Raw genomic sequence first — 144,179 nt, 5'->3', positions numbered from 1 at the left:
TACAAAGCGCCATACTAAAATCTCTCAAACATTGACATTATGAGAATACTCCAAGGCACACACAACATGAATAATCACATTACCAAATAGTACATCCAAGAAAAACCAAAAGCATCCACGACAAACACGGAGAATAATTTTAAAAGCCCCTTTCACGACAATGCACATAAACTAAATACAAGCCATACACAACAATAATAACCGCAAATATTATATTATAAATCTTCATAAACAATAATTTCACAACTATTCCCAGCACCTTCCCGGAAACAATCTTTTCACAGTCACAAAGAAAACAATCTTTCAAATCAAAATGCAAGAAGGTAAAAATCTCCAACCTGGAAATATAGAAGTTATGGCAAATAAATTCGATGAAGTGCAATTCCAATCCAAGTCCAACCAAACCAAAAACTAAGCTCCAAGCAATCAAATTTTCCAACAATATCGACAATTCTCCAGCAAGCCAACCATGAGAAATACTTTGAAAGCCAATAAGTAAAATTTCATTAAAAAACTATGCAATATCTCCACCAATCAAAATAATCGATAATATAATATTTCTTACCAACCATACCCAAATTCAAGTTAAGAAAATATAAAATAATATTATTTAACTTACCCAAATCTCTCAACCAATAATAAAATAGGGTAGGTAAGATAAATAATAATTTAATCATCCAAATGGATAAAAAGAGATTAAATAATAAGAAGCGCCCAATAGTAAAAGAGGGTAGGTAGGTAAAATAATTAATTAAATGAATAACAGGGGGTAATAGTAAAAATAAACCAAATACCAATAAATAAACAAACAAATAAATAAATCATAAGCACAAATAAATATAAACACCCAATTAAATCCACAAAATAAATAAATAAATAATTAAATGATATTATCTCACAAACACAACTCCCAAAAAGACCAATCATAATAAGGAGTAAGTAAATAAATAATAATAAATAAATAACTAATAAATAGATAAGTCAATAATAAATAAATAATAAACAAATAATTAAATGTAGAGATAAATATAAATGTTCTAGCCAATATAATTTAAACTAACTACTATAAATATCTCCCATATACATATAAAATATAATAAATAAATAAATAATCTTTCATGCATAATGATAAATGCCAAATATTATGATCCAAGAAATAGCATTAAAAAATAATAACCCTCAATAATTTAATTATACAATAATATCTAAATGTTAATGTCATCCATTACTTTATTTTAATATTTAATAAACTATATGAATCAATTAATTATTAATTAATAAATAATCATAACTTCCACAAGGCAACCTGTCATAGGATTGAACAACATACCACACGATGCCTGCCAGATGACTCAAGCCAATACACTAAACTAACAAGGTATCAACTTAAGCCTAGAGTGTGTAGAAGGAACTCATGTTACCTCTGATCAACTTGCCATTGGGATAAAGACACGCTCAGACCTGTGAGACCAGGTGGATTTGATGTCTAATACCTGCAAACCTGCATCCAACAATATCCACGAGACAACATATACATTGCATATTTCATAAATAATCAGACAAGTGAAGAGAATCACAACATCATATCATACTCACAATGAGTGATATGACATTGTCTCTATCATGAATACAGTAGTAAGACAATCACGCTAACCACATCATCATCTCATCCACTATAATCATAAAGTGGTATTAGAACTAACAAGATACCATCATCACCGTAAGCAATATAAATCACACATGTATAATAAGTGCATATAGATCACCAAATATAAGTTCGTTCATCATAATAATCCAAGACATATCATCATCCTCATCAATCATAATGTATCATTTGTCAATATGAAACGTCTAAGATAAATCACCCTAGGAAATAAACATGAACATCGTGTCCTAACTAATGAAATAACCATGAAACTAATCATTCACCTATCTTCAATAATAAAACTAGAGCATAGAGTCAACATAGTCATCATACTGAATCCACCATTATCAAGAAGAATATCAATATTAAGAATGAAACAAGAGGCATCATGAACATGAACTAATCTAAAAGTGTTTATCACATCCTCACATAAATGATGAATCGGGGAGGAGGACTATAGAACTGAACAAATCCTTTCGTGAAGACAAGGAAGTTTGATCATTCCCTCCAAGCCTTTCCAATCTTATCCTAAGTCTATATGAGCACTCCAAGCCATGAGATCTCATCCTTTGCCTATACAAGCACACAAGACCATGAATGGGGCACCAAACCATAATTATCTTTTTAATGTGAGAATCTAACCTTCCCCTTGAATTAATTTTATTTATAGTGTTATCACTTGATTACCAAACTCTCAACGAGTTACCCTGGCAACCACTTTGGGCCCCAAACCCCATTGAGAGCCACTCCCCCTAACTTGCATTTAGACACCTGTTGTCATTTTATGACACCCTTGGTCCATCAGTAAGAACCGATTAGAGATATGATCCATGGACCAACGCTACCCCAGTTGATCAAGGAGAAAAGCAGAAGAATTGTGAAGTATGAGGTGTTACCTTGCTCGGAGGAAGTTCCTCCCTTAGCCTTTTCTTCCTTCCTCAGAATTCTAGAACCCCGAGGTTCTGAAGTTCCTTCTCTTTGCCTTCTCTTGTTTTTTTCTCTGGAACTCTGGAACCCGAGGTTCTGAAGTTCCATCTTCATTTTCTTCCCTTCCCCAGAACTCCGAAACCCCGAGGTTCCGAAGTTCCTTCCCTTTGTTGCCTTTTCTTCCTTTCCTGAAATTCCAGAACCTTGAGGTTCCGAAGTTCCTTCTCTTTTCTTTCTCTTGTTTTTTTTTTCTACGAAACCCCGAGGTTCTGAAGTTCCCTCTTTGTTTTTTCCCTTCCCCAAAACTCTAGAACCCTGATGTTCCAAAGTTCCTTCCCTTTGCTGCCTCTCCTTTCTTTTCCCATAACATTAGAACCCCAAGGTTCCAAAGTTCCTCCCTTTCTTTCCCCTCCTCTTTTGTTCCCTGAAACTCCAGAACCCCAAGGTTCCGAAATTCCTTTCTCTTATTCTTCCCTTCCCTGGAGCTCCAAAACCCTGAGGTTCTGAAGTTCCTTTGCTAAGTCTCACCTTTTCCTTTCCTCCTTCTCAGTTCCCCGGAACTCTGGAACCCTGAGGTTCCATAGTTCCTTTCCCTTGCCTTGTCCGGAACTCTGAAACCCCGAGGTTCCGAAGTTCCCTCGTAGCCTTTCTTCCTTTCTTTCTCCAGAACACTAAAACCCCGAGGTTCTAAATTTCTCTTCCTTTGCTTCCCTTCTTATTTCTTGGAACTCTAGAACCCCGAGGTTCTGAAGTTCCTTCCTTAGACATTTTATCAGTTCCCCGGAACTCCAGAACCCCGAGGTTCCAAAGTTCCCTGCTGTTGTCCTTTCTCCTTCCCTGAACCCTGAGGTTCTGAAGTTCTTTCCTTGCCTTCCCCAGTTTGGGAACCCAAGTTTCTGAAGTCCTCAGACTTCTTTCCGGCTAGAAACACTTCTGGATGGTGTGATCAACACTCAAAGCTTTAAATGCTCTGACGACTTTTGTGACTTGTGCACCTTCTTTTGTGGAGCCACAGGTGTGCATTTAATGATTTTGGAAGGATTTCCATCAAGAGAGGTACATGGCCATGCTTGTTGTGGTAACTTTTGTCATGTCTGCATGCTCTAACTTTGGAAGGTTAGTCTATCCACCCTTCTCAGGGTTGCATTTTTCAGGGTATGGATGGGTTGCTTGCATGTACAGAGGTCAAGTGCATGCACTTCCCTGCACTCCTAGATTGACATTTCCCTACACATACATGGGTCATTATTACTCTTGTAACCAATTTTCTATATAAAGGATGTTAAGCCTCATTGTAAAGGGTTCTCTCCCTATTGGCTTGAGCTATTCCATGCTCTTTCACTTCTCTTGTAATTTTCTACATTTTGCAACTATAAGTTTGGCCATTAGTCTTTGAATGAATTGAAATTGTTATTCTTGCCTTTCTTCAGCTTATGTATATTGTATGTGTTTTCTTACCTTCATCATAGGTGTATGTTTTGTGGCTCTTCTCTTATATATGTTGTGTTAATTTATTTTTGAGTGTGACTTGTGGGAAACCTTCTCCCCTCTCATCATTCAGTGAATTCTAACCTCCATACATGCATTGGGGTCATTCATACAACTAAAGTTTGTGCATCTCCTTGGTATTTCAGTTGATTATTTGTGTCATTTCGGGTATGGAGAGAAACAATCTCTTATCCCGGTGCATCACCTCCTTTCATTTTAGGCATTTCCCTCTTCCCTTTTCCTTTGCAAGTTGTTAGGATAGGCTTAGGAGTAAGTTTTGAATTGTTGAATTGGTTCAACACCTGCACCTAGATTGCGAAGGAAGTTGGCCTTCTCTGGAGATTCAACCCCCTTGGCGCAAGGTCCCACACTTTGGGGTTGTTTCCATGTTTCACAAGGTTGTTGAGTTGATAGCTTAGCAAGGGTGTAAGCTTTTGTGATAACAGTTTTTGGCACGCTCGGTGGGACACAATTTCAACATACATGCTAAGGATTCAATGCTATTTTTAGTGTCTCAGCCTTTAGAGGCAGTTATTTCTCAAGCACTTGGCGACTCTGCTGAACAAGCCTAGTTTCTATTCGTAACTAGTTCCTAACTCAGGGACTCTGAAACCCCTAGGTTCCCAAGTCATCGCAAGTTCGCAACTCCAAAAGTCTGAAACCCCCAGGTTCTAAAGTTCGCTACTCCGAAGGTCCGGAACCCCCAAGTTCTAAAGTGCTTAAGTCTGGAACCCCGAAACCCTGAGGTTTTGAAGTCTCTGTGCAACAGGTCCATTGCTTGCTCATAACTTGTTGCAGCTCTAGAATTCATGCCCATAATTCATACAAAGGCGTCTTCTAGAGGCAGTTTCCAATTCAAAGAACTCTCATCTTCAGGCTCTAGAAGGCGGAGAGGTAGACCTTCATTATCACCAGTTAGGGAAGTCAGGGTTGTAAACACTCCATCTCTCAGGTCTCATTCTACCCCTCCATTTACAAGACCATTACTGTCAAGGGCTCCCACCACTCATATCAATATACCATTGTTTCACATGGCAAGAAATCAGATTTTTGTTACCTATAATGGGTGGAGTCCCCTTATTTTGACTCAATGGAATGATATACCAGTGGCTGTGTTAAAGAGTATACCATACTTCACTTGTGAAACAGCTACTACGCCCATTGAGCACATTCAAGACATTGCAAACATCTGCTCCGTTCATAATATCACTCAAGATGATGTTGTTGTCAGACTCTTAGCCACATCTTTCAACGACAAAGCTTTGTAGTGGTATAGAGGGTTGTCGTCTAGCTCCATTAACAATTGGGATGAATTGGGGGAGAGATTGTGCAACCATTTTGAAGACAAAAGTGATCACCTATCACTTGTGGAGCAGTTGACTATGATCAAGGGGGCACCCCACAAGTTCATGGGAGATTTCAATTTTAAATTCCATAAGACATAAAATAGAATTCATGCTCTAGTGAAGCCATTTCCAAATCATGCCTTCTTGTATTATCTTAGAGCTCTCAACAATGATATAGATGTCATGGTACAATCAATGGGTGGAGCCTCTTTACCAGGTGCATATGACATAACCATAAGGGAAAAAAATTGTTTGATTCAGGCTAGGAAGATAACTCCAAGGCCTCCAATGCCTCTCTTCCCAGAAGCTCCTACTCAACAACCCACCTTGGCTCCTATCCCCATGGCGCCCGCAGGACAATCATCCACACCCTCTACATCCTCCAATGAGCTCCATGAGGTCAAGGCTTTATTGCAAAATTTTAGCAATGAGTTGATGACACTAAAGAGGCAACAAGCCTAGCATAACAAACCTTATCAAGCACAAAATCAGAACTATCAGCAGAATAGGCCACCCTTTCAAGGGAAAAACCAATGGAGCAATGCCAAGCCTTTGAATAGTGAAAAACCCACAACTGCAAACAACTCAAAAGCGATAGTTCCAATGCAAAATAACCTCGCCCAAGAGCAGGATTGGTGTCAACCATGCAATCAGCCACACAGCTAAGGTGCATGTCAAAATGGAGGGTTTGTCCAAGCCTCAGTGGTGCAGGATGAGCCGACCACTTCCGGCTAGCAATATGACCCAAATCAGCCCAGTGTTGGCACTCAGGCTTACTTGCAAGGGGATTCTATCCTCTTCAATTGGCAGGAGGTAAAATTATGCAGTTTCAACAAAAAAAATGGTGAGTCTATGCTGTAATATACAAGGTCAAAGAAGAGAGCCATGGAGGCCGCCTCACCTTCAACATTAGCCCAAGCTCCAACGCCCAACGTAGCCATCCATGATACAAGCCAAAGTACCTTGCAAGGGAGAAAGAGGTAGGAAGAGGCCCAAGTCGTCAAAAGAGCAAAAGTAGACCTTATAGCCTCAAAAGGGCCTCTAAAATCAGTTGGTGTTCCTTTCAACATATTTGATCAGATGAAGAAGGTCAACCTCAACGTCACTATGTGGGAGGACCTTTCCATCCCATCTCAAAGGGATTTACTTAAGGAGGCACTGAAGGACATTGACTAGTCAGGTGACGAGGCAGCAATCGGCGGAAAAGGTAGTCTCCACCAATTTGGTGCAACCCAAGGAGGAAGAAGATTCAAGCAAGATCAGCAAGCCTCCCCCCTTCTATCTCTCCTTAATCATAGGAGATAACTTAGTTCACAACTGCATGATAGATTCAGGAGCTAGTAGCTCAGTCATGCCTTAGAAGGTAGCTGATCTTCTTGGCATAGAATATGAACCTATGACTAAAGGGGTGGTCCAATTGGATGGAACTTCTATTAAGATAGTTGGGGTTGGTAAAAAATTTCAAGTTAACCTTGCATTCATGCCCTGGTTATACTGTCTTACAAGACGTATCAATCATCAACCTCCCTGCCTTCTTTGCCATCTGCCTGTCTAGAGACTTCACCGCCAAGATAGGTGGGTACCTGTCTTTTGATTGGTCTCACATGCTATTTCGAACAAGGTATGGTACCAAGGTTACCATAAGGGTAGATCCCATTTCCCAAAACCACATTGATCCCTACACCCCAAGCCCTATAAAGATGAACTGCACTTTGCATGAAGAGGGGGAGGAGTGTACTGTCCATGAGCCTGCTATTCTTTTGCAAGAGGTCCCTAATTGTTTGTTGGACGAATGGGCCAATGCTTTGAATAGTTTGATCCATTAGTTGAGACTGAAGAGACTGGGCTTGGCACCTATTGTATCCATGAAGAGGATACTCCTATCCCTTAGCTCATCAAGACACAAGGAGATTTAGAGGGGTTATGGAGCATGTTTTTTGATGGTTCAAGAAACAAGAATGGTGTAGGTGTTAGTGTGATTCTTGTTTCTCCTGAGTAAGAGAAATATTTTTTCTCTTTTAGGCTTTAGTTTGATTGCACCAACAATGTCGTTGAGTAGGAAGTCTTGATCCAAGGTCTCCAACCTGCACAAAGCAGAAAGATCAAATCTTTGCAAGTATTTGGAGATAGTGAGGTGGTTGTTAATCACATCTAAGCTCAAACTATAACAAAGAACAACCTACTCAAATCATACAAACATAGGGTTTGGGATTTGATTGAAGGATTCGAGGCCTTCAATATCCAGAGCATTCCTAGAGGCTAGAACAAGCACATTGATAGGTTTGCAGCAGTTGGTGCTCAATTCGACATACCAGTGCATGTTTCCAGTGAGAAGGAGAAACACATTAGGCTTGTTGTGAGGTTTGTTGTCTCAGACAATCAGTTAAATTGGCAAGTTTTTGAAAGAGATCAACAGATCGTCAACTTCTTGCAAAATGAAGCAGAATTTTTTGCTAAAAATCAGTCTAAGCTGCAAGATCGGTATGGAGATCAAATCATGCATCTCAACTCCAACAAGTTACCTAAAGGTCTAGTTACCTTGGAAGGCATTTTCAACTCGGATGATCAGTTGAAGAGGAAGATGAACTTGGCTGCAAAGAGGGGGGATTAGAAGCCAGTTGTTGCCAAAGGTAGGTCTCTAAACTTGGGCAAGGTGTGTTCCTCAACCGAACAAGAGGCCTTTGTTGAACTTTGCCAAAAATATGATGACATAATTGCTTGGACCTATGAGGACTTGAATGGTTTTGACCCTAGCTTAGCCCAACATACCATAGAGCTAAACCCGGATGCAAAGCCACTTAGACAAAAGCAAAGGCAAATAAACCCCAAGATTGAGCCACTAGTGAGGAAGGATCTGACCAAGCTCATAGAAGCCAATATCATCTTCCCTATCAAGCACTCCTCCTGGGTGGCCAACCTTGTCCCTGTAGGGAAGAAGAATGGGGAAATCAGACTATGTGTAGACTTCAGGGATCTTAATAGAGCCTACCTCAAGGATCACTATCCCCTTCCCTCTATGGAGTAGATTATCCAAAAGGTCAGTGGCTCGGAAAGATTTTCATTCTTGGATGGGTATTTAGGATACAATCAGATCTTGGTCCAAGAATCAGACCAATACAAGACTGCATTTACTACTAAGTGGGGCATCTATGCTTATTGTAAAATTCCCTTTGGGCTAACCAATGCAGGTGCCACGTTTCAAAGAGAAATGGACATGGATTTCAAGGGTGTATTAGAAAAATTTGTGCTTATATACCTTGATGGCATAATTGTTTATTCAAAGTATGCAACTGACCATCTTCATCATCTTGAGCAGGTGTTCATGAAATGTAGGGAGTATGGTGTGTCCCTGAACCCTAGCAAATGTGTATTTGTTACTGATTAAGGAAGATTGCTAGGACACGTCGTATCCAAGGAGGGCTTGACCATTGATCTAGAGTGAGTGGATGCTATTCTTTCTCTTCCACTCCCCAGTCACAAGAAAGGATTGCAAAGTTTCCTTGGTAAGATCAAATTTCTGAGGAGGTTCATTCCCAACCTTGCCACCATGGTAAAACCCCTCACTTCCATGTTGAAGAAAAACTTGGTTTTCAGTTGGACCAAGGAGGGGAGGGCTGGTTTCGAAGAGATCAAACAAGCAATTGCTTAGGCCCCTACTCTTGTCAATCCTAACTATGAAAGGGATTTTATCCTCTATACATTCAAAGGAGAATCCAACATCTCAATTGTCCTAACACAGCTGAACGATGATAATTTGGAGTAACCTATTACTTTCTTTAGTGAGGGGCTAAAGGACTATGAGCTTAAGTATAGCTATGTAGAGAAGAAAGTCCTCACTATTGTAAGGCAATTAAAAAGTTCAAACACATGTTGTCTAACAATAGTATCCAGCTCTTAGTGCCACATGCAAGTGTCAAAGATTTCCTTGTAAACAAGGACATCAATGAGAAGAGGGCTGGGTGGATAATCAAGGTCATGGAGTATGACATCAACATCAAGATCACCAAGCTTGTAAGAGGTAGGGGCCTATGTGAACAACTTGTCTCATCTTCTGAGACTACTTCAGAGGTCACCCTTGTGTTACAAGAGGATCAACCAACTGGCAACAACACAGTTGGGCAAGTGACATGACCACCTTCTTAATGGAAGGTAGATACCCCCAAGGTCTGGACAGGACCAAAAGAAGCCATTTTAGGTTGCAGTCCATTCCATATGTCTTAGTGAATGGCACTCTTTTTTGAAGATAATCTAATGGAGTCGTACTAAGATGTATCGAGCAAAACCAAGTCAGCGGATTGTTAGAGGAATTTCATGATGGCTCTTCAGGGTGCCACTTCTCTTCAAGGACTATGACTATCAAAATAATGAGGGCTAGTTATTACTGGACATCCTTATTTAGTGACTCACATAGGGGTGAAGAATTGCAAGAAAGGTGCTCTCTTCTCTCGAAAACAAAGACTAGTTGCCCTACCTCTTCACCCCATCCAAGCAGATCAACCATTCGCACAATGGGGTTTAGACTTCGTTGGAATGATAAATCCATCTTCTAGTGTTGGCCACAAGTGGATCTTGGTTGCAAAAGATTACTTCACTAGGTGGACAGAGGCAGTCGCACTGAGGGATGCCACTGAGGCCTCAGTGTTGGAATTCCTTGATGGAATTGTGACAAGATTTGGTGTCCCCTCCACCATCATATTAGACAATGCCAAGGCATTCGTTAGAACCCAAATTAGTTCTTGGGTAGTTAGGCATGGTGTATACTTGAAGACGTCATCCAACTATTACCATTAGGGTAATGGATTAGCTTAATCTTCCAACAAGAACCTCATCAGGATAATTAAAAGGGTGATTGAAGACAAATAGAGGGCATGGCATACTAAGTTGAGGACATCCTTATGGGCTGACAGGATCACACCCAAGATGGCAATCGGTAACTCCCATTTTATGCTAGTATATGGGAAGGAAGGAAGACTCCCAACTTCCCTAGAGCTACCCTCTCTTGAACTAGCACATCAACTAGAATTGATCGAGAATGATGCCATGATAGTAAGGCTAGTTGAGTTGATGGATTTGGAGCAGGTTAGAAGTCAGGCTATGCATACACTTGAGACTCATCAAGAGCAGGTCAAGAAAGTTTTTGACAAAAAGGCGACTAATAGGGTCTTCAAAGAGGAAGATCTAGTTCTCAAGTGGGATACAGACAAAGCCAAAGCTGGGCGACACTCCAAATTTGATGCTATCTGGAGTGTTCCATATGTCATCACTAGTTGCAAGTAGGCCAATGCATTTCATCTCTCCAGGCTTGATGGCGAAGTTCTTCCAATCTCAGTGAATGGGATTCATCTCAAGCCCTTCTTATGAAGAGTGTGTTGATGACTATGTAAATATTAGACTAGAAGTTGTTTTGCTTTTATAAGTGCCTGTGCACCTGCCACATTCTCCTTAAGAGGGTGTGCTCTCTAGTTTCTAGTTTTCCTCCAATTGATGGCACACACATGTTTTGGGTCTTTCAATGACTCGGTGCCCAATGGATGCTCAAGGATTCTAGACTTCATGTTAAGAAAGCAAGCATCACATAAAAATTGCCAAAAATATTGTCATTTTATGACACCCTTGGTCCATCAGTAAGAATCGATCAAAGATACGATCCATGGACCAGCGTTGCCCCAGTTGATCAAGGAGAAAAGTAGAAGAATTATGAAGTATGAGGTGTTGCCTTGCCCGAAGGAAGTTCCTCCCTTATCCTTTTCTTCCTTCCCCGGAATTCCAAAACACCGAGGTTCCAAAGTTCCTTCTCTTTGCCTTCTCTTGTTTTTTTCTCCGGAACTTCAGAACCCCGAGGTTCCGAAGTTCCCTCTTCATTTTCTTCCATTCTTTGGAACTTTGGAACCCCAAGGTTCCGAAGTTCCTTCCCTTTGTTTCCTTTTCTTCCTTCCCTGGAATTTCGTAACCCCGAGGTTCCGAAGTTCCTTCTCTTTGCCTTCTCTTGTTTTTTTTTCTCCAGAACCACGAGGTTCTAAAGTTCCCTCTTCGTTTTCTTCCCTTCCCCGGAACCCCAAGGTTCCGAAGTTCTTCCCTTTGCTACCTCTCCATTCTTTTCCTGGAACTTCAGAACCCTGAAGTTCCTCCCTTTATTTCCCCTCCTTTTTTTTGCCCTGAGGTTCTGAAATTCCTTTCTCTTCTTATTCCCTTCCCTGAAACTCTGAAACCCTAAAGTTCTAAAGTTTCTTTGCTAAGTCTCGCCTTTTCCTTGCCTCCTTCTAAGTTCCTTTCCCTTGTCTTCTCTAAAACTCCAGAACCTTGAGGTTCTGAAGTTCCCTCCTAGCCTTTCTTCCTTTATTTCCCCAGAACTCCAAAACCCCGAGGTTGCGAAGTTCTCTTCCTTTGCTTTCCTTCTTCTTTCCCATAACTCTGTAACCATGAAGTTCCGAAGTTCCCAGCTGCTCTCCTTTTTCCTTCCTGAAACCCCGAGGTTCCAAAGTTCTTTCCTTGTCTTCCCCACTTCGGGAATCAAATTTTTTGAAGTCCTCAGAATTCTTTCCAACTGGCAACACTTCTGGATGGCGTGATCAACACTCATAGCTTTGAATGCTCCGAAGAATTTTGTGACTTGTGCACCTTCTTTTGTGGAGCCATAGGGGTGAATTTAATTATTTTGGCAGGATTTCCATCAAGAGAGGTACATGGTCATGCTTGTTGTGGTAACTTATGTCATGTCTGCATGCTCTGACTTTGGAAGTTCAGTCAATCCACCCTACTTAGGGTTGCATTTTTCAGGGTATGGCTAGGTTGCCTGCATGTACATAGGTCAAGTGCATGCACTTCCCTACACCCCCAGATTGACATTTTCCTGCACAAACAGGGGTCATGATCACTCTTGTAACCAATTTTCTATATAAAGGTTGTTAAGCCTCATTGTAAAGGGTTCTCTCCCTGCTGACTTGAGCTATTCCATGCTCTTTCACTTCTCTTGTATTTTTCTGCATTTTGCAACTGTGAGTTTGGCCATTGGCCTTTGAATGTGTTATTCTTTCCTTTCTTCAACTTATGTATGTTGTGTATGTTTTCTTACCTTCATCATAGGTGTATGTTTTGTGGCTCTTCTCTCATATATGTTGTGTTAATTTATTTGTGAGTGTGACTTGTGGGAAACCTTCTCCCCTCTTGACATTCAGTGAATTCTAACCTCCATACATGCATTGGGGTCATTCATACAACTGAAGCTTGTGCATCTCCCAGATATTTCAATTAATTTTTTATGTCATTTAGGGTAGGGAGAGAAACAATCTCTTATCTTGGTGCATCACCTCCTTTTGTTTTAAGCATTTCCCTCTTCCCTTTTCCTCTACAAGTTGTTAGGATAGGCTTAGGAGTAAGTTTTGAAGTGTTGAGTTGGTTCAACACCTGCACCTGGATTGAGAAGGAAGCCAGCCTTCTCTGAAGATTCAACCCCCTTGCATAAGGTCCCACTCTTCAAGGTTGTTTACATGTTTCACAAGGTTGTTGAGTTGATAACTCAGCAAGGGTGCGAGATTTTGTGATAACAACACCCTAACAAACTAACACATAACAAGGGAGAAATAACCATCCATAAATCTAAAATGCCAACTAAAACATCCATGTATCCAAAAGCTGATACAAAATCAAAATCGTACTAAAAACCATCTAATCCTTCCAATCATATACATCCATGAAATTACTTCCATAAGCACAACAACTAATCTTAAAATAAATCAATCATAAACAATCGTGAGCAATCAGACCCAAAAGACCCCCAAAACTGAGACAACAAATAATAATCCCATGACAAGCCTCTAGAAATTGACTAGGAGATTACCAGACTAACAAGAAGTATGATTGCAAACTAAAATATCCCCAATAGAATAAAAATAATTTTTTTTATCCTACTTTTCCCTGAATATTATATTAATGACTTATTTCAAAGTTGAAAATGGATTCAAAAATAAACTTGCCAAAACTATAGAAAACATCAAAGCTACATAACTAGTCTTGCATAAATAAACACCAAATTGAATGTAAACTTATAGAATACCATGGAAATGTAATTTATGATATACAACAACAAAATATCATATCTGAGACCTAATTTACCACAACAACAAATGAAATATCTTTTATTTCCAAAATCTCTACCAAACCCACAAAACCGTGATAAAACTACATTACCTGTTTCACCCTAAACACCACAAACTAATTATGTTTGGATTACAAATGGAAATAACATCATATAATTATAATTACAACCATAAAAACAATAACATAATTTTAAAACATATTAGCAAGATCCAACACAACAAAAAATCCACACACTATGCTTGAAAACAACACGAAGAAAAATGAGAGCATGACGAAGAAACCTTACCTTGATTTTGAAGAACAATGAAAGAAAAGGAAGGAAAAGAAACTTTAAATTAAATCTCCAACCCAAAATACACTCTAATAGCAGAAAAATACAAAAGAATCCATGAACAAAACAATCACAATCGTAGCCAATTTGATTCTGAAATTCTATTCAAATTGGATTTCAAAATCTCTAAACAATTCGATCAAGATTTCTTCCACAGTTTATTTTCTCCAAAATCCCCAATAATTCTAGCAAGAATTCCAATTAGTAACAAGCCAAAATCAGCCAGAAAAACTCCAGCAAATAGCCATAAAAATCTTCAACTCAATTCCCCAAAAGCTCTTCAACAATCACACAAATAGCAATTTGAAAATATAATTCAATCTTCCCCACAATTCTTCTCCAAGTAAGCCAATTCCTTCCCCAAAATTTCTAGCAATAAATCTCCTTCAAGAATCCCCTCCAAACTGATGCAGGAGCATCCCCGATTCATAGCAATCTTGCATCAACCAAAAACATTTTCTTTTTGTTTTGCTTTTTGTTTGTAGTTTCAACATTTCTTTTTGTGTGTCCTGGCTTTGGCTCACCGGATCCTGTGGAGTTGGATTCTACTTGAAGACTTGATCATCTTTCTTATTTCTAGACCGCATCGCATTTGGATCATTTTTGGGAAAGATATCGCTATCGGTTTCCTTGGCAGTTTCTTATTACCGATTGCCTGGACCTATTTTGGTGATCTACTAGAACCCCTTCCGAAGCTTGCGAAGCCTTGGGCGTTGATTCTGATGTTCCTTGACATGTGGCCGAACTTTTCCCATGATCTAAACTTCATCCTTTGGATTTTCTGGAGGAATCTCTTGGTGGAGGTCGACCTTGTTGATTTTACATGTTAGGTCTTGTTCTTCGAGCTTTGATCCCTTTTCGGGCTAACCGGATCCTTTGGATCGTATATATAATTATAATTGCGCATTAGAATGTAATCAAGGGAAGAATCAAGTAGCTAGACTAAGCGTAGAAGATAGATCTTAAGATTCAAGGTCTCGGTTGTGACCTATTCTATATGTTCTACCAGGCCTGTGAGCCGATTATGTTGTAACCCGGTTGTTACCGGTTGGTTGTAATCAATTTTCATGAAATAAAACAATCTATTTTGCATTGCCTCCATCATATCTTTGTGTTTTCATTATGTCTACTCTTGCTGACCGGTCCAGATTGATCTCTTTGAGGTCCCTCCTCACCGGTGACTGCTTCAAGTGGTATCAGAGAGAAGTTTCATTCTAGAGATTGTGTGTCCTAAAATTTTGTTGTAGGGTTGCATATTGCGGATCTGACCTGCAGCTGCAGAGGATTATCGCGAACAATGTTGCAAAGAGGAGCTAGGAATGGTAGAGTGTGTGTGAATGCAGACCCTACTGTGATGGAGATGTTGTGAGTTATAGCAGCCCGATTGGAAGCCGTGAAGACAAACCAGAGAAGAGGTTGACATATTGAAGATGTATTTGAAGATGAAGGAGAACAAGCCCTGATAGAACAACTAAACCCATAGGCGGTTGATCCGGATGAGGGAAGGTTTTTGAGGGTTTTGAGTAGGGCAAATACTAAAGCTCATTTTACCCCACCGAAATATAATGGTAAGTTAGATTCAGATGAATTGATGGATTGGATCTCAGAGATGGAGAAATATTTTGATTTTGAAAACACTGCAGAAGAAAGGAAGGTGAAATATGTCTGTACCTGGTTGAAAGGTCATGCATCTCTTTGGTGGGAATATTTGCAAGTTGATAGACAAAGAAGAGGTAAAGAGAAGATTAAGACAAGGGATCCGATGATTACTAAGTTGAAGTCAAAGTTTATGCCAGCTGATTATCAAGTGAATCTGTTCTAAAAGTTGCAAAATTTGAGACAGAAGGAATCTAGTGTGAAGGAATACACCGAAGCATTTTACAAGTTTAACATCAGATCCAAACATGTTGATGATGAAGTTGAACAAGTTACAAGATATTTGAAATGATTGTGGATGTCTATACAAGATGAACTCGGTTTGATCAAATTAGAGAGTGTTGAAGAGTCTTACCAGTATGCCCTAAAGGTAGAAGAAAAGATAAACAAAAGACATGAGAAGAGGTAGAGAGGCAGAGGTGGAAGGTTTAATGGAGGAAGAGGATATACTAGAGGTAGAGGAACCTGTACAGATTAGAACAAAGACAAGGAAGTGAACAAAGAAGGTAATTCATACCGAAAGGATGATAGAAATTTCTACTGGAATGAGAATTTTGGAAGACAAGACTAGAGAACTTTCAGAAGAACTTGCTATAAATGTGGAGGAGAAGGACATCGTGATTTCAAGTGTAAGAAGATAGAGAATACTGGAAGAGCAGCAGTGGTGGAAGAAAACCCCACCAGATCAAACGATAAACTAGAAGATGGAGAACTGTTGATGATGAGGAGAGCTTTGTGTCATACCAGAGGAGATGAAGAGCCCTTGTAGAGGAAGAATTTTTTCAAGACCAAATGTAAGGTATCCGGTAAGTGTTATAAAGTTGTTATTGATACTGGTAGTTCAGATAAACTTGTTTAAGAAGAGATGGTGAATAAGTTGAATTTGGAGAGATTGAAACACCCTAAGCCTTATCATATAGCATGGATTTAGGATGAACATAAGTTGTTAGTAATTGAGAAATGTTTGGTGAAATTAAAAATTGGGAATTATCATGATGAAGTCTTGTGTGATATTATGCCTATGGATATTTGTCATCTTTTGTTGGGTAGACCTTGGTAGTTTGATAGACAGGCAGTACATGATGGGAGGAAGAATACATACACTATTGTGGTCAATGGGATGAAGCAAACCTTGTTGCTTTGGAGGAACCTTTGAAGAATGAAGTCTGTATGAATGCTAGAATCTGTTTGGTAGATGGAAGGAAATTCCTGGTTGGTTTGAGACATGAGAATGTGTTTTTTGCCTTAATTCCTAAGAAGATTGAGAAATCGGAACCAGAAGGAGAACAACTAGAAGAGATAAAAGATTTGCTAACAGAATATGAAGACATCATTTCAGATAATGTACCTGATGGATTGCCACCTGTGAGAAGTATTAGTCATTGCATGGACTTGGTTCCCAGAGCTAGTTTTCTTAACAAAGCTACACATCGAATGACACTAGCAGAGAATAAAGAACTGAACAGACAAGTGCAGGAACTATTGAAGAAAGGTTTGATCAGGGAAAGTTTGAGCCCTTATGCAGTACCAACAGTATTAGCACCTAAGAAGAATGGAGAGTGGAGAATTTTTAATGATTTCAGAGCAATAAACAAGATCATAGTGAAATATCGGTTTCCTTTGCCTAGGATGGATGTGATGGTATGATGGAAGAATAAGTATCTAATAGAATACTGAGAGGGGGGGTGAATCAGTATATTGAAAAATTGATACAAAGTTCCCAAACTCAAATTCAATCACACAAAGTAAACATATCTCAGTCAAGATCAATATTCATAAGAATACTTAACATCAACCGGTTTAACTGTTATGACAACTTAACAGTAAGCAACTTCAATCTTGTAAACATCAACAATGCTTAATCATAACTCATCATATTCATCTCTCAATGCTTCTACTTATCATGCCTTATCATAAGTTAACCAAATCAACAAATAAGATCACAACCACAAAAGCATTCACCATTTGATACAAATGTTTATACGTGGAAAACCCAAATAGGTAAAAACCACGATGAGATGAGACTCGCAAGGATAGCTATCTGAACTCTTCTGAAGTTCGCCCTATTAGGAGCCAAGCCTGTTAAAGCTTTACAATAAGTCCTATTAATAACTAATTCCTGTTATGAATCACCTGGTTAAGGGATTTACAAATATGCCTTGATGAAAAGTACAATACCCTGTTAGGAGTAACCTCGCTAGAGGATTTAAGAATCCAAGCTAATGGACCACTTTGTTAGAGGATTTAATGAGTAACCAAGCTTGTTAGACCTTACCCGGTTAAGGGATTTCACTTATGTTGTAATTGTTAAAAAACAACAGGTTTTCTTGATCTGTTTGAGTAGCACTACATTCGCTTGATCAAATCCTTCTAAGCTTCAATCTACCTTCACTCAAAGTGTAGGTCCATTCATTGGTTAGGCAACTACACACTCAATGGGTTTCTATCAATCTTGGCAACAACCTTTACAAACAACTTCATCGACCTTAAATACAAATCAATTAGGTCGGTAACACAACAAAAACCTAATTCTCAACATCGAGATTACAAACAAGTCGGTACAATCTTGACCGTTAGAAATCATGGCAATCTTTTCACATTATTCAAGAACATTCCAACAGCTCCATGATCACTGCTTCATCGGGCTTTGTAACTCATCACGCGTTGTGCATTAGATGCAATCCACTTTTCTCCTTCCCTAGACAAAAAACAAACGCGCCAAAATAATTTGAACATATCCTCATACAATGATCACACGTGTCTCCATCATTACCGCTTATCAGATAATAAACCAATAAACTTGATCGGTTAGGGTTTAACAGCTGATAGCGTTTACCGGTTACATTACTTAGAAAGGTTTAAACCTTTACATCGGTTCACCAGTTCAACTCACAAAATTTACATATCGGTTTACAACATCTTCCACAAAGCTCTTCTTACCGGTTACTAGCCAATATCAAAAACAACAATATCAATAATAACATGAATACTATTACCGGTTCAATTGACATCATTGACAACATATCATTAATGCAATCTCTATGCAAAATGCCAACAAACTCAAAATGCCAACAAGATGACATAATGGACTGTTTGAGTGGAGCAAAATAATTTACAAAGATAGATTTGAAGAGTGGATATCATCAGATCAGGATAAGACAAGGAGATGAGTGGAAGACAACATTTAAGACAAATGTGAATGATTGTTGATGCCTTTTGGGTTAACTAATGCACCAAGTACTTTCATGAGGCTGATGAATGAGGTATTGAAGAAATTATTGGGTAAGTTTGTTATTGTGCATTTGGATGACATTTTGATTTTCAGTAAGACAAAAGAGGAACATTTGTTGCATTTGAGACAAGTTTTGAAGAGGTTGAGAGAAGAAAAGTTGTTGATAAATATTAAGAAGTGTACTTTCATGAAGGATGAGTTAGTCTATTTGGGATTTGTGATATTTGAGGATGGTTTGAAGATGGACCTTGAAAAAGTGAAAACAATTGTTGAGTGGCCTACACCGGAAAGCATTAGAGAGGTAAGATCATTTCATGGATTGGCTAGTTTTTATCGGAAGTTCATCAGAAATTTCAGTTAAGTTTGTAACCCTATGATTGAGACCATGAGAGGAGATCAGAAGGAATTCAAGTGGACCACTAGAGCAAACAAAAGTTTTGAACTATTGAAGCAGAAAGTGACTGAGCATCTTGTGTTAGCTTTACCAAAATTCAATAAAGTATTTCAAGTGGATTGTGGTGCAAGTGGAACAACAATAGGAGCAGTCTTGAGTCAGGAAGGGAGAGTAGTAGCTTATTTCAGTGAGAAATTGAATGATGCTCGAAGGAGATATTCAATGTATGCTCAGGAATTTTATGCCATAGTTCAAGCCTTGAAGAAGTGGAGACATTACATGTTGCCTAAGGAGTTTGTGTTGTATACAGATCATCAAGATTTGTAGAAATTGAATAGTCAGAGTAAGTTGAATCAGAGACATATGAGATGGGTAGAATTTTTGCAGAGTTACACCTTTGTATTGAAACATAGAAGTGGGAAATCTAACAAAGTTGTGGATGCATTGAGTAGGAGAAGGAATCTACTAACAAAGATGAGAGTGACAGTATTAGGATTTGAGGAATTGAAGACTGTGTATGATGATGGCCCAAATTTTACAGAACCTTGGAAAGCATGTAGAGGAACCGATTATGGTAGATAGAAGCAAGTGGTTGGATTACTTCATTCAAGATACGATGTTATTCAGAGGAGTTCAGTTGTGCATACCTAAGAGTTCTATGAGGGAGAATTTGATAAAGGAGAAACACAGTGGAGGATTATCTGGACATTTTGGTATTGACAAAACAGTAGCATTGGTGAGTGAGCAGTACTTTTGGCCCTAGATTCATAAGGATGTTAAGAGATACGTGCAAAGTTGTAGAGTTTGTCAAGTTGCAAAGGGTAGTAGTCAGAATGTGGGATTGTATAAACCTTTAACAGTACCCATAAGACCTTGGGAGGATATAAGCATGGATTTTGTACTTGGATTGCATAAAACACTGAGAGGGAATTATTCTATATTTGTGGTAGTGGATATATTCTCTAAGATGGCTCATTTCATACCTTGTAAGAAGACATCAGATGCATTGCATGTAGCAGGCCTATTTTTCAAGGAAGTAGTGAGATTGCATGGATTACCTAAGAGCATAGTTTCACATAGAGACACTAAGTTTGTTGGCTATTTTTTTAGGACACTTTGGAAGAAGATGAAGACAGATTTGAAGTTTAGTTCTACTTTTCATGCACATACTGATGGATAGACATAAGTAGTTAACCAAAGTTGGGAAATTCGTTGAGATGTTTAGTTGGAGATAAAAATAGAAGCTGGGATTTGATTCTTGCACAAGCAGAGTTTGCCTACAAAAATTCAGTGAACAAGAGTATCGAAAGAACACCTTTTGAGATTGTTACCGGAGTGCATCCTAGAGGTATATTAGAATTAAGAGATATTAGCAGTGAAGACCGAAGAAGTTCAGAAGCAAAAGATTTTGCAGATCACATGGTAGCCTTGCATATTCAAGTTAAGTAGCACTTGGAAGACATGCACAAAAAGTATAAGGAGAAAGTAGATGAGAAGAGGAGACATAAGGAATTTGAAGTTGGCGATGAAGTGATGGTATATCTGAGAAAAGAGAGATTCCCGGTTGGAACTTATAACAAATTGCAGATGGAAAAGTTTGGACCTTGCAGTATTTTGAGGAAGTTCAATTCTGGGAATGCATATGAAGTGGAGTTACCGGATAATCTGAGTATTTCACATGTGTTTAACATTGCAAATCTTCATGAGTATCATGAACCAATATTTAGTGAAGAGATTGTTGCAAACTTGGAGAAATAGTTTCCCCGAAAGGAATTGGATCAAACTGAAGAAATTTTGGACAGTAGGATTAGGCATAGTACCTGGAGCAGTCAGTATAAGGAGTATCTTGTGAAGTGGAAAGACATACTAGTTGAAGATTCATCTTGGATTTCTCAAGCAGAGGTAGACCACCTTGGTTTTCCTCTGACCCCAACAAAGTGAGAGGCTCACTTTCTCAATAACCCCGGAAGTCTGATGCAGGAGCATCCCCGATTAAGAGCAATCATGCATCAATCAAAAAAAATTATTTTTATTTTGCTTTATGTTTGCAGTTTCAACATTTCTTTCTGTGTGTCCCAACTTTGGCTCACTGGATCCTATGGAATTGGATTTTACTTGAAGACTTGATCATCTTTCTTATTTCTAGACCGCATCACACTTGGATCATTTTCTGACAAGATATCGCTATCGGTTTCCTTGACAGTTTCTTATTACCGGTTGACAATTATTGTTACCAGTTGCCTAGACCTATTTTGGTGATCTACTGGAACCCCTTCTGAAGCTTGCGGAGCCTTGGGCGTTGATTCCAATATTCCTTGGTGTGTGGCCAACTTTTTCCCACGATCTACACTTCATCCTTTTTATTTTCCGAAGGAATCTCTTGGCGGAGGCCGAGCTTGTTGATTTTATACGTTAGGTCTTGTTCTTTGTTTTTTGATCCCTGTTTGGGCCAACCGGATCCTTTGGATCGCATATATAATTATAATTGTGCATTAGAATGTAATCAAGGGAAGAAGCAAGTATCTAGATTGAGTGTAGAAGATAGATCTTAAGATTCAAGGTCCCGGTTGTGACCTATTATGTATGTTCTACCAAGCCTGTGAGTTAGTTATGTTGTAACCCGATTGTTACTGGTTGGTTGTAATCAATTTTCATGAAATAAAACAATCTATTATGTATTTCCTCCATCATATCTTTGTGTTTCCATTGTGTTTACTCTTGCTGACTGGTCTAGATTGATCTCTTTGAGGTCCCTCCTCACCGGTGACTGCTTCACAAACCAAAAGTCACAATAAAGGAGATAATAAAATGGAAACCCTTCAATTTTCAACAATAACCAATTTCTCTCTCAACATAAGAAATTAAATAAACACAAGGAATAAATCATAAAGGGGTAAATGCAACATAGGAAATAAATAAAACATAGGATATAAATAAGCTTATGATAACATACCATAACATAAGATCACTAATTACAACACAAAACACATTAAATATCTTAAACATAATCCATAGGAAAAATAATTACATAAAAAGGATAATAATCACATAACATTAAAATTACTAACAATAATATAACAATAGAACATAAATATTCACCATGACATAAATCACTTAAAGGACACATGAAATAAATAAGGGAACACATCACCCATCTCATACTCATAACCACTGACGAAGGGAAATCAAATATTGCCTATGCGGCAATTCGAATGGGTAAACACATGACCAAAGATATTTGTCCTAGTATGGGACAATGGTTCTAAGGGCTAAGTCAACTTGGGGTGTAATGCCCTCCAAAATACCCTAGAGAAATACACTAACCAGCATGCAAAATAGAGATAACAATTTTTTTTTAAACATCACATAAACTAATGCAACATAAACATGATCATCAACATTATACGCAAGTGGACATAAACATAGTTACATCAATAACATCTATCTTTACTAGGGTAACTCAATGCCATTACTTAAACTAAGCACTCAACAATTCCTAAACATGATAACACATTTACTTCCATAATCCAAATGCAATCTAACTTACCATCATTAATTCCTTTCACACAATCACATATGATTCGTTACTTTAACCTAGAATGATTACTTCCATCTTTGAATACTCAAACCACCCCATGAGATTCATTTTAAAGAACCAATACCAAATGTTCCTAATCCCAACCATTCATTTCTCTTAACATCAATTAATCATTTCAATACCAATTACCACATTATTAAACCATAGTAATATGAACTAATTACATCACACAAGCATAGTACTAAGTACACATCCATAGATTCAATATCCATTATTCTCATTATTAATCATTCTCAAGATACACATGATACATAATTTTCCCCTAATAACATCTACTAGATACATGAATACAATGTCTTTTACAACAATGAGAATAGTTCTCAATACAATTACATATAAATGAATCATGTACAATAATCTGCTATGAATATCCATCCACGAGTTGAAGAGATAAGAGATCCACATCCACTCAAGGCATCCAAGAAAAGCATCCCAATGGAAGAAAGACACCAACCACTCGACCATGTGGAACCAAAGGAACCACCCCCCGTGCTAGGAGATGACACAAGATCCCACACACACTCTAGATCTAAGTTGACATGTAACAACCAAAGAGGAAACAACTCTAAAACATACCAAACAAATAAGAAACCTCTAGAGACAACTCAACAACAATACATAAGGAACTAGGAACAACATGTAGGGAAAGAGTGTCATCACATGCTACCACATAGGATACACATGTGGAACCGTCTCAACCTTTGAGGCAATCAAGGTAGTACGGTTTACCCGGTTACCAGATCTACCACCTCACTCTGGTCTTTGTTCCATGAGACGGGTGTTACAAAACTCAATTCTTATCTTTCTTAGGTGAGTTACTCTACCCAACCCACCTAATATTAATTATTATGTTATCACTTATCAATTACAATGAAAAAATTCCAATGAGCTATCCAAATGGTCTAGACCCCAGCTCTATTACTCAATAATCCTAGCAGTCTATACCTCATGATCTCAACAGACTCATGGAAGCCCACTCCCCCTAATCATGCTCCTAGGCCTTACTAATCTAAGAAATCAAGCAAGAAGGCTCACAAAAAGCAATCTTGCTAACCAAGATAGAACATCATAAATGCATAATGAGCAAATAACACATACCACATAGGTCACATAGTTCACACAACATCATATAGAAAAGAACCATTAATATAGAAAGGTTTTTCTCATCTTGCAACAACCCAAAATATCAAATAATGCATCAAAACATTACTCCGGACATCCAAGAGTACTCAAGAGCACAACATAACCTCTGGATAGACTTCTAAAACAACTAAAAAATAGGAAAAACTAACACTGAAACTCTAGAATCTAGAAAAATAACTCAAAACACATGAAATAGCCAGAATCACATATTTACATAATTGTGCAACGCATTTACAAGTTTCTGCAACACATTTACAAGTTTCTACAGTGCATATACTGTATCCTGCAATGCATATACACAGTTCTATCACACATACACGCAGACTAGTAACGCATTTATACTTGAAGCAACGCACTTGATAATTCTTATAACGCATATGTGACACAAATTAGCACATATGTTAAGGGATATCACGCATTCGTTAATTTCTGTCGCGCATTTGTAGTTTTCGTGCATTTACAAAAATAAGGCCACGAACTCAGAAAATTTGCGATAAGGAAACAAAATCAAAGACATAACAAAAAGGCTCGAATAAGATCTCAATGGAGACGCCTAGGCAAGATCAAGAGATAGATATAAGCAATGTAAAACAAAATTCACATCATGGCCATTGAGCCAAATCTTGACACAGAAAATGACAGAGAGCTTAAGATGACCCAATAACACATTCAATAAGCTCACAGAACCAAATGAGACAAACTCTTTCAATAAGAAAGACACACTCAGGGAAGGATTTGCACTGATACAAGTCTCAGACCAAAATCACAGTGTCGTGCGCTCACGACAGGCAACACCCAAAAACAATAAAATTTCAATAGAAACTATATCAAAACCCATATAACATAAAGTTTTCCCCATAAACATTTACTTTCCAAACTATATCTAAAACTATGTAAATGAAGTATTTTTCCCAAAACTCCCGAGAATGGACACAGAGAAGACAATCTTTCTAAATTGAAAATAGAAAGGACAAATCCTCCGACCTAGAAAAATGTCGAATTGAAAATTTGAAGAAGAATGAATCCAACCAAGCTCAGCCAAAACAATCCAAACTCCTCGCAAGCAATCCAAAATTCAAAACCACAGAGAACACATATCCCAGCTAAGAAAATAATTTGAAAAGGAAAACTCAGGAATAGTTAACCCGACAAAATGCACAGGCGACTGATTATATAGAAGATCAAAGCCAAACTATAAAAAATGTCGGCCAATCAAAATAAACAATTAAAATATATTTCTTACCTACCATGCCCAAAAACCAAAGCATGAAACATTAAAATAATATATTATTTACTTACCCAATAAATTCAACCAATTACCAAATAGGATATGTAGTATAAATATTAAGTCAATTAACCCAAGAATATAAATAATTAAATAACCAATCAAATAATACTCATGGGCACAATTTATACAAAGCCCAATAAATAAAGAAATAAACCAAGGCTAACATAAATTAAAGCCACAATAATAAATCAAAGGCTATTTATATAATTAAATATTCTAATTGATAATAAAGCCTTCTCTTACTAAATGATAATATTAATTCCAAATCAATAATTAAATAATATGATATAAAATCATTTATCCAATATTACTCTTTCTCAATTAATTATTTATCTTATTATTACCAACTATATATATTTATTTTATTATAAAGTATATAAATCTATTAATTTAATTTAACATTATTAAACTATATAACTCAATTAATTAATTAATGATAATTAAATCAAAAAATAAACACGATACGCCACACAGGATAACAAAGGGCAACTCAAGAGATCATTGACGCTAGACAACTGACTCACACCAAGATACTAAACTGACAAGAGTAATCAACTTAAACCTAGAGTGTATAATGGGTTTTCATGTCATCTCCGATTAACTTTCCATTGGGATAAGACATGCTTAGACCTGTGAAGCCAGGTGGAGTCGATGTCTGGTACCTGCAAATCCTGCATCCACGAAGCCACGATACAACATATACAATATATAATACAAGCAAGTGATAAAGAATCACAATGGCACATCCCACTTGCAATGAGTGATGTGACATCTTCCCTATCACGAAGACAATAGAAGACACTCGTAAAAAATCAAGAAATAACATAATTGATCCCACATCATGAACTATGGTTAGTACATCATAAAATATCCTTAACTCATTGTAAGAGAGTATAAACAACACATAGAATGGGTACATATAAGTCATCTAATGAGTACCTACCCTCATAATAACCCATATAACAATCCATAATGTCATCATCCACATGAAATAGTAATGTCATATGCAATATAATATGTCCAATATCCATGATAAATCATCTAAACCACACATAAATCCACAATAGTCTAATCCAAGTATCACAAGATAGTCTACGCTATGACAAAATAGTCTATCGAAGCACAAAATGAAAAGATAAATCAGGGAGGGGCACTACATGGGGCCTATATGCTATCTCCATTACCACCATCGAGGATTGTTAGGCATACTCAGACCTGTGAAGCTAGGTGGAGTCGATGTCTAGTACCTACATCAAACAAAACACAAAACACCTACATACATACACATCCATGTATATATCTGACAAATAGGATGAGTAACAATCCTCAAATATAATCATCTGAACATATGTTAGAAAATAATAAACCATCATAGACATAAAACATCATCTAACATATAACCATCAAGGATTATAGCATAAAACCCTAATATCATCACAAGTCCTCGTGAGCATAAAACATCATAATCGTAATACTTCGTCTCACATCTAATCATCAAGTTACCATAAACATTATACCCTAATCTTTTATTGCTATACCTCCAACATATAAAAATCACTAAGAAAACATAATTATAACCATAACCCTAAATATAAATCCATTATACATACACAACCTTTCTATAAATCAACTGAGTATGCCTACCCTAATAGACAATATACAACTAAAGCCAACATGAGTCCAAAAGATCATAGTCAAGAATGAATATAAAAGGGGTTACCCTATAACACAGTTCATTTCCCAAGAGAGATCACAAAGAAAACATGGTTAGAAAATCCACTTATCAACTACTCATTATAACAATAAAATAGTATCATAACGGGCCACCTCCTAATTAACATAGTTAGGATATTAACACATTATACTTGAGAACCCTCATATACATATAAGCAACCAATTATTAAACTCATTGGAAGTGGATTTTAACATCACATGCATTCTCCAATGATGTGATATCACCCCTTTGCATCTAATATACATTGATTCCCATTTCATTACTTACTTTATCTGCATTAAGAGAAGGTTAAGTATCATAATATCTGCCTTATTGTGTGAGGTTTAGAGGGGTATTAAATGTGAGCTTCCTTTTGAGTTTAAAGAATGTCGCTACATACTTCCTTGTTGATGTAGCAAAGCTCCCATAATTGGATGTCATAAACATAGGTACAAACAAGGTCTTCTAAGGTTGTCATAATATAAGTAAATTTTATAAATGCCATTTGGAGTTGGCATATACTTACCAAAATGATCATTTGAGCTACAAAGGAACATATGGCACTATAAATGAGGTTATTGAAATTTGCCAAAAAATGCATGACTACTTCAAATCCTTCAAACACCACATTCTATGCCCCTCCCATGACATATGATAGTAGCAATTCAGTACTATCTAGTACTTAACATGAAAACTAATATTACACATGCCATAAATTAAGGGCTAAAATTCCTTAAAAGGTTGAAATAACTACTCTACTAAATAAACTAAACTTCACACTCTCTAGAATCAACCTACATGTTATAATGTTTCCTTATGTAAGCTCTTTAGTGAAATCTACATCTTTTAATAATAATGACACACATATCATTATATTAGAAATTATTACTAGAAAGAAACCTAGATATCTCTTAGTTGCAATATTAGATAATATGATTTTAGTAGGGTTATTATAGATTAATACTTCTTAGTAAGTAAAATTTATCTTTAGAGATATTATAACATAAATTATTTAATTCATATATCATAAAAAAATTATTTAGTAGTTTGTTAATGATACTTGTGTTGTAGATCTATGCAATTTTTCATTTAAAAAGTATGTAGGAAATATTCACATGTTCGTATGATATTTTATTTGTATATAAATAGAAGTATGAGGTAGTTTCATATGCTATAAGTTGACTGTAAACTTAGATTAGTTCACTCAACATCATGGACTACAAAAGGATTCTATTTTCTCCACATCATTTTATTCTATTATTTAATCCATTTTTCACTATTATTCTACCAATTACCTTTTATATTTTGTAGTGCACCTCCTTGATTCATCTTTCCTTTTTGTGCATCGATAGACTAAATTGATATAGGTTAGACTATTTTATGATGCTTTGATAGATGTTTATGGATTTATCTATGATTTGGATACCATATGGTTGATGATAGACATATCATATTTGCAATTGACATTATGGTTTCATATGGATGATGATATTTATGGATTATTATGATGATGGACTCATATTTGATGATCTATATGCACTTATTTTACATGTGAGTTTTATATTTGCTTATGGCGATTTGATGGTATCATATTCTATGCTAATCTCACTTAATGGATATAATTGATATGATGATTATGTTAGTGATTGGTTGTCGTGGTTGTCTTCCACTGTGGTTGTGATAGGGATGATGTCATACCACTCGTTCATGAGCATGATATGATGTTGCAATTCCCTTTTACTTCTTTGTTTGTTTTATGATACATTTTGTTGTATATGTTGTTGTATGTGTATTGGTGGTGACAGGTTTGCAGGTACCAGACATTGACTCCACCTGGCTTCACAGGTCTGAGCGTGTCTTCGTCCTAATGGAAAGTTGATCGGAGGTGACACGATATCCCATTCTACACTCTAGGTTTAAGTTGGTACCCTGTCAGTCTTTGTAGTGTGGTTAGAGTTGTTTTGTGGTATTTTATGTGACCCTATGTTGGGTTGTCTTGAGAAGTTGCGATTATGGGTTAATTAAATTATTAATAAATTAATTGGTTTATATAGTTTATAATAATACATTAAATTAATGGTTGACATTAATATTTAATATTAATGAGAGATTATTATTTGAGATTTACTATTCATTAATATTTAGGCTTTGGATTTATATTTAATTACTGATTTTATATTATTGTTATTTATTAAGGATTATTTATTATTTGAGTACTTTGGGATTTGTTATTTATTTGTATGGTTGTGGATTTAATATTTATTTGGGTCCTATGGTTTAATTATGTAATTGGGCCTTCATATTTTATTGTGCCTTGGTTTATTTAATTTATTAGTTGTTTATATTATTATTATTTCTCTTTTACCCCCTTTGGGTTATTAATTAATTATTTATTCTACCAACCCTATTTTTACTATTGGTTGTGAGCTTGGTAAGTTTAAATAATATTATTTTAATATATTATGCCTTGATATTTGGGGCAGGGGTTGGTATGAAATACTATATTTCTAAATATTTTGGTTGACCGACATATTCTATAGTTTGGATTTGATTTTCTATTTATTGAGCTTCCTGAGCTTTGTCGTGGATTGGCCTTCTCGATAATTTTTTGTGATTGAAGATTGGATTTTGGATTTTGGATTTTGTTTGGGAGCTTGGCTTGGCTGGATTTGACTGGATTGCTCTTCATCAAGTTTTCATAGACCTTATCTTTAATTTCTAGGTTGAGATTTTGCCCATATTTGTATTTGATTTTGAAAAGATTGTATGCACAGTGCCTATGTAAATATTGTTTGTGGGTTGGGAAAATTGATTATGTCGTAAGATTATTTACATGGTTTAAGAAGAAATAAATGTGTTGGGGTTATTGTTTATAATTGCTATGTTCTAGAAGATTGTTGTGAAAGTTCTTACTTGCGTTCTTTGTGTGTCATGGGGATTGATTCTGTATTTTTCCTGAGAATGTGTGTGTCTAGAGCTATTTAGTATTTTGTCATGAGGCTTGTTGTTAACATAAATTTCTTCACCAGTGTTATTGGTGTGTGTGTATCTGTGTATCGATGGTTTTCTGAATTTGCTTGCCGAGAGTTCTACCTATGACGATATGCATAACACTTGTTGTGGCATGGCTTCGGTATTTCATCTTTTATGTATTTCTTGAGGTAGTGTTATGTTTTGTGTCCCTGTTGACGTGTTTGATGCGTCCTTGGCCTTTGGAATAAACATGTTTCCTTAGTTGCAATTTTAACTTTTGTTTTCTAACCTGTCTGAATGTTGGAAGCGCTAAATCCTTATATGAATGCGTTATTTCATTATATGCGCTAATAATTTTCATGAAAGTGCTATTGTTTTGTGTGAATGCACTGTCCACGACTTCATAAGTGCTAAAACTCTATGTAAATATGCTAATTTAATTGGTAAAGGCGCTAAAAGGCATCTCATATATGCTAAATTGTCGATTGAATGCATCGAACTATTATATGAAAGTGGTGCTCTGGTATTTATATGTGCTACTTTGTTGGATAGATGCGCTAAAATGTTTTATGTGATAGTTCTTGGCTTTTTGAGTCGCATCTGGCTTTTCAATTTGGATTTTTTGATGGTTTAGAGGTTGTGTCTATGTATTTTGAGTGTCCTAAGGTGATTTGGGACTACATGTTTGACTATGATAAATTATTTACATTATTGCATGTTAAGAAGGATGAGTAATACCTTGTTGTTGCTTTGGGCTCCTTTGGATATATATCGTTACTGTGGATTGATTCCATGATTGCTTGTGAGGCTGCTACATATATACTTTTTATTTATTATTTGATTGGGAATCTTGGATATCCAGGTTATGTGTTATTGAGAGCCCTTGGTTGTGTTATGTTTTGATGTCACCCTAAGGTCTATGTGCATGCTAGGGGGAGTGGGCTTCCAAGGGAGTGACTTGGGTCATGAGGAGTAGACAGCTAGGTTACTCGGGGTCTAGACCGCCAAAATATCTCATTGGAAGTTTACCTTGTAATCAAAGAGATAACTTAATTAAATCATTCTAGGTAGGTTCAATAGTAATAATTCACCATAATAAGATAAGAAATGGACATTGTGGGCCCAATACCTTGCCTAGGAATGGTAATGTAGATTCAAGATAGGATTGGGAAGACCTTGGTAATCCAAGTAAGCTAATCTCCCTTACTTCCTCAAGGTTGAGATGGCTCCACATGAGTATCATGGATGTCGAGGCTAGATCCCAGGTTCCCAGTGTTATTTATGGTGATGGCATGTGATGACACTCCTTTCCTACATGTGGGTCCTAGCACCATGGGCCTTGATTTGTGGAAAGCCTCTGGAGGTCTTATGTTTTATGTTGAGCTTTGATTTAGCCATGTGATGGGTGGAGTTTTATCCTTTGGTTGTTAAGTGTTAGCCTAGATCTAGAGTGTGTGTGGGATCCTATGTCATCTCCTAGCACAAGGAGTGGTTCCTTATGGTTCCACATGGTCAGGTGGTTTGATGCCTTCTTCCATTGGGACGATCTTCCTTGGATGCTCTTGTGTGTGGATTCTCATCAAATATAGATGGATTCTTGGAGCGGATTGATGTTTTATACCTTCATGTGACACTTCATTAGTAGAATTCTTGAGATAGTAGTATTTGTAAGTTGGAAAACTATGCATCACGTTGTAAAAGTATATTGTATTCATTTGTAATGGAAAGTGATGTATTATGACATGTTCATGATTCTTGTAATAGGACATATTGTTGTAAATTCTTGTCGTACTTGGATATTGGTCATTAAAGGAAATGAGTATTTGAATTCATGGATGTATAAGATATCGTTGGTTGGATTTAAATGGAATTAGAGTATATGCATTTATTAGGAAGGAAGTTACTTTCTATTTTAGCTTAATTCTTAGAATGGTTTAGACATGTTATAGAAAATATTAGAGATTGATTAATGATGGCATGATAGAAACTAAAAGAATGGGAATTAGGAACATTTGGTTTGGTGCTCTTAAAATGAATATAAGGGGATTAAATGGCAAATGGTTCATAATGTATGCATTCATGGTAGTTGAATAAATAGATGTTCTCATGAGTTGTGGTGGAATGTAATGAAAGAAAGTAATGCCAGATTGCTTTGGATGGTGGTAGCGATTATGATGCTATGTCCTTAGTATTGTCCAAGTAATGGCGTTGAGATACCCTAGGGAATATAGTTGATGAGTTGTATTTATTTCCACTTGCATAATGAGTTCATAAGATTATGCTTAAAGTTGATTATGCGCACATTGGTTTATGGATGGTTTATGCAATTGAGTATTCTAGTTGCTTATTTTGCATTAGATATACATGTTTTTTTTAAAAAATATTTCTATATGGATATTAGATGGTTAATTTCTCTAGGGTCTTTTGGCGGGCATTACATATTTGACAAATTTTTTGTGAACATTAAATAATAGTATACAATCGGTTTGAATAATTCCCCTTAAATAAAGCTTGACCATCTTTTATTTGTCCATGAAATATTATATTTACAATATAATATCTATTATTATTCCTTTTAAGGATGAATCAAAATTGTGTCTTGGAGGTGGTGAAAAGGTTTTTCTCATTCTTCTTTAAGTCATGGATGATGAATGCCAACTTTTGGCCAAAACGCTTGTGAGAACAATTGAATTTTTTAGTGTTACATGGATGTTTGTAATTTTATGTTTGCCACCATCGCACAATTTTTGGTTTGTGTACATAAAGTATACAATATTTAAAGGTGTTTTTAAGAAAATCTAATAACAACTCTAATGAGTAGTTGTAAAGCAATGTTTAAAATTAGAAACAAAGATTAAGGGATAGTCAAAGGTGTTTGTAATTAGCTTGAGATATCTTAAATACCATCTTAATCATAAACGAAATGATTCCTATGATTAGGCAAATGAAATACTTAAAATTCATAACTATTACTAATGATCAAATTTATTTCCTTTTCATAGGTGAGAGGCATGTGATGTGGTCTATGTAAAAAATATATAAAGTTGGACATGGACAAAAGAGGCGGTCATAATTTTTTTCGGGAAAATTGAGTTAGTATGTCAAAAAAAAGTTGATACAACAAAAACTCAACCTTCATGAACAAATTCATAAAAAAGACCCACTAAAATTTTATCAATTGACAATGACTGATATGCATTTTGTCGATTACAAGCACTCTAGTAATGTAAAACTCAAAAAATTTGATAAAATAACAAAGAAAAATATCAAAATAATGTTTATATGAAATGCAATATTATGATGAGAAATAAAGAAATAATGAGTATGATAGGGAGCTTGGTAGGTAAGCACTCACAAGGCTAGTTGCTCAAAATGAACAATTTATTGGCTAAGGACTTGTAGAGTCTGTTGTGTTTGAATATCCAATTTGTCCTATTGTTATGTCAAATTCTCAATGGTTGGCTTGCCCAACAAACTCCCTTCTAGGTGATGTCTCTTGCCCATGCACAAAACTACTCAAAATACTTAACCCTTCCAACTATACTTACTCAACCCCTGCTCTTGGCATCCAACTTGCTGTTTCCAAATGCATATTAGAAAATCCAACATGAACATGTGGGGGCAGCAAATTTTTGTTCAAGGTTTGTTAGTCAAACTTGGTTTTAGACTCATAGTCATTTGCTTGTTCAAGTTACTCAAATCCACTATTCTAAGTCCAAACCCCCAAATGTCTAAACTGGTGTTCTGAGGGCTTAACAAGGTTTCCAAGGTTGATTTGGACTGATTTCAAAAGGTTTTATAAGGTCACCAAACCTTACTCCAATCGGATTCTTAGTTTTTCCCAAAACAGGGCTACAAGGAAAGAGCTCTTTTTAGCCCTCCTGAAACACTATTTTGCTCATTACTCACTCCCAACTTGGAATCTTTGAAAAAGGCAAATATTTTTTAGTACCCTTTTGGCCATAATCATGAATTAGTGCCAAGAGAGGTCTTGGGAAGGTCAATTTATGACTATCCTATTTTGTAGCCTCAAAACAAGGGTTTTCAAGAGGGTTTGGGTGCTTCCACCATGGATTCACTCTATCAAACTTGTTTCATCCTCCCATACTGCTTGGAGACCTCTACCATAGAAATTTAGAGCTTCCCCTACCCTTTCCATACAAGCATTTTAGCAAACACTTGGCAAACAACTAAAAATGGAGAGAAATGTCATTAAGACTGTCAATTTGCTGCCCTTTACCAGTTAGACTGCTGCTGCACTCTTTGGACCTGTTACACAAGAAATATTAACTTTTACAGAGCCTCAATGAGGTCTTCAAACATTTAGAAAACCTCCTATTACAATTCCTTCATGATTCAAGGCTTGGATTATGCTCTTAAGGCATTCCATGAGCATTTAGTCAAATACAACTCATAAAAAAAGTGAACTCATTGTTTGCTTACAAAATGATAAAGTTTGATCGGATAAAGCTCAAACAATGAGGAAATTTGATCTTACACACCATTTTCCATATGTCCAAACCTCCATGTATTTTCTCACCCCAAATTAGACTTTGGGTGCAAATCTTGAGTTTTAAACACACTACTAGCCGAGTAATCAATACTTGCCTAGTATTCACTCAAATCCTTCTTCCAACCACCATTTCGGCTTAAAACAAAGCATATGTATAGTATATACATGAGTGAAAACTTGAATGAATCCATATTGTGGGATCCCAAGCATGGATTAGTCAAGTGGAGTTATTTTGGAGCTTCAAACCCTTGACAGGGTAGCAAGCACCCAGTTTTAGAAATAGTTTTGTAATTTCAAACTTTTTGAAGAAACCAATGCCACAATCAACTAAAAAGCATTAAAAAAGTACCATGAACACTTTACAAAAGGTACAGTATGGATTAAGAAGGTACAGTATGGACCATTGCTCTAAAAGATACAAAAACCAGTCATAAAGCCATTATTTTCTGATTTTATTGAAGAACCTTTTGTTTTAACAATCACCAACCCTTTCCAAGGAAAAGGGAGCCCTTTTATAGTTTTTCCAGTTGGTTATCAAGCCTTAGTATGGACATGAGGCTTTCATAACTTCAATTTGCAAGAAAAACCCCAAAATGACAACTTTTGACAACTTTTTAAGCCAAATGACAACTTTTCTTGCTCCAAGATGCATTTTTCACAGCCTAACCTTATCAACTTGTCTAAACCACTTAGACATGCCTAAAAACACCTAAAAAACATGTTCCAATGCTTTGGAAAGCACTAGAAAACTATTTTTGGCAATTTTGCACATTTTTGCCAAAAATTGTCAACTCAAGGCCTAAAAGGCACAACTTGATCTCTAGAGCCCAAAATGAGATCAAAACCACTAAACCTGACCCAAAACAACCTAAAACAACATAATTAACCTAACACAAGACTTTACAAACATTAAAGCATTAAATACTCAAAAATGGGAGTTTTGCTCAACTAGGTGCTCCTGCACCAGAGTAGTTGAACACTTTTTTTCCTTTATCGATTTTATTTTAATCTTTCACTTTAAGAGCTTTAAATGGAATTGAATTAAATTGGACATGTTTTTAAATGTTGAATACAAAAGTTTGATATTTAGACATGACATTCATTCCTCTCTATATTACCTTCATTGCTCTCTAGTTTTGTTTTGCTCCTCAATCTGTTATCCATCATAATCTCAAATCACCACTCAATATAATAACAATTGCATGAGATTGTCCTAGCGGATGCAGGGGCCTTTCCTATTGAGGCATCAACTATATTCTGATCGCTAAGTTACTTAAGGAAGATAGAAAACATGGAGATACATTGCTCGCCAAAAATTGGCAGTGGGAGAGAAGTTAGTCAGAAGGAAGAGCACATGGATAAAACAAAACATTAAATGGATGAATAAATGGAATATTAACCTAAAAGATTGCCCAAATAACAATGGAGAAATAGAAAAATACGTGCAAGAAAAATTCAAAGAAAACATGCGTGTAGGTCAAATAGGGAGGAAAAATGAATACTATATTAAACATTTCAATCCCACACATGACCATACACAAAAGAACTACATAGGAATGGACATAAAATTGAAGGCAAAAATGTCAATTGCTCAAATAAGGACCGGCTCACATAAAATCAAATGCAAAACAGGGAGATGGATGATACTTAGAGAGGAATGAGAACATATAAGATGTAGATACTGCACTCAAGGGGTGATGGAGATTGAAAGGCATTACATCATGGAGTGTCCAACCTACAATGACATCTAGATCAACTATGTTAAGACAATAAATATAAACAACTTGAGTAACCTATTTGACGATGAAAAGATAACAAGAGTTGTAGATTTCCTAATCAAGATACACAACAAAATATCCAAGATGCAGAAGGAGAAGGAGATTTATCACTCACAATATTTCATTTGGATTTGTTCGGGCTTTGCATGCCTCCTTTTACTAGTTATCCATGGGTCCCATAGGTTGTTTGGCCTCATGGACATTATTAAAAATATTCATTCATTTATCCCTTACTCAAATAATTGAATGAATGTTGTTAATGACGTCCACGAGGCCAAACAACCTATGGGACCCACAAATAGCTAGCAAAAGAAGGCATGCAAAGCCTGCACAAACCCAAATGAGATTCTGTGACTGTTAAACCTCTTTCTCCTTCTGCATCTTGGATCTTACTTGATTAGGAAATCTGCAACTCTTGGTATCTTTTCTTCGTCAAATAGATTATTCAAGGTGTTTACATTTAGTGTCTCAACATAGTTAATCCGAATGTCACTATAGGCTGGACACTCCATGATATAATAACATTTAGTCTCCACCACCCCTTAAGTGCAATATCTACATCTTCTATCTTCCCATTCCTCTTTGGGTATCATTCATTTCCAAGTTTCACATGTGAATTGATGTGAGCTAGTCTTTATTTGAACAATTAGAAGATAAATCTCTTTTCCTACCAAACAATTTGAAAACTACCAATTTAATAATACACTTCCCCTTGATCTTCATTGGAGTTACACTCTTTGTCTACCAATTTAACCTAGAAACATGAATATATTCTCTAAATTTCCCTATCAACATCCATTTTAAACATCAAACATGCAAACAATAATATTTAAATTAATATAAACTCCATTTCATCAAAATCATTCTTGATTATAAAGTGGAAGATAACCGAAGTGATCCTCCCGGCGTTTTTTAAAGAAAAATTAAATTAAAAATAAACGTGCATTTGCAGGTCTCGTAGCTTTATTCTTCCATTAAAGAGTAACAATAAGATAAACACAAATCAATAAAATAGCTTTTGTAAACGCAACATGGTCGTTATGGAGTTCTCTAAACGCAATATGCATGATCAGGGTAGTTACAAAAAAACCATGCGAATTGGTGCAGATTCCGCTGTAAAAGTTTACGGCGACTGAAATATCTGTCTTTGCTGTAAACTGGGATTTTTCTTTTAAGGTATGGATATGGATTACAATTTCTCCTTTAAATTCGCCTAAATATAAAGCAATTTGATAACATTAGTAATCTCTAGGGTTTTCGGGGTTTAATGTGTGGACTATCTGAATTCATAATGACATTGCTGGTTAACCAATGTGAAAATATTGATTGATTACTTAGATGCTTTGCATGAATGGAGGGAAAAACATGTTGTCAATAAATCTCTGTGATCATATTTATCATTATATATTTCGGATGTTTGTGGCAGAGATATTTTTTATACTTTTAGTTTTTGTGTAAAATGTTTGAACTCAATTTTTTTTAATTTCGTAATTTTTCCTTCTACTCAGGTGACATGACAGGGGTATGTATTTTGTTAAATGCAGTCGGGTTTTGTACTGGTTACATCTGGCAGGATAAATCGCTCCCAGCGAGTTGGATGTAGTATTTGACCTATTTTACCTGATTTTCACACATGATCATGGCTTTCAATATTAATCATATCTCTTGATGATTTGAGGTTGAATCTTCACTGTGGCGAATCCAATGCTGTCACTTCTTCAGTTCATCCCATTCAAGCAAATTTTGAATTGCATTTGGAACCCTAATATTACCTTCTTTTAAGGCCCCTCTATATCGGCAACCATCTCAGCCAATGCCAAACACACTATCCCTTCGAATCATGTTGTTGTTTGAGTAGCAGACATATCGATGCTGAAATCGCTAATGCAGTTGGCACTAACATTGCAACATTCTGCTTCCACACAAGAGTCAATACAAGTCTGCACAGTTTTCTTGACCACCATGTCACTACGAGTTATGAACATTTTGTCTATGAATAACACTAAACACCTGGATGGTTAACAATTGTTGAGTAAGCAGTCTTGCTGACTCCCACATAACAAGCAGTGAAGCTCGTTATGATGGTTTTTTATAGAATAAAAATAAAAAACTCAATTGAAGCACATATTAATATATTTCAATAAAAAATTTAAACCTATTCCTTACAAAATTTAGGGCAAAATGGGAACAATTTTTCAGATTTTCTTAATGCTTGCCGACTTTCAAACTTCATGGATTAAAATTTGTAAACGCTGTGACATAGGTTATATCCTAATAATATGTTTGACAAGGCTTACATTGCAACCATATTTATAAACATTTTACAGACCATATGGATGACAGCTCTAATTGTAGGGACAAACAAGAAATTACAAAGACATTGATGATAGTTGAAGTTTTAGACTTTTTGTCACTTTGGCCAGGAAGAATTGTGTGGTTATTGCCATTTTTTTCCATAGCTTCTTGATGATAATTATACGGCTATAAACCTCTTCTTCTGTGACTCATGAATGGAGTCATTCCTCTCTAGTCTGGTTTAATTAATCTACCATCATCTAGGAAATACTGTTTGAAAGCGTCAATAGAGTAAAGCTAGTTCATCCTAACATAGCATTTTTTAACATGGTGTAGCCGCATAACAGTCATAAGATCAGAAATGCACTGGCACAGATAATTGATGTTTTACTTACAATCTTCTGCCTCCTCTAAAGTTTATTTGTGTTCAAGTTGAGAGTACATGAGAGAGAATAGTTGCAAATCACACTTGGAGGCATCATCTGTTGATTAACCACTTGAAATGTTCTCATGATGTTTGGTTTGAATGACTGTAAACTTTCAATGTTCCTCATGTCTCCTCTGTAGAAATATGAACATGAACATCCTTATATTTTGGCCATTTTTCTCATTTAGTCCTTCATCATTTATCCGGTCAATATTTATCCTATTAAAGTCATCACCAACTAAAGTAACCTCAAGGCTTTACATCTAAATTCAGGTGGTATGGAGACATATATGCTCAAGTTTCTTTCTTAGTTTTACCACTCAAGATTCAATTCGTGTAGATATCATCTTGATAAGGGGAATTTGTTGATGTATACTGCTCAAGTTTGATTAGCTCGAGCAATACTTTAATCTTTCCAATTTTTTGTGCCTTGTTTACCTCCATAATTTCGTTTTTGTAGTTTTGTTTATTTCTTACATATATAATCAAACAAAATTAGAATACCCAAAGAAGTTCTTTTGGGAATCTTTCCCTGGGAGCTATTGATATTGGATTTAAGTTATAGACGTAATGAAAGCTCTTTAGAATTAATGATTGCAAAAAACTTTGAAACTCAAAAGTACAGATAATAGACAAGGAACCTTTCTTTCAATTTTTGACAGATGTTTTGAAGCATACAAATAACAAACAAGAATCCTTTTTTTTTTCAATCTTTCACAAAAGCTTTAAAGCTTTAATTTCAACAATCAAGAAGCTTTCAAAAAGATAACTAAACCTAAATCTAAATTCTTTCTACTCAAGGAAAATTTACTCTATATTGATAACACCTCTTTAACAGACAATAAAAACAATCTAACTAACCAAATAAACCTACTCTGAAATAAACAAAATTTAAATGAAAACATCTATCCTTGGGATCAGATTTATCCAAGATATGGAGCAGGTTTAATGGGTGGTAACAATGTCCCTTTTTATCCTAGCTGAAGCTTTCCTTTCATATCCTTCAACTTTTAGAACTCTCCAATGGTGAAAAGGAGGGATAAACTTAGCCGGAATAACTGACATAAATGCTGGGAGGTGGCTGTACAACGGCATGCGAGAAATCAAAATAAAAGGTTTGAAGCCACTTGGTGGATGCAATGACTTGGGCTCAATGATGTTAAGAGCTTGCAAAAGATGTTAAGAAGCTTGCAAAAGATGTGCAAGTTTTGGGAGCATGCGAGTTCCTCTCAAATCCACGTGAAGCTAGAGCTGCTCAACACACAAATATGAAGCCTTCTAATGATTGAAAAATTGGTATCTATAGGAAAGCATGATTAACTTTAGGTTTTTAGATAGAAACAAAGATACTCTTAAAGACAGCTGACCTAAAAGAGTCCCAAAATACTTGTCTTAATCTGAAATCAAGGAATATTTCACTTTAACACACATATTTGTATGAACCATTGCTACAAGACTCGAACTTGCTTCAGACTCAACAAGTTGATGTTTGACTTGGACTCAGACTTGGCACTGAGACTCGACAAATTAAAAAAAACCATGAAATATTTTTTGGGATTTAAAACTTGTTTCATGCACTCTTTACTAAATGAATTTAAAAACACAATAAAATAATCAAATAAAAGCTACTTGACCATATAGACATATATTTTGATCACATGAGTAAAAAAACTAAAATAAAAAAACGAATTTTAATATTTAGTTGAAGATAGCAACATTTTTAGATGTATAATATTAAAAATATTGTCAAATGTATACAAATCTCACGAATTATGAAATCCATGGCATCACAACAAATATCAAAACTGAAAATGTAAGTCTATTGTGTTGTCCCCATCCTAGTCAGGGGTTTAGAGCTGATGAGTTAGCTTATTTTTTGGACCCTCGTAGGCTAACAGGGTATGGATAGAGGGTCATGGAGACAGTGGATGGAAGATGATGTTCTTCAGTTCAGTGTCGGGTTCAGTTCAGGCTTCGTTTGAGCAGTATTTGACTCCATTTGAGGGATTTGCTATTTATAGCATTTTGGCTATTTATAGATGGGAAGTTGGCTATTTTTAGATAGGCCTCTGGTCACATGGGTTTTGGGAGTTTTATCTCCAGCTTCTGACAGTTCATCTTTTGGAGTCATATTGAGAGAGATACTAATTTTTCAGTGAATTACAGGCTATATTTAATTAATGACGTTATTATAAAATCACATTTAAATTTATTTACTTTATAATAAAATATTTCATTTAAATTTATTTAAGTGACTTATTATTTTTGTCTATAGTTGGGTGCCTATATTAAAAGTGTTTTAACACTTATGATATTTTCTTTAACCCTAAAAGCAACCCTAAATAAAAATCGTGGGTTTTTGCATAAAGCCGCCCCCTTGAGAAATCAAACTCATTAATTTGTTGATTATTTGATATCTCATTCCTCTCTGGGTTTTGGAGCTTGAGGGTTTCAGACTGGATTCTTCGTTGAAGAATGTCTATTCTTCAGTGCATGGTAATGGTGAGACTGTGAAAGATTAGTTGAATTGTTGCAGCTGTGGGTGGCTTCATTCAGAAGTCAAATTGGTGATGATTGTAGGCAGATTTGGCTTCTTACAGGGCAGATTTGCTGTAGGTTTTCTTATTTGCTGTTATTGCTGTTAATTTTTTGTGGTTTGGAAGCCTCTTTTTCCAAACACATAGCTTGCTCATTAATTGGCGCCATCTTTTAATGTTTGGGTGTCTTATTATTAAATAAAAGCAGATCTGGATTGTTTCCAGAATAAAAATCAGAACTTTGTAAGTTGCTGATTTAATCTTTTCATTTCAATAAATTGGCTAAGGACCTACGGGTATGCTTCTAAATTCTCCAATTTATTGTTTCAGCTGATTATTTCATGTATTATTTCAATATGTGTTGAAGATTAATGAAACCCCATCTGCAACTTCTGTCTATTTTTGAAAGACCATCTTAATAATAAAAAATACAAAAAGAATTACAATTTACAGCAGGTTGAAGAATTGAACCAGCAAGGGTTCATCACAGTGGTATCAGAGCTCTGATCCTGCCATCCTGGAGGGTTGGGGGATTTTATATGTATCACCAACAGTTTGGGCATCACAGGTTTTATACCCACAGGAGATTCGATTGTTAGGGAAACCAATTTCATTTTGGTCAGAACCAAATTGAAAATAAGGGTGACAGAAATGAAGAAGCCACCAGAAACATTACATAGAATGATGACAATGAGGCAAGGGAGGTCATGAGAGGTATAACATCTGGACAACAACAGGTAGCAACAGTGTTGCAACAGCTGACTACCGCCATACAACAACTTTCAATACCTAAAGGTAATGATCATAATCAAGAAGAGAATGGCAGTATTGCTGGTCATTCTAGAGCACGTGTGACTAACACACGCACATATGACAGACCCACACACCCCACTTTTGTCAGAGCTGAACCTGAAGATGAGGTTGATTCTGAAGCTGGAGATGACATGGTTTTTGGTGACAATTTCATGGCAATGCATGATGAGTGGGATAGATTACCACAGAGAGTTAAGGATCACCTTAACTTTGACAGGTATACTAGTCAGAAGAGAGATCATAACAGGAATTGGAATAATTAGAAACCTTGGAACAAAACTAATGATCTCAAATATGCAATCAACAAGCTCACACTTTTTACTTTTGATGGCAGCGGTAGAGTTACAGCCAGAGCTTGGATTAGCAAGTTGGATACCTTCTTGACCCTACGTCCTATGTCAGAAGAAGATGCTATTAAGTTTGCAGCTTTGCATTTGGATGGGGTAGCCCATGATTGGTGGCACCATGGGATGGTGACTTTGCATCATGACCTTATTACTACATACCAAGAATTCACTGACATATTGGTTGAACGTTTTGATAAAAGAGATCAGAGTTGTATTTCAGGGATCTAGCCCAGCTGAAACAAATGGGCAGCTTGGAATCTTACATTAGTGAATTTCAGAAGCTTTTAGTTATGGTAACTAACATCTCAGAGAGAAGGCTGGTCATTCTTTTTGTTGAAGGTCTTTATGAGCCTATGAAGGGTTGGATTAAGACTTTTGATCCCCCTACCCTGCAAGAAGCCACGAGGAAGGCACGTAGCATGGAACTTACCGCTCCTCGTAGTAAGTTCACTCCAAACAACTCCAAACCGTCCTCATCATTTAATGACAACAAGTCTGATCCAAAGAAATCAGAGAATGTGGATCAAGGGAAGAAGTTTGCAGCACCTTTGGATAGGGAAACACTTAATGATTTGCGTAGAAGGAAGCTGTGTTTTCATTGTAAGGGCCCTTATGATCAAAACCATGATTGTCCCCTCAGCCTAAGGGTCAAAATAGGAATATGGAGTGATTTTATGAGGGAGAAAACATGATTGATAACACCGGCCAGCAAGCTGATCAAGATGATTCAAAGATTGAAAATTCGGAGAAGGGAGTTGAAAATGAAGTAGAATTTGATCTACGGGAAGCTCATATGTCTAGCATGCAAGGAGAAGGTTCTTTTAGGTTGCGTGGACTCTTGGCTGGTCAAAGAGTCATCTCTCTACTTGATACAGGTGCAACTCATAACTTCATAGATGCACGGTTGGTGGAGAAACGTGGGATTCAAACTCAAGAGTTTGAAGGCATAAGGGTGAAAGTTGCTGATGGTTTTGTGTTGACTTGTGATAGAATGATTTCAGACTTACCCATGAAACTCAATAATAATGAATTCAAAGCTGACTTTTATGTGGTTAACATGGGAAACATAGATGTGGTCCTTGGCATGACGTGGCTTCATGCAATAGGTGAATTTACACTCAACCTTAGAGATATGGAGATGAAATTCAAGGTTGATGGGACTAATCATGTTCTTAAAGCTATCAAGGCCAGCAACTTAAAATTAATCACTCTTAAAAGAATGGAGAGACTTATCAGACATTGCATGGTGGATTGGGCAGCAGAGTGTAAACTAATGCCTACTTATGAAGAGCAGCATAAAACACCTTACCATTCCAATATTCAGGAGCTTAGAGTTAAGCATACAAAGGTGTTTAGTGACATACCTCTTGGTAGGCCTCCTGATAGAGGCATAGAGCACATTATTGAGCTTGAAGAGGGCACCAAACCCATCATGATTACACCTTACCGGCACCCCAAGCGGTTGAAAGATGAAATTGAGAAAATCGTCAAAGAACTTCCCAAGTAAGTCTCCCTTCGCTTCATCAGTTGTTTTGGTGAAGAAGAAAGATGGCACACTTAGAATATGTATTGATTACTGTATGTTGAATAGAAGGACTATAAAGAACATGTATCCCATTCCTCGCATCGATGAGTTGTTAGATGAGCTTCATGGAGCTTGTTATTTCTCTAAGATTGACTTGAGGACAGGTTATCATTAGATCAGTGTTAGGGAGCAGGATATTGAGAAGACTGCATTCAGATGTCATTGTGGACACTGAGTTTTTGGTTATGCCTTTTGGGTTAACCAACGCACCAGCCACCTTTCAGTCCACTATGAACAGGGTCTTCCAGTCTCAGTTGAGGAGATTTGTTCTGGTGTTCTTTGATGACATTTTGGTTTACAGTAGAACTTGGGAGGAGCACCTGGTTCATTTGGATACTGTTTTAGGCATACTTGATAGGGAGTCCTTTTACGCCAAGGAGTCCAAGTGTGCATTGGGAATGGCAGAACTTTTGAATTTGGGTCACATAATCAGCAGAAAGGAAGTTCGCAAGGATCCTGATAAGGTTTGTGCCATTGTTGATTGGCCTACGCCTGAGACCTTGACTCAACTCAGGGGATTTGTTGGTTTATGTGCCTTCTACCGTCGGTTTGTTAGTGGTTTTTCATGACATGCCGCACCACTTACTGATTTGACAAAGAAAGGTGCATTTGTTTGGACACCTCTAGCACATGAGTGTTTTGAGAAGTTCAAGCAATTGATGACTACATGTCCAGTTCTTGCTTTACCCGATTTCACCAAACCTTTTGAGCTTCATTGTGATGCATGTGGAGAGGGTATTGGTGCAGTGATTATGCAGGATCATCATCCTATAGCTTATGAGAGCAGGAAGCTTAGGGGTCCAGAGAGGAGCTATAGTATTTATGATAAGGAAATGTTGGCTATCATGCATGCAATGGCTAAGTTCAGGCAATATTTAGTTGGCAGCAAGTTTTGTGTCAAAACTGATCATTATAGTTTGAAGCATTTCCTTGGGCAGCGGGATCTAAATGAGCGTCAACAAAAGTGGGTCAGCAAGTTACAGCCTTATGATTTTGACATCTCATATGTCAAAGGGACTCAGAACATTGTTGCTGATGCCTTATCTCGCCGTCCCCATTTGAGCTCCTTGGCAGTTGTTTCCAAGGATTGGAAACACTTGATTATAGCAGAGTATGCCAAGAATCCATGGGTCTCTGGTATTATTGATGGGATACTACATGACATCAGGTACTCTCTTGCGAATGAGCTCATCATTTACAAAGAGAGGATATTTCTAGTCCCAGGTTCTGAGGTGAAGTGCATAGTATTGAGGACATTCCATGATTCACCTATGGCTGGACATCTTGGTTACTTTAAGACCCATAGGCAGGTACGGGAGAGATTCTCTTGGAAGGGTCTCAAGTCTGATGTTCTTCAGTATGTCAGAGAGTGTTCTGTTTGCCAACAGAACAAGCAGGAGCAGAGCTTCCTGCAGGGTTACTTCAACTGCTTCTTATTACTGACAGGAAGTGGGAATGCTTGTCTATGGACTTCATCATGAACTTGCCTAAAGCCCAGGGTAGTGACAACATTTACGTGGTAGTTGATCGGTTGACTAAGTATGCACATTTCTTCCTGATCACAACTACTTATTCAGCTTCACAGGTGGCCGATCTTTTCTTTCGTAAGGTATTCAGATTGCATGGTTTACCACGGAGTATTGTCAGTGATAGGGACAGTAGGTTCATGGGTCACTTCTGGCAGGAGTTATTCAAACTTTGCCGGACAGAGCTCACTTTGAGTACCCGTGACCACCCCCAAACTGATGGACAGACAAAGATTGTCAACAAATGGCTGGAAGGATACCTGCGGAACTACATTTCAGGGCAGCATAAGCCTTGGGTGAAGTGGTTACACTTGTGTGAGTATTGTTATAATTCCACTCACCACATGACTATTCAGATGACACCTTTCAGAGCCTTGTATGGTTATGATACACCAAGTTTCCTGGATTTATTGTCGAGCGATTGCAGAGTGCCTAGTGCTGGGGATTTGTTATAGGAGAACCAGAACATTATGAGAGCTCTTTGTGAGAACATCCAGAAAGCTCAGAATCAACAAAAGCAGTATGCTGATCAAAAGAGGGTTGAGCGAGCATTCGACACTGGAGATATGGTAGATCCGATGCTTTAGCCCTACAAACAGTCCACTCCGAGGAAGAAAGGTGCAAAGAAACTCAAGCCACGCTACTATGGACCATTCACGGTTGTCAGGCGTGTTGGTGAGGTGGCTTATGAGTTAGATTTACCGGCAGATAGTAAGGTTCATAATGTGTTCCATGTGTCACGCCTTAAGAAGGCATTGGGACAACATATAGTTCCTTCAATAGTTCTACCAGCCCTAGATGATGAGGGGAAGTTAGTGCTAGTACCTGAGGCCATTGTGGAGTTCAGAGAGCGACATTTGCGGAGAAGTGTCATCAGGGAATTTTTGATTAAATGGAAGTATCTTCGGATAGAGGATGCCACTTGGGAGAGTGATAGCATTTTATAGCATCCAGCATTGAGTTTGCTTGAGGACAAGCAAATTTAGGGAGGATGGACTGTGATGTCCCCATCCTAGTCAGGGGTTTAGAGTTGATGAGTTAGCTTATTTTCTGGACCCTCGTAGGCTAACAAGGTATGGATAGAGGGTCATGGAGACAATGGATGGAGGATGATGTTCTTCAATTCGGTGTCGGGTTCAGTTCAGGCTTTGTTTGAGCAGTTTCTGACTCCATTTGAGGGATTTGCTATTTATAGCATTTTGGCTATTTATAGATGGGAAGTTGGCTATTTTTAGACAAGCCCCTGGTCACATGGGTTTTGGGAGCTTTATCTCCAGCTTCTGACGGTTCATCTTTTGGAGTCATATTGAGAGAGATATTAATTTTTCAGTGAATTACAGGCTATATTTAATTAATGACGTTATTATAAAGTCACATTGACTTTATAATAAAATAATTCATTTAAATTTATTTAAGTGACTTATTATTTTTCTCTATAGTTGGGTGCCTATATTAAAAGTGTTTTAACACTTATGATATTTTCTTTAACCCTAAAAGCAACCCTAAATAAAAATCGTGGGTTTTTGCATAAAGCTGCCCCCTTGAGAAATCAAACTCATTAATTTGTTGATTATTTGATATCTCATTCCTCTCTGGGTTTTGGAGCTTGAGGGTTTCAGACTGGATTCTTCGTTGGAGAACGTCTATTCTTCAGTGCATGGTAATGGTGAGAATGTGAAAGATCAGTTGAATTGTTGCAGCTGTGGTTGGCTTCATTCAGAAGTCAAATTGGTGATGATTGCAGGCAGATTTGGCTTCTTATAGGGCAGATTTGCTGTAGGTTTTCTTATTTGCTGTTAATTTTCTGTGGTTGGAAGCCTCTTTTCCCAAACACACAACTTGCTCATTAATTGGCGCCATCTTCTTACTGTTTGGGCATCTTATTATTAAATAAGAGCAGATCTGGATCGTTTTTAGAATAGAAATCAGAACTTTGTAAGTTGTTGATTTAATCTTTTCATTTCAATAAATTGGCTAAGGACCTTCGGGTATGCTTCTAAATTCTCCAATTTATTGTTTCAGCTGATTATTTCATGTATTATTTCAATATGTGTTGAAGATTAAAGAAACCCCTTCTGCAACTTCTGTCTATTTCTGAAGAAGGTGATTCTTAATAATCAAAAATACAAAAGGAATATCAAATTATAGCAGGTTGAAGAATTGAACCAGCAAGGGTTCATCACATCTATAGTTGAGAGGAGCCTGCATTACTCGTCCCATATCCAACATCACGACAAGTCCTATGCGGGCATCTAAGATAAGCTTTGTATTATTTTGCAGCCATGATATCTACTTGTGTCTTACTGACACCAAGTCCAACATCCAAGGGGTCTCCTTGTGCTTTGTTCTCCTCCCTTGTAGGGTTTTGTGGGCAGTGCCCCCAATAGGGTCTATGGGTATTGCCATTGCGGGATTTTGGGGCAACAACCTTGGTGTGTTCCCTGTTGTGATATAGGGTGGGGTTGAGGGTTGAAGCCCTGACCACCACGCACAAATGAGGACCCTCATGGCACACTCCATTTTCATAATTTTTACTGAATCCTAGATGGGCATGTCATAAACTGAACAAGCAATGAAAGGTTGTAAGTTTTTTTAAAAAAAGTAAGTAAAATGTCTAATTAATGCTTTACATTTTTTTATTATCTTTTTAAACTTTTTTCCCCCAATCTTGGACCAACCTGGCCTGTGGGACTCGCCAGGTTTGGCAAGTATAGAAGACTTGGCAACCCTCCAAGTCTTGCCTGGGACCATGGGACTCAAGTCCCTATGACTTATTTGCCTAGCTTGCCTCATGAATCATTGAGTCTGGGCAAGTCTTGTAACTATGGTATGAATTGTGTCAAATTTGTACCTCGTTTGGTTTTTCAGGAGTTAACAAGGTATTGTCAATTGGCTTACATCCTAACAAGTCAAAATATTGCACAATTTCCAAATCTATCTATTTATGACACAAGCGATGGCGATTTTATTAAAATAGGTATTTAGCTAGTTTTTGATGAAGCAAAGGGTGATAAATAGGAATAGGAGTCTTAGTTCACTGGGGGCCTAACAATTGTAGTTGCTAGGTAGCATAGTTCGTTTTAGCCTAGTCGTCTATCTTGGCAATAGTTCAAGTCTTTAGCCTTTGCTTATGAAAGGATTTGGTTTTGCTAGTCCAAGGTGGAGTGATTCTTAGGAGTTTCAAGTGGTTAGGCAACAATAAGGTCTCCCGAGAGGCTAGTTTAGCGCTCACTCAACTTTAGTGCTTAAGTGTTCGATAATGTTGAGTATTAAGAGACTTTGCTCAATCACACCACTTCGTGATGATCTACAAGATAAGCAAGCTGAGGTGGCGCCTAGTCATCTTCAACCCAATCACATCATTCCAAGTCAAGGCTTCCAGATTCAATGTACTTGACTCATCCAACGAGAATAACTATCACACGTGGAGGCACAAAGTTTGATTTACCTAACCTCATCACTCATTGGTGCACATTCAGAGATGGACATGTGTCCATTATAATATAAATTTCTTATTGGTCAAGGAGTTTCTTGTGACAAACCCTAATTAGGGTTTTGTTGTAAAATCTTGGCCATTGATTTGCGAATCAATTTGAGCCTTTGAATTGTAAAGAGAGCTCTATTGTAATGTCCCCTATCTGATTAACATAATTAATCTATTTCAATATACCAAAATTGATTGAGAGACTAATCATGAAGCCAGTCATTGTTATTCTTCAAGTTTTTGACAAGTGCTTATTTATCTTCCTCATTAGATGATTAATTTCATTATTCATAGTTCTTAATATAGATATCAAACCTTGCTACTACTTCAGTTTTAAGGGAGAAGGGTCTATGTATGTTACCAAAGAGCTTAGAGACCAAATACAATAGGTTTTAAAGTTTACAGATCCAAGCCCTTACCTATCTTGGGTCTATACCCTCAAGGATTATGGGCCGCTGATCCCCACCCTATCTTGGGACTTAACCTATTGCTTGGATTTAGACTGCCCCTCTTTGGAACATCTCATTCCCATCTTCTTAAGTAGTGACAGTAATAGCTTGATTTAGCTTATAAGTATACTAATTTCTTATGTATTATGAATATATATAAAATTAAGTAGGACTATCATACATTTTATTTTTTGATCGGTAATTGATGATTTGTATTGATATTCAAAAGATTACATATATCAAAAGAGTTACTGCTATCCGTATAGTCCATAAATCAACAGAAGATCCACATATACAAAACACCTCCTAAGCATACAAAAAGTTTCCAACTTACCCCTCGAGACTAATAAACACAGATAAACAAAAAACTGCTAAAAGACCCAGACTAAGACCCACTAGCAATGATCAACTCCTTGCCTTTTCCTCCCCCACCTTTGGAGTCCTCCTGCTAGTCTGCATCGTCATCTAGATCATCATGGACTTTTGGTGGAAAGCCAATCCACAAGGAGTGGCTACGCGGTTTCTTCTTTGATCCTCTTGGACGCCCTTTCTTCCTTCTCGTGGAGGAACCCCAACCGGAGTCTTCCTTTGTCGATTTTGCATTCGATGGGTCCCATTTCTCCAATTCCCTGCGTATTTCCATCCTCTCCCACATGTGGATGTAGTCTTGCACACCATGCATTCCAATCTGGGTCGAGGCCCTCCGAACTACCTTGTTGCAGTCGGCACTCCACCATAGGAATGGACACATTGGAGGGTGAAATTCATTTGAGTGGAGCCATACTCTATTCGGGCACACAAACTCTTCGCCATCCCTAGCCATTTTGATAAAACTCTCTAATCCTACCTTCCAATCCTCCTGCACACTGTTTGTGACTATCCATTGAACTTTATCCACCACCACAAGTTCGAAACACCACGCAGAGAACATTGAAGCAATCTCCACATTCGTACGATACTTATACTCCGCTTGCATGCCTTCTTCTCCCAACATAATCTTCACTCGGGTATTGAAGTCCTGGTCTTCGAAACGGAAAACATTCGACAGGCGTTCATCTGAGATGGCACCCCAAAAGGCCACCATTAGCCTCGATGCCCGCAGTGAAAAGTTTGGTTCCATGGCCGCACTGAGCCTGCCCACGCCCTCTCAACCAAAACACCACCTTTCTGAGAGAACAAAAAGAAACTTTGTCTGATAAACGAGACCAATTGGATTCTTAATGAGGAAGCCAAGGCGGCCATCCTCGCATTAATGAGATAATACAAGCTAGGGTGTTAGAATGCATAGAGAGTCGTGGCACCATAAATTCCAGTACGTTCCCAATTGGCAACCTCTAGGATGAACCAAACATTCCCATCACCCTGCTCGAGGAGTCACTTTGTGAAAACAAAGGATATGGGAAGATATCCTCCTTGCCACCTGTTGACGTGTATTTTGTACACTATCAAACACAGAATAAAATACCCAAGGGTACCTTATCCTCTCTTGAGTAAAGCCTTTGAATGCTGAAGATTTCGCGAAAAAGGATCATTCAGGATGACTTCAAGGTTCTTCGTTGTAGGATCTCTACGTGCGGATAAGCACCAGTGGTCGTTGTAAATGCTGTTTCTTCAAGGGGCCTTACGTTTTCGATCTGCAGGAACAGGATTTTCCTAAAGCTAACAGGTTCTCAAAAAAGATCAAAAGATAGGGTTTGCAAGAGATGAATTCTAATCTAATCCTAAGAGTGACTCAATGTAGGCTAGACTTGGTAAGATTCTACCAATTTCAGTATTGCCAAGGAATTACAACTCTACTGGAATTGATGCGATCTTCTAAGGTGATTAGTGATTTTTCAAATCATCAAGACTTATAGATACTATCATAAAGATACATATCAATAGTTCAATAATGATTGAAGGTTCAAGCAATCTAAATATCTCCAGTTGACCACGCAAGGCATCCTTACAATCAGTAAGAAGCTAGTGGTTTGGAACGTGAATCTCACCAAAGATCAAGCCCAACACTTAGTCCTTCGAACTTAAATACTACTTCGACTGAGAATGATTCAAGAAAATAAACAACCATGAAGATAGCCACAAGAATTGCAATAAAACACCATAACTTCAATATTTTATTGATCTCAAAGCCAAAATAGACAACAATTGTTTGAAATTCTTTCTTCAATACTCAATCTTGCTACAAGATAACTTTCTTCTCTCCAAAGCTCTAACTATCTCCTTAATATCTAATCTCTAATCTTCTAATTTCTAATTTTTTTTTTACAAAATGAAAATGAGTGAGGGTATATATAGCATCCTCAATTACAATGAACGGCCCAGATCAAAAGAAGATCAACGGCTGAGATTTTGACACCTAAACCCTAATTAGGGTTTGTTACAAAAAGTTCCCTTTTTAGTTGAACATTATTAAATGCATAGCCAAATATTTAACTGGCACAAAAATCGAGGGAACATAGACCAATGATAATTAAGATGCCACATCATTTTATAACAACCTCTCTTCTAGAACCTTATTCCCCTTCCAATGTTCTTTCTTAGCATATGCAATGAATCTGGACACAGTTCCTTCAATCTCAGTAATAGGAATCTCGGGAAGATTCCTCATTCGCTCCTCTAAGTGGATAACCTGATCAAATGCATTGAGAAGAGCCGTTTCCCATCCAGGTTCGAGTTCTTTGATCTTCTCAATCAGAAGCATAGTAGTGAACATTAGATCCCGTTGCTCATCTGTGATGACATTCTCATCTTTGCAAAAGATGACCTTAACTCTTTCTTCCAACTCTTGAAGGTCCACATCTGTCTCAACTTCGATCCTCCTGCCAAGAATGGTACACAACACTTCAAACACCTTATCCTAAATTGGATGGATGACACCTTCAACTTGATTGCATTTGGTGCTGATGTCCTCGAAAAGAACCTCTTTCATCTGGAGTAGAGTTGACCACTGAAGTAAATTATGAGCTCCTCCATCCATTATCTTTTCTTGTGCTAGGATCTTCCTTGGTGTTTGCCTGATTACTTGCAGAACAGGAATGATAACATCTCTAGTGTGAGCAAAAGCGGCTACAGTTATCATTAGGTTGTGGACGATTTCAAGGACTTGGATAGCTCGGTGAATTGTCTGCATCATTCTTGTTGTAAATTCAACGGCTACTGTGTAGGATTTGTCAATCCAAGAGCTCATAAGCTGAACCAAGCTCTTGACTCTTTCTGCCTCGCCAACTGATTCAAGGGGAAGTGATTGCACAGGAGACACTGCTGGATCCCGACGTCCCAGGGGCTGATTGAGATGGTTAAAGTAACCTCTCCAAGCACCGACTTCTTTCTCAAGCTTTCAATTCTTTTCCATTTCTTCCTTAAGCTTGTCTTTAAGTGTTTCAAATGAATCGGTTGCCTCATCCAGTGCCTGTTCAGCAGTGAGTGGACCAAGCTCAAATGTTTCTACATCATACTCTTCTGCAAGAATTTCACCTTCATACTTGTCCACTACTGGTGTAGCTATCTGCAACTTCCTGGATCCTGCCTTATCTGTGATCATTTTAGACATCTTGGTGGCCTTCTTTTCTGTTACCTCTTGAGAATTTCCTATAAGACTCTCTAAGTCAATCACATCCTCTTCATCCTCAATCACAATCACCCTCGTCAGTCTCTCCTTCAACCAATCTGGAATGGCGGATCTTGTCTCTCTAACTTGTATTTCCTTAAGCAATGGTTCGTCTTCTCGGAGAGGGGATGTCACTTCATCATCATTCTTCTCTTCATGTAGCTCATCAACTTGGGGAGATCGACTTGATGAATGCTGAGGTGCCTGCCCCTTTTCAGGTTTATCATTCTGTACCATCGACTCCATAGATTCATCAACCTTAGGCACCGTTTTCTCTTGTCCTTCAACTTGACTTGTCCTTTTTTCATGTTGAGAAGATGTGCCTGATGAGCGATCTCGATTGGCTTCTTGCTTCTTCTTGGAGGGCTCTCTTTTCTCAGGTCTTTCTTTCCTCTTCGCGCCTCTAGGATGAGAATTGCCTTCACTTGCGCTTGCTCCTCCTTCTTCTGGTCTTTCCTCCAAAGTAAAAGTCATTGGTATGTTCTGTTCTCTTAACTTTTGATGTTGTACATCCATCCATCTGCGAGTACATGACAAAATTGGAGCCATCAAAGCTCTCAAGTCCGAAATCTTAGGCTCGCTCCAATTTATCTTCACTGCTTTGTCTTCTCTGTCATAGGATGACTGGAGATGTCTGCCACTGTCCTGAGCTTGATCGGCCACTCTGTAAACTTCGCATTTCCTGATGAAATCTAAAGGTAATCTGGTATGCATCTTTCTTTTCACTTCTAAATCACTTGAGAGATTCATCCAAAAGTCCTCTACCTGAAATTCGTGTTTGTACTTCCTACCGACTGTCTCTTCCATATAACCATAAGGATCAAAATTCTCCCTCGAGGCAAAGAATGTGAATGAATATAAAGCCAATTCCTTCTCCGCATTGTCCAAGGCTTGAGTATTAGGACATACCTCAACTGAATTCCCCAATATGATGGGCACGGGAATTCCATTTCCATGCCTGTGTCTGAATGTCTTGGCATAAGTTGCCAACTGTCTGGTCACCTCAAGTAGTACTATCCTGTCTGTCGGGTACCTTGGCAGCATGTAGGGAGGTGAAGGACACCCATGAACTCTGATATATGTAAACTTTTGAAACTGGATGAACCAAGCACCATACCTCTTCACAAGCTCTTGTGCATCCAGAGATAGTCGATTGTGAATCCCACCTTGCAATATCCTAGTGATGTTCATCGTGAAGGTGTCATTGACTAACTTGTAGTCACCTTTAGGAGGATGATGCAAATGAACATAAGAGTCACAAACTCTTACTTCTCCGGGTCCTCTTCCGATCACTCCTCTATGAGGTAGCCCTGCATATTCGAAACTCCTGATCAAGGCATATATGACATATGAGCCCATGTGGAATGATTTGGTAGGCTTTAGTCTTCTCAACTGCACATCGAGGCAATGGCTAATAATTCTAGCCCAATGAATCGTTCCTTTTCCTTGGACTATCACTTGGATGAAGTAGAACATCCACTTCTCAAAGTAGAAGGCTTGAGGAGCCCCTGTAACTCGATTGAGCAAAGTTATCAAATCTCTGTACTCCTCCTGGAAGTCAATCCTATGTGGTGTGTTGGGAATCTTGCTCAGGTGAGGACGACTTTTAAGTAACCAATTCTTATTGATGATATTCAAGCAAGTGTCGGGATCATCTTCATACATCGACCTGGCTCTTTCTAGGCTTTTGTAAATCATATCTTTATGTTCTGGAAGATGGAGAGCCTCACTTATAGCCTCCTTTGAAAGGTAAGCCAAAGTGTTCCCTTCCTTGGATACGATCGATCTTGATTGTGAGTCATAATGGCGGGCACACTCGATCATCAGCTCATGGCACTGGACTGCTGGAGGGAAACCGGCCGCCTTGATGAGGCCACTTTCAATTATTCTCTTGGCGACAGGTGATGGCTTGCCAATGTAGGGGACCTCTCGGAACTTCTTCACACTGAAGTTTCCCAAGTTGGTATCTCCGATATTGCTCCACTTGGACATGATCTTGGTCTCCAATTCTTCGTTCCTCTGATCTTCCTTCATAAGAGCTGGACGACTAGTAGATGCTCCTGCCTTTGGAGTCACCATCTTGACACCTACACAACATTTCATAATTAGTAATATATTTAGAAGAGTAGCAAGGAAGATTCAAAAGGAAGATAAAAGATATTAATTTAGGAAACTTCATGATAAGTCTTGAGTTATCATTTCCTAATTAACTACATCAAACATAGAATTTTCAAAACAAAGCGCAAAATTCAAAACCTCAACAATGGTGCTAAGGTAATTACGCCATACCTCCACTTGAGTACTAACTCTAAGAAATGATGCAAAAGAATAGGTGAATTCTGCTAGGCAAAAATGTAGATCAAAGCTCTTCCTTTAGCAAAATGCGCCTCCCTTAGCCTTCACAAGAATCAACTCCCTCTTCTTAATCTCCAACACTACAGATAAATTCGCTCCAAATAGACCAGATTTCGCACCTTCTTCTTGCTCTCCAAATTCGCACTTGAAGTAATGAGTGAATGATTGATTAAACTTGATCAAAACACCCCTATTATATAGGGTGCTCACCACTTTGTTTCCCATAGACTGACTTGGCAAAATAGGCCTAAAAAATAAATAAAATTGCAAAAGGAGAGGCCGACTTGATAAAATAAATAAAAATAAGCCCTCAAGCGCTCCATTTTTGATTTTAATTTCATAAAAATTAATTTTAAATGCCTTTATAATAAAAATTCGATTTTTTGAGGCTCAAAATTAATTTATTAAATGCCAATGCGTCTTTTATTAAATGCCAATTTAATTTAATTTTTCCAGATATTTCGAAGTTAGCAATTTGGCATATAATGCAATTTGGAGGATATCAACGCTCAAACATGGTAAAAATAAAGAATGCCACAAACTTCGCCTTGGACCCTTGGAGAGGGACAGGAGCGAACTAAAACAATGCGAGACACGCAATGGATTTCAAAGAATTGATTGAATTAACAGAATGAGCAAGACGCTCATAAATAATACAAGAACATTTACAAGAATAGCAAGTTTCTAATAAGAAACTGCTGAGAAGATCGAAGACGATCTAACCAAAATAGAATATACACTATTGAGCATTAATACTAAAATTAACATTATTTTAATATTCTATTACCCTCCCTTAATGCTCAATCTATTAACTACACCTATACACCCCCTGAATTTTACAAATTTATCAGGACCAAGGGGCTTGGTGAAGATGTCTGCTGGCTGCTCCGAGGTAGGAACATACAGCAACTGAATGGATCCGTCTTCAACCAGCTGTCGAATATAGTGACAATGAGTTTCCACATGCTTGGTTCTTTCATGGAAGACTGGATTCTTGGCGAGTTTGAGCACTCCCTGATTATCACAGAACAAGGGAGTAGGACCTGCCTGCGAGACATGCATATCCGCAAGCATTCGTCGAAGCCAAACCGCCTCACAAGATGCCTTAACTGCTCCCCGATACTCTGCTTCTGTTGAGGAGAGAGCCACTGCCTGCTGCTTCTTACTAGTCCATGTGATAGCACTAGATCCCAAACTAAACACATACCCTGCTGTAGACTTACGGTCATCAACCGAACCTGCCCAGTCAGAATCTGTGTAGCCATTGAGTATAGGATCAGAACTTCGAGTGTACAAAAGTCCATAATCAGGAGTGCCACTCACATAACGCAGCACACGCTTCGCTGCTAACCAATGATCAGCCTTGGGAGCTGTCATTAAGCGTGAAATGTAGCTCACTGCAAAACTGATGTCAGGTCTAGTGGCAGTAAGATAGATGAGGCTGCCCACTAGTTGCCTGAACAAAGATTCATCCACAACTCGTGAGGATGACTGAGCTGAAAGTTTGAGCCCGGGTTCCATAGGAGTAGAGGCAGGTTTGCAATCCTGCATTCTGAACCTGTCCACAAGACTTCTGGCATACTTGGACTGAGAGAGAAAGATACTGTGCTCAGTCTGCCAGACTTCAACTCCTAAGCAGTAATGTAGAAGTCCCAAATCTGTCATATCAAAGGTACGGCACAAATCCTGTTTGATCCCAGTGATCAAATGTGCTGAACTGCCAGTAATGATTAAGTCATCTACATAGACAACTACAAACAGAATATCATTACTAGAATGCTTGATATACAAGTTTGCATCAGATGGACTCCGCTGAAAACCATGATCTGTCAGGTACTTATCAATTTTCATGTACCAAGCCCGAGGAGCTTGTTTCAGACCATAGAGTGCTTTGACTAGTCTACAGACCTTCTGTTCTTGACCAGCAACCTTGAATCCTGGGGTTGCATCATGTAGACTTCTTCCTGTAAGTCACCATTCAAAAAGGCACTCTTGACGTCCATCTGATGGACTTTCCAACTGAACTGGGCTGCCAAGGCAAGAATGAGCCGTATGGTACTCATTTTGGCTGTAGGAGCAAAAGTCTCCTCATAGTCAATGCCTTCTTTCTATGAGAACCCACGAGCAACAAGGCGAGCCTTATACTTGTCTAAGGTTCCATCAGCTTTGTATTTGACTTTGTACACCCATTTGCAGCTAATGGGCTTCTTCCCTGAAGGAAGGTCAGAAAGGGCCCAAGTGTGATTCTTCTGAAGACTCTGGAACTCAGCTTCCATAGCCTGTTCCCACTCAGGTATACCTTTAGCCTCTGAGTATGTCTGAGGCTCAAAAACACTGTGTATGTTAGCCATGAGAGCAAAATTGACTGTATGCTGCTGTTTGCTCTTATTACGGGAGGTTCTACCCTCAATGAGCTCAGTATCCCTGAGATCACCAATGGTCTTGGCCCACCATTTAGGCCGGAGAGTAGAAGTACGAACATCTGGAGGAGCTAGAAGAGGCTCAGGATCAGGAACAGGAGCAGCAAGAGGAGGATTATTCTCCGGAGGGAACTCAGGTAGTGCGTCATCGAAAATAGATTCTGCATCATCCCTCCCATCAGGTGAACCTAATGGAATAAGAACACTGTGAGGCTGATCCTCAGAACTCTGCTCAGAAGAAGGTGACTGAAAGAATCCTCTGTCTTCATCAAATACAACATCACGACTGAAGATAAGACGTTCAGTGTCTATATCTATCAGTCTGTAGGCCTTATGGTGATCACTGTATCCTGTCATCATGAGTTTCTGACTTTTGGAATCCAACTTGGAGCGCTTAGCATCTGGAATCCAAACATAGGCAACAGAGCCAAAAACCTTCAGGTGGCTGATCTGAGGCTTCCGACCAGACCAAACCTCTTCTGGAGTCTTCCCTTTAACAGCCTGAGTAGGAGAGCGGTTAAGAAGGTAGACAGCAGTAAATACTGCTTCAGCCCAATACTTATTCGGAACACTCCTGTGTTGTAACATAGAGCGAGCCATCTCAACAACCGTACGATTGCGACGCTCGACAACACTGTTTTGCTGAGGAGTGTAGGGTGTAGTCAACTGGCGTTTGATGCCATGGGTATCACAGAAGTTGGAGAATATATTGCCAAAGTTAATCCTATTCCATTCTTTCAGTTTTTCTTTTATATAATGAAGCTTTTGAACATCAATGAAAGCCTTTGAAGAGCCCGATAGACTTGGTTCATGCCACCATCGGTCAATATTCTCATACAAACTTTTGTCTCTGAGCCACATTTTCTCTAATTTGAAAGGGCATCTCAGAGGGACAAAGTCACGCTGCAAAGTCACTGAAATGGGGAAATTATTAGATCTAGTATAGGACACACAAAAGATTCCCAAGTAACTTGTGAGTTGCTTCAATTTTCAGATAGTAGAAACTTGTCTAATTTCTGAGCTATCCCTTTATCCCCACCCTGGTGGTTAGACCGAGTGAAGGATCTGTTTTTGAACTCAAGATCCATCAAATTGTTTTTAGAGATCAAGTCATCAAATGATTTTTGAACTCTGTTAGATCCATTGATCCCCCCTATTTTCTCTGAAGGTCGTCGTATAGCATTAAAATCTCCCCCAATAACAACATAGAATTTATCATGTTGTGACAAGAAAGAGGAAATTTGGTACCAAACCTCAAGTTTTTCGTTGACATCGCAAGGCCCATAGATATTGATCAAAATAAATTCAATCCCGACCAGTAGAGAAATGATCTTGGTAGCAGTCCACCATTTTCCTTCCACAAGCAGCACTCCCCTCACTACACTGGCTTTCCATAAAGTGCAAAGCCCCCCCGAAGCTCCTTCAGTCGCTATGTAGAAGCCCTCCCAATCTTTCCAGGTCAACTTAAACCTCTCTAGATCCGCCTCTTTAATTTTAGTCTCCTGAAGCATCAAAATTTCAGGTTTCGTTTGCCAAATTCCTTGTTTGATCAGGCATATATTGTTAGGGGCATTGCATCCCCTCACATTCCAGGAAATGATCTTCATTGTTTCCTAGGAAGGGTGGTTCCCTTCCCGGTACTCAATTTGCTCTGCCCCTTTGCACTACTTGCCTTGACGAGAAGTTCTCTGTTTGATTTTTTCCCTCTCTTTTTCTTCTCTCCATTCATGGGCCTCAAAGCTCGAGATATGCTCACCTCCGGGGAGACCAAATTTCCCTCTTCAACAATCTTCCCAACCGAATCCCCTCTAGACCTCTTTGAAGGTGTCCTTTTCTCATAAACCTTACGCGGGGTCTCGTTTACAGTCTTAGCTACTGCGATCCGAGTATCTCCAGCAACAATGGCTGGAGTACAACCCACTTTTGAGTTGTCTAAATTTAAGGCCATGTTGTTAGTTACTTCAAGGCAGCTTATATCCTCCTCTGTCATAGAGATGACAAACTCTTGCTGCTTATTTGCTAACAGGGACACCCCCTCTGGAACTTTATCTAGCCTTATTGCAGGTTCATCCTCCATTCTAACTTTATCTTTGATACTAGATTTTGGGAGCTTGTTTACCCTGTTATGTTTCTTCTGACTCACTTGAGGGATTTATAGTTCTTTTTCCAGGAAACCATTGATATCTTGAGCCGGGGACAGGCACTCCCTTTCCATTTGTTCAAAGGAAGGTTCAGATCCTGAAACACCAACTTTTTCTTACCTTTACCCATCTTAGTGCAATCCTCCTCCAAATGGCCATTGCATTTACAGATTCGACACTTTCCAATGGCATTATCCACCTCTATCCTTTGAATCCAGATTCCTTCACTAGAAATGAGCTCTATCTCTTGTGGGAGTGGAGGAATGGGTCTCCACATTATGCAAATTCTCGTGTAGATGCTAGAGTCTATCGCATCTCTAACTTCATCTGATTTGATATACCTACCAAGCTTGTTCCCTATCACCTGTAGAGTGTCTTCCTTCTAATATTCCCTTGGTAGGTTATACAGTTTAATCCATAAAGGGACTTCTTCGATCTTGGCTGATAACGGATCGAAATTGGGTTCCCAGTTTTTGATGAATGCTCCCGTTCCTCCCATTAAATAAGGTCCTCCATTTAGGATTCTTTCTTTCATTGCAGAGTCCTTGCATATGATCAAGAAAAAGGCATTCTGCAAAGATTTAACAATGCAACCAATACCCCAAACCTCCTTGCACCACTTTATTACCTTTGGCAGAGCCGACCAATCTCCCACCCACTTTACAAAAATCCCCTTTTCTCTGAGTGTATTGACCGGTAGTTTCCATTCCTCATCTTCAATATGCAGCGACACCTGTCTTCCCTGAGCAAGAATGTTTTCGCGCCCTGTATTCTTAGGTTTCCAGATTCGCTTTGTGAAGGGGTTTGTCTGGCTTGCTTGTTTCTGACTGAAATCTGGGGATTTCCTCTTAACTGCTGGACTCCAAAGACTGTCAAACTTTTCCGGACGCCTCCAATGTTGTTCATTGAAGATTGATCACGGAGGCTGATCCTCCCAAACTTTCTGGGGTGGGCGCTGTGGGAGGAATTGTCCCTTCTGACGGCCTCGACCACAAGCAGGGAAATGCATCAGTTGCAGACCTTGGCTCTCCATCGTTGTTGTTTTTGACTGTCATACATATTGCAGTCTATATTAACATTACTATAAAATTTTGCATAAGAACATTATAAGGCATCATATATTAAGCATACATATTAAGCACATCCTCATGCATACCAGCAAGAGCAAGGTTGTTACTGCCAATAACTTAATAACAGTTCTGATCTGATTTGATCTGATCTAATCCATGGTGATGTTACAGGATGCTTTTGATTCCTTTCCTTTATATCTCTCAATGTGAGGGAGAGGTCACACCTCTTCATCATGTATGCCCTTTGGCAAGAGACACACCCTTTCACCATTAGCACCCTTTGAAATAGTGTAACTCTTCATGATTTCTGCCCTTTGAAAGGGACAGAACCTTTCACAATCAGATCTGCACTTCTGATTTCCAAATTATCCCCCTCTCAAATGAGGTTCTCTTCTCCCTTTTATATCTCATTGTTGAGGGAGTCACAACTTTTCCTTCCATGTCTTTTGACCATTCATTAACTTAATTAAATTTAATTAATTATATTTAATTATATTTTAATTTAATTTTTTTATTTTTATTCTTTTGTATTTTAATTTAATAATAATAATTATTATTATTTAAAAGTAGGGACATTGTGTGGGATGTGACATCTTTATGCTATGGGAGTGTGCCGATCTTTGCAATTTTTGTTTGTACAATTTTTTTCATCACTATGATGGAGAATAAAACTTAAAAAGACTATTTAGAATGTCAAGCTTTGTTTTGATCTATTTCTCCTTCATCAAACATAGCTTTATTGTCAAATTGCTCGTGCTCAATGTCTTCTTCTTTAGAAAATAAAGTTTCTAGCGCATCAATACAAGCTTGCCATATCTGTTCAAATTCAACTAGATTTCAGAATTTGGAAATATTAGGATCTTTGAGAAGAGCTTTTACCTTTCTTGGAGCTTGAATGAGCATAATTACCTTTGTTCTTACAGGCATGACAACATCCGTTTGACAAGTTTTTCATTTTGCATGGCTTGTGCCTTCTGTGGAAGAACTTACTAAGACTTGAATTTTCTAGGCCTAGCTTACTTGAATTTTCCTTGAGGAACTGTTTCAACTGTTCTTCTGCAACTGTTTTATAAATAGCATGGAATATATTTACATGGCTATTAACTTCTTTCAGTTTCTTTTGCTCTTGTTGACGTTAGGAACTTGTTGATGTGTGTTTTAGGCACAATCGAACACAAAATAAAATACCAAAGTATTTTACCCTCTCTTGAACAAAATCACCTCAGATGCTGAATATCTGATCGACTAAGACAATTCCAAGGTTTCTACGGTCAGTTCTTGACATGTGGGTAACTCAATGGTTGATGTGATTTGCTGTTTTCACTTGGGGACTTGCACAAATGTTCTTAAAAATATCAAACTCATTCATGAATGGACATGGGTTGCCAATGGTTTTCGAAATTTTTTGCAATTATAGCTCTTGATTTAATCTAACAAAGATTTTCAAATAAAATGCAAAAGGGATGAGGGTTTAGAAATTCTAATCTAAAACCTAGAATGCAAGATGTAGTGAATGATTCAATGAAATTCAACTAGGCAAGGTTTCACCATCAAAGAACAGTTCAACACTTGCTTAGTGCAACCATCTAAGGTAAAGTTATAGATGTTCAAATTATCACCATCAAGGCAATGCATACCTATGGACGTGCAATAATTGAATTTAAGTTCAATTCAATTCCAGTTGACCACACAAGGCGAACTTACAATTAGCAAGAAGCTAGTGGTATGGATTATATGAATCTCATTCAAATGCATTCAATACTTCTTTCATCCAGTCTAAAATACTTGAAAGCAAATTCTAATCTAAATTTGGAGGCAATGAGAACCACAAATGCATACAAAATCTAAACAAAACCACCAAAATTCAATGATTTGTATTTAAAATTGCAGCATATAGACGACAATTCTCAAAAATCTCTTTTACAAATGAAAGGCAAATGGGTTTATATAGCGTCTCAAATGAAATGAATGGCCAAGATTCAATTAGAATCAAGGGCGAAGATCTTGCCAACATTGCCCTAAAATAACCCTAATTGGGTTTGCACCAAAAACGAAGAGGCCCAATAGAATGACGCTTAGTCATGAAGTAGGGAATCTTCTAGAAGGTTCCGACTTGCATCCCTCTCTCTATCTGCATACTCCATGAATCTAGCAAAGACTGAGTTGAGTTCATCGTGACATTGGGTAAAGCTTCCTGTTGTGCATCAATCAAATCCAAGGCATCTGAGCAAGTATTAAAGACACTTACCTAATCCGGCATAAGCTTCTGTAAATTGTGGATGTGAACCATGAGAGAAACCAAATCATCTATTTGATTCTTCTTCAAAGATTCTAACTGACTAAAGTAGATAAACTTCATCTTTTCTTTCAATTCTTCCAAGTTCAAATTGTTGGAAGCATGGACATCCTGTCCCAATAACTCTTCAATGGATGTAAGGATCTTGGATTGTATCTCTTGGATTGATCCTTGCATCGTTGTGCAATCCTATCTTGCATGATCATAAGTTGACTTCCGCATTACCAATGAACAATACTATCCTTGAAAGTCATAACCATCTCCTACCTGAATAACTCTCTCTTGGATCAATGTGGGCGTAGGGATTCGCTTCAACACCTTGAGGCAAGGTATAGTCTTTTCTTGCACTGGTTGGAAATCATCCCAAACTCCTTCCAAGTATTGCATCCTGAATATAAGCATCGATGTCTTGTCAAATGCTTGGACAAATTGAGTTAGGAAATCATCCGTTTGCTCTAAAATATCTTCAATCCACTTTCCAACTTCCTGATGTGTATTCCTTGCTGCTTCATAGTCAAAAGGGAATCCACGATCAATAGCAATGGGTGAGACAAAGGTAGGATCCTCACACCTTTGGGAATTCATCCCTTCAATATATTCCTTGAGTCTCCTGTTCTCACTCTCAAGCATCTCCTTCTTCTCAATAAAATCTATTCAATCACGCCTCAATTGCCTTGACCGTATCATTAAACTCTCGGAATTCTTGCTTCTTTGTAGTAGGTCCAAGGTCAATTGTGGTGACCTGATAATCCACATGAGTGACAACATCTTTGGCCTTATCATCCATCGGGACAACCACTTGTGCAATTTCTACACCTTTATCATTTCTAGTGATCTTAGAGAGCACCTTAGCTTTTTTCTCTTCCTTTTCCTTGCCAACCCTGGCTAGGAAATCATCAATATCTTCTGTGGGTTGTGCCTCTATCATTTTCTTCTTCTCCATGCTCTGTAGCAACCAATCGGGAATAGTAGAATTTTCCAACCCATCTTCGAGGCTCATATACTGATCAAGTCCTCTCAAGGCTGAAATAACATCATCATCTATATCCTTATCCTTTGTTAAATCTACCACATTGTTGCCCAAGTTGACCTCTAACTGAATTGCAAGAGATCCTGACTGTTCTTCATCATCATCATGTGGTGTCGACTGTTCTGTAGTATGTAACTCCTGTTTGTTCTCTAGTAGGATTTCCGTATCAGAATCCTGTCTGAACTCATCATTCTTCTCTATCATATCATTCTCCTTTTTTGATGAGGAGCAGCTCATGGTGGATTGAGGAGTGGACTTATGTTTCATTTGTCTTGAAATCTAGATAACAATCTCCTTGCCCTTTGCCTACGATTCTTTAGGCATGCCCTTCCTGTTAAATATATATAGCTTCGGTAGGAAATTTGTTAGTAATAACTATATATCAGTAATATACGTTTCAGATCTAGTTGTCATTGCAAATCGATCAACTATAAATCTTTGTGTCACCTCGTAAGCATTTCAATATCTGTCCTATGATCATTGCATATCGATTGAGGAAAATTAAACTATAATTCATAAATAATAATAACTAACAAATGATAGATTGCAATTACGATTTGATTAACCAATCGATGTGTATTGGATTATTATAACAATTCGGTGTATATTGAATCATAAAGGGACACGATTTTGAAGGGACGTGTTCCTCATGAATGTGACCTTTGATCTTGATATACATATGCCTTACAATGGCATTTGTAAGGCATTTGATAGATACAAGAAAATATGTATTCCTTCACCACAGTTTGGTGTCAATCTGAGTTTTGGTTCATCATCAATTATATTCGACAAATTTACAGCAGGGGTACAATATCATCATATCCAGAAATACATTCATATGATTCTTTGACAGTCTATTAAATTTATCAGTTGTCAAAAGCATAAAGGACCGATCCATTTACTGTGATCAATATAATTCAAGAATTCTGAAATTAGGTTTACCTATATCTGATCACTGAACCTTAACATGGTATCAGAGCCAGCATAAGAAAAGATCAGATCAGATTGATATGGGCAAATCCATCCTCTATTTATCCTCGAATTCTTCAACTCCCTTCTACGCATCAGAATGGTGAATGGTGTTAGATTTGAGGATCAACTTGAAGGAGCATTAAACTTCGTATCTTGGAAGTTTAGGGTTACGCTTGCCTTGGGGGAAAATGAATTAGACGAATTCGTAAAAGATGCCATACCGGAACCAAAAGAAGAGGATGCGAAGATTCAATGGAAGAGAAAGAACAACAAAGCAATGAAAATGCTGGCTGACTTTGTGAAAGATCATATTGTACTAATTATCTCAAAATTGGAAAGGGCCTATGACATGTTCAAATCACTAGAAAGTATGTATGAGATAAATAACACTAGTAGATTTCTTGCATTAAAGCATATGTATATCAAGATCAAAGGTCACATTCATGAGGAACACGTCCCTTCAAAATCGTGTCCCTTTATGATTCAATATACACCGAATTGTTATAATAATCCAATACACATCGATTGGTTAATCAAATCGTAATTGCAATCTATCATTTGTTAGTTATTATTATTTATGAATTATAGTTTAATTTTCCTCAATCGATATGCAATGATCATAGGACAGATATTGAAATGCTTACGAGGTGACACAAAGATTTATAGTTGATCGATTTGCAATGACAACTAGATCTGAAACGTATATTACTGATATATAGTTATTACTAACAAATTTCCTACCGAAGCTATATATATTTAACAGGAAGGGCATGCCTAAAGAATCGTAGGCAAAGGGCAAGGAGATTGTTATCTAGATTTCAAGACAAATGAAACATAAGTCCACTCCTCAATCCACCATGAGCTGCTCCTCATCAAAAAAGGAGAATGATATGATAGAGAAGAATGATGAGTTCAGACAGGATTCTGATACGGAAATCCTACTAGAGAACAAACAGGAGTTACATACTACAGAACAGTCGACACCACATGATGATGATGAAGAACAGTCGGGATCTCTTGCAATTCAGTTAGAGGTCAACTTGGGCAACAATGTGGTAGATTTAACAAAGGATAAGGATATAGATGATGATGTTATTTCAGCCTTGAGAGGACTTGATCAGTATGTATGAGATAAATAACACTAGTAGATTTCTTGCATTAAAGCAACAACTCCATCATGTAAAAATGATCAAGGGCGAATCTATCACCTCATACTTCATGAGGATAACAGAACTGAGAGACCAACTCTCCACCATTGGTCACTCAATTGAAAGTAAAGAGTTAACCATGTTGGCCCTCAATGGTCTCCCTTCTCTTGGGAATCATTCATTCAAGGGATAAGTGCACGATCTAGACTTCCTAAGTTTGATCGATTGAAGATAAACTACATTCAGGAAGAGTCAAGATTGGCTACAAGAGGTATTGGTCAAAGCTCCACAAATGAAGATATTCATGTTCTTGCTGCACACTCCTCAAAGAAGAAGGGTAAGAAAGGACACTCCAAAAGAAAGAAAGATGAAGAATCAAATGGTGCTCCTACGCACAAAAGAATGAAGGACATCTAAGAAATCCAATGCTTTAGATGTGACAAATATGGTCACTACGCAATGAAATGTCCAACCAGGACTATGCCTCAAGCCTCCATTGCGGATGTTGGTGAGACTATTCCACAAGAGGATTCAAATGGATTCATTTTCTGATTTGAAAGAGATACGTTTTCTTTTTGGTTGAATAATGTTCATGAATTTAATATGTAGTTTTTTTGTTAATTCATGCAATTACATTATGCGTGTTATTTGTGAAACAACTTTGTCAATAGATGTTCACTTAGGATAGCTGCATTTGGATATCTTGTGTTTTAAATTTCTTCAATTTACTATGATAAATTTGTCCCTTACATTTAGGACATCTTTAGAATCACAGTCTATTGCTTTTCAGGCTATAAAGTTTTGAAGTTCTATTTGTAATGAAGAGATTAAAATTCAGGAGGAATATGCAGAGGACTTTAGTGGAGATTCTGAGATTTTGTATTTCCATTTTTATAAAACAAATATCTACCTGCAGAGGTGCAACAATTCACTTGTGAAATCCATAGAGGCACTTGTGTTGGTAATGATATCATCTAGGGTTACAAAGCCAAGATTGAGACAAGAGGGCCCTCTCAGTGAGAGGGAGCATACTGAAAGGGGATTTTGTTCTAAATCTCAAGATGATCATATTCTTGCTTAGGGCTTGATCTTATGACAGTAGATCCATGGTGGTTTTGGATCTAGCACTTCCAACCGTATGAGGATCATACCAGATGATAAGAGTCTCCTAAAGAAAGATATCTTCCATGATTGGGACCATGTGAGCAGGGGATGCTTCCGTGATAGAGGGAGCAGCTAAGAGGATGTGCTTCTATTGATATCCGAGGATCTTGGTTATATTGGTTCAGAGGGAGTGGACCATGTCAAGATGGTTTCTCTAGTAATCAGTCAAAGGACTATGATTCATGAGATGGAGTCCCATTTATGTAGGCTGAAGGCCTTTATGCCGACTTCTAGGTCATGATATTCCTTGATAGATGAATACTTGGTGAGCTTGGAATGCACCAAGAGTGATGCAGACTCCAACCTTGTATTTCATGAAAGGTCAAAGCATGTGGAGATCAAGTATCACTATGTTAGAGACATGGTGGAAAGGTATGCTATTTAGTAATGTATTCTTCTTTTCAAAAGATGTTTTAAAGTGTAAACTCTTGTGATTGCATTTCTCTTTGATCGAGACTTAAGGAGAAAGCCCTTATCTACACCCTTTGATATGGTTCATGGTGGATGTCATGTGTGACTCCATGACAATTTTGGTTCAGTGCTTGATGAGCCCCTGTGAACATTATTGTGAGGTGATGATCTCTCTATAGTGAGCACTTGTACATCTGATCATTATCGTATGGTGACGATCTTACGATATTGATTGATCATACCATTCTGATGGATATCATGGGACGTGATATCTATGGATATGTCATAATGGTTTATATCTCTAGTAGTAATATCTATGGATATGCCATAATGGTGGATCGTGAGAGGTGATATCCATGGATAAGCCATAATGGTGGATATTACATAAAGAGATTTTCATGGCGGATATTATGTGACTTAATATCCGTGGACATGCCATGAAGTAATATCCTTAGATGCCATAATGGTGGATATCATGAGACGTGATATCTATGGACAAGCCATATTGGTGGATATTACATTAGGTGATTATGGTGGATATCATGTGACATGATATCCGTGGATATGCCATAACCACTGATATTACGGTGAGGTGATATCTTTCTCTTCCACAATAAATGGAACAATTACTGATTGAAGGATAAAAGAATTTCTTTCCTAGCTAAGAGGGAGTGTTAAATACATATAGCTTTGGTAGGAAATTTGTTAGTAATAACTATATATCAGTAATATATGTTTCAGATCTAGTTGTCATTGCAAATCGATCAACTATATATCTTTGTGTCACCTCGTAAGCATTTCGATATCTGTCCTATGTTCATTGCATATCGATTGAGGAAAATTAAACTACAAATCATAAATAATAATAACTAACAAATGATAGATTGCAATTACGATTTGATTAGCCAATCGATGTGTATTGGATTGTGATAACAAATTGGTGTATATTGAATCATAAAGGGACACGATTTTGAAGGGACGCGTTCCTCATGAATGCGACCTTTGATCTCGATATACATATGCCTTACAATGGCATTTGTAAGGCATTCGATATATACAAGAAAATATTCATTCCTTCAGCACAGTTTGGTGTCGATCTGAGTTTCAGTTCATCATCAATTATATTCAACAAATTTACAGCAGGGGTACGATATCATCATATCCAGAAATACATTCATATGATTCTTTGACAGCCTATTAAATTTATCAGTTGTCAAAAGCATAAAGGACTGATCCATTTATTGTGATCAATATAATTCAAGAATTCTGAAATTAGATTTACCTAAATCTGATCACTGAACCTTAACACTTCCTCCTCTTGGGAGCCCGACTCTCCTCATCATTATGTGTTCTTACATTATTGACTGTTCTCTCATCATCATTGAGAGAAGACTCCTCATTTCTCATTTTATCATAGGTGAAGGTGACCTTCATTTTTCTTAACTCGTTGACGTACTTGTCCACCCATTCCCTGGAGTAATTATTCACTTCTCTCATCAATACATTAAAGTCTACCAATTCAGGCTGTGTCCAACTGGGTAACACAATAGGCCTGTCCTCTTCATTTACGTATTGCGGATGGACATGGTCACCATCATCCTGAACCTGATCTGAAGTGGAGAAGAGATTACACTTTCTCATGAAATCCATTGACATACGAGACCACATCCTCTTCCTAACTGCGAGCTCATCCATGAGATTAGTTCAATAGTCCTCAATGTCGATTCTATGTGTGAATCTTCCTCCCTTGATCGTGACAATATTTTGAAATGGATCAAAACGATCCCTACTCTAATAGGTTCCAAGACGATTGTAACATGCTAAATTTTTTAAAAGAAACATTTATTCAAAAATGTAATTAACTGAAACGAATGTATCTGTTGCAAATATAGTAGTTACATAATCATTACAAGTAACATAAAAGGAAGAGAATTTATTTTAATTTTTAGATAACAAGGATAACAATAATTGTAAGTAAATACATTGAACTAAAATCAAACATATACGTAAGATAAGGAAACAAACAACATTGCATTAAATGAAAGAGAGAGAGGGTTTAGAGAGTACATTTCAACTGATGCTAACATTCTGAACTTCATAACTCTGTAATGATACCAGTGAGGAGGGAAAGTATCATTAGGGCGCTTTTCCGCCCAACCACGGACTATCTAGTCCCCCGTGCCATATCCAACTGGATTGGCCTAGCCCTTCGCAGGGAGGTAACGAAAAAAAGGAACTCAATTCCATTTGAGACTTGGTGTTAGGACCTACACGCATTAGTTGGTCGTACACTAAGGGTAACTCCCTACTAGTATGACGCTTCTGACTAGAGGTGTATCTGGTACTAAAGATCAGACGAATGCATGCATTACGCAGCACCACCTTGGCCTATGTTTAACACTGCAAGCACAAATTAATGCTTTGTCAATGATCTCACCCTTCTCGGCAATAAGTCTAGGTTCAAAGGAGTTAAACTGAACTCAAAAGGGAACTAAGGCCAAACTTATGTTTAGCGTTCATTTGTTAACAGTTTCAGTACTCTAAAATGTTATTGTTAATTTCTTTCCCATTTAAGATTGCAATGATTAATGATGTTCCAACTAAATCCCTAGCTTGGGAAAATAGGGGGCATAAGAGGCGCCAGTTGTATGTCCAACTCTTAAGTATGGAATATATAACCATGCCTAACATGTCTTTCTATCCTGACATCTTGAGAGTAACCTCTCAATAGTGATGCTAATTGCATCTAAGTACAATAGTGCTCTTCTACCCACTGCCTTCCTAGGCTAGGGTATAAGTTGATTCCTTAATCTAGAGAGGGTAATAACAATCAGATAATTTTACCTTAGTGCTGTCTTGACTTTTCAGTCTTAGAAAGTTCTGAAATAACTTGAATAAGAGGTTAAATCCTTCATGATGCAGTCTCGGGTATGAACACCCTCCAACTGAATGTTATAAGGTTGCACCCCCATGCTGATTGTAAACTTTATGAATTTCAGGTTTAGTTTGATTGAATGGTGCATTTCTGCACCTCAATACTGGTTATGTTCTTTATGATTATCAGATTTCAGTTTAACTGAATGGTGCAAGTAAATCTAACACATAGATCTGCGGTATGTTGCAACATATAACTATCTATATTTATAGATATAAATACACACATGAAGTGTATTAATATATATAAATATAGACCACCTCTTTGCTGGTTTAAAGCCAGCTTACACATGCTATACTAAAGAAAATTTTAAACCCCCTGAATGATATGGTTTAACAGCAGTATTCTAACATAAGGATTTCTTAGCATAACACCATAAGTGCATTCTCGGAGATGTACATATACGTAGAAATATATATACATATATATTTATTTATATGTATATACATATATATATATTTTGCATTATCGGACAGGGATGAAAAACTGGATCAGATATTTCAAACCCTTCTTAAATTCTAAGAATAGAGTTAATTCTGGTTTAATAGCAGAAAAATGGCAAAGGTAGTACGTAAATTTCCTTTTACTTTCAACTACCCAAAACCCTACTCAGTAATCGTGGAATTAACATGATGCTGGTTAACAATATCTGCTCAACGGAAATAAAGATATAAATTCCTTATAATTTGTAAACCTTTCAAACCCTTATCAAAATTCGAAGTACAGGTTCTTAATTCTTTTTCTCTCTTTCTAAACAGGTTTTAAAAGAGATAAAATAGTAAATCTCAAATGTTCAGGTATTTATACATACATATTTGTATATATATACCTATATATATACAAACATATACGTATACATACCTATTTCATCTCCTCATGGAAGAGAAAAATACAATCAACACTATATAAACCCTCTTATTTCGTTAATGAACAGACTGAACATAATAAAATGAAATATCAGCAACTGCATTGTCTTTTATTTTTGAATACTGTAAAAGTTATTGCAATTTCCAATTTAATGAACAAGTTATATGCTAGATGGTATATTTAAGATTTTGGTATTATTATTATGACAATAATATTATCGTCTTTCTTTTCTGCAGGTATGGAGGATGAACATGTATTGATTTCAATGTCATTCCTTTTCTTTTGAATGATGTATATATAGTAAAACAATCACGATCAAGTGGCACCTTGATCGGACATGTCTTTTAGACATGTCCGACCAAGATGTCACTTGGTCGTGACTGTCAACCGATTCACTCAGTGTTTTTGATAACTTAATCGGTGCCATTTGTAAATGATAACAGATTGATATAAACACACCCGATAATGAATCGGTGTCAAAGCAAATGATAATAGATCGATATAAACACACCCGATAATGAATCGCTGTCAAAGCAAATGATAACAGATCAATATAAACACACCCGATAATGAATCGGTGTCAAAGCAAACAAGCCCGATAACTAATAGCATTATATATGCTATCGGGTTAATACCCCGATAGTATATTAATGCCGATTCATAAATGAATCGACATTAATATGCTATCGGGTTACTAGCCCGATAGCATTTAGATCGACGCTTAACTATGTTAAGCAGGTCGTCAATCTAATCCATCTTTATCCAATATCAATATCATAATCAAGATCAAAGTTACAGTCTGATAAACATATTCAGTTCGGAAAGCATAAATCAGATAATCTAATAGCATAGATGAGTAAACCAAAACAGAATGGAGGAGATTAACGAGTTAGGAAAATCTTATCTTGCAGAAGCTACTAATGCATTAACAAATACCACATTTACCAATTCTAAATGAAGGATAAATGAAGAAATTACTACTAGGCGTTAGGGTTTGAGCTTAAACATGACTTGGTATGACTTTAAGAAGATGAAATCTCTGGTTAAAGCTTTCCACACTGCAAACCTCTCTACTTCGAAATACAAAGCTGAAATCATTGAAAATGCAGAGTAAACCCTTGTTCCCTGCCGCCAAAGAAGAATGAATCAATTTTGCTTCTTTTTCTTTCGTTATGCATTTCGAAACCTGTTTTACCTCCTTCATCTGCCCTAATACCAGGCAGAATTCCAAAACCCGCCTCCATTATTCACATGATTTTTGCAGACCTCACGCGTTTTTTCGTTTTTTTTTTCTTCCAAAAGAAGCTTGCGGGTTTACACCAAAAATGCCGAGGAAAAATATCTTTTGTTCCATGTAAAAGAAGCTTCTAATAAATTAGCTTTTTAATATCTTTTGTTTTCCAAGAAGCCCAATAAAACATATATCAAAGTGTAAATATCCTCGACTCCTTTTATGCCTCAAAATATATCTATAAGGGTCATGCGATAATAGTTGGTAAATATGCATTCCATTTTTTTAAAAAGGTAAATGTCCTTTATTTGGTCAATGCAATATTATTGCCAAGAAGTATTGAATTAAACAGATGGTGCCAAGAAGGGGTAAAATATTTGTGCCGCTTAAATTCACTTTGTGGCTTTAGATATTAGCTTATAAATTTATAAATGACATGGCACCCCCCCTTTAATTCCATTTACTGACGTTATAGAAATTGCCAAATAAAATTGGCTAAATATTAATTTGTTTATTGAAATAAACCTTGTCTTTGCAATATAATTAATTGTGATTTAAATATACATATTCATATATATTTATATATATACGACTTATACATCTTATGTATACCTGACTGTGGAAGCACGTATACGACCGTGTATACATACTCTCGTACTCAGGTATTCACACAAGATATATATGTAATATATATAATATATATATATACGATATAAACATTAGTCACTGTAAAATTTGATTGATAATTAATAATAATAATAAAGAATTACCTCGAGAAGCAACAAAACCTAGGGCTATGAACCCTGAACCCTAAACTCTCTGCACTGACCCTCTACGATACCTGACGCGACAACCAACAAGGTTTGACATTGTCAAACATGAGTCTACCTGGCCTAGGTTAGGGTTTTCAGACGACGTTGAGTTCTTTCTTTCCCTTACCTCCCAACCTGATGATACTTTCCCTCCCTTCGTGGAAGACGACGGTCTCCTGCATACACTTGGCCAATGAAATCAGTTAGATCCAAATCTTGTCCTGTTCGGAAATTCATAATTCATTGACAAAGGTAAAACATTATATCACAATGTTAACTGTAAATTTATTAATTTATCTATTAAAGTCCATCAAATCATCATTGTAAGCATAATTGTCATCATTCACATATGCATAATCATTTGAACATATTCATCAATTAAAGCATGGAAACTAGGGCACATTCATTCCATTTAAACATGAAAACTAGGGCACGTTAAACATCTTACAAGTATATCATAAATGCACTAGGGTTAACATGTATTAGGGCATAAATACTGCATAGAAACAACTAGGGCACAAGTGGGATGTAACAACGATAGAACTCCAATTCTTCAATAACTGAAATAGCTGCAACTGCAGTGTGGCATACCTCCAATGTCTTTCCAAGTGCAATTGGAATAGTTATCCCTATTCAATGTTTTTCCATTTCGAGGAAATCATACTCCAAAAGTTGTCTCACTACCTCAAGTAAGATCATCCTGTCTATCAGATACCTAAGAAGCTTGTATGGTTCAGACTGAAATCCCTGGATTCATAGGTATGTGAAGGTAGGAAATTGCATATGCCACGATCCATACTTCTCCACAAGTTTAGTTGCCTCCTTGGACAATCATTTGTGGATCCCGCCTTGCAACAGTCTTGTGATGTACATGGTGAAAGCATCGTTCACTCTTCTGTAATGTTCAATCTTGTGCATATGGAGTTGCGGATAGTACTCATAAACTCTGTATTGTCTTGGCCCATTCCCAACTTTGCCCTTGCATATCAATCCTTTGTACACAACAAATCTGGCAAGTACGTAGACGAGGTAAGAAGTCATGCTGAATGTCTGCATTTTCTCCAAACCTCTCAATTGGATATCAATGTTATCACTAATTATCTTTGCTCAGTTGATCACCGTTCCCTTTGATATCTCTTCAGTAAAATAATACATCCAATTCTCAAATAATGCCCCTTGAGGTGCCCCCATGACTCGATTGAGCAAAAATACTAAGTCACTGTACTCATCCTTGAAGTTCGAACATAGAAATCTCTTGAGCAATCTGGAGTGGTGATGCCTTGTCTCAAGGACCCACTCATTGTTCACAACTATCGTACATGTTTTCGCTCTCTTTTCAAATTTCGCTAAGGCTTCATCCTTAGTCATCTCTTGCATGTCTACATTTCTAGGGATTGCAAATACTTCTCCAATTGATTCTTCAGCTAGGCATGCAAGTACTGCTACCGTAGGTGATCTGATCATTCTATTTTGAGGATCATAATGCTTCATACATTCAATTATAAGTTCACTGCGTTGGATGGATGGTGGAAAGCCAGCTATATTGTAAATCTCACTCTTCATGATATTAGCCGATAGGGTTGAAGGAAGATGATTCTTCACTTAGAACATTCTCCGCCACATCTGCTTCATATCTAGGTACTCCATGTTCATATCAATAACTTTCTTCCATCGGGATGATATCAGTGACTCTGGATAAAAGCCCTCTTGGACAACCTTCAGTTGATGTTTCCTCGCTGCTATCCCAGCCGTAGACATAGTACCTGTATGAAGCTCAAAGTTAATATCATGACAAAATAATCCCTAATAATTCGTTTTCAGAATTTCCTAAGTTTTGATTTCATAATTTTGTTACAGTTAAAGGCTCAAAATCAAAAATTTCAATAGTAACATAAAATCTGAGAATCTCATGAATTTCAATCAAAATGGGGCACAAAACCCTTCTATAAACCTGATTTCCAGACCTATGTGAGGTCTGATCACAAAATATAAGTCCGAAGACACCCTGGTATACTCTGACGTATTTGAAGCTCAAAATGCATACACAGGTCTAAAATCTGAATTTGAAGGTCTGATTACGCTCAGAAAATGACTGATTTTTGATGTCAACGTTATAACAAAGTCTGATTTTCTGAGGACAAAGTTTGAATACGTCCTTGAAAGGTCTGAAAATGTCTCTCAAAAGTCTGAAAATACTCAGAATAAGCTCCACATTAATGGTTGCAAGTGGTCACAGCCATGGCATTCCTCCACACTTAAGTTGTTTTTTCCTCTCTAGATTCCAAAAGGGCGACGCCGGGCACAAAGAAGTGGCTGGGAATGATGTCTCAGCTTGAGAATAATGCTGGTAATGCTGCTTCAGACTGGGCCACAATGGTGTCCTCACATAATGTCATCAACCCTTCAATAATGGTGCCCAAAACAAAATCACCTTCCCATGCATGGTGCCACAAGGAAACCACTTCAAATCCCCCCAAAATGTGGCGCAATCAGCCACAAACAAAGTCACTGCCCTCTAACAATGGTGCCACATGCATAAAAATTGCCTCTAAATCTGCAACAAAGATTGGAGACCCTCTCCAATAATGGCACCCAATCACTTGGACAAACTCAAACCTTTAGGCCAGCAATGGTGCCTCCAATCAACTTGCAAACTGTCAAATCAATGGCAATATAATATTATTTATGTGCTGGCTGGGTCCTTTTATTCATGTTTTCACCTTGAGAATACACCACACAAGCAATGTGGGATAAAAAAATTGCCTTATATCAGCCTGGTGGAAAATCGATTTGCATTGGGATTCCACAATTTATCATTAAATGCATTACACTTGATCATTAATAATTGTGGCAAGACAAAATAATATTATTTTGGGGCACACTTGTCATTTAAAACTTAACTGCATTTAATTCCAGCCACTTGGGGAAAATCGATCCCCATTGGGACAGATAATTTGCATTAGAATTCGCCCAACTTTGCACATTATAGCCTTGAGAGGAAAATCGACCCTCATTTGGACAACAAATTTATCACCATTTCATCCATTTTGTCCACAAATTGCATTCCAGGGGAAAGATTGATGCCTATTTGGACCACTTAATTTCATCATTTCATGCAAAGGCACCTTCTAGTGGAAAAATGTCCTTCATCTGGACTAAAAAATTGTCAAAATAATCTCCATAGGAAATTCAAACTCCATCTGGACAATAAAAGTTCATCAAAATTCATTAATTCATCCTAGTGGAAAAAATGCACCTCATGAAGACAACACAATTTTGTCCACATTTAACTCCGTCACACTCATTTTCCAACTTGGTGGAAATTTGAATCTCATTTGGACACATTGTAGCACTTAACTTGGTCATCTTCACCCTTGGTGGAAAAACGTGGTCCATTTGGACAACATTTCCATGTTCATTTTTGCTCAACAGGTCTAGTGGAAAAACGACCTCCATCGGGACAACTATGGTGGAGAATCTATATGCATCAGGATTTTCCCAAAAAACACATGAAACTCAATGGAAAAATGCCCTCCATTGGGATAGAGTCCAATTTGCCTTTAAAACTTAGTGGAAAAATGCTCTCTATCTGGACAACTTGATTTTATGCCTTAATTTCATGGGGGAGAAACGTTTCCCATCGGGACTATGGCAATTTTCACACTGTAAAAGTCAAATTTTATCAAATTCTATCATTTTGCATTGGGACTTTCATCATTTTAACTGGATTTAGGTGGGCAAAAACAGGAATCCTTTGGGATTATGTGCCTTTTTGACTTACCTAACCTCCTAGGAGTGAAAAAACAACTCCTATAAGGACTTTTGGCACTCTAGCACAAAAATAACACTGGTTTGCAACACTTAGACATATTTTATGTTCAAATTTAAAACTTGTTGCAATCTCAGACTTAGACAAAATAGGATAATATTGATATTTGGACATTTTAAAACATTTGATCCTGTTGACCTCAAAATTCACAATTCAAACCCTAATCAAGACCTTGAGCAAGATCATTTGAAAAACGAGACTCGGGCATTGAAAGCTCAAAATTGTCGCCTGATTGCCAAAAACCCTAACTAACAAGACACGGAAAGAAGGAAAGAGGGGTCCCTGTTTGCAATGGGGCGATGTGTGAAAAGGTCACAGCAAAACTCAAATCTTTACTTTATTTAAACAATTTACTGCTCGACTCTGAAGGCTTTTTAGATAGGTGATTCAAGTCTAAAGGATTCAGCTGTACAAGATTTAATTCTACAAAGCTGGGTGACAATTCATATAAATTTTTTTGATTTTCTGTTTTAGCTTTGTCAGTTGCACAGCCTTTTTCCTTCTTTGTTTTTCAGCTGTGAAATCTTCAATGGCTGCATAATGTGCTCTAACTGTCTTAGCTTTTCTGACATATAGTCCATTCTATCCGATATTTCATTGACATTTGCCTCTGTATGCAGTCACCCTATAATGTGCCATCTTACAAATGTAAGAATTTATCAGTATTGTTCTCCCAGTGGCAACTTTTGGAGTTGTTATGTAAATTTAAGTCGTTGTATTGGGCTTTCTAAGATATTTATGAGTAGTAATTGTTTTGAGGAAGGTAAACATAAGTTGAAGTTGAATCTAGATATATATATATATCTTGATATTGATCACAAGATAGGTAGTTAATGTGGGTAACTGTGGAATTATTTTGTAGCAAGAGAAATGAGCAAAACAAATTAAATACCTTTTCTTTTTTTAAGATACTCATCATGATTTGCTGTTTAGGAGACTTTTGAAGAAAAATAAATATGAGTAAATGCTTCTAAATACCCAAGCAACTGGACCATACATCTATCAATCTAATGTGGGTCAAATCTGAATCTAATGTTTATTATTTTACCAACAAAAAGTAATGATTCTTATGTGCAGGATGTTTAGTCCCAATTTGTTGTATTAATGTCCTTGTGTAATTGTTTAACTTAGTAAAAGCTAGTATAAATTGAACAGGGGTGCCCATTAAAGCATTTTTAAATAAAGTAATTATAAATTTTTCTTTTCTTCTTTTCTATGCTATGTGATTTGAACATGCCTAAATATATAAGTCACACAGGAGAGAGTTATTATTTGATTCTCTGAAGGTTATTTTTTTTTCCTCGAGGAGTTAGCAGGCTTCCACCTCAAAATTAATGTTATTGATAAATTCATATTAAGTTTTAAAGTTTTGGGAGCTAAACTGAAATCTACTGTCTACAGGAAGATGCCTCGGAAAGGAAAACATCCTCACAATTATGAGGATGAGTATGATGATTCTTATGGTTATGACGAGGAATATGAATATGATTATGGTGATGCTCAAGAGGGGTCTCGTGAATATGAAGGTTTGGCTATAATTTAATATCTTGACAACTTATATAAATTTATTATTTAGTAAATAAATTTACTAAATTGCTTCTTGTTATAAGAAGGAAGCTTCAATAATCAGTGAGAAGAATGTCTCCACTATTTCATAATGTCTGATAGCTTACCAGGATTTTGTAACATGATATAATAACTAAGGAGTGTGGGACATCAGTATCAGAATGCAATGCTCATTTGGATTCACTTTCACTGGTTCGGTCTTTTTTATATAAATATTCTGAAGAGAATATATGTCATCCATTCTCTACTAGCAATAGAATTTTCTGAATTCAGAAACTAATGTTATTGGAGAAAATTTCTTGATCTAATTGGGACAGATCAGTTATATTGCCTCATTAAGTTTATATTATCTCTTTCGCTTATAGCTTATAATATTTAGTGTTAACGTTGCATGATTTCTCCTGAAGTTTCAAGTTGTCATTTTCTGGAAGAAAAGAAATTGATTTCTACTAGAGTTCTGTTGAATTGGGCAAATCTCAAGAGGAAAGGAATTGACTTTGCTGCTAGAACTTTAAAATTAACAATAAAGTTTAAAGAAACCTTTACATTCACCAAACATCATATTTTCAATTTAATTTACTCAGAGGAAGCTACCATTGTAGCTTATTTGAGTATTTCAAAGAAGATTAATGAATAATAATTATTTTTGTGTTTTGGGGAATTTCTTTTGGGCATTGTCTAAGAGTATTTTATCTAACCATTAAAATGCTATTAGGATTTATAATAATTTCAAAGTGGACCCTTGACAATTTCCTAGCTTCACCATGCACCCAAATCTGTGTAACCTTTTGTAACTTTCTTGCCTTTGTTTTGAGTAGTGGACCTTTAATATGGCTCTGAAAATGATTGTTAACAATAATAAAACATAAACTGAGGAATATTTTGAATTGTTTTCTGTCTATTGTTTAAGGAGGAAGGGTGTAGGTAGATAGTACTAAGCTATGATGGATAGATCATAGAACTACTTAATGATAGAAGTACGATGGATGAACCACTTTATGATATAACTGTTAATGTTATAGCTTCTGTCCGATTAATATAAAAATCATTATGTTTAATTAACCATGCACCAAAACCTTTATTAACCTGATAATCATTATCGATTAAAGGAATCGATATTAATCACCGCGATTAAATCAAACATTGCTAATGTTATATTATCGTTGTTATCGGTGGTATACTATCGTGGTTATTAGCGAACGGACATGTCTCATGTAGAGGCATGCCTCTATGTGGGTAGAGACATGTCCCTACATGGACATGCCTCTCCGTTCACCTATTTATATTTCTTCGGATCTGCATTTGGAAAACACAGAACGTACAAAAACCAGTGCCACTACAAGTGCAGTCATCTCTCCATCACAAGTACTTCAATCCTTCATTATTTCAAATCGAACTTACCTGTTCATACCAGAGTAAATCTGAATCAGTATTGAATCAAGGAGTGCATACATCAAATAAAGTAAGGTATTATAATCAAATCTCATTTCCTTAACATGGTATCAGAGCCTCGTTGAAATTAATACCAAGAGCAAATATAATTACATAAAATCTAAATCACCATCAAGAAGAAAATAGTAATCATGGTGAATGGACTTAGATTTGAAGACAGACAGACTCGAGGGTGCCACAAATTTCGTCTCATGGAAACTCAGATTAATGATGACACTTAGAGAACAAGAATTAGATACTTTTGTGGAAAATACCGTATCTATACCAGATGATGAAGATGAGAAAATCCAATGGAAAAGGAGCAACAACAAAGCCATGAAGATCATAGTAGATGCAGTAAAAGATCATATAGTTCCTGCTATATCAAAGTTGGATGCTGCACATGCCATGTTTACCTTCCTAGGAAACATGTATGAGATTAACAACACCAGCCGAGCTCTCTCACAAAAACAACAATTGCACCATGTAAAAATGAACAAGGGTGAATCCATTACATCTTATTTCATAAGAATAACTGAGTTAAGGGATCAATTATCTACAATTGGACATACAATTGATGACAAAGAATTAACAATGTTGGCACTCAACGGACTTCCTACATCTTGGGAAGCTTTTATTCAAGGGATAAGCGCACGATCCAAACTTCCAAAGTTCGATCGACTAAAAACCGACTGCATTTAGGAAGAGTCTAGACTAACAACCAGAGGTATCGGGCTAAACAATACCAATGGAGAGCTTCAAGTACTAAACACAAATTATCACAAGAAAGGGAAGAAAGGAAACTTCAAACGAAAAAGGGGAAGAGACAACAATAAACATTCATTCAAAATAAGGAAGGACATGTCTAAGGTACAATGCTATAGATGTGACCAATATGGACACCTTGCCGTGAAGTGCCCGGAAAGACTAAATCACTGAATCAAAACTGCTTTTAGCTAAATCACTGATGAAAACCTATCGCAACTAACACAAAACCGTGAGGATATTGGCTTTGCTTTGCTCCAAATATGCTCAACAGGAGGTTGTCCTAGCAAGAAGACACCTCACTCAGAAATCAGCAAATAACTATCAAACACATTCCAAACTACCCACAAACTGCTGCTAATGATTTATGCTTGCAAACCAAATAATGGTTCTTTCTTGGCTTAAACAACCTCTAGAAGTGCCCGGAAAGACTAAATCACTAAATCAAAACTGCTTTTAGCTAAATCACTGATGAAAACCTATCGCAACTAACACAAAACCGTGAGGATATTGGCTTTGCTTTGCTCCAAATATGCTCAACAGGAGGTTGTCCTAGCAAGAAGACACCTCACTCAGAAATCAGCAAATAACTATCAAACACATTCCAAACTACCCACAAACTGCTGCTAATGATTTATGCTTGCAAACCAAATAATGGTTCTTTCTTGGCTTAAACAACCTCTAGAAGGGGTCGGCCTAGCAAGCAAGGAGCTGATTCAGAAAACTTAATAAATATATTCTAACTCCCTTAAATCTGCTGCAAACTTAAACTATATTGTTGGTGTAGATAAGTCTTGATGTCTTCAAGATGAAGTTGCATAAGAAACCCTCTTCCTAGCTACCAATGAGCCAAAATAGGGGGCAGCTTGGCATATAAACACCTCACTCAGATTTCAACTAGCTGTTAATGTTGTAGCTAGGTCGGATCCCTTCTAGGGCTGACCTAGCATGTTTGAATGACTAACTGGCCCTTGGCCTTAGTCATGTCCTATATTTGCAATTATCATATGAAGGCTGTATCATGTTAGAGCTGATCCATATTGGGGTCATTTGTAACATGTGGAACCTATTCAGTGTTGGTGCCAACTTCAAGGGATTAAATTGAAATTAATTATGTTCTCCTTGCTAGCCGACTTAGGTGAATTAGGATGCTAGGTTCACATATATATGCAAAGTCAATCTCATTGTAATGACAACACAATCAGCGAACTTATTCTATATACAGCGATTACATTCCTATTCAGCATTCACCAGCAAATTATGTCATGTCCCCTCCTTGATTGTTATATATCTTAAATGAATCAACTATCATTATTAGTTAATATAATAATTAACAACGAATGATTATTTGAAATTTGTTTATTTATTAAAATTATTATTTAATTAATATATATTAATATTCATTATTAATAATATCTTTGAAATATTAAACGAAAAAAAAAAAATATATAAATATTATATTATAAACATAATTAATATACTATAAATTGTAAACATAAATTACATATTTATAATTTTATATATATAAATGATTAAATGAAATAATAAATTAATTAAAAAAATATATATATAAGAAAGAATAATTATTGACTAATCATATTTAGAATACTGCTGTGTTAAGATGGTTCACGTTTAGTGCCAAAATGAATCCAATACCTTTTAAGCATCCACCGCTTGGTATCTTACGAAATGGCACGATATTGATTATGTCTAATCATTGACAAGGAGTGAGTCATATTAAGTAAAGGGATGCCTAAATAATAAAATTATGATCAACAATTATACGATAGTGATTAGGAAGAAGGCTAATCGTAAACCATATAGATAGCTCATCAATTACATATTGGAAGAGGAAATTAACATAAGGTTAAGAACATCGGTTAGTATAATGAAGTGGTGAGATTATAACTTGTGAATGAAGCGGTGCGATTGTAATGTGTAAATATATATTATTAATCATTCCATTGCCAAAGGGCATCGAATTGGTTTATATATGGCTTTCTATTCCAGAGGGAAGAGAATTATATATATATATATATATATATATATATATATATATATATATATATATATATATATATATATATATATTGGAACAGATATAGCATGCGTTAAGATCAGATAAGGAGTGATATAATAAGTATGGTGTGGAAGAGGAAGATCTAACTTACATACACCAGCCAATGTGTATATAAATTATAAAGAGAATAAATCATTCAAAGACAGATTTATAAAGGGGATACATATGATGGGGAACCACCGATAAGAACACAACAGAATAGTATTAAGCTACGGCGGTAGCATCCTTGACCTTGATGGTATGCGTGGGGATATACTTTCACTATATGAAATCCAATAATGTTTCCATGTAGAGGTTAATATTAATGAAAATATTAACATAGAGTGCAATATATTTAATAAGGATATCAAGACAGCGGCAGACCAGATCTGACATGCGTCAGATCTGTCTGCCAAGACCAGCCCCTAAACACATTACTAATTAGGATTGTTTTTACATGGTAATACTATAGTAATAATATAAAAGGATACTAGTAAATCCATAAATAATTGGTAATACTATTTAACTCATATATATATGTATATATACTCATACTCAAATCAGAATAAGAGTAATATAATGATTTTAAATATAGATATTGATAATAATAGATATTAATATAATAGTTATGGTTACATAATACTTTTAGAAACTACTCTGTAATATCACTTAATAATTCATACAAATAATAATTAATAAATGCGTAAAGGATTTATATGAATCAGAATAAGATTGATTATTTAATATGGTAAGTTAGCAAGTACTTGATAGACTAAAGAAAGATCGAATATCACGGATTTGACTCGTGTAAGATAGACTTGACTCTTAATCAAGTTAGTTTAAGTCATTAGTATTTTGAAAATAGATTGATTATGGTTGAATTAAGACCAAATCCGAGTAGGGGACATTACAAATTACTTCAGTGATCAGTGAAGCACATTCCTAATTCAGCGAAGCACATTCAGAGGTAAGCGAAGCACATTCAGAGGTCAGCGAATCATATATAAAGGGCAGCGAACATCATCCTAAGGCAGCAATCTATCATTGAAGGAAGAGCGAACTTCATCTCAGAGTCTGCAACCCTTCTTATATCATATGTATTGCAGATAAGTTCATCTTTGTATGTTTGCCCTAGGTTGAAGACAATATATCTACAATGCATAACTTGCTGATTACTTCAAGTGTTGAAGCTCATTGTAAAGATACTTCTGATTATTGCATAATAAGATCTGAGATCTATAGCTGGGTTTTTCACCTCCAAGAGGGAGGTTTTCCTAGGGTGTTTTTGGTGTTCTCTGTGCACATTGATTTGTTTTCTGTTATTGCTATCTAAATTGCTACAGTTTGATCCTAAAACTAACATGGTATCAGAGCCAGGTTGTCTCAGTTGTGATCAGACCTTGTAGAAGCGCTCCTACTTCACATTCTTCACACCATTTCTTGCATTCGAGATGGTGTATGGTCCGAAATTTGAGGACAGACTTGAAGGAGCATCGAATTTCACCTCGTGGAAATTCAAAATCCTTGTCACCCTAGAAGAAAATGATCTTTTGGAATTCGTGCAAGGAAAGGAGCAATCTGAACCTGAAGATCAAGAAGAGAAGCTTTAGTTCAAGAAGAATGCAGTCAAAGCCAAGAAGATCCTTATTGACTCCGCGAAAGATCATCTTGTTCCCATCATCTCCAAGATGTCTACTGCCAGAGATATGTTCAAGACATTGGAGGGGATGTATGAAATCAACAACACAAGTAGAGCACTTGCATTGCGTCAGCAACTTCATCAAGTCAAGATGGCAAAGGGAGATTTAGGCATCACCTACTTCATGAAGATTTCAGAATTGAGAGATCAGCTCAGCGCCATTGGAGATGAAGTTGTGGACAAGGACCTAGTCATGCTTGCATCGAATGGTCTTCGTCACTCATGGGAGCCATTTATTCAAGGCATAAGTGGGAGATCCAAATTTCCCAAGTTTTATCGCCTTCGTGCTGATTGCATCCAAGAGGAATCAAGATTGGCTGCAAGAGGTATCATCCAGAGAAATGGGACTCGCCCAAACTCGCCCGGACTCAGCGAGTCCGAGTACGAGTCATGCTCGGCGAGTCCTAGGGGCTCGGACTCGAACTCGTCCGAGTTTGGAGAGTAAAATTGCCAGACTCGCCGAGTTGGCGAGTTTGGCTCAAACTCGCCAAACTCGAGGAGTCTGGAGCCCGAAACTCGGCTACTGCCTAGCTTAAGTAGAATGACAAAAAAAAAAACATTTAAAAAGTTTTTTTAAAATGAATGGTCTCGTCTTTGTTCACTACAACCTCCGCTTGAGAATGAGAAAAATTAGGGTTACAACATGTCAGCCAATAGAAAAATAACACCCGACGCCTTTAGAAGTAGGGAAAATTATGGGGGGAAACTACGTTGATAGAAGTAGGGAAAATTTAACCTCCGAGTCTGACACTGATTGGATCGACCAGGTAGATATAGAGGTTGAGATTGTAGCCATGGCAGAGGAGGAGCAGAGAGCACGAGCACAGACTGGAGATTCAGAGGCAGATAGTGACACGGATGTTCCTGATGTTGGTGAGCATGGCATGGTGTCACGGGGAGCGGCCATGGCTGTCCAATCATCCAGGACCTACCTTAGATGCCTTCGCAAGGGGTCGGGGCCGGAGGGTGTTGCTGTGCAGGCTCCTCTAAGCCATAGGCTTGTAGTTGTATTTACCTTTGGTATTTGTATGAAACATTTGATGATGATCATATGATGACATGTATTTTTTATTCCATGAGTTTTGTAATATTGTATACATTTGACAATATTTATATATCTATGTTTGTTATTTTCTTCAGCTACAATTTGCGTTTATGTAATATTGTATACATTTGACAATATTTATATATCTATGTTTGTTATTTTCTTCAGCTACAATTTGCGTTTATGCTTGATGTATACTTGTGTATGTAATCAAATGAGCCGATTTTGATGATGTTATTGTGTCTTTAAGGTGTATTCAATAAAGGGTGTCTGAAACAAGTTTTAAATCTTTAAAAATCTCTAAATTTCTTGAGTTTTTCACTTTCCCGAGTCCAACCGAGTTTGACGCCGAGTCCTGAGTCCAAGTCCAAGTCGGCCTTGCCAAGTCCGAGCCGAGTCCGAGTCCCGTTTCTTTGGTATCATCAAGAGCTCTCATGGTGAAGACTCTCATGTTCTTGCTACCCAATCCGTCAAGAAGAAAGGAGGGAATTGGAAGAAAGGCAACTGCAAGAGGAACAAAGATCAAGGGTCAGCATTTGCATTTGATTCTAAGAAAAAGAAGAAAGATCTCTCCCACATTTAGTGTTTCAAATGTGACAAGTTTGGTCACTATGCAAGAGACTGCTAGTCAAGACCAATGCAACAAGGGGTCAACATTAACGAAGTTTCAAATCAGAAGGAAGCAAAAGACAACTCCAATGAATTCCTCTTCATTTCGGCCTTGTCAAGCAACGTTCCCATAGATAGTGATACCTGGTTGATTGACAGTGGAGCTTCTAGACACATCACAGGCTATCGGGAGTATCTTTCAGATATGGTTGAGAGGGATTCTAATCTCCAAGTAATCATTGGAGATGATGCACGCTACTCTGTGAGAGGGTTCGGTGCTACTTCCCTCAACCTTGATTCAGGAATCTCTCTTCATCTCAGTGATGTCCTGTTTGTGCCGAGAATTAGGAGCAACCTTATCTCCATCTTAGCTTTGGAGGATAAAGGTTACCATGTAGCATTTTCAGAAGAAAGAGTCCTTGCATGGTCGAAGAAATCCAGCATCAAATCTGCTCGTGTGATTGGGAATCGGTATGAAAGCTTGTACAAGCTCTCCACTCGCCCAGTTCAAGCTCTCCTTCATGACTCCTCCAGTTCAAGCGAGCTTTGGCATAGAAGACTTGGGCGTCTTCACTTTCGGTCTTTTCCAACATTAGAGAAGATGGTTAAAGGTATGCTTAAACTCCGTCATGTTCATAATGATACTTGTAAAGGTTGTGCTATGGGTAAAAACACGAAGAGTCCATTTCATAGTAGTGAGAGTAGGTCAAAAGATGCAACTGACATAGGTCCACATAAATCAGGATCATCTTCTAGAAGCTTCTGGCCATAGAAAAGTCTAAAGATCCTGATCAGGAATCATGGCTTTCGCAACTTCAACTATAGATCTGTTTTTTCTTTCTACAACCCCATTTTGTTGTGGGTTGTAAGGGACACGGAACTCCCTCTTGATCCCTGCCTCAATACAAAAATCATGAAAGCTACCCAAGGTGTATTCACCTCCATTGTCAGACCTTAATACTTTGATTATTTTCCCAGATAAGTTTTCTACTAAGGCCTTAAACTCTTTGAATATACCTAGGACTTCATTAGACTCTTTAGACTTCGAGAAGTAAATCCAAGTCTTCCTAGAGTAGGCATGGTGGTAATGCATTCTTCTTTTAGAGAAGTTTGAGGTGAAAGCCCTCCTCCACCCTCTGCGGGTAGGCATGGTGGATCCACCCTCTGCGAGTAGGTATGGTGGGTGTCATGATTTAGCACTTGTGCTTATTCACCCTCTGGGAGTAGCTATGGTGAACGTCATGTTGAGATGACGACATCACGATTTCGTGATGGGCACTTGTGTTCATTTGTTTGTCCATCCATGGGTGTAGCCATGATGGATCCACCCTCTGGGAGTAGCCATGGTAGTTGTCACTATGTGATTTAGATCTTGAGAAGGTCTCCTCCCTAGCTAAGAGGGAGTGTTAATGTTGTAGCTAGGTCGGATCCCTTTTAGGGCTGACCTAGCACGTTTGAATGACTAACTGACCCTTGGCCTCAGTCATGTCCTATATTTGCAATAATCATATGAAGGCTGTGACGTGTTAGAGCTGACCCATATTGGGGTCATTTGTAACGTGTGGAACCTATTCAGTTTTTGCGCGAACTTCAAGGGATTAAATTGAAATTAATTATGTTCTCCTTGCTAGCTGACTTAGGTGAATTAGGATGCTAGGGTCACATATATATGCAAAGTCAATCTCATTGTAATGACAACACAATCAGCGAACTTATTCTATATACAGCAATTACATTCCTATTCAGCATTCACCAGCGAATCACTTCAGTGATCAGTGAAGCACATTCCTAAGTCAGCGAAGCACATTGAGAAGTTAGCGAAGCACATTCAGCGGTCAGCGAATCATATATAAAGGACAGTGAACTGTTCTTGCGGGCAGCGAACATCATCCTAAGGCAGCAATCTATTATTGAAGGAAGAGCGAACTTCATCTTAGAGTCTGCAACCCTTCTTATATCATATGTATTGCAGATAAGTTCATCTTTGTATATTTGCCCGAGGTTGAAGACAATATGTCTACAGTGCATAACTTGCTGATTGCTTCAAGTGTTGAAGCTCATTGTAAAGATACTTCTGATTATTGCATAATAAGATCTGAGATCTATAGCTGGGTTTTTCACCTCCAAGAGGGAGGTTTTCCCAGGGTATTTTTGGTGTTCTCTGTGCACATTGATTTGTTTTCTGTTATTGCTATCAAAATTGCTACAGTCTGATTTTAAAACTAACACTAGCAACTCTTCAAAACTGAAAATCTTTGAAGCTCCAATGAAACCCCTACTATGAGATTTCGCTTGCACACTCTTGGTTGATCTCCCACAACTACAAGTGTGTTTGCTAATGGAGGTTTCCGTCTTTACAAGCAACTCTAACCCCTAGGGTTTAGCCATGCTCCTTTCAAGAGATAATAAAGATAAATAATGCAACATAACATGTTTAACAAATGAATTCCAGTGTCTTTATAACTCTCTCATCTCCTTTCACCCTAATTAGGGTTTCTTCTTTTTCTAACGCCTCATTAGGTTTTCCCACTTAAGTGATTTACTTTATTATTTTATTTGTCTTCATTCACTATTAATGAGGCATCCAACATAAGCTTTTAAATGACCTTATAACATAAAGTCACTTTAAGAGAAATACATTAGTTAATAAATATTAACTTGACTTTTTAAAACCACCTTTGAGTTACCTTTTTCTCTCTCCTCAAGGGTACCTGGCAGGGCAGCACCTCACTCTCTTTCTAGAGTCAAGTCACTTTTGTAAATGTTTTTCAAATTCCAATTCAATGATCAAGGTATATATATAATGTTGTTGTATTTCAATGTAAATGTTTATCACAATATAATTGTTTTGGTGATTAATTATATTCTGTGTATTGCAGGTGGAGATAGAGCATTAATAATTTCGATGTCTTCTCCATTTATCATTGATCGGTATATATAAAAAAAATAGGGATGATCAAGTGACACCTTGATCGGACATGTCTATTAGACATGGCCGATCAAGATGCCACTTGATCATGCCTTTTTCATTTGCAATACGTAACCAATCTAATGCCGATATTAATCGGTGTCAATGCGTAACAATGAAGTCCGATAACTAATCGGTGGCATTAACAATGAAGCCCGATAACAATCGGGATATCAAGGTTACTGTTTATTGTTAGATTGCAATGTTTATATATTAACACAGATAGTGAAATACGATCCTAGCATGATCGTAAATTTAACATCAGTTTGTATGATTATAATCGGTAAAACCGATAATGCCATATATATAAGGAGAGCCATTATAATAGTAATATCAGATGATAGAACAAAGGAATAATAAGTGAAGTCTATTATAGTCTATCGATGAGATAGATGATTGAATGAGAGACTTCATTTATCTCTCATTCAATCATTTATCTTACCGAAGCTATCATGTATCAACAACTTTTAGGAGGTGTATTGCTTGGTTCTAGTGTAGTTTTAGACTGGCAACTTGGTGATAATATAATTATTAATTGATTCCCACCAAATGTGCTCTAGAGTGCCATCTAAATCAGGAGAAAATCATCAAATCAAGTGTCCTCTATCCATATCATTAGTCTACGAGGATTCATTAATAGACTAACCTTGAATACTGAACTGGCTAGGATGAGGGGGCATTACAATGTTTGCCACTCCGTCTCACTGGACTGCACAGGTAACCAACTGCTGCAACCACTGAATAAACTAGAAATAGTGCAAAATATTGGATTCACTTGGCCAAGACTCCACACACAATCCAGGTTAACCTATCTTGGAGTTATTGTTTTTCATCTGTTTGTTGTTGTTAGAAACCAAAGTGATAAGCTACATTGTTATATTGAGTTAGCTAAGCCGCATATAATTGATTGATTGTAAGTCTAAACCACAATCTAGTGCCATTTTATAGAGTCCAAGGGTACACTTGTGTTGACCTGCTGAACTTCTGACAACTGTTGCGTAGTGTCCAATGAAATACCTGCTGTCCTCAACTTTATTTAAGTGAATCTTCTTGCAACTTTGAAGTCTTCTAGAACATAATGATATACTCAATGAATGCCCTTAGCACACCACAACATTGTTGAATTCCTGGAGGCATACTTATACGATATTCTCTGCAGCACAGAGAGCCTTTCCAAAACATCTCATGGAATTTCCACTGGCAATGAGCAATTCTTCTTTTCTCAATTTACTCTTTCTTGTGCACTTTTTTGGACATACTTTAGGTTCATGTCTGTCATCAAATGAAACTAGCCTATACTGATCCTTGAGTGCCTCCATATTAGAATACCCTGGACTTAAAATTCCAAATTGTGTTTTGCAAGCCTTTTCAATGACTACCTCAGTCCTCAAGTCACTTAAGTTGCCTACTATAATACTTCATCGGATGCACCTTAATCTCGGAGTGCTTACATTTCTTTTTGGGCCCTTAACCTAGACCAGTTCTTTCCGTTTTTAACTGATGAGGTACTTTCTTTTCAATCCCCATTTAAGATCAATAATAATGGCACTGATGTTATCTGCTTACTATTTTGTACGCCAACATGGGGAGAAGCATAGTTCCTGCTGCAATTGGTTTATCAATTATAGGTCCCACAAAATCACTCAAGTGCCATGCCTGGGTTCTGCTCTTTTCCGATATGATAACACTGGTCAAATTCAGGTGCCTCACAACAAGAGCCAACAACATGTACTCGTAATCTTTTTCAAGTCTCATGCCCTGCACAACATTACCAAAAAGCTTTGCAAACTTTTCGTAGATACCATGGACTTATATAATATTTGCACAAATACAAGCCTTTCCAATGTATGAAATTTGGGTGCTAGAGTGCTTTGAACTGCAACTTAAAAGGTCTACATCGTGAAAGATTATAAATGGTGTATTACCAACAAGTTCCAACGACACCCTTTTAACAGTTCGTGAGAAGATACAAGGTGCATCCCATCTAAGAAGCGTTGTCCATAACAGTTTAGAATATAGTTCTAGAACACAGGAGTTCTTGCCAAACTCTTGGGAGTTTAACAGGCTGAGTAACTCACAGACATCTTGTGTGCTGAGTTATACAAAAAGAGTTTAACTCCCTGAGTTTCCTTTGCAGATTTGGCCACTGATTGTTTTTTTCCATAAACCCTTAATAACACCCTTATTTTTTTATTTAGCAAATAGGATCACAGTGGTGTGAATTGATTGAAAAGATCTATTTGGGGCTAGGTAGAAGTGATAAAATTATGAAAACATAAATGCACCATGGAGCTTCCAGCCCATAGACCCCTACCTTTGTTTTAAAAGGAAAACACAAACATAGAATCGGACTGTTTTCAAATTATATAACACCCATTGAATCTCTAGCTTTAAATGCAACCTTGGCAGCTGCCAGAGCTTTTAGGGTTTGAACTCAGAAGGCAACCTTTTGTGTACTCAGGTCTGGGAAGCTCCAAGGAATATTGGCATTGACAACAATTACAGGGTGTTTTAGCACACAGTAAGCAGTTTCGTACAGTAAGAAGAATTATATTACCATATACACACTTTACTTCTTCAGCATAAAATTCTACAAGACCTGCACCATTTACAATATCCCAAACCATCTTTCACTCCTCTAGGACAAAATAAGTCCGAGACTATAGTCACAGGCCCCTAAGGCCTCAAAATGGCTTTAATTTCATATAAATTTAAGTCATTGGCTATATTTTGCATTACAAGAATTCCTATATATGGAGCCAGTCAAATAATATAACAAGATTGGACAAACTCCCAAACTAACTTTTTATTCGCACTATTGCCACAATTTCCTAACAAGAAGTTAATAATATTCCATATTAGCTAATAGCATCAAACATTATCTAATACGAAGTGAAATAACAAGAAATAGCATCAGTTTATGGATCAATGAGGAGCTGTTGTCTTATAGGTGGTGTATGCCAGAACCTTTTTAAACAACAATTTACTTTTTAAGAAATGCATTCATATCTTGAAAACTCTGAAAGAAACAAATGGCCTTGATGTATGCTTATGAAAGATGAAAGATGCACCTAGTCTCCTCCATAAACAAAATACACTTGATTTTGTTTTTCATGCATAATTATTTAATAATTTAGCTTTTGATGGTAAATCTTTGAGAAATTTTTAAATGTGGATATGCATACTGACTTCAATATTGGGATTGGAAGTTTGCATAATACACATGGAAAAAATTGGGAGGAGAAACATATTAAATGGAACTCAGTGTCCCAACTCTTGTTCAGTCCATGAACAGCCCATATTCACATATGCAGTTTTTTTGGTACTTATTTGTAACTGATTTCAATGACAATTTGCTTATTTTGTTTATACTGCTCGATAGTTGACAGAATGTCACAATATACTAGCCAAAAAGCTAAAGCAAAGTTAATAACCAAGATTAACACACGTATCAACCACCTGAACCTTTACAAAATTAGAGGGAATTAATCAAAAGCACTTATAGACAGTTTATCAAGTGGCATACAAAAGTTATATGCTTGAATTACATCACATTAAACAGTTTATTTCTGTTTTTTCTTATCACTCTCAGTCTTAGAGTCAGATTTTGCGTGTATAGTTCTATATTCTAATTACATCACATTTGAACAGTATATTTCATTTTTTTGAATTTTCTTATCAGTCATAGCCTTATTGTCAGATTCTGCAAGTTCTTTATTCAGGTTCACACGTTTCATGAGAGAATGCATACATTATGATCATTAAAGTGTTGTATGAACAGTTAATTTATTCTTTCTGTCACTTTGTCATCAGACATCCAATCATAGGTTCCTCATTAGCAGACTGTCCTGTAGTTTTAGAGCAGCTGGGAACATTCTGGAAGGTACCAGCAGTCTACTCACTAGCATCTACCTGTTATCATCATCAAACTTGGGCTACCACTCTGCATGTTTTATACCTTCTTCAGTGAGGTTTGTTAATCCTTGATTGATCAGCTTGTAGAATTAATCTTTAGAAATGTCCTGAAGCATTTAATCAACGAAATGATAATAATAGAGGCCACTTAACAACATAGAGTCATCAAGTAGCCTTCTTTTACCTTGAAACAACTCATTATTTCTCATTCTCCAAAATAACCATAAAACTTAAGTAGATAAAACAAGCCAAAAATTTACTGGAATTTTTACTCAACCTTTCATATAGCCAAATACAATATGATACCAAGATAAGACATTTTTCCTGACCCACTTAGCATAGTGCTAAAATAAAAATAAACATATTTTTCTTGCAAAAATGTAGTAAAAATAAAGATGAAAGAAAGGCCGTTCAGAATTGCACAGAAATATAAAACAGTTTTACCAAATCTCTCAGCATGGACCCAATAGTAAACTTTTGCAAAAGTAACAAAAATAAAAAGCAAGCTTTCTTGGGTTCAATCCAACTAGATCAGATAAATATCATTCTTTTCTTCCATTCGAATTCAGGTAAAGGTAACCAACCACTTGTTACTAAAAAAAGGTCCTGGTTACAAATTAGTATATCATAGAGAGCTCGTTTGGAAATTTTGGTCAATGAGTTACTATTCTTCCAATTGATATTATCCAAAAATTTAGTGTTAAAATTAGATTTTATCTAAACTGCTGACAACTTTCATCAAAATAAATTAAGTTATTTTCTGAGAATTAGAGATTATGAGCTTCTCCTTAATTTCCTTCCAAGATATAATTTATCCATTTCTGAATTGATCACCCAATGCTGAATGCCTTCTGAAAACCAGGCTTTGGGAAAGCAGCTTGGAATCAGTGCTGAGAATACTATTGCCCCTCTTAGAAAATGTGTTCTGGCTTAATAAAAGATCTTTGATTCCTTCCTATGCTCTCTATATGCTACAAAAAACAGTTGATTTTGCAAGTGTCACAAAGAATTTCTCAAATGACAGATCATGAGGATGGATGCCCTTCCAAGATTTCTTATTTTATGGTACAACATTGCAAATGTTATTCCTAAGCAAGCCTTTCCATGGTTCATCTATTTCAAAAGATTCTAAAATCCATTTAACTTCTAAGGAAACACCAAATAGTTCTAAATTCCCAAGTCTCATTCCTCCAATCCTTGTAAGGCAACACCAATGCCAATTAACTACAAGTATTTTCTTACGACCCTTGAAAGTTTCTCATCATCTTATATAATTTTTCAACTTAACAGCTCCCAAATGATCAGGCAAATGCACAATATAAGCTGAAAGCAAAGAAGCTTATTGACATGTTTGAAACCCACTAGCAATAGAGAGATGATCTTGTTATTTTTTTGGTGAGGTAAAAATAAAATAATATTAATGAAGACTTAAAGTACATGAAACATAGAGCCATTGGGATTTCCAAATGGCCATAACCAGTGCCAAGCGAAGCAAAAGAAAATCCACTCATTGATCCTTACAAAACCAACTATCCAAGAAAGCAAGATACCAACCATTCGCTTCCTCCAAAGCCCATTTGGCCAAGCAATCAGCAGCCTTGTTCACTCACTTGGAATATGAGTAAAGGACATAATTTCAAACTTAGTAGCTAAACAAAGGATTTGTTTAACTACCAAGGTTAATCTCCAAGAGCTACCCTAAAAGTTTCTATTATTCAAAAGACTGATGAGAAGCATAGAATCTGCCTCACGAACAATTTTCTTCCAGCCTCTTTAATAGGCTTTCTCAAGACGATAAAGTAAGGCCCAAGCTTCCATTTGATTGTTGGAATGAATAACCAAGGAAGAAGAGAAGAAAAACTAAATTGCACCAGAAGAATCATGCCCAATTCCTCCAGTACTAGTCCGACATACCTTTCGACTATGTTGAGCCTGGGAAGAATGCCTAAATTGGAAGAAAGGTCAAAAGCTAGCTGTAGGAGATTGGCTATACAAAGATTTGAAGAGGTCAAAGGGCCTTCAACACAAAACTTTGCCTCTATATTCTCCTTAAGCATGTTCTTTATTTTAAACCAGGCTTGGATTACCCCATTTCTTTCAGAATGACATATACGGCAATTCTTTGCGAGAGGATGAAAGGAGGACCAATATCCCAAGTAGCGAAAACGAAGGAGGCTAAAGTCAGAGGTCTACCCAAACTATTTCAAAATTCAAAATGGGACAACAAATTTTTACCAGGTAGAAAGGGTTGAAGTTTTTAGTCATTGATGTCAAAGTGTTTGAGCTGCTTGAGCAGCTTAACCAGCTTAAGATACCTGTGCGTATGCTTCTGCCAAGTGGATGCTTTGTTGTCTCTTATCAACTACCACATCAGATTTTTCTGACAAGTCATATGTTGAATATTCCTTCTTGCCACTTAAGCATGTTATGGGGCCCATTTTTTTTGAGTCAATTCATTTCAAATTTTATTAATGGAAGAGGCACTACCTTAGGCGTATGATGCCATGTTTGAACATTAATGCAGCACAGGTCACGATTTTGGAATATTGCTCGAAGCTTCTTTATATGGTTTCATTTTTTTAAATTTTCTATAAAGGGAGTTTGTAACCAAAATTTTTAAATGATTGATATGCATGCTCACAACTTGGAGTACCATTATTTTATTCTGAATGAAGAGACTCCAAATTTCATACGGCAGCTTCATATTCTCACGACTTTGTAACGCCCTCTTAATTTTTGGCTGTATGTGTCTGTTTCAAATTGACATTTGTGTATTGGCTATGCGTGGGATGTTTATTCCAGCTGCCGATAATCATTTTTCTCAGAGTCGTGCCTTTTATATGAGACGGCAGCTCTAAAACTCGAATTTTGCTTATATACTCAGCGTGGAAGAACTTATAGCCAGAGGCACTCGCAAATATTTGAAGGTTTAAGAATTTTTTTTAATTGTGGGAATTGATTGACATGGATAAGGAGTGGGACGGAAATCATTATTTCTGTGTGCAGGCCGGAATGAAGCGGACATTATTAGAGGTCGTGGAATTTTTTTTTGGTTTTTCTTTCTGGAGATTTCCTTTGACTGATTCCCTTTTGGAATCGATTCATTCTTGCCGTGTTTGGAATTGTGGATATTGATTGCTGTAGCTGTCATTATTTTTGGATATATTATTGTGGCTGCCTGTGCCGGAATTTTTTTTATCATCATCGGGCTTCATTTTAAAAAAAAATAAAAAAATCTGAAGGAATATAGTGTTGGCTAGAAAGAGATCAAAAAATGTTTTTCGAACTGAAGATAAAAGAGTGGATGTGGTGCTCCCGAATGTTTTTTCTTAACGGAAGGATAATGATTATCGTGTCTGCTGGAAGGCGTATTATGTGGACGATAAAAATTTATTTGTGCTTCCTCAATTATGTGTGTCTGGTTTTGAATATTTTTTTCACATACTTCTGCATCTTTTGAAGGGAACCTGAAAAGCTTTTGAAATATTGGTCTCTGTGGAAGTCGTGAGAAATTCTTGAATTTGAAGGAGCCGTGGCTGCAAATATTTTGTGTGCGATTCTTTTTGTGTGTGTTAAAAAATGCAGGGGAATTGTGTTGTTGGAATTAGTGACTGAGTGCTGGGACATATCTCTATTTCCTGTTCAACAGTTAGAGACCTGGAAGTTTACATTTTCTCTAAAAGCGCTACATAGTTGAATTTGAGTAGTGAGAGAAACTGTCTGAATTGTATTCAGACTGAATGATCACACCTCTTGATAGCATTATTTATATGATGTTCAAATGTAATGTCAATGGTGTGCTTCATAATGTGAGAAACTTCTGGAGTTGGAGCTCTTGATTTGCTGCATATGAAGTAGGTGCTTCAAAGTCATTTGTTTTGGCTTGTAAAAGGGTTGGTTCCCTTTGTGAGTTGGTGCTCACTATTTGTAAGCTGGTTTGGAGCCCGTTTAGTTTTGAAAAGAATCATTTGAACTGTGGTTTTTCACCCGAAAGGGTTTTCCACATGAAAAATTATGTGTCCTTGCTACGTATTATGCCTTTATCTTCATATCTTTGTGTTCAATAATATTTGAGTTTGTAGTAAAAGTAAAGATCTGTAACACTAATTTAACCCCCCCTCTCAGTGTTACCTGTTTTGGTTGAAAATTTTGTACACCTGGGGGATGTGCAGAAATGTGGTTTCAATCACAGTGTTTGAGTATGATACTCTCCTAATTTAGGGAAGGCTCCCCCTATCTACAAACTAAACTAATCTAATATGGGTGAGACAACAGTCTTTCTTCTTCTTTCAAGAAAAACTATACTCTTTTCTCTTCACAGAAAAGTAATAGCAATTGGAAATAAATAATAGCAAATACATAAATGAGACCTTTTGTAGGATTTGGAAAATAAAGGGAAGCGAAGTTTCCATGAAAGCACAAAGACCTCCGTCACTTCCTTGGGATGGGAAAACAAAAAGAAAGCTCAAAGTCTTCAACTATCTATTTTCCTATCAACCTTTTTAGATGATTTTCTGGTAACCAAACACAATATGTAGCATCTCAAAGTCTAATTGCATGATGCACCTCTTATGCACAAACATAGAAAATAAAAGCAGCAGAAACTTTGCAAGTTACCCCCTTAGCTTGAGCATCCTACAATAGTTTCAAACGTGACAAGCAACTCAAAGTCTGCAGTATCAAATCTGAAAACCAATCTAAAACTCCAAATGCAATAAGTAGCTCAAAGTCTGCAAGATTGAACTTGAATCCTTCTTGTATAACACCTCAAAACTCACAGTCAATCTCCAGAAAATGTCGTCACATAACACCTTGAATCAACACAAAGTTTGAAAACGATTTGCCTCTTTTAATTGATTGCAATCTGATTTACAACTAAGCTCAAAGTCTTAGAGTGTACATACAAACTGGCAGAGTCTTGTTGCATTGCCAAAAGATAAAAGATTACAATAGACCCCCTCACGTATTTATAGGAGAGGAGCCTTGAGAAAAAGGTGGGAGGATCCTAATTAACTTGAGAAATTCTCTCAACCACCATGACTTATTCCAACTACTAACTAAGACTTATTCAAAATTACAAGTCCTATTTTAAATTGACTTGTAATCAACTTACTTGTAATTACAAAAGTGCAAGTGATAAACTTGCAATTACAAAAGTGTTTTTTACAAGTAAACTTGTCGTAAGGAAAACTACAATTCTGAAACTATTCTATGTGTCCGAACACATGACTCTAATTACATCATCCTCTATTTTGAAAATCTTTATGCTGCTACAAGACACTTTGTGATCAAGGTAAATGACATCTTGAACTGGAACAAGAACTTGCACCTTTGATAGTCTTTGTGTCTTTAACTAGTGAACTTCAATCTTATCTTCTTGCTTGGGGTAGTAATGGTTTTTCGGGAGGGAAGTTCTTTGTAAGGCTGAAGTATGAAACCTATCTCTATCTTGAAATCATTCCTTTGCTCTCAATCATTCACATCACTTATCCATCTCCTTGTGTGGCTCCGTCATGTTGTTGTTCTTTCTCCAATCTTAGAATCTGCTTGCAAAATAAGGCCCATGCCTTAATTTATTGATTTGGTAGGTCGTGTATGCAAACAGTTTTGACCTGGGTAGGGATAAATTGATTCAAAAATGAACTCACTAGTGAATTTCGGGTTCTGGAAACTGCATTACATGTGTGGAAAAACAAGAGCATTAACTTGTGATTGTGGAGAACTAACATGCAACTTCATGTGTAATGGAAAAACACAAGTTTGCACGTGTAATTGGACCTTTAAGACTCATTTTCAAGTGTTTTTTGAGTGCATTTTGGACCAATTTCGGGTTCTGGAAGGTTGACTGCAAGTGAAGACACAACTGCAATCAGGTTCTAAAATTCTGACTGCAAGTAGACTTTAAATGGGAAAATTGAATGAAGGTGTGAAGTGAATGGATGAAATGGGGTTTTGACATGAGGGGAAAATGGAAAGAATGATTTTGACCGGTAATGGCAAATTTTATGTGACAAGGAAAGACACATTTTCAGCTTGACAACTTTGGAAGAGTTTCTCAACTTGTAATCAGATTTATAAATGCTTGGTCAAAACAAATGAGCTTGGGAGAAACCATAATGCTCTTATAAGTAGGTGAAGAAGCCAACACGTTGGTATTCCTTGGCAGCTAAAAACGGATTACCATTCATCCAACATCACAAAAAACGGCTTGGAAGGAGAGATATGTTTGATGTCAAACACTCTTCAATGAATGAAGGATGCAAAACGTGTTGCAAATGTGGCAACATTGGCGGAATATGGGTACCCAAAACATGGAGCTTACATAGCAAAAAACGGAGCCAAAAATCCCCACATTTATGCACAACGTGTTTGCCAAAACCGTTGAATCCCAAAAACGTGGCACCAACCATCGATCTCCAGTAGCATAGCAAGAATGTGGGATGGATTCAAGGGAATAATGCCACAAAAATCAGATTTGTAAGAGAAAGAATGCATATCGAGTTTTTTCTCTCCAACTACAAGCAAATGTGCCCTCCAAAGATGCAATCGGGTTTTTAAAACCCCTTTACAAGTTTTAAATTGCATTACTTTTCCTTCACTTGAGCAATCTCGGGTTTCTAGGGAGGAAGAGCACAAAAATAAAGAGCAAATCGACTTGCAATGGGAAAATAAAACCCCTACAACAACTAAAAGGAAAAAACATAAAAACTTGTAATAGGGAAATAAAATTCCCATTACAAGTAAGACACAAGACATAAAAAGACTTTAAAAACTTAAAAGACTTGTAATAGGGAAATAAAATCCCTATTACAACTTAAAAGCACAAAGTAGGAACTTTTATGAGAACTTACAAGTTCTCATTAAACTTGTAATTTTAAATTCACTTGCAATTTGTCCAAAAAGTTCCTACAAACAACTTAAAAGACAAAAAAAGGGAAAGGGGAAATAAAAAGCAAGTTACAAGTTACAAGTCTTTTAAAAAGTTCACTTGTAATTGCTAGAAAAAACCCCTACAACATTAAAACATAAAGGAAACTCTAAACTTGCAATAGAAAGAAAATTTTCCACTTGCAGCCCAGAGAATAAAACCTGATTTTGAAAGAAAACATAGCCAATGAGCTCTAAACGCGATGAAATTTGAAATGCGGATCGAGGATGAACCGAAGATTAGTCCAGATCAACAAGAAGCAAATTTTTTTTGCCTCGAGAAGCGTGCCTTAAGAGCAAAATCTTCAACCTGCAGTGACTGCTTTGAAACCCGAAAATGCACAGAAAACTAGGAAAAAGAAGACCAAAACTCACCAAAATGTGGACAATGATGGCAAAGACACCCCCAAATGATTTGACACTAACAAATGTGAGTTTTGTACCTTGTAAAACATGCCTTGGAGACAAAAACAACACATTTAAACCAAAATTTGTAAGGGTTGTCACTTTTTTGAAAATTAGAAAATGAGGACAACCACCTGTGTGACTCATAGAAAGCACATGGATGGTCCTTGAAACCCTCTCTTATGTATGTTCTATCATGTGAGACACCTATTCGACTTACCAACCATAAAAGAAGTTGCATTTAGGCCAACCAAACTTTTGACGTGTTTGTAATCGCATTGCTGCAAACTCCATACGGCCAACGCTGAATAGAATAAACTCACTGAGCATCCTATCCTCCCTTGAGATAAGGAAATCCCTAATGCTATTTTCTATGTTTGATCAAAGGGGACAACCTCAAGGTTTCGTTTGTCAGGTCTTGACTGCAGGATTGCTCAGTGGTTTGATGTATGCTGGAAACACAAGGGGGACTTACGGTGAGATAGGCGATTGATAGATGAGTTCCTTGGAATTCTTATGATCTTTCTTATCAAATGATTTCAGTTGAGTTGATACTGTCTTCAATGGGACTGTGGATTCTCTTGATATAAAAAAAAAAAAGGGAAAAGGAGGAAGGATAGGGAGAGAGAGATGTATAAAATATAAATTTTAACTAAGATAGTAGGTTCAGTAAACAGACGGACTCCTCCAAATAACTAGACTAAGCATCACCAGCCTTTTAAGCACAATACTTGCATAAATCTAGTGCGATCTTCAAAGAAAAATAGGATTTTCATGTTATCAAATACAACATTAGAACTTTTACATTCATTCAGTGAGCATTCAATAACCAAACTAAATATATGAAAGGTTCAGATTAACCATGCAGAAGGAAGGGCAATTAGCCATTCCCTAATGGTGTGAACTGCGAGGATTCTATCGGATGTTTTTTTGAAAATGCTATATAAAGGAAATAAACATAACTGAAAAATTTCTAGATTAATGAAGAAGGAGACCATGCACTCACAAGGAAACTTGGAAACAACCTTAACTTTGCATTAAATCCTGTAAATTTCGCCAGAGCTTTTGCAACAATTCAAGAACTTACAAAATAAGGGAAACCAGTCCCCTTTAAATAGGCTCCAAAATTGGATGAATGGCCCAGATCTAATCTAAACAAGTGGTCCAGATTCATCCATAAAACATGGCTGCCCATACCCATAAATGGGAGGCAAATATCAACAACCACCCCAAAATGAGCAATAACTACCCAAAAAGGATAATTAAAACTCATCCAAAATTATCCAAAAAGGTGCATTCATAAAGTTTTACATTTTAGTTGACTTGAAAGTCAAATATGACCCTTTTGGCCAAAAGTGCACTTTTCAAAATTTAAAAAGGAAAAAAGTGCATTTTTAGGAAAGCACTTTTTCTTTTCCAGTTTCAAATCCTTTTATCAAAAATTGACTTTCTTCATGCAAATATTCCCGCCGTAGATCTCGACCTGCTGCACGTTCCTCACGAACATACTCCTGGAACCTGATACATAATTGGAAAAGCAGACTGAATGGAGGCATAGGAGGATGGCGAATTTTGTATTGCATGCCCTCGAGGTATTGGTCTACCTGCTTCAGACCATCTCGCCAACTGGAACGATTACGCTCAAAGCACAACATGTCCGAGTGGAATTGACCGGCAAAGCCTAGGTCCTTAGTGGAATAAGTGATCTTATTTGTTCCCAATCTTTCCTCCCAGTCTAGTGGTATCACTTCATCGGATTGGTCATTTACCCATCTCGAAACCATTGATCGAAGGATTATCTTGCCAAGTTCCTGCATGGTTTTCAGAATTACCTCGCATGCATTGTGTTCTCTATCGATGATTTCCTTCGCATCATTCTTCATGTTGATAGTCCAGTATCATTCTTTGAAAATGCCGATACCATGAGGGTGCAGGATGTTGGAGAGTGTAGGGATCTGTGCCTGGGTCCAAAAAAGAGCGTTCATGAGGGGAAGAGTAGTGGCAGCCACTTTCTAGATGTGGAGGGATTCCCTCTTTACCTCTAATAACTTAACCAAAGTGGTTTCTCGGTGGTGAGCCATTTCCTTCACTTCCTCAAGGATTCGTTCTCCCCTTCTTCTGATGCCTTGTGGTGTCCCGTACTCCTTCAAATTCTGTTGTGGTCCTCTGTGCCAATGCTGTCGGGGGAATGTGGGATTCAGAGGCATTGTGTAATGGTCTCAGGAGTTGATCGATGTACCCTTCAGCCTGCTCAGCACGAGCCCGATACATATCCTTCTTAGCTGTTATCTCTTCAAGTTGCCTGAGTATGTTCTGCACTGAATCCTTGAATTCCTCCTTTTCCTGTGCCTTAGTCGTTCGTTTGATGGGGATGGTTGTGATGCTATAATCTGCCAGTGTGATCTGATCTGCTGGCTTGTTTACAGGCGGGGTGGCAATGTGGAGAGTAGGGTTCCTTTGCTCATCTTTAGTCATTTTGGAATATGCCTTGGGCTTTTTCTTCCCCTTAGCTTTAGCTTGGTCTATGCGTGAGAATATGTCCTCGAGGTCGATAGGTGGTTTGGTGGCGGCCTTGCGCTGGGCTCTAGCAATTAATCATTCCTGAGGTACAGTCTGGGCTGATGCTATGGTTAAATTTTCACTCCGTTCTTTGATGTTTTCAGTCATCTCATCACAAATTTGCAGTTGTTCTGTTACCGGAGGGGTGGAGGAGGTGCCAAGTTCCTTACTTGCAGCTGAACTTTCTCCCACTTCACTGAACAATTGTCTGGTGCCTTTGTGTGATGGTTGCTCTTCAGTCCTTTCGAGCTTGCGGGCCTCCTCTGTCCTTTGCTCTCCTTCAACGGTAGAGTCATCTTTGGTTGTATTATGGAGCAGCAGTTCATGGCGGCTCTGTTGTGTGGGTTCATGCACTTCGATCCCTTGAATGGATGGAATCTCTCCTTCCTCTATTTGGTTACCCGGTTCGGTTGATTCAATGGCCCTTAGCTCAGCTTCTAGCATGTCAGGTGCGGGAGGATCATCAGCTTCAAACGCATCAATGTCACTTTTTGGAAGGCGGAGCAGGTATATAATCTAATTCCACTACATTGTCGGACGAACTGGGGTCCTTTGACGATGAAGTGACCTCTGGTCTCCTTATAGGAATCTTCTCCCTTCTTGTTCTCTTTGACATTCGAGTCCCTTTGCAAGCCTTAGCCTTCTTTCTCTTCTCGAGTTTTTCAATTTCTTCCTTGGGTGCACTTGAAGTTCCCTCATCTTCGGAAGACTGAGAATTGAGGCTACCCATTAGGTGGTAGGTGAACTTGACTCCCTTATGAATTAGTCTCTCAATCTGCTGATGCAACCATTGGTCTGTATATCTTGCTGAGGCTGCCATGACTGCCTCAAAATCAGTGATCGGGTCCTGGGACCAATCAACGCCTGGCAAAAGATGCCTTACTGCCTCAAATTCTCGGACTTGGAGGCAATTTCCTGAATCTGTGAGTTGATCTGGGACCCGGTGGTATTCAAAGAGTTGCATTTGCTGCACACTCAGCGTAGAATATTCACGTCTCCCGACCTCGTAGTCATCCGAGCAATTTTTCCAATAGTCTTCAACTGATTCCTTTTCTCTGTACCGCCTGCCATAGGCTCTCTTTGCCAGATTATCGTGATCGAAATATTTTCTCGGAAAGTGCTCTTGTAGGCCATAAGAGGCCAGCTCTGTGAGGGATTCCTCTGCTAGGGTGGGGGTCTTCAGATGGACATCCTGGTTGCCTATAATCATTGGTAACGCAAATCCAGCTTGCTTGCTCTCTCTGAGTAAGATGCTGACCGGACGTGACTGCCTTGCGACTTCCATAAGAACTATTTTGTCAGTTGGGTACCGTGGAAGTCGGAGAGGGGCACCATCAAAGCCTGCTATTCGGATATAGGAGAACCTTGGGAACTGGATGAACTAGGCTCCGTATCTCTGTACTAGAATAGTAGCTTGCTCTGAGAGCCTTATGTGTAATCCTCCCTGCATTAGCCTGACCAGGCGCATTGTGAAGGCGTCATTGACGCGCTCATATTGGCCAACTGCATAAGCTGGGCTGCTCTTTTCTCTTTGAGCTATATCTTGATAGTGCAGTTGTGGGTAACAATCATAGACCTTTACCTGACCAGGCCCATTCCCGATTTCACCTTTCATTATCAAACCTGGTAGCGACTGGTTCTTGGCGAACATGTAGACCAAGTAAGAGGTCATAGCGAAGTACTTTTTGCGCTCGAGTTCAATTAGCTGAGTGTGGATGTTGTCGCTTATAATCTGGGCCCAGTCAAACTTGGACTTCCCAGCGAAGACTTGCTCTGTGAAATAAAACATCCACTCTTCAAAGTAGTTGGATTTAGGAAGTCCCATAACCCGGCTGAGTAATGTGACCATATCCCCATGCTCATTATGAAAGTCACTTCTTGGGGTCTTTTTCCCAATTCTGGCGCTTGGAGGCCTTCTCTCCTTGTACCACTCTTCGTTGATCAGTGTTCTGACCGGATTCATATCATATGCCCCTTGTGCTTCGTCTATAGTCGTGGCCGTGGGATTGTTTGGGAAGGGAATGTCGAATGCGTCGCCAATGGCCTCAGGGGTGAAGTTGGCGAGAGTCATATTCTCGAGGAGCACCAATCTAGAACCTGGCTGATAATGCCGGCCAGCCTATACCACTAACTCATAATTTTGTACTGCTGGAGGAAATCCCGCCGCTTGGGCGATGCCACTTTCCACCATCTGTCTAGGCTTGCCATATGCTTAGGGGAGAAGACCTGATTCCTGAAATCCTGGATGTCAATATGGCCTAGGTCGGTATCATCGACATTGTCCCAGACGCTCTGAACTTTTGACTCCCTCAATCCCCCTCTTTGATACTGGTACTTCATCCTTTCAACTTTGTGTGGGATATTTGATTTGGATGCTCGCGATGTCTCGGCTATAGCAGGCGTCTTTGATGATTCCACCGCCGACTTAGGAATTTATCCTGCACAGCTGGACGCGGATTACGAGGCGATATAAAAGAAGTAAGGCGGGTTAGATAGAGAATACCCCGACATTCAAGAATCAATTCAAAATTTAGATTGGAAACAGAGTGGTATTGCTAGCTGAGAGCTTGATTGAGCAAAACATTTATTCATGAAGCTTTTGATCGCGAAATTATACTTAAGCATTTTCTGGATTAATTTTTAGAAGGGACAAAGCTCGAAAAATTCTCCTAAGTTTAAAAAATGCAATTTCTGGTTAAATCTTAGGAGCAAATTCTAATCTTCGACTGCTTTGAATGACGCTTTAATAATCGGAAAAAAATGCGAATTTTGAAGACTTAAGCACTCTAATCAATTTTGCACAGGCATGCATCTAATTTATAAGTATTTCAGATGATCAAGAGAGACAAAGCGTACTTACCTGATGAAAATGGATGGCGAGAAATTGCCCAACTTGCTGCGCAAAGACAAATGGATAGTTTTGCAAATTTTGAATTCCAAAGGTTATCTCTCTAATTCAAATTTTCGCGGTTGTGGCTGGAAAAGAATTTGCAATGTCGAGTTTTAAACTAGGCGATTTTCACTTTAGGCGATTTAGCAATTTGAACCTGGATGCTTGGAAGGGTTTATGCCCGCGTTTTACCTTGAATGCAAATTATACTTTCTGGCTTCTCTTTCAAAACCGAATGCGATCCTCTCTCACGCGAACTTCGGTGGTATGGAGAGGCTTTGCAGGCCTTCAAACCTCACGTCTCCTCCTCCTAAATCGCGGACTTTGCATTTTTTTTGCGTTTGGTCTAATAAACTTTCGGCGCTGTGTTCTTAGGAGGAATGGGGGATCTCAGAGCATTTGGGGTTTTCGCCAGAACTGCCCTTGCTTCTTCGCGGCTATCCTCTAGCTCGCGACTTAGGTGGAATGGAGGATTTTGAAACCTAAACTGCGTTTTTACCTTGGGGAACTTCAGCGCTTTATCTTTTCGGACTTTAGACGTTTTGGCGATTTTCACACAAACTTCGGATCTTTGAACGCTTTTGCCAGTTTTACGAATTCTCCCATTTTGCCCTTAGGGTTCGAAATTCGGCCCATAAGGCGATTTTACCAACTTAAGTGAAATTTCGGACCCTTGAACGCTTTTGCTAGTTTTAACTTTGAAATTTCGGCCCCAGGGTCCAAAATTCGATAACTTAAGTGAAATTCGGACCTTGGGGTTTTTTTGCAAACTTAAAGGTAATTTTCGGACCTCTGGGAGATTTTGCAACTTATCCAAATTTTGAACCTTTGGCATATTTTGCAATTTTCGGAGTTTTCACGTTTTTTAGCAACTTAAAGCATTTTCGGACCTCAGGGAGGTTTTGCAATTTTATGAATTTCTCTCATTTTGTCCCCAGGGTTCGAAATTCGGCCCCCTGGGCGATTTTGCAAACTTTTGAAATTTCTCTCATTTTGTGCGAGCTTGGGCACTTGGGCGAGTTTGGAGGATTTTGGCATTTTGCAATGAAATTCGCTCCTCCTTCTCGGGCTGTCGAAAATCGTCATTGGTTCAAATCTTGTAAACTCTTGTAAAAACAAAACCTCATGTAATCCATCTCATCGCTCTTACGCAAAAATGACAATTTTGGGTCGTCATGCGACCTTCAGATGCACTGCTCTTTGCTTGGCGGGCTTTGCCAACTTCTATCATCTTACGCCTATCCAAGGCGATTTCACAATTTTGAACAATCTCTTGGTATTCGTGCCCGAGGGCTAGACTAGCCTAATGGAATCATCGGCTCTTTTCTTTCAACATCATCACTTCACGGACCGGTTGCGGACTCGCTCGAAAGGACGCGAGACACTCCGCGCGAAACTCAGCAGGGCGAAGACGAAAGGCTCAAAAAAGGGAAGGGGGACCCTGTCGGCGACAGGGAGCATGTGCAACGCACAACACAAACTTATTCCATATTTTCTCCCATTTAGAAAATTCAACCCGTCTTCCGTTTTGAAACTCCAAAGCTTGATAATCAAGTTGACAAAGTAGTCACCTTTACGATTAAGGCCCCAAGCAAGAATATCTGGATCTTCCAAAGCAATTGTGGCCTTGGGTGCCTAGGTGAACCCAAGACGTACTTGGGCAAACTTGCGAGTACCCACTGTTGGTAGGGAAAAGAACAATCAAACATAGTTCTGGAGAATCTGCTGCATCAAGCCTACGGAGACTAGGATTTGGAAGATAGCATATAAACTAGGGACACTATGTATAGGTCACGTCCTATCTTATAGATATAAATATATCACAAGATGTAATCACTAGTATGAAGGATATGCATGTATATAGAAAGAGATAAAATATGAGAAAGGAATGTAATAGAAGATAGGAATGAATAGACAAGATATGGACATTGGATATATAAGGAGTTATAAGGATGTATATGATGTATTGAATGAATAAAAATAATACAGATACTTTTTGGGTTTCAATATGATGTGTTATGTATGTTCCTGATATTCTATTAAGAAGTTAATCTCCTTCTTGGATCTAATTACCTGTTCCCTTAATAGGACTGAGTTCGAGGTATAAACTACAAAACTAAGGAAGTCATTGGGGCTCAGAACTTCGGTTTGTGTCCCCTAGATTTCTTGCTAACATTGGTTTTGTTGCCGGGACCCTGGTTATGTCTTACTAAGGTCAGCAAGGAAATTTTCAAAATTCAAAAGGATATGAAAATCTGCAACATTATCCTCTTGACATCTACCTTGTGAGAGGGGGTTACACACCAAGGGGATGGAGAATGGGAAGGGGGAAGAGGTCTGAAAGGTATCCTTGAAAATATGTGACTAATAGAAAAGTTATTGATAACTACCATGGGAAATAATAACTAATATAATCCCAAAACAAAAACACCCATGGCAAGAGAGACAAAAGGAATACAAGACAAATTAAGGAGCAACTTGAGTTAGCAAGACAAGTGACAATGGCCAACCCATATGGACAAGAAAAGAGACAAGACAGATGATTGAAAGGGAGGAAAGACATTGCGGAGAGGATAAGGATTGAGCACGCCATTGAGGGTGTTGTCGAAGAGAAGAAAGAACACAAAGAAGAGGATACAAAGGCCCCAGAAAGATCAAACTCATGCTAGGATAAAGCAGAACAACTATCAACCAATTTGGAAAAGAATATTGATGAAGATGGAAGATCTAGAAGGTTGTTGTTAGGGGAATGTAGTAGCAAGGAGGATCCAACCCTACTACAACTTTCCAAAACCCTCAAAATTAAACTAGACTTTTCAAACATAACGATCAAATTAAATAATAGATTTATGAAATTTTTGAAAACCCTGGAAAAGTTCTTACCTATACAAAAAGAATATTTAGAAGAATTAGTTAATAAAGCGTAATAAAATTAAGAAGAGAGGAAATAGAAAAAGAAGGAAAAGTTAAGATGAATTTGGGTGAAGAATTAAGGTTGCTCACTAATCAAATGTCACAAACAAAAATATGAAAATATGTTCCGAAGAGTCACAACCCCATAATCAAGATCCATCCTCTCAGCCATAGAAGAGAAGAAGAATTTAGGTAGAAGAGATACCGCCAAATAGGGAAGAAGAAAAGAGAGAAGCAAGAGCAGAACAAGAGATTGCTTGGGACGAAATACTTGGAAGAGAGTACTCTGACATCAAGTTAAAGAGAGATAAGGGTAGAGAAGAAAAGACCCGAATAGTTCAGAGTGTGAAGAAGGGGAAAAAGGGAGAGTCCACAAATCCAGAAACCCCAAATCAGAAAGAAAAGCACACAAGATGGAAAGATCAATTAAGATACCAATTTTTGGTTAGGATAACACCGAGGTTGTAGAAAATGTTTTCTTGGAGTCACTTTGGGAAAGAGAAGGTGTGGAGGAAGATAGACATAATCTATTGGACTTTGTGTCTTCTTTGAGAAAAGATGAGTTAAATTGGTACATAAAGGCATACCCTAAACATGGAAGCAGTTCAGATGAGGTTAAAGATGATTTCTTGATAAACTTTGCTACTTTGGATATCCCCACAGACTATGGCAGTAAATTGAGAGGTCTAGTACAAAGGGAGAATGAATCAGTAAAGTCTTATGATAAAAGATTTAAGGAGGTTTGCCACAAGCCAGAAGAACCACTGTTGGAAAGGCAGAAGATTCAATGGTTTACATCTGGATTGCAAAAAGATATAAAGGTAGCTTTGGATGGGAGAATATTTGACTCATATACAAATCTGATTGCAATAGCCTACCGGATTGAGGAACAACCTTGGCGGAAACCGGAGAAGGATGAAACCAAAGAAGCTCTTGAGGAACTATTATGTTGCACACACATGCCTCGTCTTCGACAAAGACCCCCTGTGTTTTTACCTGCTTCAATGGTGTCTTGCAACAACTCTTGCCTAGATGAAGTGAGAGAGAGAATGTGAATCAGGATTTGCCATAGGTCCAGGAGATGTAGATATGGTCAAGGAGCAAAATGATCAATTTGAGTAGGGCTTGATGATTTTGGCTACATACCTTGAGTTGGGGTCATACCTTAGAGTAGATGAATCTAAGCAATTCAATAACCAAAGGATGAATAAAGAGCCTAGATAATCACAGGTGTTTGACAAGGAACATGAGAAGCTTGGAATACTCTGGCATTCGATGAGTGGGAGGACTTATTAAGTCTAGAATCCAAGAACAATTGTCTTAGGAATGTCCATATTGCATAAATTTGATCAAAAGTGTCTTAAGAACAATAGAAACAAGTAAGGAAGAATGAAAACAAAGTGGAATGCAGAGAATGAGAATTCAAGTCTCAAACTTGGCTCAAGGACAGACTTAGGGATTGAAAAGAACATAAAGAATTAAAGATGTAAATCCTAAAACCTAAGTCAAACCTAAACTTGGTCTCAAACAAGAGCTTAGGAATTGGAAATGCATAAGTATTATAAAAGAAATGAAGACATGAATCAAGAGGCCTGAGTCAATGACAAATTCGGCCTGGGAGGGTAGCTTTGGAATAAGGAAACAACTTAAGACAAAACTGAAACTTGGCTAAAGGAAAGAAACTCAGATTTTATCCCAAAAGCCTTCCTAGAACCGAATTCCAAAAAAATTTCCTAGCTCCGAACCTCATCATGCAAAGAACTAAGACAAGGAGTAAACTTGGTGGTAGGAAATTGTTCAAGAAAACCCACTTTATGTTCCTAAGACCGGGCTTGGGAGGGAAAATCAAAAATCTTTCCAGGTCCAAGTTTGATCAAGGAATTCCATATAACCTTCCGAAGCCTGAATTTCAGTCTGCAAAATTAACAAAGCATGGCCAAACTAGGCATCAGGAAGGACTTTAGGAAAATCCCAATAACATTCCTAACTCCGAGTTTGAATATAAAATCCCAATAACATTCCCAACTCCGAGTTTGAGTATGAATTCCAAAATTGATTCCTAACTCCAAGTTTCAGATGGATTTTCCAAGTTATCCTCCAAAGTCCGAGTTTGAAAGGGAATACCCTTATGCAGTCCACAGTCTGAATTTGAGCAAAATTTCCTCTTTGTCTTACATAAGTCGAGCTTGTTTCAACTTCACCATAATCCTAAACATGTTCCGTAACTTGAGTTTGATCAGAAATTCATGTAACTGTCCATGATCCGAGTTTGCAAGATGACGAGTTTCCAAGAGATTTTCCCTTAAAACAAATTTACTAGTGGCATTCCATAAAGCAATCCAAAATCCAAGTTGAAGAGTAAGGTTTCCAAGTCTGATTTTCAGATCCGAGTTTCCTGATTATTCATCTTGTAATTGCAAGCCTCTTGGAAATTCCTAATCAATCTCCTTTACCCAAGTTTTCTCTTGACTTTCCCAACAATTGAGTGTTAAAGGTTCAAATTTCCAAACAGTTTTCCAAAGTCGAAATCTCTCCTTGAGTAGGAGTCCTAATCATGTTCCAAGTTCCGAGTTCATAGAGCAGCAAAGCAGAGATTCCAAATGATCTTCCAGAAGCCAAGTTTGTCTCAAGTGCACCAATTTCTTAAACATTTTCCTAAGTCTGATCTTGAGAGTAAAATTTCCAAATTTGCTTCCAAGCTCTGAGTTTGAGAGTATGTTCCGAATGCGTAGTCTTCAAAGTGCTATTTTAAATCTGAATTTCCTGGTCAAGGTAGAGATACCAGGTTTTTCAAGGGGTGTTCCTATGTGTCAAATCCTAGGATTTTCCAAATGCAAAGTTAAAAGACAAATTTCCAAGTCTTTATCCTAAGTCTGAGATCATGCAAAATGCAAGATCCAAATGCAGTCCTTAGTTAGAGATTGGCCAAGATAAATTTTAAGTGCCACATTCCCAAAAGAATATGATGAAGTCTGAATCCAATTGCTTTTCCAAGATTAAAGTCCAAGGTGATGATCAACAAGATGAATTTGCATAACAAAGGGCTAATCTTCCAATGGATTAGTGAAGAATTCAATTTCCCCTAGGATCCTTATGTACCCAAGTTTGTCTTTCCTAAACTATGTATGGGGTGCATCAATCAAGTCATCATCAAAATAAGATAGCCATATGAGATGTTAAAACCTTCAATGAGTGGGAAGAAGTGATGGAGTCTCATGAGACGTGCTCAAGAAGAAAATGTGAAGATAGTATGATTGTTGAAGTCTGAATCCAATTGCTTTTCCAAGATTGATGAAGTCTGAATCTAATTGCTTTTCCAAGATCAAAGTCCCCAAGGTGATGATCAACAAGATGAATTTGCATAACAAAGGGCTAATCTTCCAATGGATTAGTGAAGAATTCAAGTTCCCCTAGGATCCTTATGTACCCAAGTTTGTCTGTCCTAAACTATGTATGGGGTGCATCAATCAAGTCATCATCAAAGTAAGATAGCCATATGAGATGATAAAATTTCAATGAGTGGGAAGAAGTGATGGAGTCTCATGAGACGTGCTCAAGAAGAAAATGTGAAGAGAGTATGATTGTTGATCAAGTGAAAGAGGTGTCTGAAATTCCAACCTTAAAGCTCTTGAGGTTCATAATGGTAATTATGGCTGACTTGTGATTGTAGGATGAATGCCACCAAACGAGAGTCGAGGGTGGAGGATATTTCGGAGAGGCTAATGATTTGAGGACTTCAAAAGGTCGTTTCCAAGTGTGCCACATGATTACTAAGAAGAAATGAGGAAACACAAGATCAAAATTTTGAAGATGATGTCTTTCTAAAGAAGATTTAAAGTAGCATGCTCACAGTTGCTCTACGAGGTGTTCTGTAACATCTGGAAATATGTGCAGACATGTACCAATGAAGGATGTGCTACAAAGCTGGAGATAAAGTATGGAGATTGAAGACCGCTATCTCAGTCAAGAAAGCCCAATGATGTCATTTCCAAAATTTGGGAAAAAAGTGACTAATTACCAAAGAAAAACTATAGAGAACATATAGAAACAAAAAGAAGACAACTGGATGTGAAGTGGAAATGATTATTTTGAAATAGCAATTAATTTATTGTAAAAATAATGGCTTTTTGGCTAAATTAAATGTAATACAATAAAAGCCAAAAGTTAGTTATTTATCCAGTTGGCTATTTTGTCCTTTTGTGACAAAAGCTGTTATTTCGTCTTTTTGTGCCACTGGACGTGTAAATTTTTGTCCTGTAGTGGGAGTAGTTAGAAAGTGGTTGAAATCATTAAATACAAGCAGTTAGAGCTTCTAGAAGGGAGATCTGGGTGATTGAAAGGATTTAATCCTGGCTGTTGATCCAAAATGTAATATCTATAAAAGGAGGCCTTCTCTCCAATTGTAAAGCTAGTAGTTCAGTAACCAGCAAGTAGAATTAGAGTAGGGTAGTGGTTGCTGAACAGGAATTGTTGTAACCATCGTTAGAAGCAAATGAATAAAGCATTGAACTATGGTGTTTTACCAGTTGTTTTCTCTTGTTCGCATGGTTCCTTCCATCAAATTTAGATAAAGTTCATTGATTTTAATGGTAAAGTGTGATGATATTTGATTGGATTTATGGTTCGTACCATTGGGAATTTTCTGATTGTAAGTTTCTGTGCATGGTTAGTCTGAACTCTGAACCTATATTTGTTAGTTCAATTGTGGATTTCTATTCTAGTTGTGCCAATATTGGGTACTTAAATGCACATTTGCAATATGAAAATATTTCCTCCTTTGAAGATTGCACTATTTTTGTGGCGTTGTGAGGTACCTCTGGTTAAACAAGAATCAGTTTTATGAGGAATCTATCTATTTGCAGTATCAGCTATTGCTTTCATTGTCCATACGTTTAGTTTAGATTCTCTTAACCCTATCTTTTGCTCTTTATTTGATTATTCTAGGAAAGAAAGCATCACTCTGATCGCCATATCAGATGTTGGCCAGCTTGTCAGATGCGTGAGTCTGTTTGTGTTTACCAACAAATGGCATCAATCACTGAGTTATCCCAAGTATAGTAAAGACCTAACATTTGAAACTTTGAGGTTGTCTCATTTGATCAGCTCAGATAGCATATGAGATTTCCTTATTCAAGAGAGGATAGGATATATTTAGTATATTTTATTCTGCGTTGTCAAAAAGTGCAAACTTCCTCATCAATAGGAACTCTAGTTGCAAATACAAAAATTGACCATTCAAAATGAAATTATAGCCAAAGGAGAACCCAAGAAAGCAAAAGAGATATGGTGCACATACTGCTCTCAAGAAGGACATATTTGGAATGATTGTCTGAAAGCACAAGGTGAAAGGACAACAACTGTCTTACACGTGGAAGCAAAGGCAATAAAGACCGATTCAATATATTATGCCATTTGCAGAGAATGAGACAACCACCTCACCGAGGACTGTCCTGATCATCAGCCTCCCACTAACTCTCATGTGCATATTTGTTTTTGAAGAAGTATAACCATGTGAGTTACAGATCATGATCATTAATATTTCTTTATCCATTTTGGCTACCTACATTTCTCTAGACGTATTTTAGTCTTGCCATTTCAAATTTGCTCTTTCTGTGCATTTGAAGATGGGCACAAAAGTTTCAAGTGTGCGTGCATGCAGTTTGAACTTTTGACAATTTGTAAGGATGAAATTATGATGCAAAAATTTGCCATCTATTTCTGGCTTTATTTATGTTCTTTGCATGTAATTGTTATTCTTGATACTTTTTTTATCTTCACAATTGGATTTTACACCTCATTAATTGCTCCATTTCCAGATGAGTCCAAAATAGAGGGTTTGAAGGAACAAGATGTGTGGCGCTGCTTAAGTTGCACATATGATAATCAAAAGAATTGTCATGCATGTGACATGTGTGGAATGGTGAGAAGTTCTTCTTGGAATGGTTCTGAGACAGCTGTTGTGGTTTCAGGTACTCAAAATATGTCATAGAATTGACCCTTGCAGGTCATAAGAACATTGTGGATTATGGATCTTGTTACTTACTCTCTTAAACAAACTTTATGTACTGCTCATTCAGTTAAGTGTTCTATCTCCAGATGGACCTAAAGTGGAGGGTTTGAACGAACAAGAGGATGTCTGGTGCTGCTTAAATTGTACATATGATAATTTGAAGAATTTATCTGCATGTGACATGTGTGGAATGACCAGACTTTCTTCTTTGACAGGTTCTGAGACAGCTGCTGTAGTTTTAGCTACTAAGTATATCATGGAATTGACCCTTGTAATAGATAAAACACCGTGCATATTGTTGTCATTTTGGATTGTGAATCTTGATATATTTTCAAAATATAAATGTTGCTCTTTGTGCAGAAAACAAAACCTTAAGTTTTGGAACTGACAGCAAATGCCATGAAACATTATTATTCTTCAGTTTTGTGTGATTTTGCATACAAATTTCACTGAATGGGACATTTCATTTTCAGATGGATCTAAAGACGATCAGTCAGAAGGGCAAAGGAAGATTTGGCGCTGCCAGATTTGTACATATGATAATCCAGAGCAATTGTTTGTGTGTAACATGTGTGGAATATTTCGAAGCGTTTCCTTCAAAGATATCCAGATGGCTCCACCAGGTGCTGAAGGTAACTCAAGCCTTTCTATGGAATTGATACTTAGGATGTGTTGATGTTTTTGATGTCTAATTTAAATTGTGCTTGCAATAAGAACATACAAATGGGAAACTTGAGCATGGTAGTTCAAGCTTCCTCCGGATTCAGGTTAGTTCCCATTTTCTAACACTACCTAAAATGCTTTGGGAGTCAAAAGGGGTGAGAAGAAAGTATGGTAAATGTGTAAATATAATATGGGTGATTTGCCACCATAAGATATGCACAAAATAACTGATATTTAGGCATTCAACAATATGACTGAGTCGTTAAATAGCTAATGCTAAAGGTAAGAAATTTAACCTATGCTACCGGTTTGCTTAGAAAATCCACCTGGATATGAGTTTGGTTTGCTCTTGGTCTGGCTTTGGTCTGATCAGCTGTGGGTGTGGACAGGGTGTTGGCTTTGTATCCCAAGTTCCCAGAGCAAATGCACACAAAACCTTTGGCATTTTAATATTTTTTTGGCATTTTTTAACATGGATGTATCTACCTGAACTGGAGCTCCAAATTCTGCATACAGAGCGAACCTGCACAGAAAGTGCATTGTTTTTTAATATTGTTTTTTGGTGTTTTCTAAATTTTCAGTATATTTGTCTTAAAACTTTTGATCAAACTTGTTCTTCAGAAGTTGTTTAAGTGTTTCGGAAGTGAATGTCTAAGTGAAGAGATACTACTGAAAGCTATGTTCGTCAATTTGTTTTAAGGGTTTTAGTTGCTTGCTGCTTGTTTCATCATCCACCTTGATTTATGCTCCATCTTCTCATCCCATGCTTCAGGAGTGTCATCATTTCACCCATTAGCATTGATAGATGACAGGGATCAGCCTGCTCAGAAGCAACTATTTGATCTTATTGGGCAGCCATCTACTGAGCACCTATGAATCAGGGAAAATCTGCCCTCTTCAGTCAAGCCTCTGTTGTCTGTGTTGCTTGCATAAGGGGATCTGATTGCAAATCTATGACCCTAAGGTGGTAGTAATATAAAATATATAACTTTGAATTAAAAATTAACATTTATAACTCTATATTAATATAATATAATTTCTATTAAGTTATAGTTTTCGGTTCTTAAGATTTTACGAGACCTCCTTTCAAATTTAAATTTCAAATATGTATATTGAATGCTTATAAAAATTTATCGAAATATAAATATGTTTATAAAAGTATGACCCTAAGGTGATTGTAACATAAAATATATAACTTGCAATTAATATTTAACATTTATAACTTTATGCTTTTATAAAGTAATAGTTTTGGGTTTTAAAGTTTTCACAAGATCTCATCTTAAATTTAAATTTCAAATATGTATATTGAATGTTTATAAAATATTATTAAATATAAATTGAATGTTCGTAAAACTATGACCCTAAGGTGGTAGTAATATTAAATATGTAAGTTTGAATTGATATTTAACATTTATAATTTTATGTCAATATAATATAATTTCTATAAAGTTGTAGTTTTTAATTTTGGTTTTAAAGATTTCACAAGATCTCATTGTAAATTTAAATTTCAAATATGTTTATTGAATGTTTTATAAATTTTTACAAAATGTAAATATGAATTTATAATTATAAATGTCAATGTTTCTAATTTTATTTTTTATTATCTTATTTAAAATACAAATAATAAAAAAAATGTATTTCAATTCAGACTTAATCTTGAAAACTTTTACGGTTTTTATTAATTGACATGTTAAAGTTATTAATTCTTTAGGAGAGTTAATTAAATTACACTTACAATAGATTGAAAAATAAAATACAAATGTACAAGGAAAGAATTAAATATAGCAATCAACACTCAAATACAAATTTATGGCAGGGAAAACCATACACTGAGAAACCCCACAAATCATCATTATTAAGAAAACCATAAGGTGAGTCAACAATGCTGGCTAAAGATGGTGATAAAAATACCAAGTTCTTTGATTATGCAACAAAAATTGGAACATTATGTAATGTCCCCACTTTGAAATACAATTTAATGATAAATGATAATAATAAAATTAAAATTAGAATATAATTAAAATTAAATTTTACTTAAGTTAATGAATGGTCAAAGGCATGAAATGAAAATTTGTGACTCCCTCAAACATGAGATATAAAAGGGAGAAGAGAACTTCATTCAAGGGGGATAATTTGGGAATCAGAAGTGCAGATCAGATTTAAATAAGAAGTGCAGATCTGATTGTGAAAGGTTGTCTCCCTTTCAAAGGGCTGAAATAATGAAGAGTTGCACTCTTTCAAAGGGTGCTAATGGTGAAATGGTGTGTCTCTTGCCAAAGGGCATACATGATGAAGGGCATATGTAAATTCTGTGTATTGTTCTATTTTATATTGATATTTATCGTAAACATATATATATATGTCTGCATATCAAAACTGTTATATTCATTTCACATGTGCACAGAACTTTGTTAAATATTCATACCACTTGCTCTAGCTGCTTATTGAATAACCTGCCTGTAATACTGGTGTACTCCTTGCGGTCTCTTCATTAATCGAATCCCCATGCATACCACCAAGAACAAGGATGTTACTGCTTGTAACTTAATGACAGTTCTGATCTGATCTGATCAATGGTGTTCTCACTGGATGCTTTGATTCCTTCCCTTTATATCTCTCAATGTGAGGGAGGGGTCAAACCTCTTCATCATGTATGCCCTTTGGCAAGAGAAACACCATTTCATCATTAGCACCCTTTGAAAGAGTGCAACTCTTCATTATTTCAGCCCTTTGAAAGGGACACAACCTTTCACAATCAGATATGCACTTCTTATTTAAATCTGATCTGCACTTCTGATTTCCAAATTATCTCCCTCAAATGAAGTTCTCTTCTCCCTTTTATATCTCATGTTTGAGGGAGAGACAACTTTTCATTTCATGCCTTTGACCATTCATTAACTTACGTAAAATTTAATTTTAATTATATTCTTTTATATTCTAATTTTAATTTTTTATTATCATTTATCATTAAATAATAAATTGTATTTCAAAGTGGGGACATTACACATTATAAATAGAGTTTCTTCAAATTGGTTGAAAGATGGAAGACTTCTTGAGGATCCCAAGGACATTCACTCCAAGGCTATGAACTTTTTCAAAGGTCTTTTGAACGATTAGGCTGGTTCAAATTTGAGAAACCTCTGGAGATTGTAACAGAGGCTCATAATGAAATGCTCATGGCTCCTTTTACATAGGAATAAATAAAATTGTCCATTTTGCAGATGCATCTGGAAAAAGCCCTACGGCTAGATGACTTCCTTGCTAGCTCCTTTCATAAATTTTGGGGGATTGTTTTCAAAGAAATCTGAGAGGCTGTGGGAGAATCCAAAAAACAAAGCACGATGTTGAAGGATCTCAATAACACCGTGATTACACCCATTCCAAAGAAAGAGCCATAAAGTAATTTATAGGTTTTAGATTGATATCATATTGCAACAGCAACAGCACCAATAGATTAAAAATAGTGTTTCCAGAAGTAATCTTAGATGAGCAGACATTGTTTCATCCTTGGTAGGTCGATCATGGGTGACATCATAATTGCACAGAAAGCACTCCATTGTGTTAATTCAAAGAACAAAAAGAGAATGATTTTCAAATTGAACATAAGCAAATGCTTATGGCTGAGGGGACTGGTATTTCTTGATGAAAGTTATGGATAGGTTCAGCTTTTGCAAGAAGTGGGTTGACTGACTTTTTAGTTGTATATCCAGTTCCAAGTATTCTGTTTTGGTAAATGGCATGCCCCCATGGTTTTTTTAAAACCATACAAGAGCCTAAGGTAAGGAGATCTAATTTCTCATTTCTTATTCATAATCATAGCAGAAGCATTGTGCAGCTCTGTGTAAGCAGCAAGTTCCACTGGTAAATGGAAAGGAATCAGTGTTTCTAATGGTGTTCAGAAGATCAAGCTATATCCCATCAATAGTTTGCGATTGACACTGTCCTCTTTGGAGAAACGAGCTGGAGAAGCAAAGAGTATGAAGTGCACTTCAGAAATATACTAAAAAAGCATCAGGCCAAAGCATCAATAAAAAGAACTTAAAAGATTTTTTCTTTAATATTGACTTGAACTTGCAGAGGAATGCTGCAGCATTATTGGGTTATAGGATGGGTCCCCTCCCAAGTAAATATCTGGAGGTTCCTCTCTTTGAATGCCATTGTAAGACACCCTTGTGGGAACCACTATTGAATAACTACACAAACGAGATGGCTTCATGGAAAGGTAAATGGTTATCGTTGGCAGGGTGAATCCTAATGCTTAAGGCAGTTATATCTGTGATACCAATATCCTGATATCATGCATAAGGTTTCCCAACAAATTGAGCAATGGTTTTGGATGTCAAATTGATCTAGGGGCTATATACAAAGCTTCATTCAAATTGAGCAAAATTTTTCAAAAAAAGTATCTTGATCCGACAAAGGTCTCTTGGATTCTAATAGTTGGCAACCTACCATAAGGCTTTTAGACTAATGCCCTCCTCTTTTGCAAATACCTCATCACTAAGCAATTCACCTAGGAAACTAGGAAATTTGGTACAACAGATCATCAAAGTTTTGGGAGGATTTGTGCAGTGGTTTTCTGATCCTTGCAGGTAATTAAGGTTTGGGACAATGAAAATTCTCAAGGCAGCTTGAGGTTCTATAATTAGAGATTACTTGCCACAACACAAGAATGACGGAATAGAATGGTGGACCTAGAAGTTTACAAATGGGATGGGCATTTTTCGCAGCAAGAGATATTATTGTCACAACTATTCTCCAAAAGGAAAGTTTTCATTTTCAAGGGTCAGGACAACATTAAGTGGAGCTGTGCAAAATCAGGGGAAGACTCTATGAAGTTGGGTTGAATTGTCAGAAATTCAAGGATGCCCAGATTTTGATTGGCTCATTCAGCTATATTGGAATAATAATTGTCTTCCCAAGGTTGGTGCCTTCACCTAGGCTACCTTGCACAAAAAGATCTTAATGATTGACATACTAAATTAACTTGGCTATTGCGGGCTGTCTAGATTTATATTGAGCGAGAGGACTGAGGAAACAATCAATCATCTCTTGGTTAATTGTCCATTCAGCACTAAGTGTTGGCAAATGGATATGCGCAATATTAGTATTACTCAGGGTTTACTTGTGGATTTTTTGAGTGCAATGCTACTATGGTTCATTGAACTTCTACAAAAACTATATTTGCTATACCTTAAAATAATACAATTTTATACCATTTTGATTTAACAGGAAACACAACCCATACTTATGTCTCTTGAGTCTTGGGGATTATATTTATAAGTAGTCTTGTAACCCTCTACCCTGTTTGATAATGACATCGCTGTAACCATACTCCAACATTGAATTAGCCTGCTTTATTTGAAGGATGGTAATAATTGTTAATTTGAGCTTAAGTTATTTCGACAAATTATCAACATACCAGGAATAAGTAAATGTAGTACAGGTCAGTCTAAATTCCGTTAGATTTTGTTAGGTCTTGGCTACTAAGTGGCATCCAGATTCAGATAAAGTTGTAAACTCAATACATCATGCAAAATTATGTTACCTTCCATTTTTGGGTTTTCACTTGCCCATGTGTTTGTTTTGGCTTTAGCTGTGAGATTGCTATTTTTGCTCAATTTTCATATTTAAGAAGGTTTAAGTTACTCTGATTTCTTAAATGACATAAATTTGGGATGAACAATCTGATCTATAAAATCTAAAAAGCATTCTTTTTGTAGCCATTTCAATTCCATCATCCACCGCATCAAATACTTCTTTTGTTATCCCCACAAAAGCACCAGCTGCTTCCTCAACAATTAAAGTGAACAACAGTAATGGGAAAGCTAAGAATACAGATAATGGGGTGCACAGAAATGATGGATCATCTGCAAAAGGAAAGATATTGGAGGAATTGCAAACACTAAATTTCAGTTCCAGCTCCACTGTCCAGAAGAGTAATGTAAACATGAATAAAAGTCTTTCCATGGAGGAGTACAAGCCTGAACCCTGGATCCTTCAAGAACAGAGTGATATGGGCAAGAACTTATTACATCTTGCTATTGTGAGTTCTTTGGAGTTTGTAATAGCTATTCTGCTTCCTAGATGTTGGATTGCAATGGTAAGAAGCATTCATGTGTCTGCTAATAATTATCTTTTTTTTTCTTCTTTATAGGTTGGCCATGTTGATGCAGGCAAGTCAACTTTAATGGGAAGATTTCTGTACATTATGGGACGGGTTTCGCAGAAGGAAATGCACAAATATGAGAGAGAGGCTAAGCAGAAAGTATGTCTTTTAAATGGTTTGACTTTGATGAATTAGTGATATAGTGTACTATTCAAATAGGAAGCAACACTTAGTTCCCTGTTGCTGCCGGTCCTCACATTACAATTAGTTAAAATATATCATCTCTTTGTTTGCTCAGGGGAAGGGATCATTTTCATATGCATGGGTTCTGGATGAGAGTCCAGAAGAAAGAGAGAGAGGTGTAACTATGACAGTTGCTGTAGCGCATTTTGAAACACACAATTTTCACGTTGTACTGCTAGATTCTCCAGGCCACAAGGATTTTGTTCCAAATATGATTGTGGGTGCCTCACAAGCAGACGCTGCAGTCTTAGTCGTGGATGCATCTTTAGGTGCATTTGAAGCAGGAATGGATGGACAGGGAATAGGTGGACAGACAAAAGAACATGCACAGCTAATTAGAAGTTTTGGGGTGGAACAATTGATTGTTGCTGTCAATAAAATGGATGCAATTGCATATTCCAAAGAAAGATTTGACTTCATAAAATCACAGCTTGGGACATTTCTTCGGCGTTGTGGATTTAAAGAATCCTCTTTAACATGGATTCCCATGAGTGTCATTGAAAATCAGAACTTAGTGGTTAGCCCAACTGATGAGCGTTTGAAGTCTTGGTAAGATTTGTTTCCAGTCGCTGCATTACACATATTACATTAGAATGGGAAATTTAGTGATATTAGTTCTAAGTGGTTTACTTTTGATGATTTGCTTCAAAGTCATGCAACAAAGATTTTTCATTCTTGATATGTACATGTCTTCATATGATTAAAAGGGATTCTGCAGGGCGGATGCTAGAGTTAACAATATCAAATATATGATAGTGACTCATTATTGCAGAATATTTCACACAATTTGGACTGTTTTGTCTGTTTATGAATTTTTTGTCAGCATAGAGTGCAGTATATGTGAAGTATCATTTCTTGCATAGATGAAATGCCTTATCATTCTCTTAAAAGATAGAGTTTATCTTGAAAGATGCATTCCTGGAGTGTTTCCCTTTCATTTGGTTTGCCATTGGAAATGTTTTATGTGCTTCAGATGCTGCTCGTTTCTTTGGCGATAATATTTGATAACATTTGTTAAGTAACTTCTTTTCACAATTATGAAGGTACAAGGGACCACATTTATTAGAGGCCATAGATCTTTTCAAGCTTCCAACCAGAGATACGTACCGGCCTCTACGACTTCCCATATCAGAGGTTATACAATCACGCACACTAGGTCAAGTTGCTGTCAGTGGAAAGTTGGAGGCTGGAGCCATTAAAATTGGCACAAAGGTAGTTATTTGGGCATTGAGTCTTTTGCATAACACAATACTTAAATTTAAGGGCTTTATGAAACTAAATATTTTTCAAAAGTTTATCTTGAAGCCCAATAGTTTCATTTGATTTTGCAGGTTCTAGTTATGCCTCTAGCAGAAGTAGCGACAGTGAAAGCTATTGAACAAGATGGTAAAGTGCTGAATATTGCAAAGGCCGGGGACAGTGTGGATATTGGTCTTCAAGGAATTGATTCTTCTATTTTAATGCCTGGTGGAGTCCTTTGTCATCCTGATTTTCCTGTTCCAGTGGCAAGATGTATCGAACTGAAGGTTGCTGTTTTGGACATCAGAAAACCTATATTGTTTGGAGCAGAGGTTGTGTACATTCCGTTTTCTGATCCATTTTACATGAAATTAGAACTGATTTTCCAATATTATTATTTTGATAATCATAAGTGATATTACATCACTGATTGCAAGTATGATGTAATGAACCCACTGCAATTCATAGCTTTGTAGGTACTAAACGTGGTTCTGAGTGTGAGTTTGGTCTGGCTTCTGGAGTGGGATTGAATTGTTTTAGATTGGCATAGTTGGTGGTTTGGAAAACGTATTTATTATGGTGCATACTTTTCAAGTTTTCAACATTTGAAATAACTAAGTCAGGGTCATAGAGTTGTGATTTTTCAAGATTGCTTTTCTTTAATTTTTTGGCCACTGATGGGGCAGCATTGTTATTGGGATGTGGCATTCTTAAAATTTTCTCCACTTGGGGTTAGTGTGTTCACAGCTGTGAGAAGTAGGTGGGGTGCATATTTTTATCTTCTGACTCTGGGAAGCATGAGTGGCAGGTGGAACTACATGCACACCATGCAAAGGAATCTGCAAGAGTAGCAGAGATTTTAGCAATATTGGATCCAAAGACTGGCATAGTTCGTAAAAAGGCTCCGCGGTGTTTAACTGCCAACCAAAGTGCTTTGATACAGGTTGATATCCATATGAATTAATTATTGTTGAATGCAGTTTCATGTAATTCTTTTTTTATGATAATGTCTTGAAATAATATTTTGAGTTGGCTGTAGTTAATGGTTTCTCTTCATGAAACATGTTCTCAGTTTTGTGATGTTTTAATATGTTTGGATTTGTCAGATTTCTCCAAGACAGGGGATCTGTGTTGAGGAGTACTCCAATTACAAGGCCTTAGGAAGAGTGACATTGCGTGCTGATGGAAAAACTATAGCAGTAGGTGTAGTCACCAGAATTATTGAACAGCAATAGTATGGCTTTCGTGCCCACTGTTATATCCTGCTGTTAACATTTACAAACTAGAATGTAAATACGATCAATCACTTCGAAGGGCAAAACTTATCTGTATATTAGTTCTTAATTTCTTCCTGTTTAGTCCATTCGTTTTATCGGAAAAGCTTGAAGAGCCATTAGTTTATGCTTTGTTTGTATGGTAATTAACAGACCAAGATAGAGCAAAGCACATGATAGTTTCCATCTTTCCATCATTGCTGTTCAGGGACAAGATCTCCTTACACTGCAATTTTTTTAACATGCGAGTTCTAATGTACCTTTTTCCCATTTTACTTGATTCTGTTTGCTTGTTGTTGTCTAAATGGCAATATATTTTTTGGAAGCATTGCGTTTATGTTTATTCCAACAGAAGGATGAGAAAATCCATGTCTGTTGTTTGCAGTGTTTCCTTTAGTTAAATGAATGGTTGTGCATTTAACTTTGAAATAAACATGGAGAGCAATTTGAATTTATGTTAAAAATGTCTGAAAGACATGTTAATGCATTATAAAAATACAATTTGTGTGATTGTGAAATTGATAATTTTCTTGGTTATTGTTACAAACACTCATGCAAAGTGAAACACGATTGTTGCATTCAAAACTATAACTATCAACCTAACACTTAGTGCAATACAAATTTTCCAGTAATTATTTAGTTTTAACTATAAAAAACTCAATAATACAAGGCAAAACTCTGGATGAATTACAATTTCGGCAATAAGAAGACTTGACAATTGCCATTCTTAATTGAAATGCAAAATAACACTTATTTATACTGTTTACAAAGCACTGTATGAAAACAAATGAAATAAACTAACTGCACTTCTAATCTAGCTACTCTACTTGCATAATGTGCAAACTTTATTACAAACTAAACCTATCCACTAATAATAAATCTAATAAATATATTATATGACTGTCAGTTAAGTTGATTAAAATTATTACCATTTATCCCCTAAAAGCTCACTTATCTTGCCTGGTAACTGATTTCTAGATGGATGACCAAAAAATAGTTGACTTGAAATAAATAGCAACTCAAGATTAGTGGTTCTGAATGATTTTGATGATGTCTGTTGAATCTTCTTTTTAATTTTTATAATGGTGCATACTTAGAAAAGCAGTCTCAAATCTTCAGCCATGCCAAAACTTCAAACTTGAATTTTCCATGGCAGTTCATATTTGAAAGATGACCTATTAAATGTACCGAGTCATTTGCATCTCATCTGCATCACCATCATGAACATTCTTGAAGCTTATTAAAAGATGTACATGTGAATACCTTTTTGAATCTTGATCTCAAAAATTCAATCGTTATTGCACTTAGCACCTGAACAAGATTTTGCATTCAGAATTTCATAAATAATTTCCATATAAAAATGTATGCCTATTCATTTGCTGCAAGCAGGCTTGCATTTATTTACTATGTTCATGTTAGCACATCTTTGCAAGCCACACTTTCATCAAACAAAACTCATTTTTGTGCCCTAGACATGCATGTGACTAGGGTTTAGGCTTGATTTTCTGATGCCGTCACCACCCGATTTGTGTGCTGATTGCATTTATCTTTTCAGGCTTGAATCACTAATACACTTAGTCTTTTTGGGGTGTGATCTTCTGCTGAAACCATAGTTCACAGACTCAGACTCGGGGCACTCGGCAAGCCCAAAACTTTTGACTCGACAAAACTCGGCAACTTGGAAAGTACTATAATTTAAAACTTCTTAAAGAAACATATTTCTTGGCAAAATTCAATTACAAAATATATAAAATTGTAAATTGACATCTTGAAAGAGAATGCATGGTTTTATAGAAAAACCAATGTGTGAAAAATGCATTTTAACCAGTGTTTTACTTGCGTTGGCATTTTTACTTGCATTTTTCCTGTATCTGTAAAAACTTGTGAGTTAAACTTGCAAAAACTCATCCAACAAAAAAAACAGAGTACTTGACAACTGGAGAGTACTTGCAAAGTTTGCAAACTGTGACTGAAACTATCACTTATTAGGCATAAATTTTCCATTCTATTACAAGCTGATTTCTCCACTGAAAAGGACTGTAAGCACTTTGACTGGGTGCGATTTACTTAATATTTGTCATAATCTGGGGCATGATTTTCAGATTTTCATATATTTGGCGGTGGAACGAAAAATGACAAAACTCTTACAAAGTGCTATGAGTCTTCACACTTTGTCAACTTTTTGATCTTTTTCGTAGGTGCAATTTTATTAATATAATTTCAAACTTTGCTTGGGCAATTACAAATGTTTATTGTTGTTACCCATCCCTTAATGTGCTTCCTGTGCAGTTACAATAGCATAGTCTTAGTGTGATCATGAGGTCATAGGGGTGACAAATAATAGTTATTGCTCTGCCCAAATCAATCGCAACCTTCTAATAGTATCCAACTCATTAATATTTGGTTGGGTTCCAAGCTTCACACTGTGTAATTCAAATACAAATAAGGTATTAAGCCTTGCTGGTCATGTTGTTGAAGCAACCCATTTGGTTACCATCCAAAATATAAGCAATAAGGTCAGGCCCAAACCAGAGATGCATTTAAACAAATACGCAGTAAAGAAAAGCGATGACAGAACAGCTTCACAGCCAAGGCAGGGGTTCAAGTTGCATTTTCTTCCGTTGTAAATATTTTCTCTTCACAACAACTTTAAATGGCATGAGTCTGATATTTACCTGGTATAAGTCCTCGTTCAAATGTGACTTTTCTATCTTCCCTCTCTTCACCCTTTCCACTGTTTTCCCCTTTTTAATATTTCCAACCTCTACAATATTAAGTTGGTTTCAAACACTTCAAATATACAAGGTAAACTCATTTGTGCACGATGCACCATTAGAATTGGTAGCGGGTTTTATTTATGATCATCTCTCACTTTCCCCTTAGATGTCCAAAGTTGGGTTTCTAATGCCAAGGGGACACAGGTGAGTGATTTTTAGTTGGGTTTGGGTCTCTGATTGCAAGGAAGGTTTGAATTAAGTCTAAGCAACCCGTCTTTTGCCCTATGACTGTGGAAGGCATAAACATGCATACATGAAAAAGTCAAATTGAAATTTCATTTGAATCTTTTTGAAATTAACATTACTGATTGCTCTTTTGCTTTTTCAATGCTTCCAACCTTTGTTACATTTCTTCTATTTTGTTTGTGGTCTTCTAATAGTTTGGTCTCATAAAAACTAAAAATTATAGCATCCATGCATTCTGTAGTTATGTGCAAAATAGTGCTTCAAAAAGGACCATCTTTGATGACACACTTTTTCTTTTTGGAATGAACCATGGGGATCTATTAATGGGGTCCCAACCCTCAATATTAACATCGAATAATCCAAGCTTTCGAAATATGAAGCTCCACCTGAATCCTGGTGGATGTGGAATGTATGAGTCCAAAGTTTTTTCCCAAAGCATTACCTCTCCCTTGAAAGCATTATTTCATCCCGATCCACAACCAAGGAACTTGACACCTGCTTCTCACCAGGGCTGTGACCTCCATGTACCTCGAGATTCGTACAACTCGCCACTTGTTGCATAGAAATTGTGAAACTCAGCTTTAGGGTTTGATGAAGGAGCAGGAAAAACCATTTATTAAAACAAAATCACCTCCCAACTTCGACAAATGGAATATTTTATAGAACCAAAGTCTTCCAAATGTATAATTCTTCTATTTATTTCGCTGATCCATTGCTTACATTCTTAACACTTCTATAATTTGATTTAAATTGTATATGTGATATTTCAATCAATTGCATTTTTTTGTTCCCAACATTTTGGACAATTTTTTGGTAACCAACAACCATGTATTTCCAAATATCGTCCTTTGGACCCTGTTGTGTTAGCACTGTTATGTGGTATTACTACACCTATTTGTTTGGATTGTTTTTTATTAAGAAAGCAGCAAAAACAAAGGTGCTAACCCTTAATACAACAACCTAAGGGAGCAAGCATTCAACAACCCTTAGGCGGCAAAAATAGAGACAACGAAACAAGGGTGTAAACCCAAAACAAAACAAGGTCAGACGGGCCAATGACAACAAGACAACATTGTGAAAAAATTGTCAAACCTTCAACAACCCAAAGCACAACTCAAGAATGGGGAGTAACACCCAAATCTTGACCAAGAGTGGTGTGGGGGAAGAGGAAGATTTCCCCTTTTGCCTGCGATAAACAACAGTCTAGGCAATACTGTCATTACTAACATCCAAAGAAGAAACAAGCAGGGAGGACCCCTCAGAGCTTCTATTAGCAACAACAAGAAGTTGTTGTAGAAGAATAACAGTAGTGTTGTAGAACAACATCGGGAGTAGAAACGCCAAGAGTAGGTCGGAGTTGTAGCGCAAGAGAAACAAGTGTGGGAGCCTCAGGAATGGAGGAGGCCACGACAGTAGTAACGAGAGGGTCGACGGAGGCATCAACAATAGTAAGAGGTACAACCTCATCTCGGGAGGAGACATCATCCTCCCGAGAGGAGCCAACAGAATTAGAATCCGAAGCATTGATAGTTAGATGATCAGTAGTAGTATCCTTCCACCAAGTGGCAACATCTCTGTGATGAGAGAGAGAACAATACAAAGCTAAGTGACCCGTTGAGAAGCATCTCTGGTAGGGAAAATGAAGGCCCTCATAATCCAATGATTGAGTCTAAGGCCTATCCCCAACCATAAGAACCACCTTCCCAAACCAATTAAAAGGCGGGCAAAGGTAGAATGACCCATGGATGACGTGGCATCATCAACCATCAAGAATTGACCAATAGAGTTGCCAATGGCCTCATAACAAGAATGCTCCCAAAAATGAAGGGGAAGATTAAGAAGGCGAATTCATACCAGACACAAATTTGTTTGGATTGTTATTATTGAATCTAATCTTTATTTCTTGAGGCTTATTGTATTGAGCCTTTGGTTGTTTTTTTTAATTGAAAAAATGCAAGAATAGAAACTGACTTTCAGGAGAGGAACAAAATGAACAACATATAAATACATTACATTGCTTAAAGACTGATGCCTCACAGAATACTTTAATCATGAACATCACATGGGATTGCAAAAAAATATAACAAACAATTTCTTGAAGACAAGCAAGATAACGAAGATGTCAATTTACTGGAAGACATTTCCAAGATAATAGAGTTATCAACCATATCTAAATGTTGAAACCAATAGCATAAACAATAGAAAATTAGTAGCAAACCAAGGAAGGAGGAGCAGTCAGTTTTGCAACAGAAAATTCATGTTTGAGTTATTCAAGGAAACGGACATGATGAATAGTTAAAACCTCTCCCCATAGTTATTTGGTGAGGTTTGGTCACAACCTAGGACACTTTAAATTTATGCAAATTCCAATTTAAGAAGTTTTTTCTAATCTGTGTTTAAATTTATTTGTTTCACTTGAATGTTTGCACATATTTGGTTAACTTGTGATATGCTTGTTTGAATGGTTCGAATGTTTTGATTAGTTTGTGAAGAAGTTTTGTTTTGACTTCATTTATTTTGTATTATTTCGAATGTTTCTTTTTTGTGTGTTTCAAATGAGAGAACAAACTAATTTAATCAAATGAATAAAATGAGTGTTGGCATGTTTTTCATTGATGTCACCTTGCATGCACAGTTTAATAAAAATCAGACTAAAGTCAGACCATTGTACACAAAAATCTACATACAGAAATCTGTTGATATTGATATTTTCCGTTTAGAAAATGCATAGATCAGTACGAGACCTCCTCCATTCTGCCATTCTCTATGTATGCAGCCGAGATGTTGTATTTATTCGTATATCGTTTAAGGAGTATGCAGCCGAGTTGTTGTGTTTCTGTCTCATATTAATTGAGGAACTGAAAGCATATGTGGTGATCATTGTTTCTGATAAATAACGATTCTTTAAAGAATCCGTCTCTATACCTACGTGCTGATCATTGTTTCTGATAAATAATGGCTCTTTAAAGATTATCTCAACGTATAGCATTCTTGGAGTTCGGTTTTGAACCATATGTTAGTTGTGGCATAACTACAACTAATCTTTATAACATAACTACGACTAATGTTAGGTGTGTAGTTAACAAACACATTTACTTGTTTTAAAAACAAAACAAACTTCACTGATTATGGACTATGCTTTATTCTGTCTAGAAAGAAAACGAAGAAGACAAGTTGGTTCACAAGAGGTTATAACTACCGGGTGGATCTTCTAACCAAAGCATAACTTATTCAATCATTATCTGGCTGTACTTGATATAAGGCGATTTGGGTCAGGCAGTTTAAAGAGATGATTGTGTGATTGTTTCGGTAATATGTTGGAGAAATAAATACGTATTCTTTTGGAAATGTTTGTGAATACCTGTGTGATGATATAAGGAGAAGCAATGATATGCAAAGTCTGAAAAAAAAATGAAGATGGTATAAATCATCAAAACACTAAAATGTTCTGCAGACCTTATTGTGAGACAGTGACTTAATAAGATTTTGATTTGTTTCTTTAGTATTGGTTCTAAATTATGAGGAGTCTTCAATTATGATAATGACAGAATATTAAAACTGTCGTTTGGCATTTTGTTTAAGTCGTTTGAGACAGGGCTGTTGAAGGTGGATGATAATTTCCAGATTCTTAATCTTTTTGAGTTGTCTTATAGTGATTCAGATTCCTTGATAATCATCATCAGTTTAAATCCCTATAAATACACAGAGACATTCAACACTCTGCAAATACTTAAACAATTTCTAATATTAGTGTGCCTCCATTTTCAGGTTGTTCAAAGAATGTATTGAGGGTTTAAAATTGTAAAATATATATGTGTATTTGATTTTTGAAAGTGGAAATTTGTTTTGTGAACTAGAGTTGGTGCTCTTGGTTATCTGAGTTGGTGCTCTTAAGAAAAAGAGATTTGGTGATTTCTTGGGTTGGTGCTCTAAAATTTGTAAAGCATTTCAATTGTGAGGCTAGACTAGGACAATATATCCTAACGGCATTTCTCACCGTGGTTTTTTCACATTGGGTTTCCATGTAAAATCTTGTGCTTTGTGCTTTTGCTGTTGCACTTTTCTCAGTTTCAGTTGTTGCATCTTTTATGTTTTAGTTTTTCAGATTAAAGCTTGATAAAAGTTTAAAGTGGTTAAGAAAGTTTAATGTTGTGTACTACTGATTCACCCTACCCCTCAATAGTACTTCCGTGTTCTACAATTGGTATCAGAGCAAGTGCTTGTGTAAAGACTTAATTAGTCTAAGTGGATTTTGGTATTAGAACACATGGCTTGTTAGGAAGGTTCATCTTCTAATAAAGCACCACTATTTGATGGTACCGATTATACTTTTTGAAGCATAAGAATGGAGAGTTACTTGTCTTCTCTAGGGTTTGATGTTTGGATGTTCGTAGTAGATGGATATACTATGCCAACTCATGCTATAATTGATCCTATAGAAAAAAGAGACCGAAAGCAATGCTAGGGCAAAGAATGCTATTATTTGTGGATTGTCTAACATTGAGTTTGTGAAGGTCATGCACTGTAAAGCATCTATGAAGGAGATGATAAGGTGAAGCAGGCGAAATGGCAAACATACAAGGCTAAGTTCGAAGAATTAAAGATGAAGGAAGAGGAACACATTACTGACTATCTCCTTACAGTTGATGAGATAGTAAACACTATCAAGGGACTAGGCGAAACAATAAAAGATTTAGTCATTGTTCAAAAGGTTTTACGATCCCTGCCTTCTAAATATAATGGAAATTTTTTTGGTATAGAAAAGGTAAGAGATCTTAGCAAACTCTTTAGATGATTTACATGGTATTCTAACAACCTATGAAATGAGAATGACAGGTGATGATGAGTCAAAACGAGAAGCTGCTTTTAAGGCAACTAAAAAGGTAAAAGATAAAAGCACAGATTCAGAAAAGGACATTGAGGAACAACTTGCTAACTTGGTAAAGAAATTTAAGAAAGTTGGTAAATTCAAAGGAAAACTTCGTCTTTAATGTTTTAATTGTGGGAAAATTGGACATTTTGCTGCCAAATGTCCTTATGCTAACAGTGATGAAGAAGATGGTTTTAAAAAGAAACGAAAATAACAGTTTGCTTATAAACCAAGAAAGTTTCGAAAGAAAAGAAGTCTTTATATTAAGGTGGAAAGTACTAATTCTGATGCTAGTAATTTTGATTATGATAATTGTAAAACTTTGTTTATGGTAATAGGACCATGTTCTACAGGTCAAAATGGTGTTGATTCTAACAGTGATACATAAGGTGAAGTGGATTTGGAAGAAGAGTTTGTTTGTGCTCTAGATGATATTGGCAGATTGAAGAAGGAAAGGTCACAACAGTTGAAAGATGCAGAAGCACACAATCATATTATCACAAATCTGAAGGTTGAATTAGAAGAAGGTAAAAAACAAACAAAAATGGTAAAATCTGAACTTATTCTAAAATCTAAATATTGTTCAAAACTAGAAAGTGAACTAGTTTCTTTAAAAAGTGAAGTTGAAAAGTTAAATATGGTTTCAGAAAAAACAAGCTAAGTTTGGAAAAAGTTCAAAAATGTTAAGTGCAATGTTGGCTAAACAAAGAAAGAATAACAATCAATCAAGTTTGGGATTTGAAAAAGGTGAAAGTTCCAATAGTGCAAAAATTGATACTTTTGAATCACGAAGAAGGAAAAATTCGTATCCTAGAAGATTTTATCCTTTCTATGGCTACTGTAATTTTTGCAACTATTTTGGTTACAAAGCAATTAACTACAGAATTATGCCAAGGAGAAGAAACAATTTTGTTGGCCAAAATTCATTTGATTCCTTAAGGAATTTTAATGTGGTTTGTTTTAAATTTCACTTATTGTAACAAATTGTCACATGAGTTTTGCAAATACTGGAGACAAGGAGTTGAAAGTTTGGAGAAAGGAGAAAAAATCTCTTGTTGTTGAAACAACCCTACATGTAACACGAGAGAATATTTGGATAGTAGATAGTGGTTGTTCGAACCACATGACAATTGACAGAAACATTTTTTCCACATTTACATAATGGAATGGTGGTGCAGTGAAATTTGGAGACGAATCTTCAGTACATATTTTTGGTAAAGGTTCCTTGAGTATTAATGGTGTTTTAGAGGCAAATAATGTTTGATATGTTGATGGCCTAAAATACAATTTACTAGGTGTAAGTCAAATGTGTGATAGTAGTTATTTTGTAAATTTTAATGTTCAAGGTTGTGAAATAACAAATTCTAAATCTAGAAAACTAATAGCTGAAGGTAAAAGAACTGAAAGTAACGTTGATAGCTTAAGGGAAGTAAAAGGTAGAAGTTGTTTAATAAGTCAAACTGATGAAAGTTGGCTTTGGCATAGAAGACTTGGTCATGTTAATTTTAGTAATCTTGTGAAAAATCATCTCTTTGAATATAGTGAGACATATATGCCCAAGATCATGAACCTAAGAATATCATTTGCAAAGAATGTCAATAGGGTAAGTAGACTAGAATCAATTTTAAGCCTAAAGAATATTCAAGTTTGCAACCTCTTGAATTTATCCATACTGATCTTTGTGGTCCAACAAAAACTAAAATTTTGAAAAATGAAAGGTTCTTTATGTTGTTTGTAGATGATTTTTCATGAATGACATAGGTGACATTCTTAAAGGAAAAATCTGAAGCATTTGATAGGTTTAAGATTTTTAAGGCAATGGTAGAAAAAGAGAGTAATTTTCAAATTAAATGTCTCAAATTTGACAAGGGTTGAGAATTTCTTTCTAATGAATTTGTGGCTTATTGTGAAGAACATGGCATAAAGAGGTAATATTCTGCAGCTGAAATACCAAAACATAATGGTGTGGTGGAAAGACAAAATAAAACAATCAAGGAAATGATACGAACTTTTCTTAATGAAGCAAAAATTTCAGACAAGTATTGGGTGGAAACAGTTCATACAACAATCTACATTCTCAATAGAGTTTAGTTGAGACCAAATAGTAAAAAAACTCCATGTAAATTGTGGTATGGTAAGTCTACTTCAGTTAAATATTTTAAAGTCTTTGGTAGTAAATGCTTTATTAAAAGAGAGGATGATGGATTGTGTAATTTGATTCTTGATGTGATGAAGGTTTGTTTTTGGGTTATTCTACTGACAGTAAAACCTATTAGTGCTATAATAATAGATTGAAAAGAGTGATTGGAAGTGTTAATGTAAAAATTGATGAAGGTGTTCAAAGTGATAATTGTGAAGAATCTGTTGTCGAATCTAATAATGTTGTTGAGATTAATCCTAACCCTTCTTCAAATAATTTTGGTGCAACTAATCCTGAAACAAATATTTTTAATAACGACGATGAATCTAATTTAGAGACCGCCAGTGACATTTCTTTTGAAAATATTGGTGAAAAGAAAGCTTCTAAGTTTGTTAGAAGAAATCATCCTGAACAACAAATAATTGGGCATAAAGATGATGAAATTCAAAAAGAGAAAAAGGTTGTTAAAAATTATAATGTAGAAGCATATCTTTCATTATTGTTTGAAATGGAACCTAAATCTTACAAAGAAGCTAGTTCAGATATTAGTTGGATTGATGCAATTAAAGAGGACGAGATTTGTCATCTCTTAGATGACAAATCTCAAAGGACAAATCGATTCGCCCCTACCTCACTTAAACTGGCGCCAAGGGTGAGCCAGGGGATGATAACAAAACAAAAACTATACTAATAAAGAAACAAAATAAAACTATTAACGTGTAGAGATGATGAAATATATAAATCTGAATCAACAGGGAGATGCAAGACTGAAAATAAGTTATACTAGAGAGATGAGAAGGTCTCAGGTTTTGGACACCAGTGTGACACACTGTAGTTTTACAAGATCAAAAAACATAGAATCTCACAAATGACCCACAATTAACCACTTCGGCCATGCAGAACCTATTTGTTGTCTACACACACGGAGATGGGGGAAAAAATGTTGGGGCTATATAGGGCTCTACCTCAGTCAGACCCTCGCTTTGGTGTTTCCAACTCCACGGACAACTAGATAGATGGATTTGATAAAAGATAAAATGATAATATTCAAAAGAAAACTATACTCTGCTTAATGGAAGAAAACCCCTTTTGCAAATAGATAAAAGTGATGTATTGATAAACTAAATGCACCTAGATAATAGATACAAGTAGAGATATGATAAATAGATTGCATGCAACAATAAAAAGATAGATAAAAGATAAAGAGAAGACAAGGTGTGTAGCTAAACCCCCCTTTTCAAGATATGAGCATGATGAAGCTCAAGATGCGTGCTTTGTGGTTGCAAGATGATTGTAAGAATGTCATAAACAACTATAGCTTGATAGTGCTTGTAGAGCCTTCAAGAGAGCATTAATGAGAGATATCAAAGAGAGCCAAAGAGTAGAGACATGAATCCAAGAGAGAAAACCAAGAGAGTGGAACCCTTCAAAATCAGCAAAGAAGAGCTTTTAAGGTTGGGAAGAGGTGTGGAGAGCCATTACAACTGAAAGCAAGCCAAAGGACACGCGTCAGAAAGCGCCTGACTAACTGCAGGATTTAAAATTGCATGGATCTATTGGGACGTTAGCGCGACACACATACGTCTACGCAGTGCATTGTCGTCTTGTCAAAGATAGGCCCAAATGGGGTTTTAGTACAAATGGGGGCACTTTGTCTTTGGGGAAATGATGAGATTTTGATCATGGAGCTACCATTAATGCACCAGGCGCCATGCATAAGTGTCATATATGCACTAGGTGCAATTTAGGACACTACTATTAGCAACAGGGCAACACCAATGCAAGAAAACTGAGAGGGGGGGGGGTGAATCAACTTTCACCAAACTCAACCAAATTAACCACAACTTTAGATTTGATTAGTGACAACAATAGCTGATGAATACTAAGAGGGGTGGGGGGTGAATTAGTATACCTAGTAACTTCAATAAACACTTAAACAATTTAACTGCTGACCGGTGAAGCAGGTTAAACAATAACTTGATTAGAACAAAAACAAGCCAGATAGCAAATAAAGCATTCACCCACAAAAGTGCAATCACCATAACACAAGATGTTTTTGACATGGAAACCCAAATGGGAAAAACCACGGTGAGTAAAACTCACAAGTCAACTTTCTGCAGAATAGTAACCGGATCGGTTAAGGTCAGACCAGTTAAGGTCTTACAATGTTCTTCACCAGAACAAATCCTGTTAGGAATCCAGATCTCTGTTTGGAGATAAGTCCTGTTAAAGACTACCCTGTTAAAGGATTTCAAATTCACAACTGTGAATCACCTTGTTAGAGGTTTTACAAAAGGCTTGGCTGGGCCTACCCGGTTAAGGGTTTCAGACTTGTCGAAGATATTAGTAATCAACAAGTGAATGATCTAGATAGTAGCACAGAATGCTTGATTAGATCCTTGAAAATTCCTTGTTAATGCATTCAAGCATTACTTTAGTCTTCTTATGTTTTGCACTCTCAATCTCAGTCACGAGATACCTTTTCTCGATCAGACCTAATCTTTTTAGAAAAGCTTCGCACATAACAACTTCGCTTCTATATTTAAAACCCTAGACATGATGTCCTTATATAGGAACTTGATTTCATGTCGGTCCAATAAGATTAGACTACAATTTCCTAGGTACAATGCATCTAGACACATTTGGTAACACGACACAAAACATCGCCATAGTGTTGGTGGATGGTAACTCATCACACATTACATGTATACCAGTTAATTACATATACTGATCACCGGTTAACAAGTGAAGACTGGAAAACTGGAACATAGTTGTTCTGATCAAAAGATTAACTGTCGCTCGGGGTATTCGTTCAGCTTGAGATCTTCATACCACTTGGGATCTTTGGTCATACTAAGACTTGTAAGCATTTTCTGCACAACACCGATAGTCTCCAACAAACAAAGACTATACATACAATATCAGTTAGAACAACTACCGGTTGAGAATAATACATTCAACATATAAGTGTGTGTCCATCAATGACAATCACAACTAAACATCATAAAAATACCAAAAATAGCAAAGATAAACACCACATCAACAACACACATAACACAAGGATTTTTGATGTGGAAAACCCAGTTAAGGGAAAAACCACGGTGGGAACCTACCCACAATATGATGATACTCTGCAGTAGTATGTCTAAATATTACAATGGGGAATGCACATGTATTCAAGAACACTACCTAGAGCTCACTGCTCAAAAACAATAAAGGGCAACAACCCTTGGAAGGTTCATTGCCTTACAAAAATTGGACAACAATCCAGATTACATGAACTAAAAGAATAGCATCTCCAAATGCCTGATTACAGTTTCGGTTAAGCACACTGTTTGCACAACAACACTTCTCTGCTCTTCTCCACTAGTGAAAGATAAATTCTCTTGGTCACACATACAATACTCTCATAGATCATAGATCCAACCGCAGACTGTTACAAGCACATATCTTACATGATTACAACACTTATTTATACAAATCATCAACCTTAACCTTAAGGTCGACCCAACACATACGACCTAATTATAAAATTACATCACACAATACATAAATCCATAACCAGACCAATAAAATGCCGACAAGGACATAGCATGGACCCAAATCAAATCCTCAAACACAAAACACCACCAAATAATTCACCAAGATCATCCGCAACACGCTAAACCGTCGAATATGTCGCATAACATGAAGAATACCACCAAACTAATAAAATATTCAATAACATGCACCACGATCAACACAGACCACCAAAACACATAGAACACGATCAGAGAACATCAACAAGCAACACAAATTCCATCGCAATAACCGCAACAAATCGGCTAACAAGAATCATCATTAATCCATCATTGAAGCTCATGGACACCAACTGACAAACTGAAAGATACGCTTGTGAAGTTCCAAATCATGAACCATTCGATCTGAGGACACACATGAACATCCCAAACCTTCTCCAAAATACACAACACAAGATATAATCATTCTGGAGCAATATGGATCAAATATCATAACTTTGCAATACAGAACCAACAAAAACACCAACCATCACATTGGGTCACATAACTTGACCAAATCACCTTCCGAAACACTGAAACTCATACTAAATCAACTAGAGATAAGTATCTCAAAACCCATTAATTCACATCAACACATTTGCAAGGGATCACCCAAACCAACTCTCTATAACAAACCAATTCACTACAACACGGGAATATATTGACATCAATGACAACAACACATTCCAACAACTCTAATATCCAACAATCTCCCCCTTTGGCATTGATGGCAACATGTGAATGTGAAAAGAAATCAATGCAACGAAAGAAATCAAATCCAACAATCTCCCACAAAATCACAAGGATCAACTCCCCCTTTAACAAACAACTTAGAATACTTCAGGGTTTTTCACATACATCTCTCCCCCTTTGACAAAAATGCCAAAGATACATACAAAACATTATTCTCTCTCCCTTACCTAATAATATCTTCCCTTTAGAAATTTAATCTCTCCCCCTTAGGATAAATTCATAAATCTGAACAACTGAACCACACACTGACTACTCCCCTGGAGAAGCAACACCAACTCATCAATTCAGATAACAAAATAAGACTATGAAGTCCACCAGATCAATGCAACTCAATGCATCTAGTTCATAGTAGGAGTGGCAATCACCCCTAGCTTCTCTCTCATATATGTAAATGTTTTTGCAGGAAAAGTCTTATTAAATATATCTACAATCTATTCCTTTGTAGGTACATACTTCATTCTGACTTCTTTCTCATTCACCTTCTCTCTCAAGAAATAAAACTTGATTGATATACGTTTTGTCTTAGAATGCAACACCAGATTCTTAGAAATATTGATAGCACTAGGATTGTCATAATATATAATAATAGGCTCATTATAAACAACTCTAATATCCTTCAACATCTTCTTCATCCAAAGTACCTGAGTACAATTGCTAGCAACAACAATGTATTAAGCTTCTGCAGTAGATAAAAGAATAGCATCTTGCTTCTTACTACAAGAAATCAACTTCTTTACCAAAAAGAATGCTCTATCGGTGGTGCTCTTCTGGTCATCAACATCACTTGCCCAATCAGCATCAGTATAAGCTCTCAAAGTGAAATCATCATCCTTCAGATACCATAGACCATAATCAACTATTCCCTTCAAATATCTGAATATCCTCTTCACAACAATAACATTACTTTCCTTAGGATCAGCCTGAAATTTTGCAACAAGACATACAATATTCATAATGTCAAATCTAGTCTGAGTCAAATATAGAAATCCACCAATCATAGATCTATACAGGGTCTGGTTAGCCTTCAGAGATTCATCATCTTTTGTGATCTTGCATCCGGTCACCATAGGAATTCCAACAGGTTTGGAATCATCTAACCCAAACTTCTTCAACAATTCCTTCACATACTTAGATTGAGATATGAAAATGCCTTTATCAATTTGTTTAATTTGCAATCCCAGAAAGAATTTCATCTCACCTATCATAGACATCTAAAATTCTTTTTGCATATCATCAACAAATTTCTTACTCAGATCATCATCTCCTCCAAAAATAATGCCATCAACAAAGACTTCAATAATCAAAATATTATCATTATCAATCTTGAAGTACAAATTACTATCAGTGTTACCTTACAAAATCCCAACTTCATCAAATAACAATCCAATCTGGCTACCAAGCTCTAGGGACTTGTTTAAGTCCATACAATGCTTTCTTCAATCTACATACCATGTCATCTTCATCTATCAATGAAAATCTGTCTGGTTGCTCAATGTAAACTTCCTCTTCCAATTCACCATTTAAAAAGACTGACTTCACATCCATCTGATATGTCTTGAATTTTGTATGAGCAATAGATGCAAGAAATAATTTAACAACTTCAATTCTAGCTATTAGAGAAAAAGTACCCTCAAAATCAATACCTTTCATTTGTGAATATCCCTTACATACAAGTCTTGCTTGTTTCTAACAACTTCTCCATCTTCATTCATCTTATTCCAGAGTACCCATTTAGTACCAATTACATTCTTGTCCTTCGGTCTCAGAACAAGTTCCCATGTTTTGTTCTTCTCAATATGATCTAACTCTTCTTCCATAGCTTTTACCCAGTTTTTATCTTTACAAGCTTCAACAACATCTTTAGGCTCAATTTTGGAAGTCAAACATGTCTCTTAAGCAACAATCCTTCTCCTAGTCATCATAGTTTTATTTTTATCACCAATAATTTGATTCTCTGAATGAATTAATCTTACATACTTGGAGGTCTTCTGATTATTCTAATTTTCAATCTCTTGAACTTCTTCACCGACAACAACATCTTTAATTACTATCTCTTCCAGATCACTCCGTTTCATGCTCGAAGTCTGCACTTTCTTTGAAATAACATCCTGATCATCAGACTCATATCCACATGCTTTGATTTGCTTCTCATGATTCTCATCAACTTTCACATTTGCACTTTCCATTATCTTTCTCAGTCTTTTGTTGTAACATCGGTAGGCTTTGCTCTTAGTAGAATATCCCAAAAAGATTCCTTCATCACATCTTGCATCAAATTTTCCTATATCCTCATCTCTTTTGATATGACATTTTCTTCCAAAGATTCTGAAATATCTAACTATAGGAACGTGTCCAAACCATAACTAATAAGGAGTCTTATCAGAATCACCTTTTATATGCACCCGATTGAATGTGTATACAATAGTGGTAACAAATTCTCTCCAATAGATATGCGAAACATTTCCTTCAATCATCATAGTTCTAGCAACATCCAAAACTGTTTTGTTCTTCCTTTCAACAACTCCATTCTGTTGAAGGGTTCTTGGAGCAGATAACTGTCTCTTGATTCCATGCTCTTCACATAAAGAATTAAACTCACCGGAGGTGAATTTTCCTCCTCCATCAGACCTTAGGCACTTCAGCTTCAATCCTATCTCTATCTCCACTCTAGCTTTGAATATTTTGGATTTCTTTAGTGCTTCAAACTTCTCTCTTAGAAAAGTGACCCACATCATCCTAGAATAGTCATCAATCAACAACATAAAGTATTTGTCTCCCTGCAAGCTTCTTACCTTAGAAGGTCCACATAAATTAGTATGCACAAGATCTAATAGTCCATTAGATGTATACAGTTTTCTCTTAAAAGAAATTTTCTTGTTTTCTTTCCCAATTGACATTCTTTACATATTGGATTAGTAGGCTTCACTATCTTAGGTAGATCTCTAACAACTTGAGTAGAACTAATCTTAATCATGCAGTCAAAATTAACACGACATATCCTTCTATGCCACAACCAAATCTCATCAATATGAGCAATCAAACAACTTTTCTCACCAGCATTCAAATGAAAGATATTTCCTTTAGTCTTAGTTCAATGCAATCTTTATACCGAAGCTATTCAAGATGTTAGATTTCCCATTCTTGAATTGTAAATCATATCCCTTATCAACCATTTGTCCAAAACTTAAAAAATTATGCTTGAAACCTTCAACATACAAAACATCATCAATGTTATGCTTACCATCAAGTGAAATAGAGCCTCTACCATGGATTGCACAAGTTTTATTGTCCCCATATTCACAAATTTACTTTTATCACCTATCATGTGATGTGAACAACCACTGCCAATCACCCATTGATCTTTCTCATCAATTTTAGTAACCAAAGCTTTCTCTTCAACAATACAACTTGTAGAATCAACAAATACCAGATCATCTTCCTTGATAACAATGAACACAAATTCATCTTCTGAATTCCCTTTCTCAGACTCATCATCTAGTCACATCTTCGTCAACAATATAATAATATTACTTCTGATATCTATACTTCCAGTTAGGCTTGTAAGGCTTATCATACTTTGATAATCTTTTAGCTCTTTTAGGACACCTAGAAGCAAAATGACCTATCTTATTGCATGAAAAACATTTCAAAGGCAACTTTCTTTCATACTTATCGGCTCCCTTAGGCAATATCTAACAATAAGTGCTTCAAGCTCTTCCAATTATCTTTCCTATTCTTCCATCTCTCTCATTTCTCTTTCATATCTAGAAACCCTAGTTGAACTTTCTCCTAGATCATACTTCTACTTCTTTGATACAGTAGCTTTAAATGCAGTCTCAATTTTTCCATGTGATTCACCAAGTTTGCTCAATTCAAAAGCAACAAGCTTACCAACCAACATATCTCTTGTCACAGTTTGGATCTCATCAATAGCAGCAAATTTGTAAGTAGGAGGAAAAGATCTCAACACTTTAGCCACAATCTCAACTTCTTCAAGGACTCCACTGACACACCTGATGTTCAACACAAGATCATTCACTTTAGCCATAGAGGATGAAATATTCTCATCTTTTCCCATTCTCAGCAACTCATACTTCCCTTTCAAGCCCTGGAATTTAGCAACTTTCACATGTTTATCTCCTTCATACATGGTTTCTAGCTTCTCCCAAATCTCATGTGCAATCTGCAATCCCATCAGATTAGTCATCTCTGCATCAGTCAGGGCACTCAACAATGCTTCTTTAGCTCTTATATTATTTTCAACATCTTTGATCTCAGCCGTAGTAACATGATCATTCAGAGGAACATTGTATGCATTCTTTGTAATCTTCTAATAATATTCTCCAAGACAATTCAAGTGAACTTCCATCGGTTCTTCCATATAGAATAGTTAGTTCTATCAAATCTTGGATTCTCCTTGAAAACAACAGCTGCCATCCCAAATCTCCCCAAACAGTCAATATCCTTCCAGAGGATCTATCTCTAATACCAATTGTTGGCAGCAGGACAACAACGATGCAAGAAAACTAAGAGGGGGGGTGAATCAATTTTCACCAAACTCAACCAAATTAACCACAACTTTAGATCTGAGTAGTGACAACAATAACAAAGATAAACACCACATCAACAACACACATAACACAAGGATTTTTGACGTGGAAAACCCAATTAAGGGAAAAACCATGGTGGGAACCTACCCACAATATGATGATACTCTGCAGTAGTATTTGTAA

General features: G+C 36.9%; 1 protein-coding gene across 3 annotated transcripts; it reads left to right on the top strand.

The window, feature by feature from the left end:
- Positions 1–37,031: 37,031 nt before the first annotated feature.
- On the top strand, positions 37,032–125,443 carry LOC131044423 (uncharacterized). 3 transcript variants are annotated; one of them, XM_057977743.2, is made up of 12 exons: positions 37,032–37,299; positions 79,276–79,400; positions 115,442–115,594; positions 115,722–115,850; positions 116,109–116,267; positions 122,022–122,344; positions 122,456–122,566; positions 122,706–123,199; positions 123,694–123,862; positions 123,982–124,221; positions 124,698–124,832; positions 124,996–125,443. In XM_057977743.2, exons 2-12 carry the CDS (start codon positions 79,280–79,282, stop codon positions 125,122–125,124), a joined length of 2,163 nt encoding a protein of 720 aa, XP_057833726.2. In that variant the 5' UTR covers positions 37,032–37,299; positions 79,276–79,279; the 3' UTR covers positions 125,125–125,443. The 3 variants fall into 3 exon arrangements, with proteins under 3 accessions (XP_057833726.2, XP_057833728.2, XP_057833727.2); XM_057977744.2 differs by lacking the exons at positions 37,032–37,299; positions 79,276–79,400 and adding an exon at positions 115,119–115,136; XM_057977745.2 differs by lacking the exons at positions 115,442–115,594; positions 115,722–115,850 and having other exon boundaries at positions 37,033–37,299.
- The last annotated feature ends 18,736 nt before the right edge of the window (positions 125,444–144,179 follow it).

Source organism: Cryptomeria japonica, chromosome 1 (assembly GCF_030272615.1).
Source record: "Cryptomeria japonica chromosome 1, Sugi_1.0, whole genome shotgun sequence".
Taxonomy (NCBI): domain Eukaryota; kingdom Viridiplantae; phylum Streptophyta; class Pinopsida; order Cupressales; family Cupressaceae; genus Cryptomeria; species Cryptomeria japonica.
Note: the sequence above shows the minus strand (reverse complement) of the source record. Positions and strands in the feature narration are given on the sequence as shown.

Coding starts and splice junctions, on each gene's coding strand:
- LOC131044423 (XM_057977743.2), top strand. CDS start 79,280: ATGCCTCGGAAAGGAAAACATCCTCACAATTATGAGGATGAGTATGAT. Junction 115,595..115,721: donor GACAGCTGTTGTGGTTTCAG/GTACTCAAAATA, acceptor TTCTATCTCCAG/ATGGACCTAAAGTGGAGGGT. Junction 124,833..124,995: donor ACCAAAGTGCTTTGATACAG/GTTGATATCCAT, acceptor TGGATTTGTCAG/ATTTCTCCAAGACAGGGGAT.